The 144,179-nt window shown below is 42.0% G+C and overlaps 4 protein-coding genes and 1 non-coding gene across 10 annotated transcripts; 1 reads left to right on the forward strand and 4 right to left on the reverse strand.

Moving 5' to 3' along the window:
• Positions 1–6,148: 6,148 nt before the first annotated feature.
• zmym2 (zinc finger, MYM-type 2) lies at positions 6,149–42,683 on the reverse strand. Of its 2 annotated transcripts, none has more exons than XM_023981094.2 (23): positions 42,331–42,683; positions 27,060–27,867; positions 26,622–26,910; positions 26,382–26,544; positions 25,838–26,050; positions 25,162–25,318; positions 24,753–24,862; positions 24,410–24,535; positions 24,026–24,176; positions 23,598–23,770; positions 23,261–23,426; positions 23,145–23,179; positions 22,895–23,027; positions 22,655–22,776; positions 21,061–21,211; positions 20,652–20,777; positions 19,951–20,051; positions 17,802–17,952; positions 17,498–17,652; positions 8,781–8,895; positions 8,187–8,432; positions 7,921–8,059; positions 6,149–7,750 (listed from the first exon to the last, which is right to left on the reverse strand). In XM_023981094.2, exons 2-23 carry the CDS (start codon positions 27,847–27,849, stop codon positions 7,543–7,545), a joined length of 4,020 nt encoding a protein of 1,339 aa, XP_023836862.1. In that variant the 5' UTR covers positions 27,850–27,867; positions 42,331–42,683; the 3' UTR covers positions 6,149–7,542. The 2 variants fall into 2 exon arrangements, with proteins under 2 accessions (XP_023836862.1, XP_023836861.1); XM_023981093.2 differs by lacking the exon at positions 42,331–42,683 and adding an exon at positions 41,501–41,607.
• A 100-nt stretch (positions 42,684–42,783) lies between these two features.
• LOC111959526 (M-phase phosphoprotein 8-like) lies at positions 42,784–62,066 on the reverse strand. Of its 2 annotated transcripts, XM_023981141.2 has the most exons (6): positions 62,008–62,066; positions 50,553–52,638; positions 44,997–50,314; positions 44,673–44,813; positions 44,370–44,456; positions 42,784–43,592 (listed from the first exon to the last, which is right to left on the reverse strand). In XM_023981141.2, the coding sequence occupies exons 4-6, from the start codon at positions 44,799–44,801 to the stop codon at positions 43,569–43,571; spliced, it is 240 nt and encodes a 79-aa protein (XP_023836909.1). In that variant the 5' UTR covers positions 44,802–44,813; positions 44,997–50,314; positions 50,553–52,638; positions 62,008–62,066; the 3' UTR covers positions 42,784–43,568. The 2 variants fall into 2 exon arrangements, with proteins under 2 accessions (XP_023836909.1, XP_023836908.1); XM_023981140.2 differs by having other exon boundaries at positions 44,673–50,314.
• trnaa-ugc (transfer RNA alanine (anticodon UGC)) lies at positions 47,967–48,042 on the forward strand. The gene has a single exon. It is a non-coding gene; the product is annotated as a tRNA-Ala (tRNA).
• Positions 62,067–68,174: 6,108 nt separating the features above from the next.
• On the reverse strand, positions 68,175–104,932 carry LOC111959527 (M-phase phosphoprotein 8). 4 transcript variants are annotated; one of them, XR_002876683.2, is made up of 15 exons: positions 104,622–104,932; positions 92,916–93,077; positions 90,993–91,988; positions 90,756–90,843; positions 90,120–90,356; positions 87,720–87,842; positions 85,418–85,506; positions 73,861–74,001; positions 73,637–73,723; positions 73,281–73,435; positions 70,280–70,437; positions 70,036–70,160; positions 69,823–69,906; positions 69,554–69,682; positions 68,175–69,335 (listed from the first exon to the last, which is right to left on the reverse strand). XR_002876683.2 is itself a non-coding variant. In XM_023981143.2 (14 exons), the coding sequence occupies exons 1-14, from the start codon at positions 104,709–104,711 to the stop codon at positions 69,641–69,643; spliced, it is 2,577 nt and encodes an 858-aa protein (XP_023836911.1). In that variant the 5' UTR covers positions 104,712–104,932; the 3' UTR covers positions 68,175–69,640.
• Positions 104,933–139,350: 34,418 nt separating this feature from the next.
• LOC111959758 (acyl-CoA-binding protein) lies at positions 139,351–143,573 on the reverse strand. Its single transcript, XM_023981553.2, has 4 exons — positions 143,381–143,573; positions 140,278–140,395; positions 140,116–140,178; positions 139,351–139,892 (listed from the first exon to the last, which is right to left on the reverse strand). Exons 1-4 carry the CDS (start codon positions 143,387–143,389, stop codon positions 139,819–139,821), a joined length of 264 nt encoding a protein of 87 aa, XP_023837321.1. The 5' UTR covers positions 143,390–143,573; the 3' UTR covers positions 139,351–139,818.
• Positions 143,574–144,179: the final 606 nt, after the last annotated feature.

Below are 144,179 nucleotides of genomic sequence, written 5' to 3' on the forward strand. Positions count from 1 at the left end.
GAGATGGGGAATATTGAGTGCATAGATCAGGGCCGACCAGACAGGCAGAGGGACAGGCAAGCACAGAGGGACAGGAGATATGTGCGGGGTTACAGGGCCCAGTGGCAAGGACTGTTGGTAGATTGCTGGTGTGTTGGCAGGGGGATGCAGTGTGAAGGCTGCTCTGCATAGAGCCAGGCAGGGCCGGATTACCGGATGGGGATGCAGGGCCCCCCTGGAGGTCGGGGGCCCCCCAGATAACAGATGAAAATGTCATAAGCAGCGGCAAAATGTGTAGAATTCCAGGAAATTAGCTTAAAAACTGCAACATTTTCTCTCATCCTCATGGCAAAATGTGAAGAATAGCATGAGATGAGATGTTTTTTGGAGGGGGACCTGGAGGTATTTGCCCCGGGGTCCCAACTGCAGTTGTCCGGCCCTGCAGCCAGGGCCCAGGGCCTAAAACAGACAGCAGTTATTTATAGCCTTTAATCACCTAACAAATTCACACTGGCCCCAGAGTCCAAATACCTCAGTAAGCCAGTCAGTCAGTACACCCGTTGTTTATTTCACTAGTGCCCTGAATGTTTTTATTGGACGTAGTATAGCCTTCATACAGACATCATCTTCTAATACAAGGCCTCAAAATTCAGTGACAGGGGGTGCGTGGGTATGCATGTGTGCATGTGTGAGAATGAGTGATATACAGTGATGTTAATTAAACCTACAGCAAAGACATTGAAACATTTGGAACAGTGTGGCGGCTGTGGCCAAATAGTACATTCCATTTTTGATTGTCAAATCAGCAAGCTAATTGAAATTTGATTAATGAATCGTATCCACATTGAAATAGAGTGAATTGAAAATGGGATTGACCCTAACCCTGGTATTGAGTACTTCATGTCCTGTGATTTTCCTACAGTGTGGCCAAACAGTGCATCCAACAGGGAGCCTGTGTTTTGACTGTCCATGAGAAGGAGGGGCTTGTCATGAGAAAGTGAGGTATGGGCCGCGTTCCCCTGCTCAGACGTTGCATGCATCAACCAATGTTTGCGTGCCACGTCATTGACTGTGACATCGACTGACAGATTGCTATAACATATGATGTGGTTAGTTTATATGTTAAATACTTATCTAGGCATTGTAAGATCTGCCAGGTGTCAGCAATGCCTGGGCAGAGGAACGCGCCCAAAGCTGACAGCACATCCCAGCAACAGGAATGTGGGGACACGGGGTTGAAAAGAGGGAGGCTAGTCTCAACAGAGACACCTATAGGCAAAGACAGGGCCCAGTTTTTCAAAAATGATCTATCTTGATTTTGCATATCGGATAGGATTAAATGCATATAAATATAATGAATAGAACGGACAAATCAGTGACTTGAATGGGGACTTCCGTTCTCTTCATTCGATTTCTATGGATTTAATCCTATCCAATAAGCGAAATCCGAATAGATAACTTTAGAAAAACTCCCTGTTAGAGCGAGAGAGCTGTGTGTGTGTTTGTCAGAGGGTTACACCCACTGCTTCCAGAAGTCCCCCAAATAAAGATAGGTCATCCTAAATGTAACTTAATCCACCCCCAACAACCCTTTGTTGAGAGCCAGCCTTTAATGCCAGCTTCTCAGGGTTACAGGGCTTTGTGATGAAGGTGGACACTGTCCTGTCCATCAAAGATAATGTAGGTATTTGCAGCACCTCTTTGGGCCAATGAGAAGGACAAACTAAACCCTCCATAATTTACACAGGGAGCAAAGAAGGCTGAGAAATCAGCTACTGTCAGATACACCATTATTGAGTATTGACAATGAGAACCAAAAGCTCAACAAGATGTCATGTGTTTAAATTTAATCCTTATCTTTCTCCCTGGGCTTTTAAAAATATTTCTTCACTGGGGTCTGAGCCATGTGTTGGGAGCACAAAACGTTAGAAATGCAGTTGTCATCCATTCCACCCCCCCATGGTCTGGTGCAGGTGTACGCTCTGCACCCCCCTCCCACTCTGTTGTTTTATAATTAAATGGCGACATTAGTTCATATCATGTGATTCGAAAAGGATTCATCACACATTAGAGGCCCTAATCACCACCTATAATCTGCCCCTCGCCTGGGCTGCAGGGTTCACCCACATGACCCTGCTGAGCGCAGCGCTTCCTTTATGCCCCCTGAAAGAGCCGGGGATTGAGCCCAAACAAAAAAAAACAAGAGGTTGAAAAATGTTTTTACACCCGGCCCGCTCTCTCTCAGGTCTGGCTGTGTGCGCACAGGGCCGTTTTAGCTTTAGATCAATGGGACAAGTTATTGGAGTCTGGCCAACTCTAACCGATAGAAAAGAAAAAAGCTGCCTCTTCAAAAAAAGGGGTTGTCATACCTTTGTCATAATGCTCATGATGAAATGGCCTGTTTAAACACCTGAAGTTTATGCTAGACCATTTAAAGGTTAAGATTTCTAGATTTAGCACTGCTAGTGGGGAAGGTTACAGGGGTCTATGTCCTCTGAAATTCTGGTGGGATGGCCATTAAGGCCTTACGTCAGTCACACACACAGGGGAAACACTGCAGCCCCTTTCACACGCCCCTGTCGTGGGGCTCAGCATAGCAGCATTCATGTGGGGAATGATGGATATTATTTTAACATGACCTTGTGCTGTGACTAAGAGTTTAGGCACCACCTGCCCATCTATGCACTGGTCAATGGAGCACGTGCATGCTCATGGCATATAGCGCCCCCTATTGGGAACATATTCAATACCCTTGTTCAGAATGTTTTTCACAATAATATGAATAAACAGGAATATGAATTACATGCCATGGAAAAGAATGGACAATTTTGAGTTCATTCATTTAATTTCAATTCACTTCCTGAGTTGACCCCAATCACTTTACATTTAACAGTGGATGATTATCAGAATGGCACCATCATTATGATATTGTATGGCAAGACATTAACATATGGGCAATTCCACAGTAAGAGTGATGCTGAGACTAAGATTTTTTTCATTACAATGTATGCCAAACAAAAACCAATGACTGCAAATGTAAACAAACCATACAACTCTCTGCACAAGGACTAGGTTTAACAATGTCCATTGACAATTTTACAAAAACATTTACTTGAAGAACAGTGCAAAGTTTGGTAACAAAAAAAGGGTTTGTGCTGTCGGTGCAGTCATTCCATTACCAAACTTTACATCTACACAGTTCAAGTAAATGTGATAATGTAAAAAATTATTTGTGGAAAATGTTAAGTCAACCTTCTGCACAGAGTTGTATGGTTTGTTTAACTTTGCAATCATTGCTTTTTGTTTGGCTTACATTTTAAAGGGAAAGTCTCACTTTCTACTATATCAATTCACTGATAGAAAATAGGAATGGAATGCCAAACTTTCCTTACTAAACTTGATACTATTCACTACTCTCCACTGGGCACACACTGGATAAATCAACAATGTTTCCACATCATTTCAATGACATTACGTTGAGCCAACGTGAAATAGACATTGAATTGACGTCTGTGCCCAGTGGGCTTACATCAGTTCCTGTCATGTGATCCCCCAGCCTCTTTTTCTGGGCGAGTTGTTGACATGCGTCACCCCTTTATGCCCCCTCTGTCTGCCACCTAATAGATAAGGGCCTTCAGTGGGCTGTAACGCAGGAAACAAGTTACCACGACTACATGCGAGGGCCCTAGTGTTACGCCACTGACGGAACCAGTGAGGCCGCACTCACATCGACACATCCTCATCCCGTCAGTCGAGGATGCCTGGTCGTTCTTTAAAAGTAATTTCCTCACCATGCCCCTTTCAAAAAATGTAGAATTAAGAACAGATATAGCCCTTGGTTCACTCCAGACCTGACTGCCCTCGACCAGCACAAAAACATCCTGTGGCGAACTGCAATAGAATCGAATAGTCCCCATGATATGCAACTGTTCAGGGAAGTCAGGAACCAATACACGCAGTCAGTCAGGAAAGCAAAGGCTAGATTTTATAACAGAAATTTGCATCCTCTAGCTCCAAAAAGGTTTGGGACACTAAAGTCCATGGAGAACAAGAGCACCTCCTCCAAGCTGCCCACTGCAGAGGCTAGGTAACACTGTCACCACCGATAAATCCACAATAATCGAGAATTTCAATATGCATCTCTCTACGGCTGGCCATGTTTCCTCCTGGCTACCCCAACCCCGACCAACAGCTCCACACCCCCCGCAGCTACTTGCCCAAGCCTCCCCAGCTTCTCCTTCACCCAAATATAGATAGCAGATGTTCTGAAAGAACTGCAAAATCTGGACCCGTACAAATCAGCTGGGCTAGAAAATCTGGACCCTCTCTTTCTAAAACTTATCTGCCGCCATTGTTGCAACCTCTCTTTTGTATCGTCCGAGATCCCTAAAGATTGGAAAGCCCCCTCTTCAAAGGGGGTGACACTCTAGACCCAAACGGTTATAGACCTATATCCATCCTGCCCTGCCTTTCTAAAGTCTTCAAAAGCCAAGTTAACAAACAGATCACCGACCATTTCAAATCCCACTGTACCTTCTCCGCTGTGCACTCCGGTTTCCGAGCTAGTCACGGGTGCACCTCAGCCACGCTCAAGGTACTAAACGATATCATAACCGCCATCGATAAAAGATTGTACTGTGCAGCAGTCTTCATCGACCTTGCGAAGGTTTTCAACTCTGTCAATCACCGTATTCTTATCGGCAGACTCAACAGCCTTGGTTTCTCAAATGACTGCCTCACCTGGTTCACCAACTACTTCCCAGACAGAGTTCAGTGTGTCAAATCGGAGGGCCTGTTGTCCGGACCTCTGGCAGTCTCTGGGTGTACCACAGGGTTCAATTCTTGGGCCGACTCTTTTCTCTGTATATACCAACGATGTTGCTCTTGCTGCGGGTGATTCCCTGATCCACCTCAACGCAGATGACACCATGCTATATACATCTGGCCCTTCTTTGGACACTGGTAACCCTCCAAACGAGCTTCAATGCCATACAACACTCCTTCCGTGGCCTCAAACTGCTCTTAAATGCTAGTAAAACTAAATGCATGCTCTTCAACCGATCGCTGCCCGCACGACTAGTGCGGACGGTTCTGACTTAGAATATGTGGACAACTACAAATACCTAGGTGTCTGGCTAGACTGTAAACTCTCCTTCCAGACTCATATTAAACATCTCCAATCCAAAATTAAATCTAGAATCGGCTTTCTATTCCGCAACAAAGCCTCTTTCACTCACGCCGCCAAACATACCCTGGTAAAACTGACTATGCTACCGATCCTCGACTTCGGCGATGTCATTTACAAAATAGCCTCCAACACTCTACTCAGCAAATTGGATGCAGTCTATCACAGTGCCATCCATTTTGTCACCAAAGCCCCATATACCACCCACCACTGCGACCTGTATCCTCTAATCGGCTGGCCCTCGCTACATATTTGTCGCCAGACCCACTGGCTCCAGGTCTTCTATAAGTCTTTGCTAGGTAACGCTCTGCCTTATCTCAGCTCACTGGTCACGATACCACCACCTACCTGTAGGACTCGCTCCAGCAGGTATATCTCACTGGTCATCCTCAAAGTCAACACCTCCTTTGGCCACCTTCCTTCCAGTTCTCTGCTGCCAATGACTGGCACAAATTGGAAAAAAAAATCGCTGAAGCTGGAGACTTATAGTTCCCTCACGAACATTAAACATCAGCTATCCGAGCAGCTAACCGATCACTGCAGCTATACATAGCCCATCCAATCTACCTACCTCATCCCCATATTGTTTTAATTTACTTTTCTGCTCTTTTGCACACCAGTATTTCTACTTGCACATCTATCACTCGTGTTAACTTTTCTAAATTGTAATTACTTGCTACTATGGCCTATTTATTGCCTTACCTCATCACGCCATTTGAACACTGTATATAGACTTCCTTATTTTTATATTATGTTATTGACTGTACTCTTGTTTATTCCATGTGTAACTGTTGTTTGTGTCGCACTGCTTCGCTTTATCTTGGCCAGGACGCAGTTGTAAATGAGAACTTGTTCTCAACTGGCCTACCATGTTAAATAAAGGTGAGAAAAAAACAGCACAAATGTGAACACCATCTCCCATAGAGAACTTCAGAACTTTGTACGCCATGTAAGAGAAATGTAAGCAATGTAAGAGGATAAATATTAAGAAATGAAATGATTTATTTTGTCATGTCAGCCCACAAACGGCATCAACCTCTCGTGAAGTTACACACACACACTTTCAGTACACACAGATAGGCACATTCACATTAGGCTTCAGAGCCAGCCGGTCATTCACAGAACCAACCGGGACTCTTTTCCTTTCCTTGACAGGCTCTATCCAAACACCTTTCAGCTTCGAAGCGTGGTCTCCAGACATTACATGGAAGTCAATAGGCAAGGCAGGTGCCATTCAAAGAAAACTAAAACAAACAAAAACCTATTCAGAAGTCAACGTAAAAACGAGGTATTTGCTTGTGTAATTTATTGATAGAAAATAAAAGAAAACAAAAAAAGAAAAAAAAGATAAAGTCAGAGCTTTCTATTGTAACTTGGATGCCTGGAGATGGAGTGAATTTGGGAAACGTAACCAGGCAGGTCTATAATGTGCTAATCCTGAAAGAGATCTGACCACCCTAGTTGCAACAAACAGTTTTAGTTGTTGCTGTTTTAACAGATTATCACTCATTAGCTGGGAGTAATACATCACCCATTATCAAGTGCTACGTTTTCAACTAAATAATAAACATCAAATAGCTTAAATGAGACAACAAAACACAATGGAATTCAAACTGACAAAATAGTATTTCGGCAGGATACCATCGCCTTCATACTTGTACCTGCAACTACTCTGAAGCCCCAGACAGTACCCCTACAGCCCCCCTCAGGACAAAGAGAAGGGAAAGACAGGGACACGGGAGAGCTCCAGGCTGCAGCAGATTTAATTGATCAACTAATTCATGCTCTTAATGGAGAAGAGGAAAATGGCACACGGGGCACAATCGAACACACATCCCATCCCGGCGTAAAAATAACAAACGTACAATAGAAGCAATCAATCAACCGCAATAAATAAATGTCTCATCTTTAAAAGGCTTCTGGGGGTCAAAGCGGGGAACTCGGTTGGCATTTCTTGTGGATGTCTCTGTCTCTTCCCATCTACTACTTTTAACTTTCAGAAATATTTACACAGCATAGCAGCCCAATCTGGGCTTAGTAAGTAATGCTACATCACGTGAACGGAGTTCCCCTATGGAAGGAAGGAAGTGCAACAGTTCTTGGGGAATTGCTTTTCACACGACACACTCCAATATCACCCTAGCTACTCGCAGTCAGAGTCCCCTTCCTTGGCCCTTCAGGGAAACACCGTCCTCCGATCAGCTCTGGGCATGTGTAGTCCCTTCCAACCGGACATCCACTGTATGCTCACAGCTGGCCTGAGATCGGTGTGAAATGGTGGAATTACTAACAGAGAACGCAGCAACCCAGTTGTAATGTTGTTGCGGATGGAACATGGAGCATAAGCGGACTCTTCTCTGTGATGGCGGAAGAGCGGACTAATCTCCGCCTACCTCCTCTTCTTCTTCTAGATGGCGCTCTCTGTAGATGTCTTTTACCAGAAGGAGAGGGGTGAGGATGCTCTCCAGGACACTGCGGTCCAGAGGAGTAGAGGAGTACCACAGCGAGCTGTCACCGTCACTGCTGCTGCCCGATGACTCTGGCTGCATATAGAACACATCCATACGCTGACTCAACGACCCCGGGCTGGAGAGAGGAATGACCACAAATTATAGTTATGTAGCTACATTTGGTCCAATATATTTGTTGTGCAGTGGTCCCTGACAAAATCACTAATAAATGAGTGCAATGTATTAAGGGAAGTTGCAATTAACCACTTGAGGAAGACAAGGTTATAGAAGAGCAGAGTAACTCACCACTTGGAACGGTAGAGTTCGTAGAATCTGCCCTCGTGCTTTTTGACTGGACAGTGTGTGGAGCATCCCGAGCCGTCGTCTGGCTCGTAGGCCGCGTTACTGTCCTCTTTACGTTTCCTCTTCCTGGACCCTGTTGGTACTGCTCACAGAGACAAAAAGAGAATATTAACATGACAGGCAGCCTGGCACAAATAGTAAATGCGGATACAAAGATGGACTTGCCCACAAGAGTGTGTGTGTGTGTGTGTTTTAGTGGTCAGACTCACAGTGGTGGTCCTGTGGGGAGAAGGAGGGGATGCAGATGCAGACAGTGGTTTCCTGTGTGGTTGGGTCTGTGTGGTCGGGGCCATAGACATTTCTGAAGGAAAGGCGCAGGTGCTGCTCCACGGTGCGCAGGCCAAAGTACTTGGTGTTGAGATAGACCAGGGAGCGCAGCAATGCTGCAGGACTCTGCTCCCCCAGCAGCTTACAGCTCCACAGGCACTGCTCCTCCACACGGCCCCACCGAGAGCCTGGGGGCAGACAGACAGACACAGCTGTTAACACAGATCACAATACCTCTGAACTTAACACAAACACAGGTACAAGGTATGAACCCTGCTACAATTGAATGTGGTTTTAAAATGTATCATGTCTAGTGTGCTCATATCATAAATATTGTGCAATCACTGTTTCAGAATGTGAAAAGCAAAAATGTTTCTAATCATTGGACACCGCAGGAAGGTCTTCTATTGAGGAGTTGTAGTTCAAAACATACACTTCCAGGTCTAAACCTATTACCATAATCAGTGTGTGCTGAAGATCATTCAGTTGATAGACAAGTAAATTAAGCCGTGGTAAAGTGTGAGCTATTTGTTTACCATCAGGCATCACGCTGGGCTGCCAGTCTTTGAGGACCTTGTTGAGCTCCTCTCCAAACCGCTCATAGCACAGGTCACTGAACAGGTCATCTTTCCTGCCTTTGGCCTGCAGATGCTACAGACAAACAAGTAATAAGTCACCAGTAGAGAATAACTGGAATAAAGGTAATATCTTGTGGGAATCCAAACCTAGGCCTGGTTATGAGATTGTGAAGAATATAGATGGTGTCCTCATATTTTAAATAGTCAACACCTTGTTTCAGGATGTGAACAGCAAACGTTATAATCATTGGACAATACTTTTTTTTAAATGATGGGAGGGGCAATAGGAGGAAAGATGAAAGGAGAGCGGTGAGAAATAGAGGTCTGTTCCTGCTCCTGAGAGTCCATTTCACAATACCATCTTCTAGGGCTGGATGATATTGACAAAAATTCATATCACAATATTTGACTGTATTTTATGTATTTGAATGATAAAAGTTCTAAATATGCTTTATGAGTAGTTCATGACCCTAAGGTGACAACACATAAATACGTGATAAAAATAAAATAAAATGGCTTTCTCCATTTATACTTACTGTTCAATCCAACAACAAAAAAAACCCAGCACTTTTATAATTTCCACACTGTGCCACGCAGCATGATATGGGCAAAGAATATAGGCCTAGGTGAACAGTTGGAATTAAGGACATTTTATAGTTGGAATATAGTGGGCAGCACCTTGAATACATTGTTTGACATGACAACTGATGGGGTCAAATTGGGGTCATGATAGGGGATGCAACAAATGTTTGAAGTATTATAATAATTTATTATTCTTATGTTGTATTAATAGAAGGGGAGGGGCTATGGGATCCCTCCTCCTCTACATTTATAGGGTACTAGATAACAGATGAACTATATATACACTGCTCAAAAAAATAAAGGGAACACTTAAACAACACAATGTAACTCCAAGTCAATCACACTTCTGTGAAATCAAACTGTCCACTTAGGAAGCAACACTGATTGACAATAAATTTAACATGCTGTTGTGTAAATGGAATAGACAAAAGGTGGAAATTATAGGCAATTAGCAAGACACCCCCAATAAAGGAGTGGTTCTGCAGGTGGTGACCACAGACCACTTCTCAGTTCCTATGCTTCCTGGCTGATGTTTTGGTCACTTTTGAATGCTGGCGGTGCTTTCACTCTAGTGGTAGCATGAGACGGAGTCTACAACCCACACAAGTGGCTCAGGTYGTGCAGCTCATCCAGGATGGCACATCAATGCGAGCTGTGGCAAGAAGGTTTGCTGTGTCTGTCAGCGTAGTGTCCAGAGCATGGAGGCGCTACCAGGAGACAGGCCAGTACATCAGGAGACGTGGAGGAGGCCGTAGGAGGGCAACAACCCAGCATATATATATTCATTCATTGTAAGGTTTTAGAATTGTTCCACAGTCTTTTCTAAGTCTCTGCCTCTTATAATGAAATGGGGTCTGTGAGAAAGCATTTCAAATAAACAAAGAGCCCTGCAAGGGAGTAGAATAGAGGCTAGTCAGACATACCTCTATAAAATCAACTTGGGGGAGTGGACACTTATTGCTGAGGCCTTAGAAAACATTGGAACTATTGTATCTCTTTCAAGTTTGTATAGCTGTGTATGCATGGACTTGGTCTGAGGAGTAGCAGGTAATGACGTATGCAGTGACATCACAGGGGGTTGACTACAAGCATGATAAAAGCAACTTGGACTACTTGTATAATGTGATGTTTGACTTCTGTCTACAGCTGTATTTTGATTAAAATTGTTATGATTTATAAGTGCACATTTTGAGTGTTCCTTATTTGTTAACCTTTCAGTGATACCCATCCCGGATCCGGGATCCTCCTCATCAAAAAAGCTGACTAGCATAGCCTAGCCTAACGGGACAGGGATATCATATAATTTTCATGAAATCACAAGTCCAATACAGCAAATGAAAGATAAACATCTTGTGAATACAGCCAATATTTCCGATTTTTTTAAGTGTTTTACAGCGAAAACACAATATATATTTCTATTAGCTCACTACAGTAGCCAAACACACAACACAATTTACTCCCCGCAAAAATAGCTTGCACAAAACAGAGATAAAATTAATCACTAACCTTGAACAAATTCATCAGATGACAGTCTTATAACATCAGGTTATACAATACACTTATGTTTTGTTCGAAAATGTGCATATTTAGAGCTACAAATCCTGATTATACATTGTGAATACGTAGCATCGATTCACCAGAATCTCCAGAGATATTTTGGACACTCACCTAATCTGACCAAAGAACTCATCATAAACTTTACATAAAAATACTTGTTGTATGGCAAATGAAAGATACACTGGTTCTTAATGCAACCGCCGTGTTAGATTTTTTTAAATAACTTTACCATAACAAACAGCTTGCGTTATTGCGAGACAGCGCTCGCCAAAACGGCAGAGAATAGGAATCAACATTTTCCACAGAAATACGAAATATCATAAATTGTGCTTACTTTTGCTGAGCTTCCATCAGAATCTTGTACAAGGAGTACTTGGTCCAGAATAAATCGTTGTTTGGTTTTAGAATGTCCTTTTCTTCTGTCGAATTCACGCCACAATGCTAGCCAAGCTTGATAACGTTCCCATCTTCTCTCTACGCAAAGAACGGAAAACTCCAAAAGTCCCAATAAACGTTGAATAATTTGATAAAACTCGGTTGAAAAAACATACTTTACGATGTTTTTATCACATGTATCAAATAAAATCATAGCAGGAGATATTCGCCGTGTAAACCGAACGCTTATCAGAAGACAATATCGAGGTGCTTCGCGCGCCTAGGTAGAGAAAGGAAATTCCTGACCTGCCACTCCAAAAGCTCTTGTTCGACCTCAGATCAAGCTAGACACCCCATTCCACCTTCCACTGCCTGTTGACCTCCAGTGGAAGGCGTATGAAGTGCATGTATATCGATAAATATAAGCCAGTTGAATAGGCAGGCCCTGAAACAGAGCCCCATTTTCAGAATTGTCACTTCCTGTCTGGAAGTTTGCTGCCAAATGAGTTCTGTTTTACTCACAGATATAATTCAAACAGTTTTAGAAACTTGAGTGTTTTCTATCCAATAGTAATAATAATATGCATATTGTATGATCTAGAATAGAGTACGAGGCCGTTTAAATTGGGCACGATTTTTTCCAAAGTGAAAATAGCGGCTCCCTATTGACAAGAAGTTTTTTTAAGTAAATAAAACGGAGCACAGAAAAACAGAACCAACACAACGAATGAATAAACCAAGGAGGAATTATTGACTGGGTGGGAACCAAAATGTTGGTCAGTGTTCACAAGTGACCCTAATTAGATGCTACATTACATGTTGTTTTCTTACTTCGGCTGCATTTCAAACTCAAAGCAGACAGCCCTCGGCCCTAAACCTTCAGCACCTTGAATGACATTTTACATCGTCACATCCGAGTGTACCTTCAAAATGTCCTTTGCCCAAGCGACGGAGACTGATGATTGGCGATGCAACGTCCTTGGTGAAAATGTTGAAGTTGAGCTTTAAAAAAAACAACCAACCTAAAGCTATTAATGTACCTAGTAAGCTAACGGATCTAGCTAGCACTCCTGTCAGGCAGCTAGCTACAGTTACCCATAGCTGGCTAGCTAGTATTATAGTTTGGTATTTTATTTCAATACATTTCAGAATTCCAAAAAATATGTTTATGAATCTAGCTATGTTTTATAGGATACTCACTATGAGACTAAGCCAATTTGATACATACATATATTGATTTTTGTGTATGTATATAAATATCAACTCAGCAAAAAAAGAAACGTCCTCATGAGGGAGGATGTTTTCAGCAAACTTATGTGTAAATATTTGTATGAACATACAAATATTAAACTGAGACAAACTGAACAAGTTCCATAGACATGCGACTAACAGAAATGGAATAATGTGTCCCTGAAGAAAGGGGGGGGGGGTCAAAATCAAAAGTCAGTATCTGGTGGCCACCAGCTGCATTAAGAACTGCAGTGCATCTCCTCCTCATGGACTGCACCAGATTTGCCAGTTCTTGCTGTGTGATGTTACTCCCCTCCTCCTTCAAGGCACCTGACAGTTCCCGGACATTTCTGGGGGGAATGGCCCTAGCCCTCACCCTCCGATCCAACAGGTTCCAGACATGCTCAATTGGGATTGAGATCTGGGCTCTTCACTGGCCATGGCAGAACACTGACATTCCTGTCTTGCAGGAAATCACGCACAGAACGAGCAGTATGGCTGGTGGCATTGTCATGCTGGAGGGTCATGTCAGGATGAGCCTGCAGGAAGGGTACCACATGAGGGAGGAGGATGTCTTCCCTGTAACGCACAGCGTTGAGATTGCCTGCAACGACAACAAGCTCAGTCCAATGATGCTGTGTGACACCGCCCCAGACCATGACGGACCCTCCACCTCGATCCCACTCCAGAGTACAGGCCTCTGTGTAACCCTCATTCCTTCGACGATAAACGCGAATGCGACCATCACCCCTGGTGAAACAAAATTGCGACTCGTCAGTGAAGAGCACTTTTTGACAGTCCTGTCTGGTCCAGCGACGGCGGGTTTGTGCCCATAGGCGACATTGTTGCCAGTGATGTCTGGTGAGGACCTACCTTACAACATGCCTACAAGCCCTCAGTCCAGTCACTCTCAGCCTATTGCGGACAGTCTGAGCACTGATGGAGGGATTGTGCGTTCCTGGTGTAACTCGGGCAGTTGTTGTTGCCATCCTGTACATGTCTCCAGGTGTGATGTTTGGATGTACCGATCCTGTGCAGGTGTTACACGTGGTCTGCCACTGCGAGGACGATCAGCTGTCCGTCCGGTCTCCCTGTAGCGCCGTCTTAGGTGTCTCACAGTACGGACATTGCAATTTATTGCCCTGACCACATCTGCAGTACTCATGCCTCCTTGCAGCATGCCTAAGGCACGTTCACACAGATGAGCAGAGACCCTGGGCATCTTTCTTTTCGTGTTTTTCAGAGTCAGTAGAAAGGCCTCTTTAGTGTCCTAAGATTTCATAACTGTGACCTTAATTGCCCACCGTCTAAGCTGTTAATGTCTTAACGACCATTCCACAGGTGCATGGTGATTAATTATGTATTGAACAAGCATGGGAAACAGTGTTTAAACACTTTACAATGAAGATCTGTGAAGTTATTTGGATTTTTACGAATTATCTTTGAAAGACAGGGTCCTGGAAAAAGGGACGTTTCTTTTTTTGCTGAGATAGATACACACACACAGTTGAAGTCGGAAGTTTACATACACCTTAGCCAAATAGATTTAAACTCAGTTTCACAATTCCTGACATTTAATCCTAGTAAAAATTAAATTTCTTAGGTCAATTTGGATCACCACTATTTTAAAAATGTGAAATGCTTTTATTTCTTTCATCACATTCCCAGTGGGTCAGAGGTTTACATACACTCAAATAGTATTTGGTAGCATTGCCTTTAAATTGTTTAACTTGGGTCAAACGTTTCAGGTAGCCTTCCACAAGCTTCCCACAATAAATTGGGTGAATTTTGGCCCATTCCTTCTGACAGAGCTGGTGTAACTGAGTGAGGTATGTACGCCTCCTTGCTCGCACACGCTTTTTCAGTTCTGTCCACAAATCTTCTATGGGATTGAGGTCAGGGCTTTGTGATGGCCACTCCAATATCTTGACTTGGTGGTCCTTAAGCCATTTTGCAACAACTTTGGAAGTATGCTTGGGGTCATTGTCCAGTTGGAAGACCCATTTGCGACCAAGCTTTAACTTCCTGACTAATGTCTTGAGATGTTGCTTCAATATATCCACATCATTTTTCCCCCTCATGATGCCATGTATTTTGTGAAGTGCACCAGTCCCTCCTGCAGCAAAGCACCCCCACAACATGATGCTGCCACCCCCGTGCTTCACGGTTGGGATGGTGTTCTTCGGCTTGCAAGCCTCCCCCCCTTTTCCTCCAAACATAATGATGGCCATTATGGCCAAACAGTTCTATTTTTGTTTCATTAGACCAGAGGATATTTCTCCAAAAGGTACGATCTTTGTCCCCATGTGCAGTTGCAAACCATAGTCTGGCATTTTTATGGCGGTTTTGCAGCAGTGGCTTCTTCCTTGCTGAGCGGTCTTTCAGGTTATGTCAATATAGGACTCGTTTTACTGTGGATATAGATACTTTTGTACCCGTTCAACTCTAGAAGACAGAACATGTCTCCTTCCTGAGCGGTATAACGGCTGCGTGGTCCCATGGTGTTTATACTTGCGTACTATTGTTTGTACAGATGAACATGGTACCTTCAGGCTTTTGGAAATTGCTCCCAAGGATGAACCAGACTTGTTGAGGTCTACAAATCTTTTTCCTGAGGTCTTGGCTGATTTCTTTAGATTTTTCCATTATGTCAAGCAAAGAGGAACAGAGTTTGAAGGTAGTCCTTGAAATACATCCACAGGTACACCTCCAATTGACTCAAATTATGTCAATTAGCCTATCAGAAGCTTCTAAAGGCATGACATCATTTTCAGGAATTTTCCATGATGCTTAAAGGCACAGTCAACACAGTGTATGTAAACTTCTGACCCACTGGAATTGTGGTATAATGAATTATAAGTGAAATAATCTGTCTGTAAACAATTTTTGGAAAAATTACTTGTGTTATGCAAAGTAGATGACCTAACCGACTTGCCAAAACTATAGTTTGTCAACAAGAAATTTGTGGAGTGGTTGAAAATGACTCCACCTAAGGGTATGCAAACAAACTGTATGCATGCAAAAGCAAGCTACTATTTTTCTGAGCGAAAATGCAGCCTTTTTGATTAAATGTGACAGTTTGCGGCCACCAGAGTTTGACATGTGATTACATTTTGCATTGAATTGTTGTGGGTCATCAACCCCGCAAGTGACCGACGTTCAATCTCTCCCTTGAGCTAAATCGAGGGCCAACGTTAGTGAATTGGACCTCCCCTTAAGATGGCAATCAAACTGTATTCTGGTTGAGGGAAAGTGGCTAGCACAAGGGCTGAGGGGGTAAAAATACTGTGTTTGGACTGCAGCCTTCATGTAGCCAGCCAACATCTTCATGCTGCGCCTATTCCTGTCTGAGAAGATACCGTTGCACAAACATGCTCATCCAGGCCTACACCGGCACTGGTACCAGCTCGCTAGCTGCGTTTGCTCTGACTCTTAGTACATTTAGCAAGCTAGCCAGCCAGCTAACTGCCGATTAACATTAGCGGTTAACACATTTGAGTAAATTAAGCAAACGCTCTTATCCAGAGCAACTTACAGTAGTGAGGGCATACATTTTCATACTGGTCGCCCGTGGGAATCGAACCCACAACCCTGGTGTTGCAAGGGTCCTTCTCTACCAACAGCCACACAAATTATTTTAGCAACAACTTGCTAAGAAAAGACAAACTAGCAGATATTTTGTGCATCTTACTGTCTGCAAACTACTAACAGTGTATAGAACGCTTGTGGAAAGCAGCATGTCACCGACATTGTTGCATCCATCTGACCATGCAGAGTGAACGACAAGAAAGTGCTTGTGACTCCGTGGCCGAGCAACTGCTCTCTCCTTGAGTGACGGGGTAGGGCTTGGTGTGGTTAGCGGCATGCAGCAGCAGGAGTGGGAGAGATGACTCACGTAGCAAACAGAGGAAACTATAAACTGACATTATACTGGTAGGAATTGCAAGAGTCGCTGGTTTAATGAAACCAAGATTAAACTTTTTGGTCTGAATGCCAAGCGTCACGTCTGGAAAAAACCTGGCACCATCCCTACGGTGAAGCATGGTGGTGGCAGCATCATGCTATGGGGATGTTTTTCAGCGGCAGGGACAGGGAGACTAGTCAGGATCAAGAGAAAGATGAACAGAGAAAAGTACAGAGAGATCCTTGATGAAAACCTGCCTCAGAGTGCTCAGGACCTCAGACTGGGGCGAAGACCTTCCAACAGGACAACGACCCTAAGTACACAGTCAAGACAACGCAGGAGTGGCTTCGGGACAAGTCTCAATGTCCTTGAGTGGCCCGGCCAGGGCCCGGACCTGGACCTGATCTAACATCCCTGGAGAGACCTGAAAATAGCTGTGCAGCGACGCTCCCCATCTAACCTGACAGAGCTTGAGAGGATCTGTAGAGAAGAATGGGAGAAACTCCCCATATACAGTTGTGGCAAACTTGTAGCGTCATACCCAAGAAGACTTGAGGCTGTAATCGCTGCCAAAGGTTCTTCAACAAAGTACTGAGTAAAGGGTCTGAATACTTATGTAAATGTGATGTTTAAAAAAAAACATTTTATGTTGCAAAAATGTCTAAAAAACTGTTTTTGTTTTGTCATTATGGGGTAGTGTGTGTGTAGAGTGATGAGGGAAAAAAACAATTTAATCCATTTTAGAATAAGTGTGGAATGTGGAAAAAGTCAAGGGGTCTGAATACTTTCCAAATGTGGGCCTGGAGCCATTCTGGTCATTAGCACCTATTCAGCTGATGTTCATAGATCTACATAGTACTGGAACAGCCTTAAGACAGAACCTCCAACATATTGCTTTCACCTATCCATGGCTTGCCAGATCTGTGAACATTGTCTGAATAGGTAGAAGCAAAGGGCTACAAACTGAAAATGGAACCAGGCCACAGAAGTCAAACGAGAAGGGGGAAACTAAACAGAGGTGACTGACCTGCTGGATGCCCAGGCAGAGGTAGAGGACGCTGTCGGGGGCGTAGCACTCCCCGTTGGGCCGCCGTACCTCATAGACAAATCGTGACAGGGCCAGGCTGAGTTCTGATGCTTTCAGAGAGAGCGGGTTACTCTTCGACCAGGCCGGTGGAGGTTCTGAGGACAAAGAATTATAATCTCTTAGCAACTTAATTATATAGCACCTTTCATACAGACAGCCAATGGTTCCAATTGTTGTACGATAATACTTGCTGTGGGCGGAGCTTACTCAGCCTGCTTGAGATAGTCTTTCCCTTTATGGTCACCTGATTGTTCAGCTGAGGACAGCGCCCAACTTTTCCAGGCGTTGATGGCGTAGCGAGATCTCAGAGGTAGCGAGCGCCCCTCCACAGGACCATCTGGTGTAGGGGGAGAGGGGGAGGAAGGTTCTCCCTCCACAGCTCGCCTCTTGTGTCCCTAAAACAAACACACAGCTCCTACGAATGAGACTGGTAATGTCTCGGGTAGAAGCCTTCGTCGTGTGGGAGACCTTACTCTTTTCTTTGTACGAATAATTTTATAAAACATTAGCCCACACACTTTCAATATTTAAATAATTGAATTTTTCTGTTGTGTTAATGATGCCGGATTGTTTTTAGTATATCTTTTTTCAAGATGTTTAGATGTTAAATCCTCATCATGGCTTATTATTTAATGTCCTCATATGAAAAATACCAATCAGTTTCAGGATGTGAACAGCAATAGAGTTCTAATCATCAGACACAATTCTGCTTCCAATTGGAGCTAGTAGCTAGATGAAAGGGGCCAGGGTTAGAGTTGCACGATATACCGGTACCATGGTAATATCACTGTACCAAAACATCATGATACCAACATTTTAATATACAGTAGTACCGTTTCATATGATACTACCACATTATCCAGCCCTACCGATATAAAGAACCCGCTGGCGCCTTTTATAAAATGTTTATAAAGTCAGTTGTTTATAAGTTTAGTACATTTTTATTGCACCGATCCAATAATATCCACTTCACTTTCATTTATTTATTTTTATTTCACCTTTATTTAACTAAGCACATATCAGGTGTGGCAGCTGTAAATCAGCCAACCGTATCCCATACCAGCCCTCACTCACCTGCTTCTCTCCATCCGCTCTTCATAATAAAACATGGGACTTACATAGAGCTTTAAGGACCCAAAGTCGCGTTTACAATTATAGAAACGAAAAAGAAAAAACAAGTCAAAACATGAATAAAGAGAGGGGTGAGCTCAAAGGGAAAGAGTGTGATATCAGTGTATGGGGACGATATGGTTGGAATTTGGATATGAATCTGGTGGGATTCATGCACATCTATTCCACTGTCAGATTAAAAAATATATAATTTAGCAGTGATGGCGAGCGGAAATGGGGATGCAGACCCAGAAGAGTCTTCTGTTGTAGATTTGTACATTGGTTACATTGGAACAGCGCGCAAAGCGAGCAATGTTGATACATTGTATAATTTCATTGCCTGTTGTAGCCAAGAGCACAGACCAGTCAGAGTAGACTTTGCAAGTTCACCGTCATGCATCCTCAGTGTCAGAGGGAAAATGGAGCACCAGAGGTCTAGTCTGTAGCCTAAACAGTTAAATCAATATCATCAGAGATACCTTTTTATTGGAATTTTCAAACATATTATATAATTTCACAAACCATGTCACAGGCCATTTTAAACTAATCCCGGGTCGCTATTTATTGGTTTGATAACAAACAACGTTGTTCAGTCATGTTACCTAGCTAGCTAACAACCTGGTAACTTGACAGTTGGTTTAGGCACATTTGATTGGCACAGGAAGAAAATTTAAAAAAGTCTGCTACTCATGAGATGTGTTTCAAAAGGTTATTTTCAAATAGGCCTTTTCTGGTGCTCCTTAAAATTCTGTTTGGTGCCTAATGTTTTAAAAGTTGGAGCAGTGTGTGTATGTGTGTTTGTGGGAGAGAGCGTGGGGTGTGTGTTTATGAGAATGAGGGAGACAGCGAGAGTGTGTGAGAGAGTGTGTGTGTGTGTCTGTAAACTGAAGATTAAACAAGGTTTCATGCAGTGTTTTCCCCTAACTGACACAATGACATGCAGATCATTAAGTATGTACACTCCTTCCTCCTATCCCTCCAGCCAAATCACAGGTAGGCCTTTGCAAATATGAGCACATCAGCCATTCTATGCAGCATCCCATTATACAGCGAACAGTGTGCAGTTAAACTGAATATGTGTTGTATTGAGTAGAAGTGTGAATTTCAGTTTCAGGTTTTTAGAGAATGTTTAGAAAACAGGAACAAGTGTCTGGGGGATGGTGCGAACAGGATGGTAGGCCACAGATATTTGCCCCACCGTGGTATCGTGATACTTGACCTGGTATATTACTGTTTGTAAAATGTTGGTATCGCGACAACACTAGTCAGGGTGGGTAGTGTACCTGTCTCCTGGCTCTGGGTGCCACTTCCTTCTCCTCAGCCAGGAGAGGGGGCAGGGTGAACCCCATGTCCACATCCAGGTCCTCCAGCACAGGGACAGGGTCTGGGCACCACAGGACAAACAGACACAGGTAAGGGATGAGCCAAGTCAAAGCCCACCAGACTGAGTTGGACAGAGGTAAGCAGAGCTAAAGTGAACCAGGCTGAACTGAGACAAACTGAGCCAGACAGATGGAGGGAGGGATGTGAATGAGTGAATTAGCTACTGGCCCTTAACTGTGGGTGTGAATTAAATCAAACAGCTGTTTTATAACTAGCTTCGCTCTACTGAACACATAGTTCAGTGCTGCTGGTCACTGGCTCAGCTGGCTAGGTTCTTTAAGCTACTATTATAATTATTATTAATTTATTAGCTAGGTCCTTTACTGTTCCTTCTGAATCCACTTCGGATTATAAATAAATAGAAAAATCTTTGTCCAATAGGAGTGACGAGTCAAATGAGCAGGCAGTCCAGAAATATTTATCTGAATTACTGTAATGTTCCATAATATAAAAAACACACACCCATGTGACCTGTGATATTGTGTAACACCTCCCCACTGTACAGAGAGCAGTCAAATAATATCATTTTCCACAATAGAGAAGGACAGCACCAGAAAGTGTCTCAGTGTCAGGGTGGTCAGATGTTGTTCAGTCATCGTACCTTGAGGAAAGTCGTTCTCCAGGTCCAGGTCTGGTTCATACTTCTCATCCTCCCCCTCCGATTCAGAGCTGCTGCTACTGGAGCTGCTGGACTTGGCCTCTCCTCCTCCTCGCTCCCTCTTCACATCTGAAACAGTCATACAACAATCAACCTCACAACTGTGCTTCCCATTCAGGTGGACAAAGATATACACTGGTAGTCATGGATAAAGCTTCATGGCTTGTTTCATGTCCTCATAACAATACACCAATCACAGAGTTTCAGGATGTGAACAGCAATAGAGTCCTAATCATTGGACACACTTCACAGTACTTGAGTAACACTGAGTTTGCACTGTTGGAACATGCAAACTGTGGATGTGGTATCCAGCTTTCTTTCTCTCTGTGTGTGTGTCTCTCTCGCTCTCTACCTGGCTTCTGGTCCTCTGCGATCATCTCAGCCATGGAGAGGAGGTCAGCCTCGTGGGGGTCAGTAGGGACTTTGGCCTTAAGCTCGGTGATGGTCTGGACAATCTGATCTGCACCCTGCATCGTGGTTGGCAGGAATACCGGCACTGGAACCTGGGATACGAGGGACAGGGACAACTGGTTGGTTAGGGACTGTCCATGTGTTAAATACTAGTAAGAGTCGATTGAGAGTCAATATCCGCTCCACCTTATTATTTTCATAACAAGAATGTGATTCATAGTTGTCCTCATATTTACAAAATACCAATCAGTTTCAGAATGTGAACAGCAATAGAGTTCTAATCATCGGACACACCTCTGCTTGTCGCTCCTACCAGGTGGCGTGGCGAGAATCTGTCTCCGCACCACGTGCTCTCACCACTGGTGTCCCCCAGGGCTCTGTTCTAGGCCCTCTCCTATTCTCGCTATACACCAAGTCACTTGGCTCTGTCATATCCTCACATGGCCTCTCCTATCATTGCTATGCAGACGACACACAATTAATCTTCTCCTTTCCCCCCTCTGATAACCAGGTGGCGAATCGCATCTCTGCATGTCTGGCAGACATATCAGTGTGGATGACGGATCACCACCTCAAGCTGAACCTCGGCAAGACGGAGCTGCTCTTCCTCCCGGGGAAGGACTGCCCGTTCCATGATCTCGCCATCACGGTTGACAACTCCATTGTGTCCTCCTCCCAGAGCGCTAAGAACCTTGGCGTGATCCTGGACAACACCCTGTCGTTCTCAACTCACATCAAGGCGGTAACCCATTCCTATAGGTTCATGCTCTACAACATTCGCAGAGTACGACCCTGCCTCACACAGGAAGCGGCCGCAGGTCCTAATCCAGGCACTTGTCATCTCCCGTCTGGATTARTGCAACTCGCTGTTGGCTGGGCTCCCTGCCTGTGCCATTAAACCCCTACAACTCATCCAGAACGCCGCAGCCCGTCTGGTGTTCAACCTTCCCAAGTTCTCTCACGTCACCCCGCTCCTCCGCTCTCTCCACTGGCTTCCAGTTGAAGCTCGCATCCGCTACAAGACCATGGTGCTTGCCTACGGAGCTGTGAGGGGAACGGCACCTCCGTACCTTCAGGCTCTGATCAGGCCCTACACCCAAACAAGGGCACTGCGTTCATCCACCTCTGGCCTGCTCGCCTCCCTACCTCTGAGGAAGTACAGTTCCCGCTCAGCCCAGTCAAAACTGTTCGCTGCTCTGGCACCCCAATGGTGGAACAAACTCCCTCACGACGCCAGGTCAGCGGAGTCAATCACCACCTTCCGGAGACACCTGAAACCCCACCTCTTTAAGGAATACCTAGGATAAAGTAATCCTCCTAACCCCACCCCTCCCCCTTAAAAGAGTTAGATGCACTATTGTAAAGTGGTTGTTCCACTGGATTTCATAAGGTGAATGCACCAATTTGTAAGTCGCTCTGGATAAGAGCGTCTGCTAAATGACTTAAATGTAATGTAAATGTAAATGCTTGAAATTACTGAATGTGCACTTTTGGGACGACTCTATTGGTTCCATGGAGCCCAGGGCGTTTCTTACCGGGACGGGTAGTGTGATGAGCATGGGTGTAATCTGGGCGTAGAGGTTCATGGGGACGGGGATGAACACAGGTACAGGGATGGGAACGGGAATGTACTCCCTCTTCACCCCGTCATCCTCATCTGGAGACAGACACACTGGTCAAAGGTCAAACCAAGGACAATGACACTACTTTGTGGAAGATAATGTGCTGAACAGTTTGAACCACAGCTTCTCAGAGAGTAATATTGAGCTGTGTACCCGTCTGTAGGAGCTTGCTCTGCATGTGTGGTTTGCAGTAGGTGGCCTTGGTCATAGTGAGAGGCTTGCAGAGTACAGCTTTATTCTTCACATCCTTTAGGATCCCTCCACCGGTGTACGGCTGACTCAACATCTAGCAGATAGAAAGGATAAGAGACGATACTTGTTAAAGGAGAATGATATTCTTTACCTTGCGGTCAGCCGTACTGTAACGATTATAGGGTTTTAACATTAAGCGTTTCTTTCTCACCGCAATGTTGGTTGCCTCGGTTTGTATTCCAAATCCTGTCAATAGAAAACAGGGTTCCATAAGTCAACCACAAAGAAGCACTTGTATTAAAAGACTAAATACACACAAATTAATACCAAGTCTGGTGTTCTCTGGGCCCTTCTGCGTTGCCAGATTGGGGTCGTTCTGCTGGCAGTAGAAACGGAGGAGACACTGCTGGTCACAGAAGTGCTTCATCTCTGCTCTCCACTGTACCGACTCAGTCAGGTTCCCCTGCACCTTACAGCAGTCACAACGCACTGCCTGGAGGACATACAGGGAAACGCACACAAAAACACCCTTCATATAAGAGATTGATCAAATCAAAATCACCCTCTGGAGACACAATTTTGAGAATAACATAAAAATAAGTAATCATTGACTAACTCAGGAATAGGATTTTTTAACTAAACTGATTTAGGTAGGTGCTCTGACCTTGTAGTACCACTCATGGAACTTCTTGGCGCAGGTTTCACTGCAGAAGTCCCTGGAAACACCGGCCAGCTGCCTGGTCACTCCTCTCTTACACAGCTGAGTGCAGTAGTTACAGGTGACACACTTCAGACCCAGCCGGTTGGCAAAGTCCTGCTTGAACAGCAGCTTACAACCTGAGGGGAAACAGGGACAACAACTATTAGGTGGTTACATGATGTCAGTGCTCACCTGACAGACAAACTGTGGCTCAACTCATGTTTGGTCTGGGTGAAGTGCCCCATCTAGTGGCAGAACATGGTAAGGCCATGAATAAATATGGGATGAGGACAAGTATTATCCACCCCGAGAGTGTTCAATCAGGGTTCTCTCACAATCAAAACCGACTAGCTAACAAGTACACAGATGAAGGAGTGAGACCCTTGGCGAACCTTCGCTGCAGAAGGGCCTCTTGACTCCAGAGAACTTGACCGTCTCGTGGAGCGTCTTCTCCTCCTGGCAGTACTCGCAGAACGTGACTATGCAGTGCAGCTTCTTGTAGTCCTCACAACATATTTTACTGCAGAACTGGTACACTTTATCCTGGGGGGAATAGATACCGGCAAAATGTTGAATGCTCTTGCATATTTAATATTTTGACCACTTTATTTATCCTGCACACAGAGGGAGAAATGGAGCATGTACACTCAGACTTCCAACAGAAAGGTGTACAATTAACTTTGGTGCTCAATTTTTAGAACAAAAAAAGACTACAACTAAAAACGTAATATAATTGTGTTAAATAAACCAAGTTCATGACCACAAAGTGAATTTACCTCCCACTCCAGGATTTCAGGCTTTAGGCTGAATGCTCCTCGACAGTAATTACATTTGAGCTGGATGTTGTGGTTCGTTGTAGACATGGGAGCCTGTCCATTGGTTACTGTATGAATGGTTGCATTCTGAAGAAAGAGAGAAAAACATTTCATTGAGCTGCAGACAACCAGATAAGGGCCCCAGACAGTCAGGGACTCATATTGTTTCATTGCACTGCACTAGACATGTTCTTTCTAACATGAAACCTAACTATAAGTAGGCTTTTAGAATTCTTATTCAAATCTTTTGCCCTGGTTAAGGTGACATTTACAATAATAAAGACAGAAAGGAGTCCATACGTACCTGGAACTTGGTGACACACATTGAGCTGCAAAAGTTTACGACCTTCCCCTCAGGCAGTGATGCCTGGTACTGAGGTAACGATGTCTTCTTACAGAAGTGACACGTGGGCTCTGAATCAGCAGAAATAAAAACATAGAACACCAATTACCACATAACACCTTTTGTATTGTACTGCACTGGACTCATACACCCATGCATATGTACACAGAGACAAATAAAACAACTAACCACCACATTTAAGCAACCACACCAACAGTTAGTGTAAAGGACATAAGATGTGGGCTCACTGGAGAGTGGCAGTGCTATAATATGTGTGAGACGAGGTTTAATCCAGGAACTGAAATTCAAGTAATGAAGTGATAATTGAGAACAGTGATGCTCTGATGATGAGGGATAGACAAATACTGACGGAGGATAGTGGTAGCGCTGCTGGCGATCTTGGTCTTGTTCATGCAGGCTGTGGAGCAGTATGGTTCCATTGTGCCGCTGGCCCCGATGCAGTGAGTTACTTCACTAGACCGGACCATGGCCCTACAGCCAGTACACATCGTCATCTTAGAGTTGGCCTGGAGGAATAAGGGAACACAAATATTTGTAGCCATAACATCAAATCATGAATAGCACCTAAGGTGGATACTATTGTTAACAATTACCAGCTGATTTGGACCAATAGAAACAAATAGCAAAAATCTACCATCTCCCAGTGTCAGGGAGAGACTGGATGACAGAGCCTGGCTTTTTACCCGCTTGTAGTCCCTGATACAGATCTGAGTGGTTGTTACCCGCTTGTAGTCCCTGATACAGCTCTGAGTGGTTGTTACCCGCTTGTAGTCCCTGATACAGCTCTGAGTGGTTGTTACGCCGCTTGTAGTCCCTGATACAGCTCTCAGTGGTTGTTACCCGCTTGTAGTCCCTGATACAGCTCTGAGTGGTTGTTACCCGCTTGTAGTCCCTGATACAGTTCTGAGTGGTTGTTACCCGCTTGCAGTCCCTGATACATTATGGTTGTTACCTGCTTGTAGTCCCTGATACATTATGGTTGTAACCTGCTTGTAGTCCCTGATACAGTTCTGACTGGTTGTTACCTGCTTGTAGTCACTGATACAGTTTTGGCAGCAGAAGCGTTTCTGCTTGCCATCGATGATGAGGAAGTGGTTGGCAGTGGCGCGGCTGGGCAGGTATTCACCACACTGCTCACAGCAGTTCACAATGAGCCCGTTGGCCATGCGGTAACGGTTGAAACAGGCATCGCTGCAGATCTTATGCGTGACCGTCTTGAAACTCACCTCATGGCGGATCTGTTATGAGGAAAGCCAATAGAAATAATTATTTTGACCACATATTGTTATGAATCAATCATAGTGAATGAATACTCTGGAAGTGGTAAGATCTGTGAGAGATTCTAGCTGGTGTTGTTGGGGTTGTTTATAAATACTCTATTGTGAGATGGGAGCCACGCTTAATTTTGAAGCCAACTGTTTTCCATGCAGTAACCATGGTCACCAGGCTTGGACAGACACAGCGGATGAGAAACTGTGCCGTCGGCAGCAATGTTGGAGGGAGAGTGATTGGAACGCATCTCATATATGCTCAGTCCCTAATCGACCCCTACCCACAGTTGTGACTAACCTCAGTGAGCTTGCTGCAGACAGTGCACTTAGTTTTAAGGGAGGACTTGGGTGTGTTCTGTTTATTCTCGTAGGCGCCCAGACAGCCTGTACTGCAGAACTCCTGGAACGACTCACTGGAGTCCACCTGGGCCACGATAGTGCCCTTCATTGTAGTGATGTCCCTGGAAGACAGGGTAACATTAGAAATAATGTAGCAAATTAGATATAGCGACACAAAAAAACAACACTTCCTTCTTACTTTTTGCACATGGTGCAGCTCTTCTTAGGGGTAGGTTTGTGTGAGAAAGAAGAGAGGCAGGTGGTGGAACAGAAAAGGTGTGTGGACCCTTTCCGCTGGTAAGCCGTCTGGCCTTTCTTCAGAGGCTTCTTACAATTGGCGCAGGTCACCTTGACAGTGCGAGGGGGGTCCTGGGAGCCTGAGGGGGAGGGGCCGGGTGGTTTGGGCAGGGATACGGCTGGTGATGTAGAGTCCACCCCCGTCCGTTTCTGGTTTCGCGGGAACGAGGCCGACTGGGAGATCCACAAATCTGTGGCAGGAAGAAAACAAGAACAAAAACAAACATTAGCACACCTGAAGAAATGACTTAACATGGCTGCAATGTGAAAAGAAGAAAAATAAGCCAGCACAGAATGATTCAGCACATTCGTGTGAAAATCATGAGTGAGTGTTTATTACCAGGCGTCTGGTGGGTCACCGAGTCTCCGTTCTGTACAGGCTGGCTAGTGGTGGAGGTGTTGCTAACCCGGCCAGGGTTGAAGGTGGTCGGGAGCCTGTTGGTGCTGATTGAGCTCTGGGCCTCAGGATTCAGACTGAAGGTGCTGCTGATCTGCAAGCCATTCTCCACCATGCACACCCCGCCCTGCAGTGACGTCACACTGGTGATCACCAGGTTCATGTCCCCTTCCGCCATTGGCTCGGCTGCTGTAGCTGCTGTGGCTACAGAGGGCCCCAGCGTTGTGACACTGGCAATCTTTATCTCAGAATCGGGCTCTGTGCTGCTCAGTATGCCTTCGCTATCTGAAGGGCCTCCGGCTGTGGCTAGTGAGGAAAAGCCTCTGTGCCCGTGATCCTCCTCATCGTCAATGACAATGGGCTCTGTGGGTGCTGCAGAATAGGTAGCGGGTGGACTGGGGATCTTGGCGGGGGCTGTGGCTGTTGTCATGTTTATCATTGCTGTGGTTTCTGTTTCAGAGGGGTGGGGCTCAGTGCAGTCTGTGGGGGTGGAGGCAGCCTGGAAAGAGGTAGTCGCAGAGGGAGACGGGGCCTCTTCCACCAGCACCACATCATCATCGTCATTGTTCTCTATAACCCTGGAGGGTTCCTCTATTGCCTTGGTGACAGGAGCCTGGGTTCTCGTGGGGGGTGTAGTTTGCTCTGAGGGAGTGGTGTCTGTGTCCATGGGTTCCTTATCTGGGGCTGTGCTCTCCTCCTCTACTCGAGGTTTGGCCTCCGATTCCCCATCCATCGTTTAGGCTGCTACCACCTTCACCCAAAAACACAGCACAGATTATTAGGTAAAACTTACCATAAGCATGTTAAGTGCAAAGCATGTCAAGTGCAGGTATCCCAGGTATAGCTGTGTGTATGTGAAGAAATAGGAATACAGCCAACCACTGTCTAAGCTATCAGGTTGATTCCCTAAAGAGTCATTAATGAGTTCAGTTAAATCCCAGTTAGGAGAGTGGTTTCTTTCCAGACATACAAATTCTATGCAGGCCTGTGCACATTTCAAGATCATGTCACCTTGATGTGGCTCCTCAGACTTCTCTGGGAATTGTAAAACATATTTGAAATGTTGTGCATGCCTTGGTGTATTTGTAACGCACCTGTGTGTTCAGGAGACATTGATTGGATTACATGTGAATCTAGTTGCAGGGCTGAATCTGGAGCATAAAAATGCCTGCAATACCACCGACTGTCCAGGGGAGCCACTGTCCTGCAAGAATACTAATCTCTGCATATTTTCTCTCTCTCATCCTGTCCCTCTTTCTAGTCCCACCTACCCCTTTTGGTCTCCCTCCACTCCTTCTGTCCAGGTTCTCCTCTCATTCAAACCTCTACCTTCTCAGACAAACAGCCACACACATCTATCCTCTCAGTTTCAACCATCTGTCTCCTCCCCCTTTGTCCACCTCTACCATCTCTGTTGCCAAGTGATGCAACACCTTGGTTGCCGTAGTGATCAGGAGACTACCATGGGGGTTGGTTGTTCTATGAAGGTAGACATCAGGCTAACATTCAGTACTAGGCAGTAGACACCAAATGGAAGCCAAGATGCAGCACAACCTGGCCACACTCATTCTCCAGTTTGGGTCCATGTTTAATCCAGTCAACTATATCAAAACACGATTGTAGACTACAACGGATTGCAGTTGCCACAGAGACAAACGGTCAATTTTGCAGCCTTTCATGAGCGCGATGGACACCCCCCCAAAGACCACTGTTATGACAACATATATCAAACAACAATATAAATGCAACATGTAAAGTGTTGGTCCCATGTTTCATGAGCTGAAATAAAACTCCAGAAATGTTCCATATAGGGAATCACGATATATAGGTGAACATAACGGAATTGGATGATATTAGCTAAAAATGCCAACATTGGTATCGGCTGATGTCTAGTTTAACGCTGATGTGCAAAACCGATGTCAAAGCTGACGTGCATACCTATATAACATAGGTTCATGACGTAATGACGCCACTTAAAATTGACGAACACGTGCAACACAGCATTCCTAACACAGCCCACAATGTCTGCTGTGTGGATTGAGTAGTCAACAAGTCGAGCAGTCATTTGAAAGAGTAAGAAAATATCAGCGAGACAACTCAAAAAGGTGAAATCCATTAAAGCCAAGATAATGGAATTCATTGCCCTTGACAATCAACCGTTCTGTCGTGGGTGATGTTGGCTTTCGCCGACTGGTCGAGCACCGGTACACACTACCAAGTGCACTATTTTTCAGATGTTGCCCTACCGGAGTTACACAGTAATAGCGTCACTGCTATTAGCTTCACAACATACATACATACCATGGAATGCAGTTTGGTTCTTTGCGTCTCAAAAAGATAGAGTAGCACTGTCAAAGCTGTACAAAAGTCTGCAAACAAGCAAACACCGGCCATGAACGATGTGTTTAGAATACCGCGTTGGTAATAAAGCATAATTTGTTTGACCACAACTTCTGCGGTAGCTAGCTTTAGCTTGGTACCTAGCTAGCACCAATACAATCAGCCTGAAAACAATGGCCAGTAGAAACTGCAGTCATTTTCATTATTCTTATCAATGATTTAGGAATCCTTGTAAGTATTAGCTATGTTGCCACTTCTTGTTCGCCTATTGAAATTGAACTTCAGTTTCGGAAAATAAATAGCTAGCCAGCTACTAAACTCTCTTGCCCAAAGCTAACGTTATAAGCAGCCAGCTAGCTTCATGTGACTAGTGAGGTTCGACCGGACCGGGTTGTGAAGTTAGCCACAATAGGGACTAGGTACAAGTGGAATTTGCAGTTTTCCTTCAAAATGTAAAAAGTATGTAATTGACAGTGATGCAAATGAATACAAATAGAATTATGCCATGCTTTTATTTTGAAGGCTACCCGCAAAGTCCACTATTGTGGCTAGCTTTACAGATGGGCCCAACCACCAATAACCAAATAAGAACTGTCTTATAAATTAGGGTTATTTTAGCTAGCTAACTATATAGCTAGGTGTCATCTAACTATAGCTACTGAAACAGATGTCGTGTTGCTATGTTTTTGGTGAAGAACATTGTTTGCATCCATGAGCTAGCTAGCTTTTTTTTAATGACCAGCACTGTATGTGCGCGAGACAACTTCTCCAGCATCATAGAGCATTCGTATCGATGAATTGTTGTGACATATGAAATATGAGTGATAGTTATTACATATTGATTACACTATGTTAAAATGAATGAACGAGTTAAATTATGTGACGTGCAGTCATATTCAGATCCTGACTAGTCAACAAGCTTATTTGACATGCAAAGACCCAAACGGCGTTCCATAGCAGACGCAAACGGCGTTCCATAGAAATTCAGGTTGAGAATGAAGCGACTGAACAACAAAACAGCGGCGCAAGTAAGTGAAAGAAATAGGTTTTGATGAGGTTTTACTGGTAAATGGGGACATACGTAAATGCCAACAAAATAAAGTTTTGGTCAGTGTGGTGTGTAACCTTTATTTAACTAGGCAAGTCAGTTAAGAACAAATTCTTATTTACAATGACGGCCTACCCTGGGCCAATTGTGCGCCACCCTATGGGACTCCCAATCAAGGCCGGATGTGATACAGCCTGAATTCGAACCAGGGACTGTAGTGACACCTCTTGCACTGAGATTCGGAGCCTTAGACCGCTGCGTCCGTGTGTGTGAACTACTTAACTGTACTAGAATGCTTAAAAGGCCGCTAAAAATAAAAAATTTAAATCTGTATCGTTTTTGCAAGAAAAATATCGGAATCGGCCAAAAACATCACATGACTAGTTCCATATGCACAAATGCTTACCTACATTTTGAACACGAATTGGTTTACCTCCCTGTTGGTGAGCATTTCTCCTTTGCCAAGATAATCCATCCACCTGACAGGTGTGGCATATCAAGAAGCTGATTAAATAGCATGATCATTACACAGGCGCACCTTGTACTGGGAACAATAAATGGTCACAAAAATGTGCAGTTTTGTCACACAACATTACAGATATCCTTCCAACCGGACTCACAACCGCAGACCACTTGTTAATGGCGAAGTATTAGCGAGCGGTTTGCTGATGTCAACATTGTGAACAGAGTGCCCTATGGTAGCTGTGGGGTTATGGTATGGGCCGCCATAAGCAACAGACAAAAACAATTGCATTTCGTCGATGGTAATTTGAATGCACAGAGATACCATGACGAGATCCTAAGGCCCATTGTCCTGCAATTAATCTGCCTCATCACCTCATGTTTTAGCATAATAATGCACAGCGACCATGTCGCAAGGATCTGTACACAATTCCTGGAAGCTGAAAATGTGCCAGTTCTGGCCTGCATACTCAGACATGTCACCCATTGAGCATGTTTGAGATGCTCTTGATTGACATGTACAACAGCGTGTTCCAGTTCTCGCCAATATCCAGCAATTTCGTACAGCCATTGAAGAGGGTTAGGACAACAAATCGACAGGACACAATCAACTTTATGCGAAGGAGATGTGCCGCACTGCCTGAGGCAAAAGGTGTCACACCTAGGGTTGCAAAGGGTCGGAAACTTTCCGGTAAATCTCCCATGGGAAGTTGAGCCTGAGAATTTTGCTTAAATTCATCAAAAAGTTAGCTTATAACAGTGAACCTTTTTTGTGGGATACACAAGGCAATTCTAGGTCTTGTGGCATATTTTGGTTAAACTATCCCCAATTCAATTGCAACCCTCTGCATGCACAGTGCATTCTTCCATCACATGTACAGCTGATTCTCAAGATCTTGCACACAATGAGATGCCATTGAGCCCACACTACTACACTCTGAGCCAAGGACTACATGCTTTTTGGTAAGTTTTGATTACAATACTGGGTGGGGTGAATATATTTTATGACATACATATTTTTTTGTTAACTAGTAGCCTACATCAAAGTGTGTTTAAATCATTTCTAACTTAACAATTTCTGCTAGTTAGTTTTTGCTACCATGTGGGTTTTAGCTTGCTTGAGCCTGCTAACAGTGTTATTTCACCTGTTTCCATACCTGTTTCATTTGAAAACATTTATCTTACAAAAGAGTTGTTTAATTTAACTGCACAAGGATTTGTATTTGTTTTTTACTCATTTTTTCCCTAATCTTTACAGGAAAAGGCCACGGGTACTATCTGATGTGAAGACATTTCACTGCAGCTAATGTAGAAGGAAAAGCTGTGTACATATGCAAATACTGTGCCAAATCATATGTGAAGAATTCAACAAAGGTGCAGAATCATCTGGCCAAGCGCATAAAGTTCCCCCAGCGCTCACAACAAGCAACCTCTGACAAAAGTCCCTCTACTTCTATTTGAGGTGAAAATGAAGAAGAATCGGACACCTCATCGATAGCAACAGCTCATGGTCCTCCTGGGATCAGAAGTTTTATTTTGACTCAATGGAGGAATGTAGTCAGAAATGCTGGTGAATGTCTTGCTCGAGCTGTGTATGCAACTGGTTCACCTCTGATGCTCACAGGCAACATATATTGGAAGAGATTTCTGAATGTTCTTTGCCCAGCATACACCCCTCCAACCAGACATGCTTTATGTACTCATTTGCTGGATGCAGAGTTCAAGTGAAGGTCACGCAAATCATAGAAAAAAGGAGACTGTATTGCAATCATCTCTGATGGGTGGTTGAATGTTTGTGGGCAAGGAATAATTAACTACATCATCTCCACCAGTACTCTACACAGAAACAAGGGACAACAGACACAGGTTTTCACATTGCAGATGAGCTGAAGGCAGTCATCAATGACCTTGGACCACAGAAGGTATTTGCACTGGTGACAGACAATACTGAGAACATGAAGGCTGCTTGGTCTAAAGTGGAGGAGTCCTACCCTCACATCACACCCATTGGCTGTGCTGCTCATGCATTGAATCTGCTCCTCAAGGACATCATGGCACTGAAATTATCCATCGCATCTCCCCAAAAACGTTTTTAACATACATCGGTAAAATGATAACTAAAGCTTTAGTTTCTAGACTATCATTTTACAGCTGTATGTTGATAACGTTTTTGGGGAGATGCGACGGATCATTGGGAGCATTCAATATTCCCTTTCTTTTGTTGTTCAGTGAAATCATCCCATGTGAAAAGTCAACTCATTTAATGAAAGTTAAATTCGTAACAATTGTTTTATTTCTATTGGAAGGATTTAGTAATTGGCAATTACGTTTACTTATGATAAGGTAAAAGGTTTATATTGGTCTCAATATGATACGATAAATATATCCAATGCAAAAAAACATCTACCTATAATCCTACCTCTGAATATCAGCTGTGTTGATTAATCAAATTCGGGGGGGTGGAGCAAACTGTACGTGGGAATTAACGGGAATATATTGGAATTAATATTATTACCATTTAAATGTAGATGTTTTTGCATTGGATACATTTACCATATACGGTGACAGAAAAATAAACCTTTTAACTTATCATAAGTAGACAATTTAACCTTTATTTAACTAGGCAAGTCAGTTAAGATCAAATTCTTATTTACAATGAAAGCCTACCGGGGAACAGTGGATTAGGGTTAACTGCCTTGTTCAGGGGCAGAACTACATATTTTTACCTTGTAAGCCCAGGGATTCAATCTAGCAACCTTTAGTCTACTGGCCCAACGCTCTAACCAATAGGCTACCTGCCGCCCCATAAATGGCAAATGATTAAATCCTTCCAATAGAAAAATAAAATAAAATAATTTAGTTCCAAATGTAACTTTAAGTAAATTAGTTGACTCTTCAAATGGGATGAGTTGACTGAACAACAAAAGGGAATATTGAATGATCCCCAATGATCCATCGCATCTCCCAAAAAACTGTTTCAACATACATCTGCAAAAAAAAAGCAAAGCTGTAGTTTCTAGACTGTCTTCCTCTCAGGCTTCCAGGTCTTCTCCCTGGACCTCCTCAATGTCCACCTCTTGAGCATCAGACTCAACAGCCTGACCCGAACTGCAAGAACTTTTAACCTTTGACCCCAGATGTCATTTATTTGACCACCTCTTTCATATGGGCCCATATGTTTGGTATGGAAAATATCAGGGTCCCCCTCAACGAAGGTTTCGCCAAGTCAAGACTCTGAGGCCTCATCTTCACTGTCACTTTTCAACCTTGAGGATGGCTCGTTGTCAGGCTCAAAAAGCCTCAAACTTTCCCGGATGGCCACCAATTTTTCAACCCTTGTATTGGTCAGCCGGTTGCGTGCTTTGGTGTGTGTTCCCAAACAAGGACCAGTTGCGCTCTGAGGCGGCTGATGTTGGTGGGATTTGGAGGATGATGGAGGCAACAGGGTAAAGAGCCTCAGTCCCTTCCACCAGGTGGCTGATGAGATATTTTGGCACGACTGAAAGCCCTTGCTTGGAAGTGTACTTCACCAGACTGCCAAGAACCTTGCCCTCATCCAGGCCAAGGTGGCGAGACACGGTAGTGATGACACCATAGGCATTGTTGATCTCTGCACCAAACAGGATGCTCTTGCCAGCATACTTGGGGTCCAACACGTACACTGCAGCGTGTATGGGCTTCAGGCAGAACTCTTCATGCATTTCAGAACTGCAGTTTCCTCTGCTTGGAGCAACAGTGAAGTGGGCAGGGCAGTACGGATTTCTTCTCTTACATCTGCAAGCAGAGTCTGAACATCAGACAGGACAGCATTGTCTCCCTCAATCCATGCAATGGCTACTGCTATAGGTTACAGGCTGCCTACCACTCTCTCCCAAAATACATCCTCTAGGAGGATCCTCTTGATGGGGCTGTTCATATCGGCAGACTGATATGGCCATTTCTTGGAGATTCCTTCCCCTCCAGGAGACTGTCAAACATGATGACAACACCATCCCAACGGGTGTTGCTGGGGGGCTTCAATGTGGTGCTCTTATTCTTCTCAGTTTGCTTGGTGAGGTGGATTGCTGCGATAACTTGATGACCCTTCACATACCTAACCCTTCACATACTTAACCATTTCCTTGGCTCTCTTGTAGAGTGTATCCATTGTTTTCAGTGCCATGATGTCCATGAGGAGCAGATTCAATGCATGAGCAGCACAGTCAATGGGTGTGATGTGAGGGTAGGACTCCTCCACTTTAGACCAAGCAACCTTCATGTTCGCAGCATTGTCTGTCATCAGTGCAAATACCTTCTGTGGTCCAAGGTCATCAATGACCGCCTTCAGCTCATCTGCAATGTGGAGACCGGTGTGTCTGTTGTCCCTTGTATCTGTGCCTGTGTAGAATACTGGTTGAGGGGTGGAGATGATGTAGTTAATTATTCCTTGCCCACGAACATTCGACCACCCATCAGAGATGATTGCAATACAGTCTCCTTTTTTCTATGATTTGCGTGACCTTCACTTGAACTCTGCATCCAGCAAATGAGTACATAACACATGTCTGGTTGGAGGGGTGTATGCTGGGCAAAGAACATTCAGAAATCTCTTCCAATATATGTTGCCTGTGAGCAACCAGTTGCATACACAGCTCGAGCAAGACATTCACCAGCATTTCTGACTACATTCCTCCATTGAGTCAAAATAAAACTTCTGATCCCAGGAGGACCATGAGCTGTTGCTATCGATGAGGTGTCCGATTCTTCTTCATTTTCACCTCAAATAGAAGTAGAGGGACTTTTGTCAGAGGTTGCTTGTTGTGAGCGCTGAGGGAACTTTATGCGCTTGGCCAGATGATTCTGCACCTTTGTTGAATTCTTCACATATGATTTGACACTATTTGCAAGTGTACACAGGTTTTCCTTCTACATTAGCTGCAGTGAAATGTCTCCACAGGTCAGATAGTACCCGTGGCCTTTTCCTGTAAAGATTAGGGGGGAAAATGAGTAAAAAACAAAAACAAATCCTTGTGCAGTTAACTTCTTATGGCTGCAGGGGCAGTATTGAGTAGCTTGGATGAAAGGTGCACAGAGGTGCCCAGAGTAAACGGCCTGCTCCTCAGTCATAGTTGCTAATAGAGGCATAGTATTATTAGTATTGGATAGAAAACACTGAAGTTTCTAAAACTGTTTGAAATATGTCTGTGAGTATAACAGAACTCATATGGCAGGTAAAAACCTGAGAAGTTCCACTTCCTGTTTGGATATTTTCTGGGGGTGCCAGATTTAACCAAGCCCTCATTGAAAATACAGAGTTATGGATGGGTTTTCACTTCCTACGACTTCCACTAGATGTCAACAGTCAATAGAACTTTGTCTGATGACTCATGTGAAGGGGGGCCGAAGGAGACAGGAATGAGTAATCACTTCCATGAGGTGCCCACGCATTGAACTGGCGCGTTCACGTGAGAGTGAGCTCCGTTCCATCGGTCAATTGAAGTTGATGTAATTCTCCGGTTGGAACGTTATTCAAGATGTATGTTAACAACATTCTAAAGATTGATTCAGTACATCGTTTGACATGTTTCTACTGACTGTAACGGAACTTTTGGACATTTCGTCACGTTATAGTGGACGCGCTTTGAGACTTTGGTTAGGGCGTTTGGTAAACAATTCGAAAGTAGCTAATTGGACATAAATAACGGACATTATCGAACAAATCAAGCATTTATTGTGGACCTGGGATTTCTAGGACTGCATTCTGATGAAGTTCATCAAAGGAAACATTTATCATGTATTTTCTGGTTTCTGTTGAGTCCAACATGGCAGCTAATTTGGCTATTGTTCTGAGCTCCGTCTCAGATTATTGCATGGTTTATTTTTCCGTAAAGTTTTTTTGAAATCTGACACAGCGGTTGCATTAAGGAGAGGTATATCTATAATTCCATGTGTATAACTTGTATTATCATCTACATTTATGATGAGTATTTCTGTTGAAACGATGTGGCTATGCAAAATCACTTGATGTTTTTGGAACTAGTGAATGTAACGCGCCAATGTAAACTCTGATTTTTTTATATAAATATGAACTTTATCAAACAAAACATGCATGTATTGTGTAACATGAAGTCCTATGAGTGTCTGATGAAGATAATCAAAGGTTAGTGATACATTTTATCTCTATTTCTGCTTTTTGTGAAAGCCATCTTTCGCTGAAAAAATGGCTGTGCTTATTGTGGTTTTGTGGTGACCTAACATAATCGTTTGTAGTGCTTTCGCTGAAAAGCCTATTTGAAATCGGACACTTTGGTGGGATTAACAACAAGATGACCTTTAAAATGGTATAAGATACATGTATGTTTGAGGAATTTTAATTATGAGATTTCTGTTTGAATTTGGCGCCCTGCACTTTCACTGGCTGTTGTCATATCATCCCGTTAACGGGATTGCAGCCATAAGAAGTTAAATTAAACAACTCCTTTGTAAGATAAATGTTTTCAAATGAAACATGTATGGAAACAGGTGAAATAACACTCATTTAGCAGGCTCAAGCAATAACTAGCAAAAATTGTTAACAAGTTAGAAATGATTTAAACACACTTTGATGTAGGCTACTATTTATTAGTTAACAAAGAAAATTATGTCATATATTCACCCCACCCAGTATTGTAATCAAAACTTACCAGAAAGCATGTAGTCCTTGGCTCAGCCAGTGTAGTAGTGTGGGCTCTACAGCATCTCATTAGTGTGCAAGATCTTGAGAATCAGCTGTACATGTGATGGTAGAGTGCACTGCACATGTGATGGAAGAATGCACTGTGCATGCAGAGGGTTGCAATTCCATTGATTTTGGGATAGTTTAACCAAAATATGCCACAAGACCTAGAATTGCCTTATGTGTATCCCTCAAAAAAGGTTCACTGTTATAAGCTAACTTTTTTGATGAATTTAAGCAAAATTCCCAGGCTCAACTTCCCAGGGGAGATTTACCAGAAAGTTTCCGACCCTTTGCAACCCTAGTGAAGCTACTACCCTGTATCCACTCCTCGTTCTATTATATTTTCTAACACATCTTCCCCATCAGGCATCTGATGTAATTAAGCCCATACTAGAGAAATTTGAAGTTTGAAATAAGTTTGCTAATATGGGTGATTGTGAATGGGAAATTGATGGCTAGTCCCATCAAACTAGTAGTACTAGGTTAAAATAAATACATTTAATTGGTGCATATTAATGTTATAAACTTAACGTCCTATTTATCATTATCGTATCCATTCAGGCAATTGATCGATATGGATTCGTCATCCATATCGCCCAGCTCTAGTCTGTAGAATGATTTTGGCCAGAAGCTGATTTACGGTAATAGACCCAACTACTTCAAAGCTGGGTGGTTGGTCATTATAAAACGAGATTCTACCCACTTCCTCATGCTCTGTCGCACACAGATATATAGAGATCACAACGTTGTATCTGTCTCAATGGCGCTGCCCATGCGCTCACTGACGCCATAATGTGACAGATACAACGTTGCTATCTCAATACATCTCTATGTGACAACAAGACAGAGAATGGGGAAGTGGATAGAACCTTGTTTCTTATGATTATCAGTCAAATGTACAAATGCATAAAACATTGATTACGGCACTACCGGTCAAAAGTTTTAGAACACCTACTCATTCAAGGGTTTCTTTATTTGACCATTTTCTACATTGTGTAATATTAGTGAAGACATCAAAACTATGAAATAACACATATGGAATCCTATAGTAATCAAAAAATGTGTTAAATCCAAATATGTTTTATATTTGAGATTATTCAAATAGCCACCCTTTGCCTTGATGACAGCTTTGCATACTCTTGGCAAAATCTGTCGTCAAGCCAAAGTGTGGCTATTTGAAGAATCTAAAATATAATTTGTAAAAATATAAAATAGTAAAAAAAATTTTTTTTTGAATGAGTAGGTGTTATAAAACTTTTGCCCGGTAATGTATGCATGTATAGCTTTGTAAGACTATAAATGACCAACCACCCAGCTTTGGAGTAGTTAAGGTCCAATTCCCTGCTTTTGAGAGGAGCTGGCTACTGTACTGGGGCGGCAGGTAGCTTAGTGGTTAGAGCTGACAAGGTACAAATGTAATTCTGACCCTGAACAAGGCAGTTAACCCACTGTTCCCCGGTAGGCAGCGGTCTGTTCCCAGGCTGTGATCGGGAGTGCCAATAGGGCGGCACACAATTGGCCCAGCGCCGTCCGGGTTAGGGGAGGGTTTGGCCGGGGGGACTTTACTTGGCTCATCGTGCTCTAGCGACTCCTTGCGGCGGGCCAGGCGCCTGCAGGCTGACAGTGAAAGGTGTTTCCTCCGACACATTGGTGCGGCTGGCTTTCGGGTTAAGCGGGCGGGCGTTAAGCGTGGTTTGGCAGGTCATGTTTCGGAGGACGCATGACTCGACCTTCGCCTCCCGAGCCCGTTCGGGAGTTGCAGCGATGAGACAAGATTGAAATTGGGGAGAAAATGGGGGTAAAATACCCCCCAAAATAAAATACATTATAATCTCCAAACCACAAGCACATAAATGGTATCCATGAGTTTGTCTGAAAAACAACCTAAATCTCAATCTCGAGGTATCCCTTCAAATAAAGGTTAAATAAAATAAAAAATGTAAAGTATCAATAAGATTGTTCTGGGTTCTATACATAGAGTAACATTATGCATTATTCATATCAAAATAGTAAAAAATAAAACCGCAAAACGACCTGTGCTAGAACCAAGTCACTGACACAGAAAGGAGAAAATAGACTCCAGACTGCAGTGCAGCACTGTGCGAATGTACTCCACATTCACGTGTCTCCTTCTTGCAAAGGGCTTGGACATGCAACGTTCCACCAACAAGACGTATCAGTTGAATACCCTCATAACAGGTGTGGTTAGAGCGAGACATTCAGGATTTGAACTGAACACTGAAACACTGCACTAGTGTTAAACAGACGGTACAACAGCCACATTCTCATACATCTGCAAACAGGCAACACAGAGTACAGCTAAAACTGCATCATTTCAATTAGATCATGGGGAGTGACTAAGGTATGATGTAATTAAGACAAGCACATGCCCCTTGCTTTCATCATACCCCAGGTGGTCCCTGGTACTCTTCTGCTCTTACAGTCATGACCATTCAGTCATATTATGTAATGCTCAAGCCACTGTTTATGAATGATGCTTGATGCAGAGTGAAGCAGCTACCAAACACCTGAATATGCTCAATTGTAGTCCTATTCCATTCCTGCTGTTAGACTGCTAATGCTTCATATAATTTCTTGCCATCAAGCCCCATGTTTAGGGCTACTAATAGCTGATGATCACAATGTGGCTCAATACATGAAAAATACCACATGTTGTCCAAAGCTCTCCCCATATCAGGCCGTGCCATATCAGGCCGTGCCCGTGACTACACAACCCGGGTAGAACCTCAGTTCAATCGCGAGGACCACAGCTCCTCCACTGTCAAGGCAACCGGATAACAATGTCAACCCGCCCTGCTATCATTTTTATTCAGGAAACTTAGAGCGAATGGTCCAAAACTTTAGGTGGATAATAGACCTATGACAAATATAATTAATGCATACCCGAGAAGACCCACTGACGAACATAGGAGAGGGGTAGATGGGGTCAGTGAGCTAATTTGAGAACCACAGAACGTGGTTCAGTTCCGTTCCCACCTCTGCTTGCCCGGCCTTCCACGAAATGGATTTGCGGCGAACTGGAGGGATGAGAGCCAACGAGACTGCGCCATTCTTATAGAAAAATTATCGTAAATTATTCGAGACTATTAGTGACCCATGTGATGTTTAGTCGCATAACCGACAAAAATCCTAGAGAGCAACGTATTATTCACGTTAATCCGACAATGTGATAGGCTACATAGCTAGAAAAAAAACGTGCTCTCTGAGGCGAATCATTATTCAGTGGATATTATTTGTTTTCACAAAACAGTCTGAAAACCAAAACAAATGTATTGTTTATGTAATACCTGTGTAATGTAAACGTTTAATTGGAAAGTTACCCCAGAGAGATTACCCGGGGCAATCACAGAAAATACACGTTGCCACCCGAAGGGGGGCGCTATACTGTTACATATCTACAAACTACTCTGTGTCAATAAAATAGTTGACAGACCTAAAAACATTTCTTCTCAATGTGTCGTTTTTACAACACTAATCCAAACATGTGGGGGTAACTAAACATTTTCAACAAGGGCTAAAATGCCCCCCCCTCCCCCTTTCCGTCAGCAAGCAGCACTGCCTCACGTCCGCCATTAGAGAGCGAGCGAAACAATATGAAAGAGTGGAGGCAATATAGCTTAGTACCCTTCCACAGCAGAGAGGGGGAGAAAATCTCAGGCGGGGTACAAACTGACTGATAAATCGTCACATATTTACTTTCTAACATAGCAGGAGACTTAAGGGAGCCCGTGGACAGCTGTCTAACACCTCAGCTAGTTGTTGAAACTTTGACTAATTAACCGTAAAATGTCAATAAAACGTCTCGGAAATTCTTACCGGAGTCGAGCTTGAACCGATATAGCGCCACTTTTGTGCCTTGATATAAATCGGGGAACGCACGCATGCGCCCCAACGTAAAGACGTTCTTGTCCGCGCGTGGGAGGATTCTTCCAACGAGATCTGAACGAGATCTTTCTCCTGTTTCATCATCGCGCAGGCGCACAATGTTCAATCAGGAGTGGTGCGGTTGACAATTCAATTGGTCTCGAATACCTGAAACTCATAATAATAGCAGTACTTTACCATGAACAAGCCACATAATGCATTTGGCAATGATTACGCATTTTACTTTGCCATCTGGTGTTTACGGTTAAACCGCAATCGAGGTGGCATTGACCACACTGTAGAGATCCAATCAGCATTCAGTCCTGTCCCGGTTGCGTTCATGTCCAACACACGTCTACCGGTGGTTTCTGCATTACATAATGGCTTTCAATAGAATATTACCATGTGCCAAAATAAATGTTTTAACGGAAAATGTCAAACACCACCCTTGGAATCATGTAGCATGTTATATGAAAAACCTAATGTTGCAAACATCTGGTTCAAATCACCCTTTTAACACTTTGGTCAGTATGTGTTCTGTAGACCAATGTTATCTTAACCATTTCGGAACCGTCTTGCAACGAAACATTGCGGAGTTGAACCATACTCACATGTTGAGAGAGCACGGGGCACTTTTTATACAAAGCACACAGGACTAGAGGGCGTTTAAAAATGGCGGATCAGGTGCGTTTACGTGAGAAAGAGTCAAGCATGGGCTCAAAACAAAACATATAAACCAGGTGCTATGTCCATACTCTGATAGCCTACATCTGCAAACTTACCGAATTAAGAAGACCCAAGGACATTACTTTCATGGTGATGATGCTATAACGGCAATATTTGCTAATGTGCTGAATGATTCAGGATCATTGATCTATAAAAGAACAGGATCCGCTTGCTCTGACCCAGCTCTAAAGGACCATGTACTATGAACTAAAAAAAAACGGTAATGGGTAATGGCTAGAACGGGTCCTGCTTATCTCAAATTAACGTCAGATTTGACTTCGTAGCAGGATAGAACTGAAGCAGCAGGTTAGGAGAATTAGGTTAAATGTTAGGGTTAGCTAAAATGCCACAAAAAAATAAATTTTGGCGTTATTTTGACAACCGTTGGATCCCTTCTAGTCATGACCCTTGTGCTGTGGGGCATTTTATCCGCATCCTTTTATTGGTCTAACCACCGCCTAGCGATGAATTTATGCTATTGCAAGCAGATGATTGTGTGCACTTGACTGTATTAGGCTATACTTTATTGTTGAAGAGTGGAACGTTGATGCTCATAGTGTCTGTGTGTAAATCACATGTGAATGAGCAACCTTACTGATATGATCTGGCATCTTGCGTAACACCCTGCTAACGCCTAGGCTTTTAGCTCAGCAGGCCAACACAACCTTGGGAAACCTGAGTTCGACCGCAGTTGGTCACACAGCTGCATCCTGTCAGTGCTTATTATACAAGTATGAGCCTTTATAGTTAATAGGCCATTAATAAAAATACATTATCAATAGACATTTGATATACAGTACATATTTAAAAAATCTAGATGTACATCTAACCTAATTCCAAACCATTCACAAGCACTTATTCCCATTTTGCGGTCCCATTCTATTGCAACAAATGGGTGACAGACTTGAATTGCTGGTCAAAGTTGTGATGTCATCTGTCTTGTGTCGTTCATCAGCAGGATTTGCATTCTAAGCTACCATGGCTATTACTCTCTCACACAAGAAGAAACAAATGCCCTGTTTCAAAATACTGCATTCCAATTATTTACTCCACAAAGTGTGCATTTGACCACTCCTCCTCATGGATTTAAAATAATTGGATTGGTGTAAGAATAAACCAGAGATTTTCCACCATAATTCATAGACAAGTCCATTTATTTTCAATCGATGAGGGGGAGTTAAAACAAAAGTGCAAAAGGGGGAGAAATTGGACCACAGCCCTATGAGTCTTGCAACCATCACTCAATCCACTCCGGCCATTTTGTTCGTCCTCAAAAGGACTCTACTGATGGCGTTCAGATAAAGGACCGCCCAGGAGCCTGTTCAGGACATTGAAACGGTACAATACGTTCAATACATACACACAGAGAAAAGAACATGATCAAAGTACCGGCTGACACAAGACATAAATAAAACCTCACTGTTTTATTGAACGAGGCAAATATATCACCCTGTTTTACTTCAATACCAGTTTGTACAGCAGTTGACAAAAAAGGGGAAATTATCTCAATGATATGGCTGTTAAGACATATGTAATGCTCACATCAAATGAATTCCCACCTCTTATAAAACAAGGATTACAGTAGATCATCATTGATAACTGCTTATCCAACTATCGTACGTCTACAATGGCATGTTGTTGCCAGGATGTGCTCTGCATTATCGTCATCACAACTACTACTTTAACTACAAGTGATTTGGATGACTATTTTAACCAGGTAGTTATAATCATGCATTCTTGAAAGCTCTTATGTAGTTAAAGTAGTTTAGGATATAGAATCCTGTGTTGCAAAAGTGCCTAAAACAACAACCATCCTTCATACTTATGGCCACCGCACGCACACATGTACAGTGCATTCGGGAAAGTATTAAGAGCCCTGGACTTTATCCACATTTTGCATTTTGTTACGTTACAGCCTTATTCTAAAATGGATTAAATCGTTATTCCCCCCTCAATCTACACAGAATACCCCATAATGACAAAGCAAAAACGTAAAAAAATATATAATAATTATAGAAATGTTTGCGTTCTAATTAAACACAGCATTTATCTTCACCTCCCCCATTTTCCCCTTATTTTTTCTCCTCCCCCGTACCTTCATCAGGGCCGTCTCTCCTCCCAGTGTCTGAGCGTTGACGTAGGACCCTGCTTCCAGGAGGATAGCAACTGTGGTCAGGAAGTTCTGAAATGATAAATGAAAGGATAGAGGGTTAAGCTTTGGCCTTAACTTATATGTACTCATCACCATTATTAGGTGTCGGGGTCCTGTCTACATGCCCTTGTTTATAGTTAAGTTAGTAAGTAAACATAGCAGAACAGACATTTAACATACAAACAAGGGGAATGTATACGTGTGTACTTGTAATAAGGTGGTTTAAACCAGTCTGTCCTGTGTTACCTTCTCTGCAGCGTGCATTAGGGCAGTGGTGCCGTTCCTCTGCCGTCCGTTCCCCTTCACCCCCTTCTTTATCAGCAGCCTCACAATGTCATCCTGTCCCCCTGCTGCTGCCAACATACTCATGGACATACCACTGGTGTCCTGTGGAAGGCAACAGACACACACACACACACACACAGACTCCTTCATTACTGAGGACCACAGCTTTCCAAAGCCACTTGTAGCAAACAAGTTACATATGATATTAAATGGGGAGGGGCTAATTGCTTAAAGAATTAGAGGGGCAGTTCACTTATTTGAAGGTTTAGCTGATTTTATACTTACCTAGGGTGTTGTCTTTTCATCCAAAAAGGTTAAGTTCATAAAAGCATAAAGCAATGGTGATGATAGATTCCTAGCATTACGTCATGAAATCTCAAAGCCGTTTCCTTGAACTGTTATTGGTACAATTCTAAATCCCTGTTGGAACACTAATAGTGGACCTCAAGAAGGCTATATGAATATTCTGAGAACTGGAATAACATTTGAACATTTACATCAAGTAACAATTTATTAACGAAGCAAATATAGTATCTAGAGTACACACAATGAGCACCAGGGGGTAACGAAAGGCAGCTTGATTACAAATACATGTTGGTGAAAAAAAACTACTTAAACATCTTTAGACAGTAAATAGTGGGGTGTGGTTGAAACCCCTGATAATTTTTCTCAGTTAACACCTAACACCGTAGCAGATCTGTTGCAGTTATAACACAAACTGATAAATATAAACAAACAAATGTTTTTACATAATTCCTCCTTGAACCTTAATGCAATTAGAATCAACAAAGATTGACTTGCAATAATAACATTATCTAGGAGGCAAGTGGATTAAATATATAATATTAGTAGTCAAGTGGATTAAATAATATAGAGAAGCAACAGCTATCAAACCCTATACAGGTTAGTCAGCCTAAATTAGTGTTGAAAAACTTAAACTGCTGCTGTGAAATCAATATGGTTGACAGTACTGAATAATAGCAACATTAATAAAACTAGACCTACACTACCATTTATTTTCCATTAAAATAACATCAAATTGATCAGAAATACAGTGTAGACATGGTTAATGTTGTAAATGACTATTGTAGCTGGAAACGGCTGATTTTTTATGGAATATCTACATAGGCCCATTATCAGAAACCAACACTTCTATGTTCCAATGGCACGTTGTGTTAGCTAATCAAAGTGTATCACTTTAAAAGGCTAATTGATCATTAGAAAACCCTTTTGCAATTATGTTAGCACAGGTGAAAATTTGTTCTGATTAAAGCAGCAATAAAACTGGTCTTCTTTAGACTAGTTGAGTATCTGGAGCATCAGCATTTGTGGGTTCGATTACAGGCTCAAAATGTCCAGAAACAAAGGACTTTCTTCTAAAACTCGTCAGTCTATTCTTGTTCTGAGAAATGAAGGCTATTCCATGCAAGAAATTGCCAAGAAACCAAAGAGCTCATACAATGCTGTGTACTACTCCCTTCACAGAACAGCGCAAACTGGCTCTAACAAGAATAGAGTTGGAGGATCCTCTGTACGCCTATGTAGATATTCCATTTAAAGAAAAATCTGCCGTTTCCAGCTACAATAGTCATTTACAACATTAACAATGTCTACACGGTATTTCTGATCAATTTTATGTTATTTTAAATGGACAAAAACATTTGCTTTTCTTTCAAAAACAAAGACATTTCTAAGTGACTCCAAACTTTTGAACGATAGTGTACATGGACAGCTAAAGACCGAAGTACAAGAGGAATAGGCTCTGTGATTCTCTGAAACCAATTACACGAAGGAACTGTTTCCAATTGGCAAAACACATTTCAGTTACTTGCATGTATGTATGTATGTATGTATGTATAATCCATTAAAATAAAACATTTAATGGAGCTGGTCTTTGTGTAGTCATGTGAAGATTCTATATTGAACAAAAATATAAATGCAACATGCAAAAATTTGAATAATTTTACTGAGTTACAATTCATAAGCAAATACATCTATGGATATCACATGACTGGGCAGGGGCACAGCCATGGGTGGGCCTGGGAGGGAATACTTTTTTTCTTTCTCAGAATTAGTTTTTCCCCACAAAAGGGCTTTATTACAGAGAGAAATACTCCTCAGTTTCATGTCTCAGACAATTCCGCAGGTGAAGAAGCTGGATGCGGAGGTCCTGGGCTGGCGTGGTTACACTTGGTCTGCGGTTCTGAGGCCAGTTGGATGTACTGCCAAATTCTCTAAAACAACGTTGGAGGCGGCTTATGGTAGAGAAATTAACATTAAATGCTCTGGTGGACATTCCTGCAGTCAGCATGCCAATTCCACACTCCCTCAAAACATGAGACATCTGTAGCATCGTGTTGTGACAAAACTGCACATTATCGAGTGGCCTTTTAATTTTCCCAGTACAAGGTGCACCTGAGTAATGATCATGCTGTTTAAATTTTAGTAATTTAGCAGACACTCTTATCCAGAATGACATACAGTTAGCCATCATAAGATGAATGCACTAGGTGGGACAACCACATCACAGGCATAGAAAGTGGGGAGGAGACGACCCTGCTGTCCTAGCTTGGGGTGCCAGGACAGAGAAGAACTTGGATTGGGCAGAGCTGGGAGCCCCAAGAGACCTTTTCTTTTTCCGTTATTTTACCAGGTAAGTTGACTGAGAACACGTTCTCATTTACAGCAATGACCTGGGGAATAGTTACAGGGGAGAGGAGGGGGATGAATGAGCCAATTGTAAACTGGGGTGGCACCTAAGGTGGCAGAATGCAGTGCTCGGCTTGGGGTGTAGGGTTTGAGCATAGCCTGAAGGTAGAGAGGGGCAGTTTTTCTTGCTGTTCCGTAGGTAAGCACCATGGTCTTGTAGTGGATGAGAGCTTTGACTGGAAGCCAGCGGAATGTGTGGAGGAGTGGGGTGACATGAGAAAACTTGGGAAGGTTGAAAACCAGACGGGCTGCAGCGTTCTGGATAAGTTGCAGGGGCTTGATGGGTTAAGTGGGGAGCCCAGCCAACAGCGAGTTACAGTTGTCCAGACGGGAGAGTACAAGTGCCTGGATTAGGACCTGCGCCACTTCCTGTGTTAGATAGGGTCGTAATGTACAATGTTGTAGAGCATGAACCTGCAGGAGCGGGTCACTGCTTTGATATTTGCAGACAACGGCAGGGTGTTTGTTGTCCAGGGTCACGCCAAAGTTCTTTGCAGTCTGGGAGAGGCACACCTGTCAAGGTGGATGGGTTATCTTGGTAAAGGAGGTCCTGTGTGGCTCAGTTGGTAGAGCATGGCACTTGCAATGCCAGGGTTGTGGGTTCGATTCCCACTTGGGACCAGTACGAACAAATATTAAAATGTATACACTCCTTACTGTAAGTTGTAATGTAAAGGAGAAATGCTTACTAACAGGGCTGTGAAGTAATTTGTGTCCAACATGAGAGAAATAAGGTTTTTGTGCTTATGGAAAATTTCTGGCATCTTCTATTTGCGCCCTATAATTTTCGTTCAGTATAATTCTAGAACAGAAACATTTTTCTTTACGTAATTGGTGGATTTCAAGCGGCTCAAACATCAAACTATACTCTCTAACCTGGGCGCAAATGTAGTACTTTAACCCATTCACACCGCACTTCTACCAGGAATAGCCTAACCCACTAAATCCTCAGTTTGCTGAACAGTTGTTTTCACTCAAAACCTAACCTACACATATACATTAGCTACACATACAATGGTACAGGCAAAAATACACAAAAGTTCCTTAAAGTATTTTAGAGTACTAATGTTACTGTCCTCACTACAACAACAAAATCCTTGAAACATTTAATTAAAATACTGTAGAATTCCAGTCATTCCTATGGAGGACTACTCCTAGTGGGGAGTGCCAACAAGGCCAACCAGTGTCTTCAAAGCCTCTTAAAGGACAATACATAGCATCAGCAATCCAGGGTTTACATACATCGTTGGTGTAGCTCATGCCAAAGGATTTTGAATTTGGGCGTCAGAACACATCGTGCCAAAATAAATGTTGCAGTTAAAAAGAAGCTGAGAAAATGTACATAAAAGTCAGCTAAACAAGTTTATATGCATACTACGTCACTATGTAGTCTAGTTGCTATGGATACATTTGTAGAATAAAGTACATAGTGATATTATATCCTTAAAATGGTTCTACATTCTTGCTTTATGTTGCAAAGTGAGATCAGAATGAGCAAGGATGTCAGATTAAATCAAAAGCTTTAAGTAATCATAAATACAGATAAACAGGAGGATCTTCTGGAAGTCCCAACAGCGTCCCTGGTTTCTGATGCACCCCTGAATTTTGTTGGACCCCTGGTTTCGGTGTCCTTGGACTTGGTTTTTCATGGTCCATGTTTTGTTTGCCTGAAATATGCCTCCTGCACATTGTCATTAATGTATTACGCACATAGTTTTTTACATCTTTCCATGTCCTGCCTTGTAGAGCTGGTTCAGCTGCAAGACATGCATCACATTCCTTTTTACCTGGAATCTTCATCAGTTTAGTGAAGTCTCCTAGCTGCCGCCTGACCGCAGCCTGAGCCTCATTACTCCATATCTTCTGTTTCCTTGGTGTTGCCACAGGACCTGCCTCAAGTCTGTCCTCTTGACCCTGTGCAGGTACTGTCATTGTTCCACCAACCCATTCTTTAGCACGCTTTGCCTCTTTTTGTTTCCTTGCTGCTCCTTTCTTTGTCTGTTTTGTGGGGTCCAATCTTGTAAGGCCATTCTTCCGTTTTATAGATTTTACTGTGTTGTGCACATAGTTTTTGATGTCCCTCCATGTCCTGTCTCTTAGAGCTGGTTCATTGTGCAGGCAAACTTCACAGTCCCGTTTACCTGGAACCGCCATCATTGAGATAAAGTGTCCCATCTGACGGTTCACCGCAACCTTAGCCGCACCACTCCACGGCCTCTGTTTCCACACTGTGCCCAACTTACCCGTCCCCACAGAACCTGTCCCCAAAAGAACTGCACCCGCAGGCACTGCCCCGACAGGAAGTGTCTGTGTTGGAAGAGTCTGGGCAGGAAGTGTCTGTGTTGGAAGTGTCTGCGCATGAAGTGTTGGTGTAATAACTGTACGTGCTGGAAGTGTCTGCGCAGCATATGTTCCAGCAGGATATGACGTCGAAAGTTGTGTCACCGCAGGATATGTCCTCACAGGATTCGTCCCTGAAGAAAATGATCTAGTAGGAGATGAGAGGTCATAAGGACTTGCAGGACATGCATTTGCAAGTTGTGTTTTTTCAGTACATGACCTTGCATCATGCGTCTCTGCTAGGTATGTCCCTGAAGCATATGAACCTACTCGATAGGTCTCTGCAGGATGTGTCACAGTAGGATATGAACTAGCGGGATTTATCCCGGCAGGATATGCCCTCGCAGAATCTGTCCCCGCAGAATATGACCTCGGAGAATGTGATCCTGAAGGATATGACTTCGAAGGATATGTCCCAGCATGATATGACCTTAAAGGCTGTGACCCTACAGTATATGACTTCGCTGAATATGTCCCTGTAGGATATGATGACCCAGTGGGATATGTGCCAGAAGGATATGTCCTTGCAGAATCTGTCCCTGTTGGATATGTCCCTATGAAATGAATACATACAGAAGAAAAGGATTCATGAATGTGTCATTATCATATATTGTAAAGAGGAACAGAGAAAATACTTTAGGGTAATGAGTTGCAAGCTTCTCAAAAATGTAGCTCGAGTTAACATGTAAATGGCACAACATTTTAATTGGGATTTTTCGACTGAACATTTAACCCCTGAAAAAAAAAAATGAACACGTTGTCCAAATACTCTCCAAAGCAACTGATACTCACCATATGTAGGTGAAACAATCCTTTCCTCAGATGGCCCTGGAATTACCACTGGAACCTGATCCATTGCAAGCAGCAATTTGCTGATTTCTGCTAGATGTCCTGCGTTTTCAGAGAGTCTGTAGTACTCTTTGTGGACCTGGGTGTCATGTCCCAATAACTTTGCCACCTGATCCAATTCACTTTCATTCAAGTTTAGTATTTGGCAATGGATAGCAACCTCTTTCCTCACTGTCGCATGGATCAGACTTTCAGGATTCTTTGCATRACACMCARGWGCAAATTTCCTCAGACAGTCAGACCCTCTGACGTAGCTTGCTGCATCTGGGCTCCGTGCGAAGACATAAGGGTTGTCCTTTGACACACCAACTTTGTCTCTGTTTGCAATTAGGATCTCAAGAGATGAGATCATCCTCGCCGTTAGTAGGACCGGCATTGTTCTACCATTTTTGCCTTCAATTTCCACCCTGGTTAGTTTGTCGTCACCAAGCTCCTGCTCCAGCCTTGAGAGGCTATTGAAAATGTCTGCACTAGCTGGAGATTTCTTTCTGTTTGTATATGTTTCCAACAGCATTTTCGCAACCTCTCCTGTCCTTTTTCTGTTGAAGAGAGCTATTTCGGCAAGAAGAGTTTCATTGAGCTTTTTCCAGACAGCGTTGGTGGGGCTCTCGAGCAATTCTCTCTTTGCTGTGTCCTCTGCAACCTTGAGAAACTTCTGAAGTTTAATCAAATCCTCAGTAAGTGAAGWCACATCAACTTCATCACACTGAGGGACAMCYCTSAGGGACAGACCGGAAAAACAGTTATTCCAATRGTTTTCAAGKAGCTCAATGAACCTTTTGGCTTGWTCCTCTGCCTCACGGTCCTCTGTCATACGACTCTCRCCAAAAGCTATTTCAGTAGCTCTTTTCAAGGAATAGCCAATCTTTAAAGSAAGAGATMGGGTCTTGTACCTGTCYGAGGRAGGYTCAWYACCACTCATTTTCCTGGCAGCATGAACAGCCAATTTGAATTTGGATGGTACACATACTTCATGCAGATATTGGACACCACAATCCATCTCATTTACAGTAAGTACAAATCTAGCCAATTCCCTCATTTTTGATCCAATGTATGTAAACTGTGACTTGGCATGGCCATGCTTTGCAGATAGTGCATTGCCATATTTACATATCAGGGGATCATTTTTGATGTGGCATAAGATGTCATCTTGATTCATATTGTGTATTATTTCTTCACATCCTCCAGTAGAATAGACAGGCAATGGAAGAAGTCGAGAGGACGCAGCCTGGACCCGCACTCTTTTTCCTCCCCTCTTTTCCTCTTGTCCTTTTCTGGCTTTACATGAGCCCTCATGCTTCCATAAATCTATTTTGTTGAAAAAAGCTAAGCAGTGTTGGCAGGGCAGGCAGTCACGCACAGAAACACCATCGTAAGAGGGTCTATCCTTAGTCACAATTTCACCATCTCCACTTTGAAGAACTTGATAGTTGCCTTTGTTACGGAGTTGGTCAAGCAAAAGAGACCTGATTTTGGAGAGTTTGGGGAAGCTCATAGCATGAGCGACAGCTGCTTCTTCTGCGTGCATCCTTTCTAAATGTCTTGAAATTTTGTGGTGTGGTTCATTGCAATACAGGCAGAAGTGCTTTTTGTCCCATTTTCTTTTACCATCATCTGTCATACTACATGTGCTGACTGTCATTTTTGTGCTAGAACGTAAGCTTGACCTTGTACCTTTCCGTGGCGCGAATTTCTTGCGTTGAGGTTTTTTAACTCGGGAGATTTTTTGGGGCAACAGCTCAGATTCATTATTATCGCAGGGGTGTTCTGCATTAGATAGAAGAGGCTCTGAGCCACTTGGGACTTTTGAATCCAGTCTTTGTCCAACCTCATCATCTGAACTGATCTCGTCATTACTTGAACTGCTCTCTTCAGCACTCTTCTTTATGTCACATAAAGCTCTCTCCATGTCACATAAAGTCTTCACCACATCACATGAAGTCTTCTCTTCATTGTGTAGAGCATTTTCTTTCTCATGTGAAGGATTCTCTTCCTGGTGTTCCCCGTCCATCATTTAGGCTGCTACCACCTGCACCCACACAAACACAGCACAGGTTATTAGGATAAACCTACCATAAGCCTATGGGTAAGCATAGTCCATGGTAAACATGTTGAGTGCAAGTATTCCAGGTACAAGCTGTGTATATGTGAAAAAATAAGAATATAGCCAACCACTTTAGGCTCACAGGTGGATTTCTTAAGAATCATTAATGAGCTCTGCTCAGGTAAAGTCCAGTTAACTTCACTAGGGTAGGGGGCAGCATTCGGAATTTTGGATGAAAAGCGTGCCCAAATTAACCTGCCTGCTACTCAGCCATAAAAGCTAGAATATGCATATAATTAGTATATTTTGATAGAAAACACTCAGAAGTTTCTAAAACTGTTTGAATGATGTCTGTGAGTATAACAGAACTCACATGGCAGGCAAAAACCAGAGAAAAAAATCCAACCAGGAAGTGGGAAATCTGAAGTTTGTAGTTTTTCAACTCATTGCCTATCGAATATACAGTGTCTATGGGGTCATATCTTCCACTAGATGTCAAGAGTCTTTAGAACCTTGTTTGAGGCTTCTACTGTGAAGTGGGGGTGAATGAGAGGGGATTGAGTAAGGTCTCTCCCAGAATGCCATGAGCTGACCACGCGCGTTCATGTGAGAGGTAGCTTGCGTTCCATTGCAATCCTAAAGACAAAGGAATTCTCCGGTTGGAACATTATTGAACATGACTGTGGTCAGGGGACAATGACAGGGTTGTATGTGGAGCATAAAAAGCCCTGCAATACCAGACTGTCCAGGGCAGCCACTGTCTTGCAAGAATAATAATCTCTGCATATTTTCTCTCTCATCCTGTCCCTCTTTCTAGTCCCACCTACCCCTTTTGGTCTCCCTCTACACCTTCTGTCCAGGTTCTCCTCTCATTCAAACCTCTACCTCGCCCTACAAACACTGTCACAAATCTATCCTCTGTCTCTCTCCTCCCCCTTTGTCCACTTCTACCATCTCTGTTGCCAAGTGATCCAACACCTTGGTTGCCGTAGTGATCCGGAGACTACCATGGGGGTTGGTTGTTATCTGAAGGTAGACATCAGGCTAACATTCAGTACTAGGCAGTAGGCACCAAACGGGAGCCGAGATGCAGCACTACCTGGCCATGCTCATTCTCCAGTTTGGGTCCATGTATAATCCAGTCCACTATATCAAACACGATTATAGACTGCAAATGATTGTAGTTGCCACAGAGACATAGAACGCCAATGCTGTTGCACAGCCGTTCATGAGTGTGATGGACACCCCCAAAGACCAAAGCTGAACACAACTGAATGGTCATTTTGTTATGACAACATAGTAAACACGGCAACTGTCTCAGCATCATGGGATCCATTTTGTCTCAAACCATGGACAAGAAAGGGTTAATATTCTCCAAGTGCAACGTGAAATATCATACAATTCTGAAGCCTAGGCAAAAATCAAGTAGTTTAATTAATGTGTCAGGCTTACAAAAACCCATGTAATGCGACTCACAGCAATAAAAAAAAGAGCTGTAATACATTTGTTTCCATTCCAAGGTTTGTTTGTTTCTTTGCTTGCTTGATGACATGAGAAAAAAAAAATGGGTGGTGGTCAAGTTCACTAATCAGTTTCTTACAGTTTTGAAACACCGGAATATGCTAAATTACAGAATATTCTATTCAAATAAAATGTTATTTGTCACATACACATGTTTAGCAGATGTTATTGCACGTTCCTGTTGCTAGCCTGCGAATGCAACTCATAATTTCTTGCCATCAAGCCCCATGTTCAGGGATACTAACAGCTGATGATCCTAATGATGTGGCTCAAAACACAAAGAAGACTACCACATTTGTCCCAAAGCGCTCTTTTTCCCCTATGAGGCCATGCCCTTGACTACACAAACTGGGTATAACTTCCATTCCACAATTCCACAGCTTATTATTCGTATTGGATAGAAAACACTCTGAAGTTTCTAAAACTGTTTGAATTATGTCTGTGAGTATAACAGAACTCATATGGCAGGCAAAAACCTGAGAAGTTCCACTTCCTGTTTGAATTGTTTCTGAGGTGGCAGATTTTCAACCAAGCTCTCATTGAAATTACAGCGAGATATTGATGAGTTTTCACTAGATGTCAACAGTCAATAGAACTTTGTCTGATGACTAATGTGAAGGGGGGCCGAAGGAGACAGGAATTAGTCAGGTCTGCCACGAGCGGACCATGCTTTCACATGCGAGTTCACATGAGGAGGACCTCCGTTCCACCGCTCTTCTGAAGTCAATCTAATTCTCCGGTTGGAACGTAATTCAAGATGTATGTTAACTTCTTGAGTATAGGGGGCGACATTTTCGTTTTTGGCTAAAAAACGTACCCATTTGAAACTGCCTATTTCTCAGCCCCCGAAACTAGAATATGCATATAAGTGTCAGATTAGGATAGAAAACACTCTGAAGTTTCCAAAACTGTAAATTTTTTGTCTGTGAGTTAACAGAACTGCTATTGCAGGCTAAAACCTGAGGAAAATCCAACCAGGAAATGGCCCTGTTTTTGAGACCTCTCTGTTCCCATGCATACCTATTGCCCATTGAAAGGGATATCAACCAGACTTCTTTTTCTATGTCTTCCCTAAGGTGTCAACAGCCTTTAGACATAGTTTCTGGCTTTTATTTTGAAGGATGAGCGTGAACGACCACATTGCGTAAGTGGATAGGTGGGGGCTCTCCGAGCGATATTTGCGCAAAAGTGAAAAGGCAGCCATTGTTTCTCTCGGTCCTAGTGAAAAGCCAACTGTCCCGGTTGATATATTATCGAATAGATATTTGCAAAACACCCTGAAGATGGATTATAAACAACGTTTGACATGTTTCTGTGGACATTATGGATATAATTTGGAATTTTTTCCGGCATTGTCGCGAACGCTCTTTCCGGTGGATTCCTGGGCATAACGCAGCAAACAAACGGAGGTATTTGGATATAAAAACTATCTTTATGGAACAAAAGGAACATTTGCTGTCTAACTGGGAGTCTCGTGAGTGAAACCATCCGAAGATCATCAAAGGTAAACGATTAATTTGATTGCTTTTCTGATTTTCGTGACCAAGTTTCGTGACGCTAGGTGTTCTTATTGTTTTGTTGAGCGATCGATAAACTTACAAACGCTTGTATTGCTTGCGCTGTAAAGCATAATTTCAAAATCTGAGACGACAGATGGATTAACAAAAGGCTAAACTGTGTTTTGCAATATTGCACTTGTGATTTCATGAAATTATATTTTATTATATACCGTTCGCACTAGGCTAGGCTAGTCAGCGTTTCTGATGACAATTATCCCGGATCCGGGATGGGTGGTTCAGAAAGGTTAACAACATTCTAAAGATTGATTCAGTACATCGTCTGACATGTTTCTACTGACTGTTACGGAACTTTTGGACATTTCGTCACGTTATAGTGGACGCGCTTTGTGACTTTGGAATTGTTTACCAAACGCGCTAACCAAAGTAGCTAATTGGACATAAATAACGGACATTATGGTCCAACATGGCGGCTAATTTGGCTATTGTTCTGAGCTCTGTCTCAGATTATTGCATGGTTTATTTTTCCGTAAAGTTTTTTTGAAATCTGACACAGCGGTTGCATTAACTTCTTGTGAATAGGGGGGCGCTGTTTTCACTTTGGAAAAAATCTTGCCCAAATTAAACGGCCTCGTACTTTGTTCTAGATCATACAATATGCATATTATTATTACTATTGGATAGAAAACACTCTGAAGTTTCTAAAACTGTTTGAAAATTCTGAAAATGAGGCTCTGTCAGGGCCTGCCTATTCAACTGGCTTTTATTTATGGATCTGTATGCACTTCATACGCCTTCCACTAGATGTCAACAGGCAGTAGAAGGTTGAATGGGGTGTCTAGCTTGATGTGAGGCCGAATAAGAGCTTTTGGAGTGACAGGTCCGCCCTTTTGTCAGTTTTCATCTGCGCGCCGGGGAACCTCACATTGTCTTCTGAAAAGCGTTRGGTATACACTACGAATTGCTCCGGCTCTGATGTTATTGGATWCATATGAGAAGAACATCATAAAGTAGGATTTTCAACCGAGTTTGACCAGTTTATTCTACGTTTATTGGTAATTTTGGAATTTTTCGTTCCAGGCGCCAAGAGTTGATGGGCATGTTCGCGCCACAATGCTAGCCAAAGTTGCTAATTCGACAGAAGAAATGGACATTCTAAAACCAAACAACGATTTATTTTGGAAATAGGACTCCTTTGCACAACATTCTGATGGAAGATCAGCAAAAGTAAGAGAATATTTATGATGTTATTTCGTATTTTTGTGTAATATGTTGGCTCCAACACGGCGGAGAATAGGTGAGCGCTGTCTCACAATAATGCATGCTGTATGTTGTAGTAAAGTTATTTTTTAAAATCTAACACAGCGGTTGCATTAAGAACCAGTGTATCTTTCATTTGCCATACAACAAGTATTTTTATGTAAAGTTTATGATGAGTTCTTTGGTTAGATTAGGTGACTGTCCAAAATATCTCCGGACATTTTGGTGAATTGTTGCTACGTATTCACAATGTATAACCACGATTTGCAGCTCTAAATATGCACATTTTCGAACAAAACATAAATGTATTGTATAACATGATGTTATAAGACTGTCATCTGATGAAGTTGTCCAAAGGTTAGTGATTAATTTTATCTCTATTGCTGGTTTTTGCGAAAGCTATGTTGGCGGTGAATAAATGGCTTTGTGAGTTTGGCTATTGTGGTAAGCTAATATAATTCTATATTGTGTTTTCGCTGTAAAACACTTTAAAAAAATCGGAAATGATGGCTGGATTCACAAGATGTTTATCTTTCATTTGCTGTATTGGACTTGTGATTCCATGAAATTATATTATATCCCTGTCCCGTTAGGCTAGGCTATGCTAGTCAGCTTTTTTGATGAGGATGCTCCCGGATCCGGGATGGGTAGCACTGAAAGGTTAAGGAGAGGTATATCTATAATTCCATGTGTATAACTTGTATTATCATCTACATTTATGATGAGTATTTCTGTTGAAACGATGTGGCTATGCAANTTAAGGAGAGGTATATCTATAATTCCATGTGTATAACTTGTATTATCATCTACATTTATGATGAGTATTTCTGTTGAAACGATGTGGCTATGCAAAATCACTTGATGTTTTTGGAACTAGTGAATGTAACGCGCCAATGTAAACTCTGATTTTTTTATATAAATATGAACTTTATCAAACAAAACATGCATGTATTGTGTAACATGAAGTCCTATGAGTGTCTGATGAAGATAATCAAAGGTTAGTGATACATTTTATCTCTATTTCTGCTTTTTGTGAAAGCCATCTTTCGCTGAAAAAATGGCTGTGCTTATTGTGGTTTTGTGGTGACCTGACAATCGTTTGTAGTGCTTTCGCTGAAAAGCCTATTTGAAATCGGACACTTTGGTGGGATTAACAACAAGATMACCTTTAAAATGATATAAGACACATGAATGTCTGAGGAATTTTAATTATGAGAGTTCTGTTTTTTTAATTTGGCGCCCTGCACTGTCACTGGCTGTTGTCATATCATCCCAGTGACGGGATTGCAGCCATAAGAAATTATTAAGAGAATTAAGAGAAAAGATTACGTCAATAAGAGAGGGAGAGTGTGTTGTAAAGGAAAAATATGAAAGGATGTTAAAATGAGCCTTTTTGTCATCAGAGAAGGGCCCATGATGAAGGCCACAATGGCCAACAGATGAGGGAATTTTGCTGACCAGAGGTGACACCAAGACCCTCGTCACCTCACAGGACAAAATGCTTGACAGGCTAGTCGAGAGTATGACTGACAGGTTCGGGGACACCAGTGTAGGGGTCCTGTGTGCCACCAAGCTGGTCAGCTTCACCAATTGGCCAGAGTCAGGAGACGCAGCAGCAGGTTACTTTATGTTTTGTATTACAGGGCAGTCAGGTTAGGTTCATTATCATATTTTTATAGTTGGAGAATTAAAACGGCATGATGCTTGTTGTATTGTAATGTATACAATTATTCCAGATTTTGGAAACACTGAACTGGAAACCCTGGTGGACCACTTCAAGCCTGTCCTGGAGACCTCTGGCATCCATGTTGAAAGGATCCCTGACCAGTGGACTGTCCTGAAGGTGCTGATGTACCAAGAGCCCCAGTCCCTGCAGAAGATGTCCTGGTTCCATGTCAACAGGAGACATGGTTCAATGTCAACAGGAGACATGGTTCCATGTCAACAGGAGCCATCAGCATTCCTGCCCTGACTTGCTGGCATTGGTTGACCTACTCCTGTCTTTCCCTGCCACCACAGCTGAATGTGAAAGAGGTTTTAATACCATGAAACAGATGAAAACCAATTGGCGGTCCAACCTAAAATCTGATACACTGTCTGATCTCCTTATGGTCCAGCTGTCCTCTCCAGAGATCAGGGAGTATGAGCCAATAAAAGCTGTGGTACCAGGACTCTGTCAGGAGCAGGAGGCCAAACTTCATGGACCTTGCAAAGAGGGTGATTGCAGTAGAGAGTGAGGAGTCTGATGAGGTTTAAGTTGATTCAAATGATTAAGAATCTGATAGGTTTACAAAACCCTCAAATTTACTTTTGTTTGAGCCTTAAATACATTTAATAACAAATACTTCAGTAGAATTTTGAGTTCAAGACTTCTTCAGTTGTATTCAGGATGGGAAATTAAATCTAGCCCCAGCCATAATTAACCAGAATCTGATGAATCTCTATTCTACATTTATTTTATCAGGGTATTTCTACTCAAAGTAAAGGATTTGTAGATCTGCTTCCCCTGTGTATCAGGAGAGCACCAGTTCTATGTACACTGCACTTCTCAATTGTATCTTACCATTGTTTCCCTGTTTTGACTTCTATGTACTCTTATTCATTATATCTGATATGTTTTGTTTAATTCATTGTGTGCCCACTGTTTGGCATTTTTGCAAGCTGTACAGCACTTTTGGTCAACTACAGTTGTTTTTAAAATGTGCTCGACAAATAAACTTGATTTGATTAATCGTTGCTCAATATATTACAATTATTTGATTTCAAATTTTGCTCTAGCCTCTTTAAGTTTGTATTCAACATAATACCTTATTGTCTGAAATGAATGTATGTGTGACACAAAAAGGCAATTTATTATTTTGGCTAGTAAAAAATGCCTGGCTGGTGGATTTTTTCATCTACCAGTCCCCTTGGCAGGTGAGCCAAAAAGGAAATTTCAGACACTGCACACAAGTATGTGGACACCCCTTCAAAAAGAGTGGATTTGGCCATTTCAGCCACACCCGTTGCTGACAGGTATATAAAATCGAGCACACAACCATGCAAACTCCGTCATAGGACGCCACCAGTCAATTGGTCAAATTTCTGCCCTGCTAAAGCTGCCCCGATCAACTGTAAGTGCTGTTTTTGTGAAGTGGAAAAAGCTAGGAGCAACAACAGCTTAGCTGTTGAAGTGGTAGGCCACACAAGCTGAGAACGGGGCCGCCGAGTGCTGAAGCGCGTAAAAATGGTCTGTCCTCAGTTGCAACACTCACTACAGAGATCCAAACGGCCTCTGGAAGCAACGTCAGCACAAGAACTGTTGGTCGGGAGCTTCATGAAATGGGTTTCCATGGCCGAGCAGTCGCACACAAGCTTAAGATCACCATGTGCAATGCCAAGCGTCGGCTGGAGTCATAAAGCTCACCGCCATTGGACTCTGGAGCAGAGGAAAAGCATTCTATGGAGTGATGACGCACGCTTCACCATCTGGCAGTCCTACGGACGAATCTGGGTTTGGCGGATGCCAGGAGAAAGTTACCAGCCCGAATGCATAGTGCCAACTGTCAAGTTTGGTGGAGGAGGAATAATGGTCTGTGGCTGTTTTTCCTGGTTCGGGCTAGGACCCTTAGTTCCAGTGAAGGGAAATCTTAACACCACAGCATACAATGACATTCGAGACCATTCTGTGCTTCCAACTTTGTGGAAACAGTTTGGGGAAGGTCCTTTCCTGTTTCACCATTACAATGACCCCACACACAAAGGGAGGTCCATACAGAAATGGTTGTTGAGATCGGTGTAGAAGAATGTGACTGGCCTGGACATAGCCCTGACCTCAACCCCATCGTATACCTTTGGAATTAATTGGAACGGCGACTGCGAGCCAGGCTTAGTCGCCCAACCTCACCAATGCTCGTGGCTAAATGGAAGAAAGCCCCTGCAGCAATGTTCCAACATCTATAAAGCCTTCCCAGAAGAGCGGAGGCTATCGTAGCAGCAGGGGGAGAGACCAACTACATATTAATGCCCATGATTTTGGAATGAGAAGTTTGACAAGCAGTTGCCCACATAGTTTTGGTCATGTAGTGCATCATACGAAATGTTAACACAAATTAATACCATACATAACATATCATACTAAATGGAGTATCTCAGATTTACGTATAGAATACATTATTTCATTTAAGTAGGCAAGACAGTTAAGAACTAATTCTTATTTACAATGACCGCCTATACCCTGGCAAAACCCAGACGACGCTGGGACAATTGTGCGCCCAATCACGGCTGTCCCAATGACAGCCTACCTCCTTACAAACTGTAGCTATACCCACCCCTGCTGGCAGGAATGGATTAGAGGCGAACTGGAGGGAGGAGAGACAACCAGATGTGCCATTGTTATTACAGAAAAATTATAAATTATTCCGACTATTAGTAACACATGTGATGGTGAGTCATGTAACTGACACAAAACCAAGAGCACTACATAGAAGGAAAAACACTTCAGTGCTCCGAAAACAATACAGTGGACATTGTTTTCACAACAGTCAAAACAAATGTCTTCTATTTGAGATACCTGTGTAACGTCAACGTTTAATTGGAAAGTTACCCCAGAAACTACTCCGTGCAACCAAAGAAAATACGTGACGTAGTCAACTCGCCGAAGGGAGGCGCTATACTGTTACACGTCTAACTGCCCTGTTTGTGTCAAAATACTTGACAGACGTAAAAACAATCATTCTCAGTATGTCGTTTTTACAACACTATTCCAAATATCAGAGGATAATATAACATGTTCAACAACGGCTAAAATGTGCCCTCTTCCGTCAGCAAGCAGGACCGCCTCACGTCCGCCATTAGAGACAGCGCGAAACAATAAGAGAGGGCAGAGGCAAGAGGATGACAAATAAATACAATCTCAGGCGGGTTAAACATTTACTGCTAAGTGGTCGCCTTTTTTACTTTAAAACATATCAGGAGACACGGGAAGCCCGTGGATATCTGTCTTACACCATAGCTAGTTGTTGAAACTTTGACTAATTAACCGTAAAATTGTATAAAAGGTCTTGGAAATTCTTACCTGAGTAGAGGTTGAAACGATATAGCGCCACTTTGTGCCTTGACATACATCGAGGAACGCATGCGCGCCAATGAGCCGTTCTTCTTCGGTGGGATTAATCAACGTTTGGCCTCCAGCGTTAACGGTGCATTACCGCCACCTACTGTGCTGGAAGATGGATCAGCGACAGGGAGGAACTACCAGCCCAATTTTAATATAAACCACATGGAACATTTCATAAATCAGATTTGAAATATAACTAAAACTTCCTAAAGTGCCCAAAAGCTTAATTTTCACATGGCATGTTTTTCTCACTTCTAGGAAGATTTGAACCCAAATCTCCCCACATTTTCACCATCATTGTAAAGTTATTTAGTTGCTTTGACAAAGTTATTTCTGGGCCCAGTTTTTCAAAAGTTATCTGATCGGATTTCAACAATCGGATAGGATTAAATGTTAGAATTGGGTTTTTCAAAACTAAAAAACCCCGGTAGGGTTCAGATTTGGTCATCCAATCTGACATTTAGTCAGGATTAAATGTAGTTTTTGCGTTTTTCAAAAGTGATTAGTATAGTTTTGATGCCTAAAATCAGGATTATCTTGATCCCACTGGAAGGGTGGATTCAGGGTGGACTTAGAAAGGTGAAAGGCATGCAAGAAAGCAATGTAATGTAATTAAGGTGAACAGGTTTAAAAAAGTTCTTACATCTGAAAACCAAAGGTTCATATGTTAAATTGACTGCAGTATAGGTATGTGGTCAGTTGTCATATTTAGATGTGTCAAATAAATGTGTGTACTTACTTATAACATAAGTGATCTTCAGGCTTTATTATTTTTAATATAGGTACCCTTATTAATGTAGTTTATGTATTTATGTACCCATCTCTGTTTCCCTATGACAGTGTAGAAGTAGTACCATAACCTGTCCAGTAGATCGAATGGTATAGACCTATTCAAAGAACTGAAAATCTGGATTCTGTGAACTTGATTTTGTGGTATCTGGATCAGAATGATCCTATGCAAAACTTGCTCAAAAACAGCCACATTTATCTGATTCTGTATTGCAAAAATGAGGATTACAGAATTAAAACACTTGAAAAACTATGCCCTGAAGACTATTATTTATTTAATGTGATTAGTGATTCATTTACATATGTCCCTAATTTTAAGGTAAACCCTGTGAAGTGAACTGAACTCTCTTTTTAATATGGTGAAACTATTCCTTTCTAAATATATTTTCAAAAGAAACATTACACATATAACAGTCAAATCATAGTGTAAAAGCAGGTGAACTCATTTATACTATTTTTTGCTATGTTCTGGTGTTTGTGGTGGAAAACTGAGCTTACAAGAAGAGGAGAGAATTGGACCACAGCCCTCTGAGTTTGGCAACTGTCACTCAATCCACTCCATCCTCATGTCGCGTTCCCCTGCTCAGACGTTGCTTGCATCAACCATCAACCAATGTGCTACGTCATCGACTGTGTCGTCGTGCATCAGATTTCTATAACATATGTGGTTAGCTCATCATAAAATACCTATCCAGGCGTTGTAAGTTCTTTCATTCGTCAGCAACGCCTGGACAGAGGAACGCACCCTCTTTGTTCTTCCTCAAAGGACTCTCCACTGATTAAGTGGAGATAAAGGACCATCCAGAGGCCTGTTCAGGACATTGAAATGGTACAAGACATTCAGATATAAATATATTGTGTAGAACAGTGGTTCCCAAACTTTTTATAGTCCAGAAACATTCAACCTCCAGCTGCGTACCCCCTCTAGCACCAGGGTCAGCGCACTCTCAAATGTTGTTTTTTGCCATCATTGTAAGCCTGCCACACGCACACTATTCGATACATTTATTAAACATAAGAATGAGTGTGAGTTTTTGTCACAATCCGGCTTGTGGGAAGTGACAAAGAGCTCTTATAGGACCAGGGCACAAATAATAATGTAATAATAAACAATAATTTTGCTCTTTATTTAACCATCTTACATATAAAAGCTTATTTGTTGGTTGAAAATTGTGAATAACTCACCACAGGTTAATGAGAAGGGTGTGCTTGAAAGGATGCACATAACTCTGCAATGTTGGGTTGTATTGGAGAGAGTCTCAGTCTTAGATCATTTTCCACACAGTCTGTGCCTGTATTTAGTTTTCATGCTAGTGAGGGCCGAGAATCCACTCTCACATAGGTACGTGGTTGCAAAGGGCATCAGTGTCTTAACAGCGCGATTTGCCAAGGCAGGATACTCTGAGCGCAGCCAAATCCAGAAATCTGTCAGTGGCTTCTGATTAAATACAAATTTTACAGAACCGCTTGTTGAAATTTCGATGAGGATCTCTTGTTCAGATATCGGTAAGTGGACTGGAGGTAGGGCATGAAAGGGATAAGGAATCCAGTTGTTTGTGTCATCCGTTTAGGGAAGGTACCTGCGTAATTGCGCCAACTCACTCAGGTGCTTCGCTATATCACATTTGACATTCATTGTCCGTAAGCTTGAGTTCATTTGCACACAAAAAATCATGCAATGATGGAAAGACCTGTGTGTTGTCCTTGTTAATGCAGATAGAGAAGAGCACCAACTTCTTAATCATAGCCTCAATTTTGTCCTGCACATTGAATATAGTTGCGGAGAGTCCCTGTAATCCTAGATTCAGATCATTCAGGCGAGAAAAAACATCACCCAGATAGGCCAGTCGTGTGAGACACTCGTCATCATGCAATCGGTCAGACAAGTGAAAATTATGGTCAGTAAAGAAAACTTTAAGCTTGTCTCTCAATGTAAAAAAAAAAGTGTAAATACTTTGCCCCTTGATAACAAGCGCACTTCTGTACGTTGTAAAAGCGTTACATGGTCGCTGCCCATATCATTGCATAGTGCAGAAAATACACGAGAGTTCAGGGGCCTTGCTTTAACAAAGTTAACCATTTTTCCAAAACATCTTTCAAGCTGTCAGGCATTCCCTTGGATGCTGCAGTGTACCCAAGTGGCGTCGGGAGCAACTGTTTGCACGCACGTTACCACTCCACTATGTCTCCCTGTCATGGCTTTTGTGCCATCAATACAAATACCAACACATCTTGACCACCAAAGTCCATTTGATGTCACAAAGCTGTCCAGTACTTTAAAAATATCCTCTCTTGTTCTCCTGGTTTCCAGTGGGTTGCAGAAGAGGATGTCTTCCTTAATTGACCCCCCATAAACGTAACGGACATATACCAGGAGCTGTGCTAGGCCCACCATGTCTGTTGACTCATCCAGCTGTAACGCAAATTTATCGTTTTTTTGGCCTTTCCCCCAGCATCGTACCAGCCATATCCGCGGCAGCAGGAATAATTAAATCCTCCACAATAGTATGGGGCTTGCCTGTCCTAGCCACTCGGTAGCTCACCATATAAGACGCTTCTAGCCCCTTCCTATTAATGGTATCTGTTGTTTTTATACTTTTATTTTTTTAACCATTTATCCATTTCAAGCAAACGGAATGAGCAGCAGCTACATTTGGCTACATACGGACCGTTAGTGGAATTCCTGCGAGAGAGTAACGGTTAATGTGATTAGAAGTCAATTGTTTTACTAGGCTACCTATATTTGACATTGTGTTGTTATTTCTCTGAACACTAGATTGTTTAATTGTATTTTTGGCAGTGAAACGAGGCTACTCAGGCAAGAAAAAAACCTCACCCAAATGTATAGCCCCTTTGGAAAATATAAATGGACTGTTTGAAAATGTGAGAAAAAAATTTTTTTAAACGAACAAATAAAACAAATAATAAAAATGTGAATCACATTTATATTTGGTGTACCCCCGACGGCATTGCGCGTTCCCCTGGGGAATACCTGGTGTAGAACATACTATTTTCTGTCCTTGAATCCTGTCAAGTCTATACATTACATTAGAATACCGTGTCAACTCTATACATTACATTTCTACATGTCATCTTACTGAATAGGCCCCACCTTTCCCCCGACCGGGACTCAAACCCGGGTCCAGCGACTGTCAAGCCAACACCTTAACCGTTACGCCAAGTGGTTTGACCCTCTTGATGTACTAGGCTAGGTACAAACGTTTCTTAAAGTGTGCCAGTGTCACCCTTTGGGAGAGCGTGTCCCCACACTTCTCTATATCAAGTCCCTCATGTGTACCAGCCTCTCTGATGCTCTCACGGGTGCCATCCCACTTCTGACACCAATGTAGCGAATTCGAGTGGTAGCTCCTACCGTGCAGGTATAGCCTACATAATGAGATTATTATTGACAAAGATCAAGATTATTTTTATTTGTCAAACATCAGCCAAGCATCGATCATTATGTCACCAGAATAAGACTCTCGATATTTATTGGAAAGGAGCATCAAGCTCATCACCTTGCACTTTAACCACCCTGTAAAGTTCATCATAACTTATTTCATCTGTAACATCATAAACTGCATGCTTTCCTGAGCCGTCAGGGGAGCTTTGTAGCCAAGTGGTTAAGAATAACTGAAAGGGTGCTGGTTTGAACCCCGAGCCGACTAGGTGAACAATTTGGCTGTGCCCTTGAGCAAGACACTTAACCCTTATTTCTCCTGGATAAGAGCGTCTGCTAAATGACGTAAATGTAAACATGTCGTAGGGGGAAGACCACACGTCATCACGTGACCCCAAGTTTACTTCAATATGATGGTTATTATATCAATATTTGCACATTAAAAGCATTACCACTGACATTTCTCACATAATTCATTTTACTGACACAAAAATATCCCACCTCATCTAGCGTATTTTGTTTCCTCACATTTGGGAAGGTTACTGACAAAATTGCTGTTTCCATCAGGCCTGTCCTGACATTTATTATTCGACATGTACTTTACTCACATAAAAATGTTGGATGAAAACCTAGTTAGTGTAAATAGCTCGGTTTGCATCCAACTGGGACAGAATATTTGTATGAAAATCTAAAATCCCCATGAAAACATATGCACATTTTCCCATCAGAGATGTTTCCATCAAATTGACTTGTTGCAGATAAAAGGCTGTACATGATGACCCAGTGCACATAAAAACACATTTTGAAATAATTGCGCATAAAAGCATTTCCACCTACATTTCTTGCATAATTAATTTTACAGACACAAAAAGATCACATATTGTCTAACATATTTAGTTTTGTTAACATTTGTAAAGTTTTAAAAGGTTGGATGGAAACCTGGTTAATTAGACAATATTTGCATGTGCCACACCTTTTAGTCTCATTAAATGCTTTCAATATTTGTACATGTACAATTTATAGTTGGTTTGAAGTTAAGTGATTGAAATTTGGAGCTATTGGAATTTTAACATATTGTCTCATGTACATTATGTAATATACAGACAATCCCTAACTAGCCCCAAAGGGATATTCAAAGTCAACCCAAATTTACCATGGCATTACAACTGGGTCGGGTGCAGCTGCACTCCGAATGGATGATTAATTGTGTGCTGGGAGGATTGAAACAAACCAAACCTTAATTTATGTTGTGCTGCCATTTTGGACGAGACTAACTAAGACCAAAACTATCTTATTTACACTTTGTAGTCAATTTTGACAGTAGAATAAATGTTTAGGACTCATATCGATGCCACATAGGTGGTTTTCTAAATGAAAAGTCATTTTTTATGGTAAGTTGCTCTTTAAGATTCGCAGAGCTATGACTCCACTGCCTCAGGCCATGAACCTTGCTATCCGGGATCCTTTGGACATCCCCACCCCATTGAAGTTTAAATGTAAAATGGGTAGGGGGTAAAGGTTAGGGACGTCCCAACTATTCCCTATAGCACTTACCATCTTAGCCATCCCCCCACCAAACACACAATTCATTTATTGAAGACAGCTTGTGTCAATTAAAGAACATAGGATTTTCTACCTGCAGCAACACTAGTGGATAATGCTAGAAATACTGGTAAAAGCAAAGTGCCTAAAAAGCATGTCCCCTACTAAGGCACTACTCTTTTCTGTTTCCATGTCTACAGTACCATACATTATGGCCTTGAAGATATTTCATAGGTCTGGGTTAAACAGAAACTATTGTTCTCATGTTAGGGACTTTCCATTGGTGACTTGACATTCAGGAAATAAAGAACATTCTTGTTCCGTTTGTCTGACAGCTTGTAGTTGGTAGTTGGCTGACTTCGCAACATCTTCAACAAAATACTTTATATTCCCATTCTGTTTACAGTCATTTATGAATATGAAAACATGTGTACACTTCATTTATCATAGAGACAGACTCGTGGTGTCAGAGATGTCAGCGAAAACATCATGACAGTAGACACCATAGACAGAAATAAAATCTCACAATTTTCTTGAACTAAGCCTAGTCTTCAGCATAATTAAATGTTGGAACCTGTTCCTGATCTACTCACTGCCACTACACCAACTAGCAGATGTGTGTGTTAGCCAGGGTTCTTGGGTACTTGTTACCAGGATGGGTTATAGAGTTCATATGGAGATTCTTGTAAAATGGCAGTGTTTGAAGTAAAACTGAATGTATCAACATTAGACAAACAAAGACAATGTCAGAAAAATATTGACAGACCAGTAATGTAATTAAATTACATAAAGAAAATTGACAAATCTTCAGAAGAAACTACAGACATGTTTATCCTTTTGTGAATTATACCCCATTTTACTTTGTTGCCACAGTTTGCACAGCAGTTGACAAAAAAGGGGAAATTATTTCAATGATGTGGCTATTAAGGCAGAAGGAATCCTCAAATGAATTCCAACATCTTATAAAAACAAGGACGGCAATTCCTATTCATATTACAGTAGATGTTTATCCTATATTTATCATACGTCTACAATGGCATGGCATAGCCAGGATGTGCTCTGCATTATCGTCATTGCAACAACTTCAACTACAAGTGATCGGGATGTCTATTTTGTTCAAGTAGTTAAAATCATGCATTCTAGAAAGCTCTCATGTAGTTCTAGACTAAAGAATTCATCAGAATGTGTTTCCTATAATCCCAGGAAACAGGATTCAACACTTAAGGAGTCATGTTAGACCATTAGTAAATTAACATCTGAAGCGTCTTGCACTGTACATGCTAGAATTTAACCCACTCCAACAGTGGTAAAGGTGCCTAAATCAACAATAATCATTCAAATTTATGACACCCCACACGTGTATGTACAGACCATAAAATATAGACAACTCCAGAAAGGCAAAATTAAAGATTATTAAATTCAAAAATATAAAAAGGTCTAAAATGGTATAATTGAGCAAAGCATTAACTTGGTCCAAAGTATCTTCATTCACTCCTTGCCTGCGATGCCATCAAGAGCGCCCAGGTCCCAAACAAAACATCAGGACATTGTCCCCCTAAACACACACACACACACACTTTTGTTAGACTATTAATTGCACACACATAAATAGACATGATTGAACAGGGTTGAGATGCTGTTCTTGTCCTTTAATCCTATGCCAGAGAGACAGTCTCTCAAACTCTGGGTGGATGCTGAATGTCCAACAACTTTATCTGAAGGTAGCCTGGAGTAGCTCAAACTGTTCTCCATGTTGTGAGATTGCATACATACACACACACAAGATTCATGCGCAATCGTCCATGCTGTGCTTTGGGTCCAGACAGCTTGCGAACTCTGAAACTGGGCAGGTGCTACGTATCACTGTAGCTGAACACGGAATGCACAGATGAGAAGCTTCACCTGGGGAGAGAAAGAGTCCAATCAATCAAATGTAATTGATCAACAACTTGTCAAAGTATTTTACAGTAACTAGGCCTAGAGCCCCTCTCACCATGGCCATAGGTTACTCTGCTGGTGGGTGGGTGGGTGTGTGTGTGTACCTTGGCTGTAGGTGACTCTGCCAGGCGAATGAAGAGTTTGTTGATGCCTGGCACTGGGCTGAATGAGTAGATGAAGTGACTATCCTGTGGGGTGTAATTGAAAGAGGAAAAGATGAGTGACCTGACTCAGTCACCTTCCAGGTAGAACAGAACACCAGCCCTTTACTCCAAATCTCTAGACCTGGAGTATTCCTGATCTAGAGTGACACTCACCAGGAAAATAGGCAGCTGGAACTTGTCGTTGAGTACCACTGCGTGGACGCTGCAGGGCCCACACAGCCTGGCTGTGATCTCACCTAGGAAGTTAGCATGGAAGATGAAGAGCAGGATGCCTGAGCCTGGATGGAGAAAGAGAGGGAGGAGAGACACAGATTTAGTTGGGATGAAATGCTTTCCCTAAACACTACCCAGACAGAGTGTGTGGAGGGGATTTGCACTGTTTGTGCGTGTATCCTACCCTCTCCAGGTGTGTGCGGCGATAGTTTGTAGGCAAACTCCAGGGAGAAGTCTGGTCCCTCACACAGTCTGTGACACGCCAAAGGGAACACTGGCTCCAGCAGGGCCAGCCGAGTCTCAAAGTACGCCCGGATAGTGTCCTCTGCCACATTTGACAACCTGAGTGTGTGTGTGTTTGAGGGAGAGAATGTGTGAGAGAAAGAAAAAAATATTTTTATTTTGTTTGTAACCGGCGTCACTGTGCTGCTAATAGTATGTGAGGATACAGTATAGGATCTTAACTCCGTTACATACAGGTAACTGACAAAATTATAGAAACACTTGAGTAAATGAGGGACACAAAGTATATTGAAAGCAGGTGCTTCCACACACACACCACACACACACACACACACACACACACACACACACACACGGTTCCTGAGTTAATTAAGCAATTAACATCCCATAATGCTTAGGGTCATGTGTAAAAATGCTGTGCAGGTCATTATTTTGGCTACCATGGCGATGCCCCCATAGGATAGCAATGCCTCCATCCACAAGGTTTGAGTGGAAACAATGTAAATGATGTAAACCATATGCCATGGCCATCTCAGTCACCACATCTCAACCCAATTGAACACTTATAGGAGATTCTGGAGCGGCAACTGAGACAGCGTTTTCCACCATTAATGACTAGGATTATGCCTTTAGCTTCTGGACAACGAAAGACAGTTGATATGAAAACCAATAGAACAGGAGGGCGGCAGGTAGCCTAGTGGTTAGAGCGTTGGACTAGTAACCGAAAGTTTGCAAGATCGAATCCCCAAGCCGACAAGGTAAAGAAAAAAAAGAAGTTGTTTCTGCCCCTGAACAAGGCCGCTCCTAGGCCGTCATTGAAAGTAAGAATTTGTTCTTAACCGACTTGCCTAGTTAAATAAAAGGTCAAATAAATAAAAGGAGAGAAATGGCATAGCGGCAGGTCCAATAGGGAAGAAAATGGAAATACATTTGTCAATACAAATCATTGAAAATACTTCACCAGAATGCATGACTTAGCCACAGAACAATGGAGGATCATTAGCTTTGGATTGTTTCAAATCACAAGCTCATAGGGAAGCCCGCAATTTGGGCAGCGTGCGTGGCAATAGGATTAGCTGATTGAGTTTCGGCTGTCATTGAACAAATATGTTTGAAGATAATGCGTCTTGAATATAATTAAACATTTTGAGAGGAAGGGGTGTGTGGTGAAGACATGGGTGAGTCTCTCCAGAATGGCTCAACTGTCTCCTGCCAATTCTTGCGCATTCACTGGTTTAATTTTGTGAATTGTTTGCCCTTTAATTAAAATTTAAAATAAATTCCCCATTACATATGTCACCAGTAGTAAATGTACCGTCATTTGGTTACATTAATTTATCATTCTCATTCTCAGAGTGGAAACGTTGTTTGCAGAGTTCAAAACCTGCTACACTTGTGGGACAAGTTTTGGTTCATTTCATAACCATTATTTACGAGATTTGTTGATGTTTTCATTGTCTTTTGTTTCGAGTACTTCATGTGAGCAATGAGCACTTCATGTGAGCATTGAGCATGTGTCTGGTTGCTCTGTCCTGATAATGTTGAGGGAGCGCGTGCGCCTGAGCACGCTTAGAAGTACTTGGCCTGCTGCGCTGAAATGTAGGAAAGTGTTTAACATCATTGTGAATGACATTTTAAAACTATAGTACCTCACAGCAAGCTACTTGAAAAATCTTTACAACAATCTTCCCCTCGATAATCACTATTCCTCAGTGTGCAAGAGCAATGGAAGTTATAGTCCTACTGCTGCATTTGCCTATAGGCTATGAGTTCCATGCGCTAATTTCTTTAGCCGCCAATGGATCACGGTGTATCAATGTATCCATATGGCAGAGGCTGGTGATCTCACATTATTTTACTTTTAAATTTAAGATTTTTATTATATGAATTCAGATTGTTATGATTAACCATGTGACAATGATTTTGAGAAACAAAAATGTTATTATTGAAATTAAACTGTTTCACGAAAATCACAACTGACACGCAGAACGGTATAAATGGTAGGATAAATTGTAACCTTCCCGAAACTTGAAACTCGCGTGCTGCCTATGAAGTCTTTATAAAAGAATTGCCTCCACATTTCCATGGTCGGATTTTGCCTATAGGCTACTGACTGAAGCAAGGTAAGACATGCCTCATAATATGAAATAAAACATTCAGGTTTCAAACAATGGAAAATGTTTTTCAAAATGCATTCAGCCTCCAGCTCACATGGTAAAGTGGTGGGTGACAAGCCTGTTGCCTGTACTTGAATTGTGAATGGGAAGGACGTGATCAAAAACCAGTTGAGAACTAAAAATAGTAGCTCCTTTTAATCGTGCAACAAAACTGTTTTTAACACGCAATTGCATTTACAATTGTTGCGCTATGAATGGGCCTATAAAAGCACGTTTTACTCCAGCAGCAACCAGCTGAGGAGCTGCAGGAGAAATCCCAGTAAAAAAAAAGGTTCTGTATGCTGTGTGCCTGTGATATTTATTCAATACAACTAAGGTACTTGACGACTAATGAAAATACACAGGCCAATTTAATTCCACTAAATTATGCAAACTAACCTATAGACCAATAAGCATGATGGTTAAATATACTTACATCAACTGGTATTTCTATCAATAAATAAAAAGCATTATTTTGCAATGGGATTTTTTTTCTCACTGTCATTTTGGCCAGCAACAGTTTTATTTATTGGCTTTTCGTTTTTTATTGGGGGGTGGCAAAAGCCATCAATTGCCGGCTAACCCCGTTTTAGACAGTTGTAGAATCTATGCAAAGGTGCATTGAAGCTGTTCTAGCTTGTGGTGGACCAAAGCCCTATTAAGGCACAATGTTGGCCTTTCCTTCATTTTGTCAGTTAGCTGTACATACCTTTACTTATACAAACCAATTCATATATGTTTACAAAGAGCGAGTGAGAGTGTGTGTGACATGGCAGCAACACTCACATGTTGATGTGGTCCTCGATGAGCTCATACACCAGCAGGTTGTTGCTGACCTTGGCGAAGTGCATGGCCGTATTCTTGTGTTTGGACAGGATGTTGCAGTCGGCTCCGTACTCCAGTAGGAGGCGCACCACATCAGCATTACCCCTCTTGCATGCCTACAGAACAAAGGCTACTGGTAATGAACTATAGCAATAAGTCTAACACATACGACTTTAGCAGAGATGAGGCTATTCACAAAAAGGGGTCATTGACAAGGTTCATCTCTGTGCTTTAGGGGTGATGTTGCGTTTTAATTAAAACACAGCATTTATCTTCACCTCCCCCATTTTCCCCTTATTTTTTCTCCTCCCCCGTACCTTCATCAGGGCCGTCTCTCCTCCCAGTGTCTGAGCGTTGACGTAGGACCCTGCCTCCAGGAGGATAGCAACTGTGGTCAGGAAGTTCTGAAATGATAAATGAAAGGATAGAGGGTTAAGTTAGTAAGTAAACATTGCAGAACAGACATTTAACATACAAACAAGGGGAATGTATACATGTGTACTTGTAATAAGGTGGTTTAAACCAGTCTGTCCTGTGTTACCTTCTCTGCAGCGTGCATTAGGGCAGTGGTGCCATTTTTCTGCCGTCCGTTCCCCTTCACCCCCTTCTTTATCAGCAGCCTCAGGATGTCATCATGTCCCCCTGCTGCTGCCAACATACTCAGGGACATACCGCTGGAGTCCTGTGGGAGGCAACAGACACACAAACACACACCGACTCCTTCATTACTGAGGACCAAAGCTTTCCAAAGCCTCTGGTAGCAAATACTATGGGGAGGGGGGCAGCAATCCAAAAGTATCTGTGTAATTGTTTAAAGAATTAAGGGAGTTCACTTTATTGAAAGTTAAAAGAGAATTTAGCTTTTTTTTTTTTTTTTTATACAACCAAATCTCAATCTTTGACGTAAATGGCACGTTATAGAAGGGTCCAGACTTTAAAAGTATTATTTTTTACGAGGATGAGGAAGTGAATTGTTGGTTGGAGTAGGTCTCTCGAAAACAAGTAAAAAATAAATAAAATGAAAAAATTGCAAAAGTGTCAATTTCCATTTAACATCCCATTTACATTAAAAAAACATGAGATTTGGTAATAAAAAAAAGCTAACTTCTACTTTAAGCATATCAACTTACCTAGGGTGTTGTCTTTTCATCCAAAAGGGTTTTAAGTTCATAAAAACATCATCAAATCATAAAGCAGTTTTCCATAATTGTTAATGGTAAAGTTCTAAATCCCTTTTGGAAGACTAATGGACAAGTAGGCTCTACGAATATTCTGAGAACCAAAAGAACATGTCTTGCAGCTTAATAAGTTTACGTCAAGTAACAATTTATTAACCAAGCAAATATAGTATCTAGAGTACACACAATGAGCACCAGGGGGTAACGAAAGGCAGCTTGATAACAAATACATGTTGCTGAAAAAAAACAATTTAAACAGTAAATAGTGGGGTGTGGTTGAAACACCTGATAATTTTTCTCAGTTAACACCTAACAGAGCTGTTACAGTTATAACATGAACTGATAACTAAACTAAGCAATTTATTTACATGATTCTTCCATGAACCTTGGTCCAATTAGAAGTACTTTCAATAGTAATGAAATATAATATTAGTAGTCAAGTGGATTAAATAAGAGAAGCAACAGCTATCAAACCCTATACAACTTAGTCTGTTTAAATTAGTGTTGAGGAACTTATAACTGCTGTGAAATCAATATGGTTAAGACAGTAGTGAGTAATAGCAACATTAATATAAAACGTTGAAAGGTTTATCATTTGACAAGAAGTAATAAAACAAGTAGATGGACAGCTAAAGCCTAATAAACCACATCAAATTTAGTACAAGAGGAATAGGTTGTGTGATTCTCTGAAACAAATTCCACATGCAGAACGAATGAACCGTTTCCAATCCACAAAGTACATTTCAGTTACCTATCAATTGTAACTGAGTGGATTGGAGAACCGAAAACTGCCTCAAATTGGATGAAAAGTCAACTAACTTTAGTGAACATTACAGTAAAGTTACTAGTGACTGTAAACAAGGCTTCGGTTTAGGAACCATGTTAGAGTCTCCACACATAAAGGGATGGCCATTGAAAAGTCTACCCGTCCTTGCCAAACCAATTAGCCATCACTCACGCTGCATCCGGATTCTCCACACTTCTTTCAAAGACTTTATTTGCACACTTCCAGTCACTTTGGGAGAAGGGTGGACAATCTGAATGCAGTCATAACTGGGCCCTTTGCTAGGATCTGTCACTGACCTTGCCTGGTGCACAGATTTTTCCCTTTCAGAACCTTTCAAATGGTCCTCAAGCGCAAACTCTGACCATCTGGCAAGCCTCATCAACAGTGCCCTTTGACCAAAGCAACTTGCCAGGACTGAGATGGCTCACTGGGTCATGCAACTGGGGGAATCTGGCTTAGTAAAGAAAATAAATGACATCTAGATGCAAATATACACAAAAACAAGGTAGATTGTAATTACTGATAAAACTCAAATCGTTGGAAAAAATATAAACTAACAAAAATATAAACATGAAGTTGTTGGTCCCATGTTTCATGAGTTGAAATAAAAGAACCCTGAAATTTTCAATACGCACAAAAAGCTTATTTCTCTCCAATATTGTGCAGAAATGTGTTTAAATCCCTGTTAGTGAGCATTTCTCCTTTGCCAAGATAATCCATGCAGCTGACAGGTGTGGCACATCAAGAATCTGATTAAATAGCATGATCATTACACAGGTGCACCTTGTGCTGGGGACAATAAAAGGCCACTAAAATGTAGAGTTTTGTTTCACAACACAATGTGACAGATTAAGTTGAGGGAGCGTGCAATTGGTATGTTGACTGCAGGAATGTCCACCAGAGGTGTAGACAGATAAAAAAAATATTTCTCTACCATAGGCCAAATCCATTGTCATTTTAGAGAATTTGACAGTACATCAAACCGGCCTCACAACCGCAAACCACGTGTATGGCGTCGTGTGCGAGAGCGTAGGCCGTCATTGTAAATAAGAATTTGTTCTTAACTGACTTTTGCCTAGTTAAATAAAATAGAAAAGCGCAATAACCGATGTTCAGTTTGTGCACCGCTCTGTATCGCAAAGCCATATCAAATCGCTTGTTTGTAAAATAGTTGTTCCAGAGCTCAATACTGAGAAATAAAAATGATACCTACAGACAGGGACTACGGTAGTTGCTTCCAATGCTGTGTTTTTAATCGCAATTGCATTTTGAAATGTTATAAAATGAGAAACAATCTTTTTCTCCCAGAGGAGAGCCGTTTGCTCATCACATCAGCAGTCCCCAGCGAAATAGGCAGAGGGACAGACGTTTACGTTACAGGAATCATGAGGATATTGCTCTTTACGGTTTGACCAAATCATGGTTTTAGCTGCCCCAAAAAATAGGAAGGTTTGAGTGAGGTGACAATATAGAATGTGCAGCTCGCACTGATGCGATTTTTCTTTTTCTTGCACAGCCATGTCAAATGGTTGCAAAATGCGACTAAATGGTCAGTCTGGAGCCATGAAACCCATTCATACCGCACATCTACTAAAAATAACCTGCTAAGTTCCCAGGTATGCTGGTCAGTTGCTTTAACTCAAAACCTAACCTACACATATACATTAGCTACACATACAACGGTACAGGCAAGAATACACAATATTTTATACATCTGGATCCAGATCCATTTGGTGAAAGTAACGGATAACAGTAATGTGATCAAAAAAGTATGGTCATCAGTTTAACTGTCTAGGTTTGCACTACTTTTTCCCTCTATGAAGAAAACAAAACATTCACTGTACTTGGTACATGTTATCTATGCATGTGGAGCATATATTTCAGTCAGTTATCTTGGGTATTTTTATGCAACATGGGTCTTACGGAAACATGGGGTGTGTTTCGAGTCCAAATGTGCGTCCATGAGCCTTGTTGCTGTTGCTGACCCAGAAGATTCAGTTTGACAGGCTTTATATAAAGGACCATTGGAATTGTTAAATAAACTAAAAAGGTATGAGTCCATCTTTACTTGCCTCCTCTCGCCATGGTTGCAAATGTGTGACCTTTACCAAAGGACTTTGAGTTTTGGCGCCACATAATACACTGTGCCAAGGACATTTTACAATTCAAAAGAAGTTCTGAAAATTCCCTTATCGACTAAACAAGTTTTCATGCATAATGTTACTATGTAGTTGCTACAGATACTTCAATGAATAAAGTAGGTAGTGGTATGGTTAAAATTCTACTTAATTCTTGCTTTATGTCATAAAGTGAGATCAGAGTGAGCCAGGATGGTCAGATTAAATCAAAAGCAATCCTTTTCTCCTTTCTCCATCCTTGCTTACCTTGAACCCTGGGGAGGTTCTAGTTCAAGGTAATCACAAGGACAGATAAACAGGAGGCTCTTCTGGAAGTACCAACGGCACCCCTGATTTCTGATGCACCCCTGGATTCTGTTGCACCCCTGGATTCTGAGTATATGGACTTGGTTTTTCATGGTCCATGTTTTGTTTGCCTGAACTATGCCTCCTGCACATAGTCTTTAATGTGTTATGCACATAGTTTTTCACATCTTTCCATGTCCTGCCTTGTAGAGCTGGTTCAGCTGCAATACATGCGTCACATTCCTTTTTACCTGGAATCTTCATCAGTTTAGTGAAGTCTCCTAGCTGCCGCCTGACCGCAGCCTGAGCCTCATTACTCCATATCTTTGGTTTCCTTGGTGTTGCCACAGGACCTGCCTCTAGACCCTCCTCTTGACAGTGTTCAGGTACTGTCATTGTTCCACCAACCCAGTCCTTAGCACTCATAGCCTCTATTGTTTCTTTTTCTTTCTTTGCCAATCCTTTCTTTGTCTGTTTTGTGGGGTCCAATCTTGTAAGGCCATTCTTCCGTTTTATAGATTTTACTGTGTTGTGCACATAGTTTTTGATGTCCCTCCATGTCCTGTCTCTTAGAGCTGGTTCATTGTGCAGGCAAACTTCACAGTCCCGTTTACCTGGAACCTCCATCATTGAGATAAAGTGTCCCATCTGACGGTTCACCGCAACCTTAGCCGCACCACTCCACGGCCTCTGTTTCCACACTGTGCCCAACTTACCCGTCCCCACAGAACCTGTCCCCAAAAGAACTGCACCCGCAGGCACTGCCCCGACAGGAAGTGTCTGTGTTGGAAGAGTCTGGGCAGGAAGTGTCTGTGTTGGAAGTGTCTGCGCATGAAGTGTTGGTGTAATAACTGTACGTGCTGGAAGTGTCTGCGCAGCATATGTTCCAGCAGGATATGACGTCGAAAGTTGTGTCACCGCAGGATATGTCCTCACAGGATTCGTCCCTGAAGAAAATGATCTAGTAGGAGATGAGAGGTCATAAGGACTTGCAGGACATGCATTTGCAAGTTGTGTTTTTTCAGTACATGACCTTGCATCATGCGTCTCTGCTAGGTATGTCCCTGAAGCATATGAACCTACTCGATAGGTCTCTGCAGGATGTGTCACAGTAGGATATGAACTAGCGGGATTTATCCCGGCAGGATATGCCCTCGCAGAATCTGTCCCCGCAGAATATGACCTCGGAGAATGTGATCCTGAAGGATATGACTTCGAAGGATATGTCCCAGCATGATATGACCTTAAAGGCTGTGACCCTACAGTATATGACTTCGCTGAATATGTCCCTGTAGGATATGATGACCCAGTGGGATATGTGCCAGAAGGATATGTCCTTGCAGAATCTGTCCCTGTTGGATATGTCCCTATGAAATGAATACATACAGAAGAAAAGGATTCATGAATGTGCCATTATTATATATTGTTTAGAGGAACAGAGCAAATACTTTAGGGTAATAAGTTGCAAGCTTCTCAAAAATGTAGATCTAGCAAAAATGGAAAATGGCACAAAACAACTTTAATTGGGATTTTTTGACTGAACATTTAACCCTTGAAACAAAATGAACATGTTGTCCAAATACTCTCCAAAGCAACTGATACTCACCATATGTAGGTGAAACAATCCTTTCCTCAGATGGCCCTGGAATTACCACTGGAACCTGATCCATTGCAAGCAGCAATTTGCTGATTTCTGCTAGATGTCCTGCGTTTTCAGAGAGTCTGTAGTACTCTTTGTGGACCTGGGTGTCATGTCCCAATAACTTTGCCACCTGATCCAATTCACTTTCATTCAAGTTTAGTATTTGGCAATGGATAGCAACCTCTTTCCTCACTGTCGCATGGATCAGACTTTCAGGATTCTTTGCATTACACGCACGTGCAAATTTCCTCAGACAGTCAGACCCTCTGACGTAGCTTGCTGCATCTGGGCTCCGTGCGAAGACATAAGGGTTGTCCTTTGACACACCAACTTTGTCTCTGTTTGCAATTAGGATCTCAAGAGATGAGATCATCCTCGCCGTTAGTAGGACCGGCATTGTTCTACCATTTTTGCCTTCAATTTCCACCCTGGTTAGTTTGTCGTCACCAAGCTCCTGCTCCAGCCTTGAGAGGCTATTGAAAATGTCTGCACTAGCTGGAGATTTCTTTCTGTTTGTYTATGTTTCCAACAGCATTTTCGCAACCTCTCCTGTCCTTTTTCTGTTGAAGAGAGCTATTTCGGCAAGAAGAGTTTCATTGAGCTTTTTCCAGACAGCGTTGGTGGGGCTCTCGAGCAATTCTCTCTTTGCTGTGTCCTCTGCAACCTTGAGAAACTTCTGAAGTTTAATCAAATCCTCAGTAAGTGAAGWCACATCAACTTCATCACACTGAGGGACAMCYCTSAGGGACAGACCGGAAAAACAGTTATTCCAATRGTTTTCAAGKAGCTCAATGAACCTTTTGGCTTGWTCCTCTGCCTCACGGTCCTCTGTCATACGACTCTCCCCAAAAGCTATTTCAGTAGCTCTTTTCAAGGAATAGCCAATCTTTAAAGSAAGAGATMGGGTCTTGTACCTGTCYGAGGRAGGYTCAWYACCACTCATTTTCCTGGCAGCATGAACYGCCAATTTGAATTTGGATGGTACACATACTTCATGCAGATATTGGACACCACAYTCCATCTCATTTACAGTAAGTACAAATCTAGCCAATTCCCTCATTTTTGAACTAATGTAAGTAAACTGTGACTTGGCATGGCCATGCTTTGCAGATAGTGCATTGCCATATTTACATATCAGGGGATCATTTTTGATGTGGCATTGAATGTCATCTTGATTCATATTGTGTATTATTTCTTCACATCCTCCAGTAGAATAGACAGGCAATGGAAGAAGTCGAGAGGACGCAGCCTGGACCCGCACTCTTTTTCCTCCCCTCTTTTCCTCTTGTCCTTTTCTGGCTTTACATGAGCCCTCATGCTTCCATAAATCTATTTTGTTGAAAAAAGCTAAGCAGTGTTGGCAGGGCAGGTAGTCACGCACAGAAACACCATTGTAAGAGGGTCTTTTCTTTGTGACAATTTCTCCATCTCCACTTTGAAGAACTTCCAAGTTGTGTAGATAGTTGCCTTTGTTACGGAGTTGGTCAAGCAAGAGAGACCTGATTTTGGAGAGTTTGGGGAAGCTGATAGCATGAGCGACAGCTGCTTCTTCTGCATGCATCCTTTCTAAATGTCTTGCAATTTTGTGGTGTGGTTCATTGCAATACAGGCAGAAGTACTTTTTGTCCCATTTTCTTTTACCGTCATTTGTTGTACTACATGTGCTGACTGTCATTTTTGTGCTAGAACGTAAGTTTGACCGTGTACCTTTCCGTGGCACACATTTTTTGCGGCAAGGTTTTTTAGCTTGTGAGGTTTTTTGAAGGGACTGCTCAGATACATTATTATCGCAGGAGCGTTCTGCTTTAGATGGAAGAGGATCTGACCCACTTGGGACGTTTGAATCCAGTCTTTGTCCTTCTACATCATCACCTGAACTGTTCTCGTTGTCACTTGAACTGATCTCTTCAGCACAATTCTTTATGTCACATAAAGCTCTCTCCATGTCACATAAAGTCTTCACCACATCACATGAAGGATTCTCTTCATTTTCTGAAGGATTCTCTTCATTTTCTGAAGGATTCTCTTGCTTGTGTAAATGATTCCCTTTGTATAGAGTACTCTCACGGTGAGGATTTCCTCTGCGGTGAGGATTATCTGCTGCACATAAAGGCATCTCTTCATTATCACTTAAACTCTTCTTTTCCTCATTTAAATGCTTCTCTTTGCCACTTAAACTCTTCTGTTCAACAGTGCATGCCTGTAAAAGAACAAGTAAACGTAAGATTCATAAGACCTTATGATGCATTTTGTTTAAAATGTATGAAAAGTGGGACGTAAAACTTGGGGGGGAAAAAGCACAAGTAGCTTCAAAGCTGTTGCAAATTAGTATTTAACTTGTGGCAAAGAGAAATTTGGTTAACTATACTATCATACTAGACATCTGGGGTCCTCTGACCCATTTCATACGCAGATAAATCTAAATAGTGAAAACCCCATAGTATTGCTCATTGAAAACACACGTGCGGTACACATTGTGAGTCATTCAAATGATTGCCTAGGAGCACCTCAACAACGCTCTCAAACTTCAATCACAGTCAAGCGAGAATCAATGCAATGGTTACACAGCACCAAACCGTGTAGACTTTGAATTCTTCCATAATAAAAACCACATGTGACTCATTCAAGGAACAGTTCATGGCTTTATTGTATTAAGCAGCGAACTACACCGTTTTCACATTGTAAATATGTCTGACGAGGAATTAATATTGTGATGTTGGATGAGATGCTGCATGGAGACCAGGAAGGCACAGAAAAGAAAAATGCCATGCAACTAGGCCTACATTTGGCCAGTGACTTTGTTTCTAATCCTCCATATATTCTGTATTTTGTTACATGCATGCAAATGGTGGGTGATTTATGTGTGTTTTCACAAATAAGACCGGAATAAGATCCTAAAGCGTTTGGAAGCCTATGAAGATGAAAAACAAACCCAGCTTCAACTTAATTCTGGTACTTGCCCAACAGGTACCAGTTGCAGCAGTAAGTTTGAGAAATATAATTCTTTCCATTCTCTTAAAAGCAGTAGTGTACTACATTTATATGAAAGTGTCCTTAAAAACACTGATTGGACCGTAATAATACTATTGTGTCCTTATAATTGCACATCAAGTAAAGAAGACTATATTTAACAACCCAAACAAAAGCATACTGTAACTGGGCAAGTATTAGTAACCTGTCATTTGTAAATAAATGTTTTGTTAAAATGGTAGATGTTAGTGGTACATTTTAAACGGTAAAGAAAGGCTTTTCCACGGAATACATGCTTATGGCAGTAGTTTGTTAAAATGGTGAAAAGGCTTTGATCTATTAATATTATTTATATTGTACACAAAGACAACGGTATGGCAAAAGCTGAAATGTGTTACCAGTATTATAATGATTGACTCAATGGACCATTTTCCTTTTAGCTTGGGGTTATTCGTTGTTGTCGATAATGATGAGTGAAACGCAGCAGCATTTTTACATGCTCTGCGGTGGTACAAGAATACTTTTCTGAAGGCATTACTGTACCTGAGGCAAAGGTTGTATTTTATAGCTTCTTGTGAACTAACCTTTTGCTCATCATGTCCTTTGTCTGTAAATGAGAAGATCATAACCGCCTTAGATCACTCTAGAAACGCAAAAAACACTCAAAAAACATTCAAATCAATGTAAAGCTCTGATTTATTTATTGCCAGGCATCAAGTTGGAACAACAATTTATGAAGTACGATGGCCTTTCTTTTTTTTACCAACGCAATAAACAATTTAAAACTGCATTTTCCTATTCAAGCTTCAAACAGCTTTACAAAAACATCTGTAGATCCATTAGGCTAAATTAATAACTGAGTAGTTTAAGGGCATAATCTGCTTACCTTTGTTGGCTCACTGGTCCTCAACGGATGCAGTCAGCTGGTATTGCAGTCGGATTCTCTCCTCGCAATCGATGTCCTGGTATTCAACCTCTGCATGCCATTACTGGCTCTCACGTTTTATGCAATGTTTAATTATTAAACTGCATTATAAGTTGATCAGAGTGGATAAGTTGATCAAGTTGTATGTTTGAACCAGACTGGCAAAATGAAACATTTTTCTACACTTATGCACAAATGTAATTAAAAGCAGCAATCTGTAACTTTCATTTCCAGTCATTCCTACGGACCTTCCAATCATTTCTGTAATAAAAGTTACATATTGTGGTTTTAATTGAGAAATGCATTATGGCACTTGGTGCTGATGTACACTACCGGTCAAAAGTTTTAGAACACCTACTCATTCAAGGGTTTTTCTTTATTTAACTATTTTCTACATTATAGAATAATAGCGACGACATCAAAACTATGAAATAACACATATGGAATCATGTAGTAACCAACAAAAAAAAAGTGTTAAACAAATCAAAATATATTTTATATTTGAGATTCTTCAAATAGCCACCCTTTGCCTTAATGACAGCTTTGCACACTCTTGGCACTCTCAACCAGCTTCACCTGGAATGCTTTTCCAACAGTCTTGAAGGAGTTCCCACATATGCTGAGCACTTGTTGGCTGCTTTTCCTTCACCCTGCGGTCCGACTCACCCCCAAACCATCTGAATTGGGTTGAGGTCAGGGGATTGTGGAGGCCAGGTCATCTGATGCAACACTCCATCACTTTCTTTCTTAGTCAAATAGCCCTTACACAGCCTGGAGGTGTATTGGGTCATTGTCCTGTTTAAAAACAAATGATAGTGGGACTAAGGCCAAACCAGATTGGACGGTGTATTACTGCAGAATGCTGGTTAAATGTGCCTTGAATTATAAATAAATCACAGACAGTGTCAACAGCAAAGCACCTCCACACCTCCTCCATGCTTTACGGTGGGAAAAACACATGCTGAGTTTGTCCGTTCACCCACACCACGTCTCACAAAGATGCGGCGGTTGGAACTAAAAAATATCTCCAATTTGTAGTCATCAGACCAAAGGACAGATTTCCACCAGTCTAATGTCCATTTCCCGTGTTTCTTGACCCAAGCAAGTCTCTTCTTATTGGTGTCCTTTAGTAGTGGTTTCTGTGCAGCAATTCAACCATGAAGGCCTGATTCACGCAGTCTCCTCTGAACAGTTGATGTTGAAATGTGTCTGTTACTTGAACTTGAAGCATTTATTTGGGCTGCAATTTCTGAGGCTGGTAACTAATGAACTTATCCTCTGCACCAGAGGTAACTTGGTCTTCCATTCCTGTGGCGGTCCTCATGAGAGCCAGTTTCATCACAGCGCTTGATGGGTTTTGCGACTGCACTTGAAGAAACGTTAAAAGTTCTTGAAATGTTCCGTATTGACTGACCTTCATGTCTTAAAGTAATGAACTGTCATTTATCTTTGCTTATTTGAGCTGTTCTTGCCATAATATGGACTTGGTCTTTTACCAAATAGGGCTATCTTCTGTATACCCCCTTACCTTGTCACAACACAACTGATTGGCTCAAATGCATTAAGAAGGAAAGAAATTCCACAAATTAACTGTTAAGAAGGTACTGGTACTCATGAAGCTGGTTGAGTGTGCAAAGCTGTCATCGAGGCAAAGGGTGACTATTTGAAGAATCTCAAATATAAGATCTATTTTGATTTGTTTAACACTTTTTTGGTTACTACATGATTCCATGTGTTATTTCATAGATTTGATGTCTTAACTATTTTTCTACAATGTAGAAAATAGTAAAAATAAAATAAAAACCCTTGAATGAGTAGGTGTTCTAAAACTTTTGACAGGTAGTGTATATCCAATAGTTAACGTACACTTTAAAAGCGGATCTGTTGTCACCAAAGTTGGTTAATGTATGTATACGTTTGAAAACCCGAGAACCAGGCTAAAGCTTGTGAGAAGAGTGTCCTCATTTGAATGAACTCACAAGTATGACCACACACATAGGCTACTTTAACAAAAGTTAAACATCTTTATTTGACTAGTTGTGAAAAGTTAGTGCTGAATAAATATGTGGAACAGCTGGGGATCCCCAAAGACAGGAGGGAAGCGGGGAGGAGAATGCCGGTGACAGGTACTCTGGGATTGGGCTAAAAATATTATTTAGAACACGGAACGTACCTCCTGGTCTAGATTGTAATCCTCTTTGGAATTGAGTGCAAGTTTCACAGACATGTAATCCCCGCTTTTCACTGCATCCCGCAGCTCACCTGAGGGACACACAGATTCACATCAGTAGTTGTCTACATCTATGTACATAGTGTGTGGAAGCGAGCGGTTCACGTACAGCCGATGTTGAGACATCTGGGAAAACATGAGAGAGAGGGTAGGCAACATATTAAACTATTAAATTACTAGAGGGGTTGTGTCATAAACCCTCAAAGTTCCAGAATGGAGTAAAAATGGCAAATTCAAACCAGTCTAATTGGAATTAATGGCAGTAGAGGCATAATCCAGATTTTACTTATGCAGGAAAATAAAAGAAAGGCATGTGATACAGTGGAAGTCAGAAGTTTACATACACTTAGGTTGGAGTCATTAAAACTCGTTTTTCAACCACTGCACACATTTCTTGTTAACAAACTATAGTTTTGGCAAGTCAGTTAGGACATCTACTTTGTGCATGACAAGTAATTTTTCCAACAATTATTTACAGACAGATTTGTTCACTTATAATTCACTGTATCACAATTCCAGTGGGTCAGAAGTTTACATTCACTAAGTTGACTGTGCCTTTAAACAACTTGGAAAATTCCATAAAGTTATGTCATGGCTTAAGAAGCTTCTGATAGGCTAATTGACATCATTTAAATCAATTGGAGGTGTACCTGTGGATGTATTTCAAGGCCTACCTTCAAACTCAGTGCCTCTTTGCTTGACATCATGGGAAAATCAAAAGAAATCAGCCAAGACCTCAGGAAAAAAGTTGTTGACCTCCACAAGTCTGGTTCATCCTTGGGAGCAATTTCCAAACGGCTGAAGGTACCACGTTCATCTGTACACACAATAGTACGCAAGTATAAACACCATGGGCCCACGCAGCAGTCATACCGCTCAGGAAGGAGACGCGTTCTGTCTCCTAGAGATGAACGTACTTTGGTGCGAAAAGTGCAAATCAATCCCAGAACAACAGCAAAGGACCTTGTGAAGATGCTGGAGGAAACAGGTACAAAAGTATCTATATCCACAGTAAAACGAGTCCTATATCGACATAACCTGAAAGGCCGCTCAGCAAGGAAGAAGTCACTGTTCCAGAATCGCCATAAAACAGCCAGACTACGGTTTGCAACTGCACATGGGGACAAAGATCGTACTTTTTGGAGAAATGTCCTCTGGTCTGATGAAACAAACACAGAACTGTTTGGCTATAATGGCCATCGTTATGCAAGGAGGCCTACAAACCTGACTCAGTTACACCAGCTCTGTCAGGAGGAATGGTCTAAAATTCACCCAACTTATTGTGGGAAGCTTGTGGAAGGCTACCCAAAACGTTTGACCCAAGTTAAACAATTTAAAGACAATGCTACCAAATACTAATTGAGTGCATGTAAACTTCTGACCCACTGGGAATGTGATGAAAGAAATAAAAGCTGAAATAAATCCCTCTCTACTATTATTCTGACATTTCACATTCTTAAAATAAAGTGGTGATCCTAACTGACTTAAGACAGGGAATTTTTACTAGGATTCAATGTCAGGAATTGTGAAAAACTGAATTTAAATGTATTTGGCTAAAGTGTATGTAAACTTCCGACTTCAACTGTATATCAGAAATTGTGTTATAGAATTAGTGTCAACCTAAAATATTGTCATATAATTATAAATAGTTTATATGGGTTTTATACACATTTTCTGTATAAATAGCATCCAAAGTATATGTAAACAGACCATACATTTCTCAGTACTATTATATAACAGGGCTAGAGGCGTCACTAGAGACACCCTGGTTCGAGTCCAGGCTGTATCACAAACAGCCATGATTGGGAGTCCCATAGGGCGGCGCACAATTGGCTCAGCGTCGTCCGGGTTCGGCCGGTGTAGGCCGTCATTGTAAATAAGAATTTGTCCTTAACTGACTTAAATAAAGGTCACAGGTTACATATTTAAATGAAGGTTACATAAAAAAAAATGTAAATACAATAATCAGTACTTTTATAACTTGTCTAAGTCGTATAATCAACTGATTTCAGTCACCGTATGGCTGTGGATTGACTGCATTGTTTGAATGGAATGTTGGCATATTGGCAGTTAATTTGACAAATTAATATAATCGTTCCTCTAAAACTGGTCTGTTAGCTAGCTTTTATCACAGCACTGGCAAACCATGGTTGACCAACTCCCTGACTAAAATGGCTGACCTTTTATACCACCATTTGAATGTTTATGCCCATTCTAGTATTATAATTTTATGGTAGACACTTACTGGGAGATAGCGGTGGAGCAGAGAGAATCTCATCCTCTCCGTTCAAATGTTTCTGAAAGTCCTCCAGTGTCATCCAGTCCAAGTTGAGGTCCATTCCAAGGTTAAGAGAGGCTTGTCCTTTGTCTGTTAGTCACAAACCACATCAGTATTATTTCACATGGCCATTTGGAGGGTCTCTGTCCAGAAACAGCCCCTAACCCTAGATCTGAAAGGATTGGATAGGTGTAGTGCTGTGGCGGTCATGATGATTGTCATGCAAACAACTGCGGGTCTCATTGACTGTTAATTAAAATAAACACGTTTCGCATCTCCTGGTTTCCACGCATAGCCTACAAGCCACTGATGCAGACAGTTGGAACATCTACATTTTAAAAAGTCTAATATAGCCTACACCATCACAACAAATCCATTCTTTCTTTTAGACATGTCTAAAGAAATATATGAAGAAAATGTAGCCTATTTCAGAAGAACAGTATAGCATATTCTGAGTTGTCCTTATGTTAGGTCCTGATCTGGCTATGCCATATGGCTGGGGGCTACACTAGCTCATTTAGCAGACAAGATGTGCTTAGAATTCCGTGGCATTATTTTATACTACAAAGAATACAATTGAACATAGCTAAATAAAATAGGACATTTTCTCCAAACGATTTCAGAGGGGGTGCGCAAAAAAAACGTCATCAGTAGCCTGCACTCGAATAGCGAAAGGAGGTTACGTTTTAATATGCAAGCAAGACAGCGTGTCCATAAGGCTAGGGGAAGCTTTTCCTGAAGTAAATTGCCAAAATGATATAGCCTAATTAGCCTACTCCTGTCTACACAGAAATAAAATAATTGAAAATAGGCTACTAAACCATGATTTGGATCATTAGCTTCTTAAAAAAATAAAAAATAAGTTGTGGATTATTTTAAATAGTATTGCCTTCAGTCGGAAAGAAAGGCAGCGCACAATTTGGGCAGATTAGTTTTGAGTTGTGACTGTCTGAAAAGTAGATGCCAAACCAGACACATCGAAATATTTAAAAATACAATCACAGGAAAACATAGTTTGGAAAGCAAATGGTTATTGCTGTAAAGGTAAGAAAATTAAAATACTAATGTCTTTTAGATATCAAAATCCTCAACTTAATTTAGTGAACAACAGTATATCCTATCTTATTGGCACCAGACACTCCAATGTACTTGTTCTCTTGCTCAATTGTGCACCTGGGCCTCCCACTCCTCTTTCTATTCTGGTTAGAGCCAGTTTGCACTGTTCTGTGAAGGGAGTAGTACACAGCGTTGTACGAGATCTTCAGTGTTTTGGCAATTTCTCGCATGGAATAGCCTTCATTTCTCAGAACAAGAATAGACAGTTTCAGAAGAAAGTTCTTTGTTTCTGGCCATTTTGAGCCTGTAATCTAACCGACAAATGCTTATGCCTCAGATACTCAACTAGTCTAAAGAAGGCCAGTAACATTGCTTCTTTAAATCAGCACAACAGTTTTCAGCTGTTAGCCTTTTAAAATMATAKACTTGGATTAGCTAACACAACGTGCCATTGGAACACAGGAGTTATGTTTGCTGATAATGGTTCTCTGTACGCCTATGTAGATATTCCATTAAAAATCAGCCGTTTCCAGCTACAATAGACATTTACAACATTAGCAATGTCTACACTGTATTTCTGATCAATTCCATGTTATTTTAATGGACAAAATAAAAAGTGCTTTTCTTTCAAAAACAAGGACATTTCTAAGTGACCCCAAACTTTTGAACGGTAGTGTAAACTAATTATTATATGTGTAAAATTATCATGCACCTGTCGGAACATAAATAGCGAATGGAGGAGGCTTTTCCCACGGTTCATTTTCACGCCAGCCAGGTAGGCTATACTCCTGTTGTAAAGCAAAGTAATGTGTTTAATATTAGGAAAGTTGAGAAATAAATATAGTAGGCCTAGCTTAAAGAACGCTGATGGGATCCTCCTCTTTTTAAAAGAGGCTGCCATCAAAATTATGTTTACACAATTGCATAGCCTATAGAAATGTTGCCGCAACATGAGTTCATGGGCTCTCATGAAGTGTTTGATTAGATTTTCAATTACATTGATGTCATAGTGATTAGAGGGACAATAGAGCGTTGAATACCTGGCCATTAGCGACTGGCAGTTAGAAAGCTTGGTGGGCTATTAACGACCATCAGCAGCATCAGAGCAGTTTTGGAGAAGCGTAGTTACTGTGACTAAACAGTCACGTGGAATTTGCCTGCAGTCATGATTCATGACCGCCGGTATGGTGGTAATTCGTAACAGCCCTAGGATAGGTGTAAGCAATATGGTATTTTTGTAATGGATGCATGTCTACACTGAGTGTGTGTATGTGTGTTGACTTTTCCATGTGAGATGGTTCTGTGGCGTACCAGACTTGTCGGCGCTCTCCAAGGCGTCTTGATTGTCGTCGCAGGCTATGAAGAGGCGTGGCTCGCTGTCTTCCCTCCTCCTCCTCCTTCTGTCATCGTCTTGGGTCCTCCTCTCCAATCGTTGAGCCTCCTCCCTCCGTTCCTCTCCGCCAAACTTTGACTTCTGGGCGGGTTCCTCCTCTGCCTCCGCCTTGTCACTAGTCTCCACAGCAGCGGGGCTCTGACTGGGCCGAAATGCTATTAGAGGAGAGGAACAAATAATGTTAAGTTAAGTGAAAATAAACAAATAAAAAGGTGGAATACGCAACAGGCATCATGTCAGTTAAAACGTCTTGGTTGAGTCACTATGTAGTGGCTGCGTCCACTACATTTATCGGTAATTCAATGAAAGCCCAATAGCACGTGTCAAACTCATTCCACGGAGGGCCGAGTCTCTGCGGGTTTTTGCTTCTCCCTTGTACTTGATTGATGAATTAAGGTCACTAATTAGCAAGGAACTCCTTACCTGGTTGTCTAGGTCTTAATTGAAAAAAAAAAAAAACTTAAACCAGCAGACACTAGGCCCTCCATGGAATGCGTTTCACACCCCTGCCTGATAGTGTAAGCTTAACAATGGAACCTTGTAACTCTTCTTACCGTCTTTATGTTTGGTCTTGTCTGGCTCTGGCTTCCGAGCAGGTGACTCCTTTGTCGGCTTGGTCCTTTTCTCAACTTTCCCTATGAGCTGAAATTTTTACAGAAATATATTTAAGATTTTACTTGAGGCAGCTTAAGGTAGGCTTTCAGCACAACAGTGAAGGCCTTGCTGCTGGCTTTACCACCAGCATTGATTTACTAACCTCACTACATGTAGTGCAAAGCTGCTTGGTTTACCTTCGGTGGTTTAGTGTTCTCTGCAGGGGTGGGCTGGTGGACCATCTGTTTGCGGGGAACGCGGTCCTTGGCCTCACAGTTCAGCAGGAACTTCTCAAACAGGTTAGTGGAGGTGGCTGTTTCCTTATCCCCGCCCACTTCCTCTTTAGACTCCTCCTCTCGGGCCTTGCTAGTGCTGGCCCCTGCACCAGAGGAGGATGAGGGGATTTTCAGTGGTGCAGAGGTGGCCTCCTGGCTCTTGCCCTTGGCCTTCTTGTGGACGTGGGCTGGGGTGTCGCTGGAGTCAGAGGTTGGTGTGGGCTCATCCCGGCTCTGGCTCTTGAAGGAGGCGAGGCTCTTGAGTTTTGCAAGGCCGCTTGTGGAGAGCGTGGGCGAAGTAGTTTCCGGCTTCTTGCCTTTCCTGTCCTGAAGGAAGTCCTTGATGCCCTGCAGCTTCAGTTCTGACTTTCCCTTCTTATTCTTGGGCTTGTCATCAGTGCGAGACTTTTCAGTCGGTGTGGTATCATCCGTCTGGGACTCAGATGGCCCCTCGCTAAGCTCCTCTTCCAGGGGGGCGGTGGCCTCATCTTCAGTGGACTCCAGATCACCCCTTTGATCCTTCTTTGTCTTTTTCTTCTTCCCTTCCTCCATGTTATCTTTTTTCCTATGCTTCCCTCCATCCTTGGCCTTGTCCTTCCTGTGCTTCTTGGAGGGCACGGGGGCTTCTTCCTCATCATCAGATTCAACAAATCTCTTCTTGGAGTCGGACATCTTGGTATTGCGGCCCGGGGTCGGGGGAGGGGAAAGCTCCTCTTCATCAGACTCTGGTGCCGGACGAGGCCTGAAGTCCTCATTGCGCTTGTCTTTCTTCTTTTTCCTCTTCTCCTTCGGGGGAAGTGCCTCTTCTTCCTGGGGCTTCTTCTTTTTCTTTTTCTTGACAGGCAGGTCTGTGGGCTTGTCTTTATCACTGTCGCTGTCAGAGTCGGCATCGAACACGTCACTCTTCATGGGCAGCTTCTACAGAGAAGAGGGGACATTCACATCAGCCATAGAAAGTGATATCAGTTAGTCAAATGTATACTGAACAAAAATATAAACGCAACATGCAACAATTTTACTGAGTTACAGCCAATTAAAATACATTCATCAGGCCCTAATATATGGATTTCACATGACTGGGCAGGGGCGTAGCCATGGTTGGGCCTGGGAGGGCATAGGCCCACCCACTGGGGAGCCAGGCCCAGCCAATCAGAATTTGTTTTCCCCACAAAAAAGCTTTATTAGAGACAGAAATACTCCTCAGTTTCATTAACTGTCCGGACAGCTGGTCTCAGACGATCCAACAGGTCCTGGGCTGGCGTGGATACAAGTGGTCTGCGGATGTGAGGCCGGTTGGACGTACTGCCAAATTCTCTAAAACGACATTAGGCGTCTTATGGTAGAGAAATTAACATTAAATTCTCTGGCAACAGCTCTGGTGGACATTCCTACAGTCAGCATGCCAATTGCACGCTCTCTCAAAACTTGAGACATCTGTGGCATTGTGTTGTGTGACAAAACTGCACATTTTAGAGTGGCCTTTTATTGTCCCCAGCACAAGGTCCACCTGTGCAATGAGCATGCTGTTTAATCAGCTTCTTGATATGCCACACCTGTCAGGTGGATGGATTATCTTGGCAAACATGTAAAGTGTTGGTCCCATGTTTCATGAGCTGAAATAAGATCCCAAACATTTTTCAGATGCATTAAAATATTATTTCTCTCCAATTTTGTGCACCAATTTGTTTACATCCCTGTTAGTGAGCATTAACAGGGATGTAAACACATTTTTGTCAGTGTAGTTAGTGTTACAGTCAGTCCGAAAAATCTAAAACATTACATCCCAGGAATTAGACCCACCAAGCCTTTCTTATGGTGGCTATGATCCTCCTGGATAGGACTTACCATGCCCTTCTTAGCATCTTGGTCTTTCTTGACCTTAGCCTCTGCCAGAGCCCTCTTGTAGACCAGCAGCACCTCCCTACAATCCTCCAGGTGGGCCGCAGGCTCCCAGGTGTCATCGTCAGATGAGTAGTTCTTCCAGCGAACGCGGTACAGGACCTCCCCCTAAAGACAAGGAGAAATACATGTGGGTGAGAGCAATACGAGAATGCTCGTTTGGCGATATAGCAAATTCATTTGGATTTATGTATTTGCGTGAAATTGCAAAACGTCTATCGCAAAAAAACACATTTTTTGTGTGAGCATTTACAGTTGAAGTCGGAAGTTTACATACAGCTTAACCAAATACATTTAAACTCCGTTTTTCACAATTCCTGCCATTTAATCCTAGTAATAATTCCCTGTCTTAGGTAAGTTAGGATCACCACCTTATTTTAAGAATGTGAAATGTCAGAATAATAGTAGAGAGAATGATTTATTTCAGCTTTTATTTCTTTCATCACATTCCCAGTGGGTCAGAAGTTTACATGCACTCAATTAGTATTTGGTAGCATTGCCTTTAAATGGTTTAACTTGGGTAAAAATTTAGGGTAGCCTTCCACAAGCTTCCCACAATAAGTTGGGGGAATTTTGGCCCATTCCTCCTTACAGAGCTGGTGTAACTGAGTCAGATTTGTAGGCCTCTTTGCTCGCACACGCTTTTTCAGTTCTGCCCACACATTTTCTATAAGATTGAGGTCAGAGCTTTGTGGTGGCCACTCCAATACCTTGACTTTGTTGTCCTTAAGCCATTTTGCCACAACTTTGGAAGTATGCTTGGGGTCATTGTCCATTTGGAAGACCCATTTGCGACCAAGCTTTAACTTCCTGACTGATGTCTTGAGATGTTGCTTCAATATATCCACATAATTTTCCTTCCTCATGATGCCATCTATTTTGTGAAGTGCACCAGTCCCTCCTGTAGTAAAGCACCCCCACAACATGATGCTGCCACCCCCGTGCTTCACATGGATGTTGTTCTTCGGCTTGCACGCCTCCCCCTTTTTCCTCCAAACATAATGATGGTCATTATGGCCAAACGGTTATATTTTTATTTAATCAGACCAGAGGACATTTCTCCAAAAAGTATGATCTTTGTCCCATGTGCAGTTGCAAACCGTAGTCTGGCTGTTTTATGGCGGTTTTGGAGCAGTGGCTTCTTCCTTGCTGAGCAGCCTTTCAGGTTATGTCAATATAGGACTCGTTTTACTGTGGATATAGATACTTTTGTACCTGTTTCCTACAGCATCTTCACATGGTCCTTTGCTGTTGTTCCAGGATTTGCACTTTTCGCACCAAAGTACGTTCATCTCTAGGAGACAGAACGCGTCTCCTTCCTGAGCGGTATGACGGCTGCGTGGGCCCATGGTGTTTATACTTGCGTACTATTATTTGTACCTTCAGCTGTTTGGAAATTGCTCCCAACGATGAACCAGACTTGTGGAGGTCTACAATTTTTTTCCTGAGGTCTTGGCGGATTTCTTTTGATTTTCCCATGATGTCAAGCAAAGTGTGGCTTCTAAAGCCATGACATAATTTCCTGGAATTTTCCAAGCTGTTTAAAGGCACAGTCAACTCAGTGTATGTAAACTTCTGACCCACTGGAATTGTGATACAGTGAATTATAAGTGAAATAATCTGTTTGTAAACAATTGTTGGGAAAATTACTTGTGTCATGCACAAAGCAGATGTCCTAACCGACTAGTTTGTTAATTAACAAGAAATTTGTGGAGTGGTTGAAAAACGAGTTTTAATGACTCCAACCTAAGTGTATGTAAACTTCCGACTACAACTGTATGTCTGCTTCTTCTCGTGTTGTATTTTTGATCTCTCGTCTCCTTCGCTCCTTCTGTGCTGTGTGCACCTACCATTTACACCAGAGATCTGTATATAATGACAACATGCTCATGTCTCCGCCCTAACAATGGGAGTCATTGTCCCAATGACTTGGGCTTATTTTGGACAGATTTTGGCAGGAATGAAACAGTCATCCTCTCTGTTTGCGCACACATACACACAACAAGCCCTTTACAACAAATATGAGAGCTCACTTCCTCTCTGACAAGCGGTTTGGTCCAACAGAAACAGTCACATGGACACTGAAACAGAGACATTATTTTACTGTAATAGAGAAGTTAACCTTTCTAATGATACCCTTTTTATGTCTCAACTCCTCAAATTGCTCGCAGAGCAGATGTTACTAAAACAGGAGTATCAATGAACATTGATTCAGTTTGTCAGCTTGCAGAATTTTGGCCAAAGACTGTTATACTGGCTGTGTAGTCTGCTTTATAAATGTGCAATAAGCATAAAACAATTATATACAGGCAGTGTCAGAGGAAGGCCTTAAGCATTTTCAAAGACTCCAGCCACCATAGTCTTATCTCTGCTACCACATGGCAATCAGTACCAGAGGACCAAGTCTGGGACCAAAAGGCTCCTGAACAGCTTTTAACCAAGTCAAAAGACTACTGAACAGTTAATCAAATGGCTACCCTGACTATTTGCATTGACCCCCTTTTGATTTGCACTGGTTCTATGCTGGCCTCAACCCACACATATATTGACACCACACCAGGGTTTCCATTAGGAGAATCTGGCACCCGACAGTTGACCTGCAACATTTTAATTTACCGGATATTTGAGAAATTGACCAAACCCATTGGCATTGGATCCGTGAACTGATTAGGGCATCCACCCACGGTGCTCAGAATGATAGAAATCACATTTAGAATATGGTAACTCATATTAACAGAACATGCAAGTCGAGGATGCAACAACGTGTTGTTCTTCTTACCGAATTCTGAAGTGCACTTTGAACATGTTAGAGTAACAGTCCGCATTTACTTTTCCTCAGCCAACAAGACAAGTAATGAACAGCAAAATCACTTGAACATTTCAATCTACTATAGTAGAAAAGTTTAGGCTACGAATTATATTGGTCAGCTTGTCGAAGCCTATTCCTAAACTGACTCTTGGACAGTTGTGGGACAACAGCTCCCAAATTCATACAACCAGTAGGCCTAGATACATAATAAAATGTTAAAAAGCAATGAATCTGATGCAACAGATCAGAACGTTTAGCTTAAAATTGAAAAACTATTATTTCTTCACATTATAAACGTAGCAAGGTGCACAAGGCAGTAGGCTACGAGCGAATATTCATTCCATAATGCAATTAGCGGGAAAACACCGTTGTCAAATAGGCACTGCACATGCAAGCGGTTTCATGTGAGATGAAAATATCCATTAAAAAAAATGAAAAAGAGGAGATCTAATACGCTACTTTGAAGCAAGGTAAGACATGCCTCATAATATGTATTAAGACACTGATGCCCTTTGCAACCACATACCTATGTGAGAGTGGATTCTCGGCCCTCACTAGCATGAAAGAATTCAATAATTTTCCTGTATTTAGTTGAGACTCAAATACAACCCAACATTGCAGAGTTATCCTTTTCAACCACACCCTACTCACCTGTGGTGAGTTATTCACAATTTGATGAACAAATAAGATTTTATATGTAAGATGGTTAAATAAAGAGCAAAATTATTGATTATTATTATTTGTGCCCTGGTCCTATAAGAGCTCTTTGTCACTTCCTATGAGCCGGGTTGTGACAAACTCACTCATTCTTATGTTTAATAAATGTATAGTGTGTGTGGCAGGCTTACAATGATGGCAAAAAACAACATTTGAGAGTGCGCTGACCCTGGTGCTAGAGGGGGTACGCAGCTGGAGGTTGAATGTTTGAAGGGGTACGGGACTGTAAAAAGTTTGGGAACCACCGGAATAGACAATAAACAAAAGGGACATATGCTTTTCGGGCTAGGGGGCAGTATTTTCACGTCCGGATGAAAAGCGTGCCCAAAGTAAACTGCCTGCTACTCAGGCCCAGAAGCTAGGATATGCATATTATTAGTAGATTTGGATAGAAAACACTGATGTTTTCATCAGTTTCTAAAACTGTTTGAATGATGTCTGTGAGTATAACAGAACTTATTTGGCAGGCGAAACCCCGAGGACAAACCATCCAGAAAAAATAAAATTGAGATCACTCTCTTTTCAATGGGTTTTCATTGGGAATCTAGAATTCTAAGGCAGTTGCTTGCAGTTCCTATCGCTTCCACTGGATGTCAACAGTCTTTAGAAATTGTTTGATGTTTTTCCTTTGTGTAATGAAGAAGTAGCCCTGTTCAGAACGAGGGTCGAGTGAAGTGTGCCGTTTGTTAGAGGCGCGTGACCTGAAAAGCACGCTCCACTTTGTTTTCCTCCGGTATTGAACGCAGTTTATCCCGTCTTAAAGTTTATCGATTATTTACATTTAAAAAATACCTAAAGTTGTATTAGGAAAGTTGTTTGAAATGTTTGGACAAAGATTACAGGTAATTTATGAGATATTTTGTAGTCATGTTGCGCGAGTTGGAACCGGTGTTTTTCTGGGTAAAACGCGCCAAATAAATGGATATTTTGGATATATAACGACGGAATTAATCGAACAACATTTATGATGTTTATGGGACATATTGGAGTGCCAACAAAAGAAGATCTTCAAAGGTAAGGCATGAATTATATCGTTATTTCTGAGTTTTGTGTCGCGCCTGGCGGGATGAAATATGATTGTCTGTGTTTGTTAGATGGGGTGCGATACTCAGTTAATAGTATGGTTTGCTTTCGCCGTAAAGCCTTTTTGAAATCTGACACAGCGGCTGGATTAACAAGTAGTTTATCTTTAATCCTATGTATAACACTTGTATCTTTCATCAATGTTTATGATGAGTATTTCTGTAATTTGATTTGGCACTCTGCAATTTCACCGGATGTTATTTGAGACAATGCATTACTGAACATAACGCGCCAATTTAAACTGAGGTTTTTGGAAATAAAGAGGGACTTTATTGAACAAAACGAACATCTATTGTGTAACATGGAGTACTGGGAGTACCACCAGATGAAGATCATCAAAGGTTAGTGATTAATTTAATCGCTATTTCTGACTTTTGTGAGCCCTCTCCTTGGCTGGAAAATGTCTGTATGTTTTTTTGTGGCTAGGCGCTGTCCTAACATAATCGCATGGTGTGCTTTCGCCCTTTTTTAAATCTGACACGGTGGCTAGATTAACAAGAAGTTAAGCTTTAATTTGGTGTATTGCACTTGTGAATGTATGAATGTTAAATAGTTCTAATAATTTATTTTGAATTTTCGCGCTCTGCCATTTCACCGGATGTTGTCGAAACGTTCCGCTAGCGGAACACCTAGCCATAAAAGGTTTTAAAATGTTCAGGTTTCAAACAATTAAGTACTTTTTCAAAATGCATACCACCTCCAGCTCATTGCAAAGTGATGTGTGACGTGCTGATGAAGCCTGTCTTCCGTTGCCATTTGATGCACTGTTCAAAACAACTGAGAACTCGGAAATCTCCGACTTCCGACTTCAGTGTTTTCAAGACAACTAACTGGGAACTGGGGAAAAAACGAGCTCCGAAAATCGTTTTGAACGCTTATCCAACTCGGAATTCCAACTCGGGAACTCTGGACTCTTTCTAAAGCTTCGACTTTCCGAACTGAAGATCACTGACATCATGATTTCACCTCGTATTTTACGAGTTCCCAGGTGTCTTGAAAGCACCACAAGCTCTTGTACCATCTGACAGATTTTCCACTCAAAGGCTGTATGCTGTGCACATGTGATTAATAGGATAATTAACAAATATACTGTACACAAACTGCAATTTAATTCCACTAGATTATGCAAATTAACCTAGACTGATATACATTACCAGTCACACATTTTTACATCGACTGGTATATCCATTAATGAATAGGCTAATTAAGCAATAAGGCACGAGGGAGTGTGGTATATGGCCAATATAAAACAGCTAAGGGCTGTTAATATACAAGACGCAAAGCGGAGTGCCTGGACACAGCCCTTAGCCATGGTATATTGGCCATATACCACTAACCCCCAAAATGCCTTATTGCTATTATAAGCTGGTTACTAACCTAATTAGAGCAGTAAAATAACATGTTTTGTCATATCTGTGGTATACGGTCTGATATACCACGGCTGTCAGCCAATCAGCATTCAGGACTCTAACCAGCCGTGGTATATTGGCCATATACCACACCTTCTCAGGCTTTATTGCTTAAATTCTATCGCAATGGGATTTTTTCTTTTTCTCCCGGACAATTGGCCAGAGACAATTTTATCGGCTTTTCTATTTTAAAAAAGTCGGACAAAAGCCGCCTATTACCGGCTAATGGAAACCTTGCGCCACACACACTTTCACGTATGCTGCTGCTACTACTCTTAATCTATCCTCATTGCTTTTTAAAGTTTTTGGGATATAGTCTAGGCCTACTGGTTGTAAGAATTTGGGATCTATCGTCCCACAACGGTCCCAGAGTCTGTTTGGAATAGGCTATTTCTTTCTCGCACAACGACAAGCTGACCAATAGAATAGGTAAACTTTTCTACTATGGGGGATAGTAGATTGACAGGCTAGTGGTTTTGCTGTTCATTACTCGTCTTATTTAACTAGGCAAGTCAGTTAAGGACAAATTCTTATTTACAATGACTGCCTACTAGAGGTCGACCGATTATGATTTTTCGACGTCGATACCGATTATTGGAGGACCAAAAAAAGCCGATACCGATTAATCAGACGATTTTTTGAAATATATATTTGTAATAATGACAATTACAACAATACTGAATGAACACAATAAAATCAATTTAGTCTCAAATAAATAATAAAACATGTTCATTTTGGTTTAAATAACGCAAAACAAAGTGTTGGAGAAGAAAGTAAAAGTGCATAATTTGCCATGTAAAAAAGCTAACGTTTAAGTTCCTTGCTCAGAACATGAGAACATATGAAAGCTGGTGGTTACTTTTAACATGAGTCTTTAATATTCCCAGGTAAGAAGTTTTAGGTTGTAGTTATAGGAATTATAGGACTATTTCTCTCTATACCATTTGTATTTCATATACCTTTGACTATTGGATGTTCTTATAGGCACTATAGTATTGCCAGCCTAAGGCTTGAAGTCATAAACAGTGCAAAGCTTGAAACACAGCGAAGAGCTGCTGGCAAATGCAGGAAAGTGCCGTTTGAATGAATACTTACGAGCCTGCTGCTGCCTACCACCGCTCAGTCAGACTGTTTTATCAAATTATAGACTTAATTATAATATCACACAGAAATACGAGCCTTAGGTCATTAATATGGTAAAATCCAGAAACTATCATTTCGAAAACAAGACGTTTATTATTTCAGTGAAATACGGAACCGTTCCGTATTTTATCTAACGGATGGCATCCCTAAGTCTAAATATTGCTGTTACATTGCACAACCTTCAATGTTATGTCATAATTCTGTACAATTCTGGCAAATTAATTAGTCTTTGTTAGGGAGAAATGGTCTTCACACAGTTCGCAACGAGCCAGGCGGCCCAAACTGCTGCATATACCCTGACTCTGCTTGCACAGAACGCAAGAGAAGTGAAACAATGTCCCTAGTTAAAAGAAATTCATGTTAGCAGGCAACATTAACTCAATATGCAGTTTTAATCAATATGCAGTTTTAAAAATATATACTTGTGTATTGATTTTAAGAAAGGCATTGATGTTTATGGTTAGGTACACATTGGTGCAACCACAGTGCTTTTTACGCGAATGCGCTTGTTAAATCACCCGTTTGGCAAAGTAGGCTGTGATTCAATGATAAATTAAATTGTCTGATCCACATATTATGCCTACGAAAAGGGGAGACAAATACAATATGACGTCCCTCTAACCTGATGGAGGATATTAATGCCCTCTTTATCATTGGGCACCGACACAATAATCCAGACAATGAATATGCACACTCACCGGGGATATGGCCGATGTTCTCCGCTGGTGCTAATAAAATACAATACTTTTCGCTCAATTAAGTTGATTATTTTGATCATTAAAAGACAGATTGGAGTCTTCATTGTCTTCTCTTTACAGCAATAGCCATTTATTTTCTAAACAGTTTTTCTGAGATTGTATATTTAAATATTGCAATATGCCTGGCTCTCCACTTTTCACTGACAGTCGCAACTCAACAATCATCTATACGGCATTTGCAGCACGCTCTGCCCAAACTGCGGCCCCTTCCGACTGTAGGCAATGCGATTTAAAATAAAGCTAATAATCTTCTGTGGCCAAATCATGCTTTCTGGTGTAGTAGCTCATTTTAAATTATTTTATTTATTTCTGTATAAACAGGAGTAAGCTAATTAGGCTATATAATTTTGGCAATTTAATTAAATGTACTTTAAGGAAAGCTTAGCTTCCCCTAGCCTTATGGAGTCACCACCAATGTCTTCTAACATCTTCAAATTGCTCATTGAAATTCGGTAAGAATGACACACACCGCTGTATCCAAGTTGCATGTTCTGTTACGATGAATTACCATAAACTAAATGTGATTTGTCAGTCTGAGAACAGTGGGTGCACGCCCTAATCAGGTTATGCAACCTATGCATATGTCAGGTAAATTCAAACGCTGACGGTCAAGTGTCCAGCATCACATTTTCCTGCTACATGTACATATTACCTCACCTCGTACCCCTGCACATAGACTCTGTACCGGTACTCCTTGTGTATTAACTCTGCATTGTTGGAAATGGACCCGTGTGTAAGCATTTCACTGTTCGTCTACACCTGTTGTCTACAAAGCAAGTGACAAATACATTTGATTTGACCCATGCCTACTCATAGACCTCTCCGTCTGAGATAAACACACATTCAGTTGAACGGCTGTGTCTAGCACTGTGGCACACAGCCAGTATTTTCAGTCCCCACCCTCCTATCCAGTGAACTGGGACAACAGAGAGCTCCAGTCAGAGCGAATAAGGGACAGGGGCTGCAGAGTTCTCTGACAATTTGACAGACTTTGCTTGTTTGGATCATATGAATAATGTGTTCTGGTTCAAGTGGGGTACAATTGTGACTGTAGCACAGTGCATGGCTGGTTGTGATTATAAATAAAATAAAATAAATGTTAAAGAGTCAGGTTTCTCTCTCCCCACTCCATCTTCCTCAGAGGCTTTGTTTTCCTTTCTCCCTATCTCATGCCTCAGCTCAAAAGCAGTTACATAAGAGGAACTGGCTGTGTGAGTGACACCAGACCTCCCCCTACACACACACAGACCCCTCCTTCTCATCCAATATTGCCCTCCCCTCCGAAACTTTGCCTTTGCTGGGGCTGGGTATTTCACTGAATCGCTATTGAGCAACAATCACAAACACAAGCCTCTCTTTCTCCATTTCACACACACACATGCTTGTTTGCAGAGGAGCCTTCTGGTCCATCTTGTGTGGCAACACAGCAGCTCTCTTCTGTGGTGTAGTGCAGGGTTCCCCAACTGGCCCGCGGATGGTTTTATTTGGCCCCCCAAGTTTTTAGAGAAAATAAATAATGTGTGTGTAATTTTTTGTTGTTGTACATAAGTTCAAGTATTTCCACGCATAATAAGAGAGACACGATGTGCTGGTATACAAATGTAAGAAAGGTAATTAATTATTATGTTTTAGTCAAACATATCTGTTTGGGCTTCTTGTGGTCAATTTGCAGTCTACAAATGATTTGTAATTATGTTCCGGCCCCCTGACCAATAAAAAAACAGCCAGCGGCTGAATCTAGTTGATGATCCCTGGTGTACTGTATGTAGTACAGTTATCTCACCAGACTGAAATGTGTTTCCCCTGAGAATCAGACAGATGGCACTTTACAAACCGTTCTCAGACGAGGGGAAGACAAACCCTAGCCAAACTCCAGTCCTCCCGCCCCCTTTTCGCCAAAGTGTGCACTTGTTCACTCCCCCTGTTGTTCACTCCCACTTGTTCACCCCGTATTGATGCTTTGCCTGTTTGATGGTTAATCGGCGGGCATAGCAAGATTTCTTATAAGCTTCTTGGTTAGAGTCCCGCAGTGGATAGTGCGTGCGGCCCAGTACATCACTGGAGCCAAGCTTCCTGCCATCCAGGACCTCTATACCAGGCTGTGTCAGAGGAAGGCCCTAAAAATTGACTCCAGTCACCCTAGTCATAGACTGATCTCTCTGCTACCACACGGCAAGCAGTACCAGAGCGCCATGTCTAGGTCCAAGAGGCTTATAAACAGCTTCTACCCCAAGCCGTTTTTTTAAATGGTTTTTAAATTTAGAAAGTCAGTTAAGAACAAATTCTTATTTACAATGACGGCCTACCCAGGCCAAAGCTGGGCCAATTGTGCGCCGCCCTACGGGACTCCCAATCACAGCCGGATGTGATGCAGCCTGGATTCAAAGCAGGTACTGCAGTGACACCTCTTGCACTGAGATGCAGTGTCTTAGACCACTGCGCCACTCGGGAGCCCATCAAATGCCTACCCAGACTACTTGCATTGCCCCACCCCCCCCTTTGCACTGCTGCTACTCTCTGTTATTATCTATGCATAAGTCACTTTAATAACTCTACCCACATGTATATATTACCTCAATTACCTCGACTAACCGGTGCCCCACACATTGTACCGGTACCCCCTGTATATAGCCTCGCTATTGTTATTTTACTGCTGCTCTTAATTATTTGTAACTTTATTTCAGAGTTTTTTTGTTGTTGATATTTTTCTCAAAACTGCATTGTTGGTTAAGGGCTTGTAAGTAAGCATTTCACTGTAAGGTCTACATCGGTTATATTCAGCGCAAATGACAAATACAATTTGATAATACATATAAAAGCATTGAATTGGTGTAAATAATATGATAGACACTGTCTCTACACCAATGCATTTGGATCATTGAATGACTGCATACCTCTAAGAAAACATTACAATATTATAGTATTAGGATTACACTGTGTTATTGTGGCTGTCAATCAGGTAAAATAACTGGTCCATGTCAAACTAATATGCAGTTCTGCAACACTGAATAACCAGTGCAACCAGGCAAGAAGAGACCAGTGTAATGTTCAAGAACACCTGGCTGTACCCACAACTCAAAAGAAAGCCGACTCATTATTGTAGAACACCATCACCTGTTCATTATTTTCATAGACGTGAAAAGGAACGGTCTGTACCATTGTATTATGTACCGTGGGAAAAGGAGCGTCATTGCTAATGTATTTAGTTAGCTCGAAGATAGAACACGTCTAGAGACAGTGTCAATATATATGGCCAACATAACAAAAACAAAGTTGACAGCAGAAGAGAGTATTCTGCAGCTGCCTACTACAGACAGTTAGAGCTAGTTACGAGTTGGTTGTACACGCGTTAACACGGAGGGTTTGTTCTATTTGGCAAGTCTCTGCAAGTGGGTCTGGCTGAAGTCCAGAGGATGAAAAAATAACACCAGTCTGTCTGGCCAAGCTTTAATGTTCGTGCAACGAGGGGGGCATCGGATGGTTGGGCAAAGTTGTGCAGCCATTGACATTTCCTTTGCGGTTGGCTAGTTAGCTAACTGTTTATTTTATACATCAGTCAACTGTGCGTGGACATTTGAGCGTTTCTCTGCGTTAGCTAGCCATATAACGTTATTTAGTTCAATACAAAACGGTCCCTAGTGTTTATTGTTGTCATTGTCAAATTGTGTAGACTGCTAGCTAGCAGCAACGTTCAGTTAGCTAAGTTAACAACAAGCTTGCTTTGTTACTGTACCTCCTCCGTTCGCATGTCAATAATCCTCTCCACTTCGTAAACATCTTCAACCTCGTCTTCGCTGTCTCCAGCCTCTGGCTTTTCCGCCATTTTATCGTAACAGGAATAAACAACAATAATTATCTTATTATGCCTTCGCCGGTATTAAAGCCAAGCCCTGAGATAGCTAACTATCTACAGTACACGCTAGCAATTTTTATTAGCTTTGTTAGCCACAACAACTGTATGTTAGGCTAGCTGGTTAACTAACATTAAAGAGCGTGGAGCTGATAGACTAGGCTGAGATACGTCTTCTTCGTGTAGTTGACTTCTCCGATGAGGCAGTTGGCATCCAATACATGTTGTATTACCGCCACCTACTACACTGGAGTATACCTCCTTTTTACTTTGCTTGATTTTTTTTCTTCAATAATAATAAAGAAAAAATTTAAGAAGAAAACAATACCCTACCATCTAACCCTACACTCACAAAAAACCCACCACTCTACTCTATTATTTAAATCTATCTTACCTCAGGCCAACAGCCTGAAAGGACAGTACACCACCAACCAACACAGCCTGTACCTCTTCTGCTGTCAAGTCTCGTACACCCAAATACCTCTCTGCAGCTACCACCACAACCTAAATGTTCTGTAACTTACATTCTATCCCTGCAGTACAGTTGATAACCATTGCTATAAACGCAACAACACATTCACCATGCTGACGCCCCTCAGGGGTGCGTGCTTAGTCCCTTCCCATACTCCCTGTTTGCACATGACTGCGTGGCCGGGCACGACTCAAACACCATCATTTCGTTCTCAGACAAAACAATGGTGGTAGGCGTGATCACCGACAACAATAAGACAGCCTACAGGGAGGAGGTCAGAGACCTGGCAGTGTGGTTCCAGGACAACAACCTTTGCCTCAACGTCAGTAAGACAAAGGAGCTGATTGTGGTCTACAGGAAAAAGAGGGCCGAGCACACCCCCATTCTCATCGATGGGGCTGCAGTGGAGCAGGTTGAGAGCTTCAAGTTCCTTGGTGTCCACATCACCAACCAACTAACATGGTCCAAGCACACCAAGACAGTCGTGAAGAGGGCACAACAAAACCTATTCCCCCTCAGAAGACTGAAAAGATTTGGCATGGGTCCTCAGATCCTAAAAAGGTTCTACAGCTTCACCATCGAGAGCATCCTGACTGGTTGCAACTCGGCCCCCTGTGCAACTGGGTCCTAGACTTCCTGACGGGCTGACCCAAGGTGGTGAAGGTAGGCAACAACACCTCTGTTACCCTGATCCTTAACATGGGGGCCGCACAAAGTTGCGTGCTAAGCCCCCTCCTGTACTCCCTGTTCACCCATGACTGTGTGGCCACTCACGTCTCCAACTCAATCATCAAGTTTACACACGAGTGGTGCCAGGATGAGTGGTGCCAGGAAAATAACCTCTCCTTCAACGTCAACAAAACTAGGGAGCTGATCGTGGACTTCAGGAGACAACAGAGGGGGCTGGAGTGGTCCATCCACACAGTATGTTGAAGAAGGTTCAACCTCCGGAGGCTGAAGAAGTGTGGCTTGGCCCCTAAGACCCTCACAAACTTCTACAGATGAACCATTGAGAGCATCCTGCCGGGCTGTATCACCGCCTGGAAATGCAACTGCACCGTCAGCAACTGCATGGCTCTCCAAAGAGTGGTGCAGTCAGCCCAATGCATCACCGGAGGCACACTACCTGCCCTCCAGGACCTCTACAGCACCCAGTGTCACAGGAAGGCCAAGAAGATCGTCAAGGACCAAGGCCAGTTCCCCCCGCTACCATGTAGAAGGGAGAGACAGTACAGGTGCATCAAAGCTGGTACCGAGAGACTGAAAAACAGCTTCTATCTCCAGGCCATCAGACTGTAAAATAGTCACCACTAACCAGCTTCTGCCTAGTACCATGCCCTGAACTTTAGTCAGTCACCACTACGCCACTGGGTTCCCCGAGTGGCTTAGTGGTATAAGACACTGTATCTCAGTGCAAGACGCATCACTGCAGTACCTGGTTTGAATCCAGGCTGCATCACATCCGGCCTTGATTGGGAGTTCCATAGGGAGGCGCACAATTGGCCCAGAGTTGTCCGGGTTTGGCCTGGGTAGGCCGTCATTGTAAATAAGAATTTGTATTAACTGACTTGCCTAGTTACATTTTAAAAAGTACTAGCCGGCTACCACCCGGTACTCAACCCTGCACCTTAGAGACTGCTGCCCAATGTACATAGTCATTGAACACTGGTCACTTTAATGTTTACATACTGTTTTACCCACTTCAGAAAGTATTCACAGCCCTTGACTTTTTCCACATTTTGTTGTGTTACAGACTGAATTTAAAATGATTAAATTGTGATTTTGTGTCACTGGAATTATGTTTTTCAAAATTAAAATGGAAAGCTGAAATGTCTTGAGTCAATAAGTATTCAACCCCTTTGTTATGACAAGCCTAAATAAGTTCAGGAGTAAAAATGTGCTTAACAAGTCACATAATAAGTTGCATAGACTCACTCTGTATGCAATAATAGTGTTTAATGGGATTTTTTAATGACTACCTCAACTATGTACCCCACAAATACAATTATCTGTAAGGTTCCTCAGTCGAGCAGTGAATTTCAAGCACAGATTCAACCACAAAGATCAGGGAGGTTTTCCAATTCCTCACAAAGAAGCGCGCCTATTGGTCGATGGGTAAAAATATAAAAGCAGACTTTGGATATACCTTGGAGCATGTTGAAGTTATTAATTACGCTGGAAGTTGTATCAATACACCCAGTCACTATAAAGATACAGGCATCCTTCCTAACTCATTTGACAGAAAGGAAGGAAACTGCTCAGAGATTGGTGACTTAAAACAGTTAGAGTTGAATGACTGTGATAGGAGAAAATTGAGGATGGATCAAAAACATTGTAGTTACTCCACAATACTAACCTACATTACAGAGTGAAAAGAAGGAAGCCTGTACAGAATTAAAATATCCTCCACTGGGTCAAATATACACTGGAGTTGCTTCCCAAGAAGACATTGAATATTTCTGAGTGGCCCACTTACAGTTTTGACTTAAATCGGCTTTAAAATCTATGGCAAGAATTGAAAATGGCTGTCTAGCAATGATTAACAAACAACTTGACAGAGCTTGAATAATATTTTTAAGAATAATGTGCAAATATTGTACAATCCAGGTGTGCAAAACTTTTATAGACTTACCCAGAAAGACTCACAGTTGAACTCACTGCCATAGGGGATTCTAACATGTATTGACTCAGGGGTGTGAATACTTATTTCATTTTCAATAAATTAGCAGATTTTTTTGTTTAAATGCACTTCATCATTATGGAGTATTGTGTGTAGATGGGTGAGAAAAAATCAATTTAATCCATTTTGAATTCAGGCTGTAACACAACAAAATGTTGAACAAATCAAGGGGTATGAATACTTTCTGAAGGCACTGTATATACTATATTCTTGTCAAGGCTCATCCTATATAACTACTGCTGTACACACCTTTTCTATTTATATACTGTCGATAATGTCTGTACACACCATCATATACATGTACATTATTTCTATATTTCCTAATTCCTTTCTTTACATTTTTGGGATTTGCGTGTATTGTTTTGTTTTGTTAAGTATTAGAGATAGGAACATAAGCATTTCGCTACACCCGCGAAAACATCTGCAAAATATGTGTACTCGACCAATAAAATTCAATTTGATTTAGATTTTTGATAGTACACACATCTGCTGGAGCCAGACCCTATTGAACCCAACTCTCGCATGGCACTACTTAGTGGGCGCAGACAGTGTGTAGTAGATCGCACATGCCTCACCCCAAATGCCACTGCCCAGTGTGCTGTCCTCAGATAGACCTACTCCAAAAATGGGAAAAGGAACATGGGCTGGGAGACGTGATGATCAGCCGGTCATATCAAAGATGTTCAAGATCCAGAATTTTTTATTCCAAAAGATACTTTTACTTTAGAATACAGCATTCTCATTAAATCAATCGATCATCAATAAACATGAGCATAACCTAGGCCTATAACTGCTGGCAGCTATCACAGTGTTTTAAGACCTAATGTATTCTCATGATCAGATATTATACAGTAATGCTATTCATGATTGAACACACTAGGTGGCATAACCAATATTTTGTTGACATGACATGTACCCTGCACCTGCACCTAATAATAAGCAAGATGTGTGACACAGCCTGGAACTGGTCTTACACTCCTGTTCTTGTGTTTATGTATCCACACTGTCTTCACGGGCCACTAATAATAACACCTGCCTTTTAACTATACTGGCTAACAGACTAGACCTACCAGACTTAGACTTGCCCTTTTCTATTCTTTATCACTCTTCAGTGTGTATGGTACCAATATTCTGTCATACTTAAAAGCCATAGGCCATTTTGATGGAATATTTTATGCCAGTACCAGTGGTACCAGCAATCAGTAGCAGGTTTACACAACTTCCTCAACCTGTATAATTCATCTGACCAGTCAGGCTGGGGCAGGTCACCTGTAAGTCACCCATAACTGGTCTCAGCTGTACTGACATGGCAGGAGCAAAATAACAACCTGTTTAATAAAGTGATTGTGGAAAATCACTCAGGGAATTTGTGACATCTTCTCACAGATTCAACAAAACACCAAGACACTGAACCAACACACAGATCGCAATCAAGTGATATTGTGATTGGATGGCCAGTGGGCTTTGGGCTCGGAGTAGTGTGAATAGCAACAGGTAATCTATCATTTGGTGGACAGAGAGAGTGCAAATGTCTTCTCTTTACACTGACCATTAGGCTTAGACACTTCCTGTGACCCTATATCAGTGTGATTTTGAGCAAACACCAACTCTCAGGCTACACACCACTGGGAGGTGGAGAAGTCAAAGGCAGCCACTTCCTCATACCAGCAGTACTCTCCATCTTTAGATGGATTAGAAAGCTGATCTGCTAATGATCTACATATCGTACAATGGAAAATTATACAATATGGGCAGTGGGTTGGCTGTAAAAGAAAGGGATATGTTTTAAGAAAAGGAGGTCTGTATGCCCATGTTTCTTCTTCTCTAAATCTAAACCACTTAAGGATGCACTCCGGGATCCAACTTTGTAACTTATTGCACAAATTGGATTTGTAACATATCACACAAATTGCAAAATACGTAACATATCACATGAAATGGATGACATAGTACACAATTGGATGACGTAGTAAAATGGGGACCACTTTTGGCTCGTGAGCACCACTTTCAAAACTACTGGCTGAAATTATACAAACGTTCGAGAATGCATTTTTTAGGTTTCAGTATTCTGATCCTCTTTAGATCCAGGGTTCAGCACCCCACACATACCCAACAGCCTCTAAATCAAACCAAAGCCCGTCAGTTCATTGTCTCTAAATAGAACAACCTTGATCCTGTGTTTAAGAGTGGAGACAGACCCAGAAGGGATCTCATTTAAACCACAGCTTTACCAAACACCCTTACCATGTTCCTTCTGTCCACCCCCAGTGCCATATCAGAAAAATTTGATTCGATTTTAATTGTCCCTGTGAGTCTCAATAACACTGACCTACTTGTTTATCTCACAGGCAAGCCTTGTGCTGCTTATCACACCTGTAAAACAGCAAAGTCAGTTTTAAATACTGCAGAGATGTGATACCAAGAAACACTTTTAATACCCCTACACTGCACTGTTGTGTTTTGAAAACATCACCCATGGATGTTTTATGGGTACTATTAAACATGTATGTGTGTTAGTGGACAGGCAGGGAATGTCAACTCAGAGTTCACTTTCAGGATTTATTTGAACTTTTCCATGAGATGAAATTAATATGGTTAAGGTCAGAAATGGTGCTTTATAAATTAAACTGCAGCTCTAGTTTGATAAAACTAATTATCAAATTTAGAAATGCAATTATTTGGAACTAAGCCATTTCCAGGTAAGATAAAACTGCATTCTACAGAAACGGGATGATCCACTTTCCTTTCAATTACAAGTTTACAGTTTTGTAAACTTCAGGACAAGAGACTGCCATCTGATTTCAGGACTTACAGGCATAAGTCTAGCTAGGGTTTGGTCAAATAGTTTTTTATCAATATATTTTTGTCGAGTTACCAGTGCTCACCTGAATTGTCCGTGCTCGCGGATACCGTTTTTTGTGTATGTGCGCGATGAAGACAGAACGCAACTGCTAAAATCAGTTTCCTATTGAACATACTTCTTTCCATATGAAATATTATAGTTTGATTACATTTTAGGGTATCTGAGGAGTCAATAGAAATGTGTTTTGACTTGTTGGAAGAAAGTTTAGGGGTAGATTTTAGGATTCCTATCTCTGCATGTTGAACGAGTGGATTACTCAAATCGATGGCGCGAACTAAACTGACTTTTTGGGATATAAAGAAGGATTTTATCTAACAAAACGACACTACATGTTATAGCTAGAACCCTCTGGATGACAAATCAGAGGAAGATTTTCAAAAATTAAGTGAATATTTAATCACTATTTGTGAATTTATGAAACCTGTGCTGGTGGAAAAATATTTTGATGTGGGGCGCCGTCCTCAAACAATCGCATGGCATGCTTTCGCTGTAATGGCTAATGTAAATCAGACAGTGCAGTTAGATTAACAAGAATTTAAGCTTTCAACCGATATAAGACACTTGTATGTACCTAAATGTTTAACATCTATAATTTTTATGATTATTTATTTGAATTGCACTCCCTCCAGTATCCCCGGAAGTTGTCCCGCTAGCGGGACGCCTATCCCTAAATTATTCATAAGCCTTGTGACCATGATATACACAGTTGAAGTCGGAAGTTTACATACACCTTTGCCAAATACATTTGAACTCAGTTTTTCACAATTCCTGACATTTAATCCGAGTAAAAATGTCCTGTCTTAAGTCATGTTAGGATCACCACTTTATTTTAAGAATGTGAAATGTCAGAATAATAGTAGAGAGAATTATTTATTTCAGCTTTTATTTCTTTCATCACATTCCCAGTGGGTCAGAAAATTACATTCACTCAATTAGTATTTGGTAGCATTGCCTTTAAATTGTTTAACTTGGGTCAAACATTTCGGGTAGCCTTCCACAAGCTTCAGGTTTGTAGGCCTCCTTGCACGCACACACTTTTTCAGTTCTGCCCACACATTTTCTATAGGATTGATTGGCTTTGTGATAGCCAATCCAATACCTTGACTTTGTTGTCCTTAAGCCATTTTGCCACAACTTTAGAAGTATGCTTGGGGTCATTGTCCATTTGGAAGACCCATTTGTGACCAAGCTTTAATTTCCTGACTGATGTCTTGAAATGTTGCTTCAATATATCCACATCATTTTCCTTCCTCATGAAGCCATCTATTTTGTGAAGTGCACCAGTCCCTCCTGCAGCAAAGCACCCCCACAACATGATGCTGCCAATCCAGTGCTTCACGGTTGGGATGGTGTTCTTTGGCTTGCAAGCCTCCCCTTTTTCCTCTAAGCATAACGATGGTCATTATGGCCAAACAGTTCTAATTTTGTGTCATCACACCAGAGGACATTTCTCCAAAAAGTACGATCTTTGTCCCGTGTGCAGTTGCAAACCGTAGTCTGGCTTTTTTATGGCGGTTTTGGAGCAGTGGCTTCTTCCTTGCTGAGCGGCCTTTCAGGTTATTTCGATATAGGACTCGTTTTTACTGTGGATATAGATACTTTTGTGCCTGTTTCCTCCAGCATCTTCACAGGGTCCTTTGCTGTTGTTCTGGGATTGATTTGCACTTTTCGCACCAAAGCACGTTCATCTCTAGGAGACAGAACGCATCTCCTTCCTGAGCGGTATGACGGCTGCGTGGACCCATGGTGTTTATACTTGCGTACTATTGTTTGTACAGATGAACGTGGTACTTTCAGGCGTTTGTAAATTACTCCCAAGGATGAACCAGACTTGTGGAGGTCTACAATTATTTCTTTCTGAGGTCTTGGCTGTTTTCTTTTGATTTTCTCATGATGTCAAGCAAAGAGGCACTGAGTTTGAAGGTAGGCCTTGAACTATATCCACAGGTACACCTCCAATTGACTCAAATTATGTCAATTAGCCTATCAAAAGCTTCTCAAACCATGACATCATTTTCTGGAATTTTCCAAGCTGTTTAACGGCACAGTCAACTTAGTGAATGTACCTGGAATCTGACCCACTGGAATTGTGCTACAGTGAATTAAAAGTGAAATAATATGTCTGTAAACAATTGTTGGAAAAATTACTTGTGTCATGCACAAAGTAGATGTCCTAGCCGACTTGCCAAAACTATAGTTTGTTAACAAGAAATTTGTGGAGTGGTTAAATAACAAGTTTTAATGACTCCAACCTAAGTGTATGTAAACTTCCGACTTCAACTGTAGGTCTAAAGGCTGAGACAATAAGAAGACACAGCGGCAGAATAAATTCAACTGCACCTTTGTTTTATCACAAAATTGGATAGCAACCTCTGTCCAGTGAAGTCAACAAACCATATTGCATGTACAGTAACAGAGAGTTACATGACCTACAGCATGGTCAAGCAAGTTAATGTTTCCGACATTTTCGGAACACTAAACTAACAACTATTGATTTAGAACAACAGAGAGTTACTGCAAGTCACAAAGAAAACAGGAGCTGCCTCCACTATTCCAGCACCATTTCAACTTCAACATCAAATCACCTCTGGATGGATGTCAGAGTATAACGTGATTATGAAATGGAAAATTATAAACTATAATTGGCGTTGTAAATAAATTCCTCTGATATTGCAAAATTATATTTTAAATTATATTTTTAGTGTAGGCCTAGAGAATGACATGTCACATGCAGTACATTTTGATGAAGGCATATACACTACCGTTCAAAAGTTTGGGGTTACTTAGAAATGTCCTTGTTTTATTGCTTCTTTAATTAGCACAGTTCATTTAATTAACAGTTTTCAGCTGTGCTAACATAATTGCAAAAGGGTTTTCTAATGATCAAATAGCCTTTTAAAATGATAAACTTGGATTAGTTAACACAACGTGCTAAAAAAACAAGTTGTGGATTATTTTAAATAGTATTGCCTTCAGTCGGAAAGAAAGGCAGCGCACAATTTGGGCAGATTAGTTTTGAGTTGTGACTGTCTGAAAAGTAGATGCCAAACCAGACACATCGAAATATTTAAAAATACAATCACAGGAAAACATAGTTTGGAAAGCAAATGGTTATTGCTGTAAAGGTAAGAAAATTAAAATACTAATGTCTTTTAGATATCAAAATCCTCAACTTAATTTAGTGAACAACAGTATATCCTATCTTATTGGCACCAGACACTCCAATGTACTTGTTCTCTTGCTCAATTGTGCACCTGGGCCTCCCACTCCTCTTTCTATTCTGGTTAGAGCCAGTTTGCACTGTTCTGTGAAGGGAGTAGTACACAGCGTTGTACGAGATCTTCAGTGTTTTGGCAATTTCTCGCATGGAATAGCCTTCATTTCTCAGAACAAGAATAGACAGTTTCAGAAGAAAGTTCTTTGTTTCTGGCCATTTTGAGCCTGTAATCTAACCGACAAATGCTTATGCCTCAGATACTCAACTAGTCTAAAGAAGGCCAGTAACATTGCTTCTTTAAATCAGCACAACAGTTTTCAGCTGTTAGCCTTTTAAAATGATAAACTTGGATTAGCTAACACAACGTGCCATTGGAACACAGGAGTTATGTTTGCTGATAATGGTTCTCTGTACGCCTATGTAGATATTCCATTAAAAATCAGCCGTTTCCAGCTACAATAGACATTTACAACATTAGCAATGTCTACACTGTATTTCTGATCAATTTCATGTTATTTTAATGGACATTTTTTTAATACTTTTCTTTCAAAAACAAGGACATTTCTAAGTGACCCCAAACTTTTGAACGGTAGTGTATACTAAGTATTACATGTGTGAAATTATCATGCACCTGTCGGAACATAAATAGCGAATGGAGGAGGCTTTTCCCACGGTTCATTTTCAAGCCATCCAAGTAGGCTATACTCCTGTTGTGAAGCAAAGTAAAGTGCTTATTATTAGGGAAGTAGAGAAATAAATATAGTAGGCCTAGCTTAAAGAACGCTGATGGGATCCTCCTCTTTTTAATAGAGGCCGCCAAACTTTTGAACGCTAGTGTATGCTATACCCTTTGTAAATGTAAACAAAAATAATACAGCACAGATTGTAGTCCCATTTAAAATCATGTTTGAAGGCGAGGGCCAGTCCTCCAGAATTCGACCCGGACTACTTCTTACTTCAAGATGAGGAGAGCCACTTCAATCAATCAATCAATCAATCAAATGTATTTATAAAGCCCTTTTTACATCAGCAGATGTCACAAAGTGCTATACAGAAACCCAGCCTAAAATCCCAAACAGCAAGCATTGCAGATGTAGAAGCACGGTGGCTAGGAAAAACTCCCTAGAAAGGCAGGAACTATCACCACCTGATCTGTTTCGCCTATCTTGTGCTTGTCTCCACCCCCCACCAGGTGTCTCCCATTTTCCCCATTATGCCCTGTGTATTTATACCTGCGTTTTCTGTTTGTCTGTTGCCAGTTGATTTTGTATTGTCAGGTCGTCACCAGCGTGATTCCTGTTTTTCCATGCTCTCTAGTTTTTTTGTTGATAGCTTTTCCGGTTCTGACCTTTCTGCCTGCCCTGACCCTGAGCCTGCCATTCTGTACCTGCCTGATTCTGATCTGGTTTATGAACTTCTGTCTGCCCTGACCCTGAGCCTGTCTGCCGTCCAGTACCTATCGGACTCTGATCTGGTTACGAACCTCTGCCTGCCCTTTGCCTGCTCCCCGTGTTATAATAAATTATCTGAGAACTGAACCATCCAGCTCCTGTGTCTGCATCTGGGTCATATCTTGAGTCATTATAGGAACCTAGGAAGAAACCTAGAGAGGAATCAGACTCTGAGGGGTGGCCAGTTGTAACGGCGGTCCTCCTCCTCTTCATCCGAAGAGGAGGAGCAGGGATTGAACCAAGGTGCAGCGCGTTGAAATGACATGATGAATTTTATTAACAAGACAAAACGAACAAACACGAAAACGAACTATACTTGAAAATGATACAAAATAACAAAACGAAAGTAGACAGACCTGAACAACGAACTTACATACAACGTGAAGAACGAAATGAACAGGAACAGACTACATGAAATGAACAAACCGTAAACAGTCCCGTATGGTGCAAACATCGACACAGACACAGGAGACAACCACCCACAAACAAACACTGTGAACAGCCTACCTAAATATGACTCTCAATTAGAGGAACGCCAAACACCTGCCTCCAATTGAGAGCCCTACCAGGCAACCCTAAACCAACATAGAAACAGACAACATAGAATGCCCACCCAAACTCACGTCCTGACCAACTAACACACAAAACTAAACAGAAAACAGGTCAGGAACGTGACACCAGTCCTCTTCTGGCTGTGCCGGGTGGAGATTATAAGAGTACATGGCAATTTAAGGACAGATTGTTCTTCAGGATGTTCAAATGTTCATAGATGACCAGCAGGGTCAAATAATAATCAGTGGTTGTAGAAGGTGCAACAGGTCAGTACCTCAGGAGTAAATGTCAGTTGGCTTTTCATAGCAGAGTATTCAGAGGTCGAGACAGCAGGTGCGGTAGAGAGAGAGAGTGAGTCGAAAACAGCAAGTCCGGGACAAGGTGGCATGTCTGGTGAACAGGTCAGGGTTCCATAGCCGCAGGCAGAACAGTTGAAACTGGAGCAGAAGCATGATCAGGTGGACTGGGGACAGCCAGGAGTCATCAGGCCAGGTAGTCTTGAGGCATGATCCTATCATCTAGGTCCTCCGGCAGGGAGAGAGAGAATTAGAGGGAGCATACATAAATTCACACAGGACACCAGATAAGACAGGATAATTACACCAGATAAAACAGATTGACCCTAGCCCCCCGGCACATACACTATTGCAGCATAGAAACTGGAGACTGATACAGGGGGAGGGGGATCAGAGGACACTGTGGCCCTGTACGACGATGCCCCCTGGAAAGGGCCAACCAGGCAGGATATAACCCACCCACAGGACCTGCTCAAGAGCAACATCAGCCAGGCTGACTCTCAACAACCAGGCAAGTCAGTCATTCTGGGGGCAACATGTTTTGCCATTGTTCTAATCTACACAGAGGATGAGAAGTTCAAAGAAGGGCCAGAAAAACAGCTTAGATAACATCTGTAAACCACCTCCAATAAAGAGGGAACGGTGATGGAGAGTTTTGGAGGCAGCTGTGAGATCACTCTGGCATCAGGATCAGCCAATCGGATCTCTCCTCTGCTATATGTGGAAACTGGTCTTTGAGCCCTGTAAAACACATACAGTGCCTTCAGAAAGTATTCACGCCCCTTGACTTTTTCCAAATGTTGTTGTGTTACAGCCTAAATTGAACATGGATTAAATAGAGATTTTTTTTGTCACTGGCCTACACACAATACCATATAATGTCAAAGTGGAATTATGTTTTTCGAAATGTTTACAAAGAAATTGAAAAATGTAACGCTGAAATGTCTTGAGTCAATAAATATTCAACTCCTTTGTTATGGGAAACCTAAGTAAGTGCAGCCGTAAACATTTGCTTAACAAGTCATATAATAATTTGCATGGACACACTCTGTGAGCAAAAATAGGTTTCAACAAGATTTTTTAATGACTACCTCATATCTGTACCTCACACATACAATTACCTGTAAGGTCCCTTGACCGAGCAGTGAATTTCAAACACAGATTCAACCACAAAGACCAGGGAGGCTTTCGGGTACTGGTACCGAGTCAATGTGCGGGGGTACAGGTTAGTCGAGGTAATTAAGGTAATATGTACATGTAGGTAGGGGTAAAGCGACTATGCATAGATAATAAACAGCGAGTAGCAGCAGTGTAAAAAAAATGCAAATAGGTCAATGTAAATAGTCTGGGTGGCCATTGGATTAACTGTTCAGCAGTTTTATGGCTTGAGGGTAGGAGCTGTTAAGGAGCCTTTTGGACCTAGACTTGAAGCTCTGGTACCGCTTGCCGTGTGGTAGCAGAGAGAACAGTCTATGACTTGGGTGGCTGGAGTCTGACTATTTTTAGGGCCTTCCTCTGACACCGCCTAGTATAGAGGTCCTGGATGGCAGGAAGCTTGGCCCCAGTGATGTACTGGGCCATACGCACTACCCTCTGTAGTGCCTTACGGTCGGATGCTGAGCAGTTGCCATGCCAGGCAGTGATGCAACCAGTCAGGATGCTCTCGATGGTGCAGCTGTATAACTTTTTGAGGATCGGGGAGCCATGCTAAATCTTATAAGTCTCCTGAGGGGGAATAGGTGTTGTCATGCCCTCTTCACGAATGTCTTGGTGTGTTTGGTATGGACACCAAGGAACTTGAAGCTCTCGACCCGCTCCACTACAGCCCCGTCAATGTAAATGCGGGTGTGTTCCACCTTTCTTTTCCTGTGGTCCATGATCAGCTCCTTTGTCTTGTTCACACTGAGGGAGAGGTTGTTGTCCTGGCACCATACTGTCAGGTCTCTGACCTCCTCCCTATAGGCTGTCTCATCGCTGTTGGTGATCAGGCCTACCACCGTTGTGTCGTCAGCAAACTTAATGATGGTGTTGGAGTCGTGCTTGGCCATGCAGTAGTGGGTGAACAGGGAGTACAGAAGGGGACTAAACATGCACCCCTGTTGAGAATCAGCGTGGCAGATCTGTTGTTGCCTACCCTTACTACCTAGGGGTGGCCCATTCTTGGGCACAATGACTATGGTGGTCTGCTTGAAATATGTAGGTATTACAGACCTGGTCAGGGAGAGGTTGAAAATGTAGGTGAAGACACATGCCAGTTGGTCCGTGCACGCTCTGAGTACACGTCCTGGTAATCCGACTGGCCCCACGGCCTTTTCGTCTGAAGATGCTGGTGCTCTCATCCATGCTTCAGTGTTGCTTGCCTCGAAGCGAGCATGCTTCGAGGCAAGCAGGGGGGGGGGGGGGGATATGAAGGAAAAAATATATATACATTTACAAAATAACATGGGTAACTATTTACACACTTTCAATATTTGGAAGACCCTCAGTCCTCTATCAAATCAAATCAATTTATATAGCCCTTCGTACATCAGCTAATATCTCAAAGTGCTGTACAGAAAGAAACCCAGCCTAAAACCCCAAACAGCAAGCAATGCAGGTGTAGAAGCACGGTGGCTAGGAAAAACTCCCTAGAAAGGCCAAAACCTAGGAAGAAACCTAGAGAGGAACCAGGCTATGAGGGGTGGCCAGTCCTCTTCTGGCTGTGCCGGGTGGAGATTATAACAGAACAGATTTTCAAACGTTCATAGATGACCAGCAGGGTCAGACACTAATAATCACAGTGGTTGTAGAGGGTGCAACAGGACAGCACCTCAAGAGTAAATATGAACAGTTTACCTCTAGATGGCCCGGGAGGTGTGGAGCCAGAGACAGCAGGGGTCCAGCTGGATGAACCAGCTTCAGAGGGGGATGGACACGTTGGCACTGGGGGCTCCCATTCGGAGTCAGTGTCACTGTGAAAGAAAATGTTCAGTTAGAATAGTTTCACATATGAGCCCTGTATTAACAGGTATAATAAACAGATATATAGAGTACAGGGAACATAAAGTGCTGTTCCATTTCACTTTGGCCATTGTTGTGGGCCTGCCTCAAATAGGCTATTTCATGTGGGGGTGGGGTGGAGCTTTACACATTTCATTACATTTTTATATATTGCAAATAAAATGTAAAAACAATGACAAATAATATTTTATATTATTAATTTCAAACAACGGCATTAGCATGAGAAGAACTTACCAGTCCAAAACAATGTCCTCTCCATTCCAAAAATATGCTTCCATTTGAGTCATGGTCGCTAACTGAGTCGTCTTCCAAAAGCATATGTTTCACTTTCACGATCAATTTCCTCTATAATTTTGTCTACATTCGTATATCTAGTCTTAGATTTAGCTTTCCCTGACTTATTTGCCATGATGTTCGATATATAAACAGCTGAAGATGCGCGTTACCGAAATAGTGCAGTGCGTAAAAAACTTAGCTCCTTCCAGTATGAATATTCAGTGGCGAAAGACCGTCTTTACGCCAGAGTTTACTACATGGGTTGGTCTTCCAACACAGAACCATTGCATATTGCCGTTTACCTCTGCTCGTTGGCTATCTACCCAGCTAGATTTCAAGACGATCAGTGGTCATTGGGTTAAAATACAGTCAATCAACGAAACAGCGGTCATATAATTGGTGCACAATGAGGTCGTTACTTGTTGTCTTCCAATCGGTTTCTTTGGGTCAATATGTCCCACGAAATGACCCATCAAGTTTGGTTGTGTTACAAACAAACAGTTGATTGCAATGAAACCAAACATGACTGGATAAAGTCAGGTTTAGTCTGTGTATTTACGTCAAATGTTTAGTCGAAAATTGAATGACACGAAATTCAACGAGATAAGCGTTCACAAAATGTTTCGTGTTAGGCTATAAAAATGGATTTAACCGAACAAAAGAATATTCATTGTGTAACAATGAGCCTTGGGATTGCAAACAGAGCAAGATCTTCATAGGTAAACAATTTATTTCATTGCAATCTGTGATTTTGTTACGCCTGTGCTGGTTGAAATAGTATTTTGGTATGGGGCTCTGTGCTCAGATAATCGCATCGTATTCTTTCGCAGTAAATKATTTTTTAAATCTGACAACGCAGTTTGATTAGCAAGATTCTAGGCTTTTGAAGCATGTTAGACACTTGTATTTTCAGGAATGTTTAATATGACTTTATGTGGCGATCACCGTATGTTGTCGAATTTAAACCCGGTACCGGTATCCGTAGCGCAGAGAAGTTTTAAAGAAAAAATCTTTGTCTAGTTTGATGTGAGTAATCGCTGTTCAGATACCCGGAAGCTCTTTTTGGTCATAAAAGACAGTAGCAGAAACATTATGTACAAAATAAGTTACAAACAATGCGAAAAAACACAAAATTTTAGCACAATTGGTTAGGAGCCCATTAAACAGCAGCCGTCCCCTCCAGGTAAAATCATATAGCACACATTACTGAGTACCACTCTCCATATTTTCAAGCATAGTGGTAACTGCATCATGTAATGGGGATGCTTGTAATCGTTAAGGACTGGGGAGTTTTTCAGGATTAAAAAAAACGAGTGGAGCTAAGCACATGTAAAATCCTAGAGGAAAACCTGATTCAGTCTGCATTCCACCAGACATTGGTCGATGAATTCATCTTCAGCAGGACAATAACCAAAAACACAAAACCAAATCTACACTGGAGTTGCTTACCAAGAAGACAGTAAATGTTCCTGTGAGGCAGAGTTACAGTTATGACTTAAATCTACATGAAAATCTTTGGCAAGACCTAAAGATGGCTGTCTAATAATGATCAACAACCAATTTGACAGCGCTTGAAGAATTTTTCAAAGAATAATGGACAAATGTTGCACAATCCGGGTGTGGAAAGCTCTTCGAGACTTACCCTGAAAGACTCACAGCTGTAATCTCTGCCAAAGGTGCTTCCACAAAGAATTGACTCAGGGGAATGAATACTAATGTAAATGAGATATTTCTGTATTACATTTTCACTTTATTATTATGGGGTATTGTGTGTAGATGGGTGAGATATGATGTTTTATTAATTTGGAATTCAGGGTGTAACACAACAAAATGTGGAATAAATCAAGGGGTATGAAGACATTGCTAAAATCAAATCTAATGTTTGTCACGTTCCTGACCTTATTTTCCCTTATTTTGTATGTATTTAGTATGGTCAGGGCGTGAGTTGGGGTGGGTTGTCTATGTGTGTTTTCTATGTTGGGTTTTTTGTGTTCGGCCTGGTATGATTCTCAATCAGAGGCAGCTGTCAATCGTTCTCCCTGATTGAGAATCATACTTAGGCAGCCGGGGTTTCACGTGTGGTTTGTGGGTGTTTGTTCCTTGTTAGTGTTTCGCCACACGGGACTGTCACGGTAGTTTCATTTGTTATTTTGTATCGCATATTGTTTTCGTGTCTATTAAATTACCATGGAAACTAACCACTCTGCATATTGGTCCGATCCTTCTCGCCTCTCCTCGTCCGATGAGGAGGACGATATAGACTATCGTTACAATGTTATTGATCACATACACGTGATTAGCAGATGTTAATGGTGGTGTAGCGCAATGCTTGTGCTTCTAGCTCCAACAATGCAGTAATATCTAACAAGTAATATCTAACAAATTACACAACATATACCCAATACACACAAATCTAAGTAGGCATGAATTAACACTATATACATATGGACGAGTGTCACGATCGTTATAAGGAGTAGACCAAGATGCAGCGTGGTATGTTTCCATCCTTTTATTCGGAAGAAAAACTTAAAGAACAAAACAACAAAACGAACAAACGAAACGTGAAGCTATAATAATGCTCAAAGGCAACTATACATAGACAAGATCCCACAAAGCACAATGGGAAAATGGCTACCTAAATATGATCCCCAATCAGAGACAACGATAAACAGCTGCCTCTGATTGGGAACCATACTAGGCCAACATAGAAATATAATTCACCTAGATGACCCACCCCGACTTAACCAACATAGAGAATAAAAGCTCTCTATGGTCAGGGCGTGACAACGAGCGATGTCAGAGTGGAACGGACTAAGATACAGTAGAATAGTATAGAAAACAGTACATACATATGAGATGAGTAATGCAAGATATATAAACATTAAGTGACTAAGATGCTGTAGAAAAGTATAGAACAGTATATACATATGAGATGAGTAATGCCAGATATGTAAACATTATTAAAGTACTAGTGTTCCAATCCTTAAAGTAGACAGTGATTTCTAGTCTATGCCTATAAGCAGCAGCCTCTAACGTGCTAGTGATGGCTGTTTAACAGTCTGATGGCCTTGAGATAGAAGCTGTTTTTCAGTCTCTCAGTCCCAGCATTGATGCACCTGTACTGACCTCGCCTTTTGGATGATAATGCGGTGAACAGGCCGTGGCTCGGTGGTTGATATCCTTGATGATATGTTTGGCCTTCCTGTGACATTGGGTGCTGTAGGTGTCCTGGAGGGTGGGTATTTTGCCCCCAGTAATGCGTTGGGCAGACTGCACCGCCCGCAACCGCAAGGCTCTCCAGAAGGTGGTGCAGTCTGCCCAACGCAGTTGCAGTTGCCATACCAGTCTGTGATACAGCCCGACAGGATGCTTTCAATTGTGCATCTGTAAAAGTTTGTGAGGGTTTTAGGTGACAAGCCAAATTTCTTTAGCCTCCTGAGGTTGAAGAGGCTCTGTTGCGCCTTCTTCACAACACTGTCTGTTTGGGTGATCCATTTCAGTTTGTCAGTGATGTGTACGCCAAGGAACTTGAAGCTTTCCACCTTCTCCACTGCTGTCCCGTCAATGTAGATAGGGGGGTACACCCTCTGCTGTTTCCTGAAGTCCACGATCATCTCCTTTGTTTTGTTGACGTTGAGTGAGAGGTTGTTTTCCAGGCACCACAATCCAAGAGCCCTCACCTCCTCCCTGTAGGCTGTGTCGTCATCATTGGTAATCAAGCCTATTACTGTTGTGTCATCTGCAAACTTGATGATTGAGTTGGAGGCGGCTTTTTTACTTATTTTGTAAATAATGCACCAAGTCTAGGTCCAAGAGGCTTCTAAAATAGCTTCTACCTCCACTCCACTGATCCTCAACACTGGGGCCCCACAAGGGTGCGTGCTCAGCCCCCTCCTGTACTCCCTGTTCATCCATGACTGCGTGGCCAAGCTCGCCTCCAACTCAATCATCAACATCAGCCATCTTCTCCAGCGCCATGATAGTTGAAAACATTTGGGAAGTAAGCTGGGACAAACTGAGATTGTGACTTCTACAGTGATGTATGCCTATAGGCAATACCATCAGCCTTGGTGAGAGAGTGAATAAGCAGGTAAAACCTGCTATTTTTATTTGGTGTCATTTAGGAACAGATCATTTCCCAGTGTTGTATTACGACTTGGGGCAGGTGGAATATAATAGTAAATCACAGTGTGAAATGTTCTGGTTCTGCTCAGAACTCCTCTTCCCAGTCTGTTCCGAGTATTCTACATGCTGGGAGGACACCAGTGCTTAATTACAGTGATTTAAGAGACAGATAGTAACAACACAGTCCAACCTCTCTTTCTCTCTCTCTCTCTTTCTCTGTCAGATAAGGCCAGGACACACAGTCCACGCTTACACATCTCTCTCGCTACTTCCCTCCCTTTCTCTCGCTCTCTCTTTCAATTGCTCTCTCTCAGACTCCGAGAGTTACAACTCATACAGTGCATTCAGAAAGTATTCAGACCCCTTGACTTTTTCTAAATTTTCTTACGTTACAGCCTTATTCTAAAATGTATGAAATAGTTTCCCCCCCCCTCATCAACCTACACACAATACCCCATAATGACAAGCAAAAATAGTTTTTTACAAGGTTTTTACAAGCTACAAGCTTGGCACACCTGTATTTGGGAAGTTTCTTCCATTCTTCTCTGCAGATCCTCTCAAGCTCTGTCAAGTTGGATGGGGAGTGTCCCTGCACAGCTATTTTCAGGTCTCTCTAGAGATGATCGATTGGGTTCAAGTCCCGGCTCTGGCTGGGCCACTCAAGGACATTTAGAGACTTGTCCCGAAGCCACTCCTGGGTTGGCTTGGCTGTGTGCTTAGGGGTGTTGTCCTGTTGGAAGGTGAAGCCTCGCCACATTCTGAGATTTTAATCACTCTGGAGCAGGTTTTCATCATGAAAAACATGGTGCTAGGTTTCCTCCAGACGTGATGCTTGGCATTCAAGCCAAAGAGTTTAATCTCCGTTTCATCAGACCAGAGAATCTTGTTTCTCATGGTCTGAGAGTCTTTAGTTGCCTTTTGGCAAACTCCAGGCGGGCTGTCATGTGCCTTTTACTGAAGAGTGGCTTCCGTCTGGCCACTCTACCATAAAGCCTGATTGGTGGAGTGCTGCAGAGATGATTGTCCCTCTGGGAGAAGGTTATCCCATCTCCACAGAGGAACTCTGGAGCTCTGTCAGTGTGACCATCAGGTTTATGGTCACCTCCCTGACCAAGGTCCTTCTCCCCCGATTGCTCAGTCTGGCCGGGCGGCCAGCTCTAGGAAGAGTCTTGGTGGTTCCAAACTTCTTCCATTTAAGAATGATGGAGACCACTGTGTTCTTGGGAATTTTCAATGCTGCAGAAATGTTTTGTACCCTTCCCCAGATCTGTGCCTCAACACAATTCTGTCTCGGAGCTCTACAGACAATTCCTTCGACCTCATGGCTTGGTTTTTGCTCTGACATGCACTGTCAACTGTGGGACCTTATATATAGACATGTGTGTGCCTTTTCAAATCATGTCCAATCAATTGAATTGACCACAGGTGGACTCCAATCAAGTTGTAGAAACATCACAAGGATGATCAACGTAAACAAGATGCACCCGAGCTCAATTTCGAGTCTCATAGCAAAGGTTCTGAATACTTATGTAAATAAGGTATTTCTGGTTTTTATTTTTTATAAATATGCAAAACTTTCTAAAAACCTGTTTTCACTTTGACATTATGGGTTATTGTGTATAGACTGATCATTTTAGTTTAAGGCTGTAATGTAACAAAATGTGGAAGAAGTCAAGGGGTCTGAATACTTTCCGAATGCACTGTACATTCAAAAATTCAGAGTTCTCATAATATGCCCTGTAACGATTGTCGTCTGGAGAAGGAGAGGAGGACCAAGGTGCAGCATGGTAAGTGGTCATATTTTTCTATAAAATAAGAAAACACTTGACAAACATAAAAAACGACAAACGAACAGTCCTGAAAGGTGAAACAAAAAACTAAACAGGAAACAACCACCCACAAACAAAAGTGGGAAAACAGATAGACAACGATAGACAGCTGCCTCTGATTGGGAACCACACCAGGCCAAACACACAGAAACAGAAAACCTAGACCTACAACATAGAATACCCAGACATAGAATACCCACCCACATCACACCCTGACCAAACTAAAAATAGAAACATACAAAGCAATCTACGGTCAGGGCGTGACATGCCCTTTTGGATTAGCAGTGTTGTTTTCACTTCCATCTCTCTTTGGCTTGCACTACGTCCTCTTTGCATTTCTCCCACATAAATTAAATGAAATATGGAACTTAATTGAGCTGGCTTTCGACCTCCACCCAGGTACTGTAGTGCCTTTATCCCACCTCTGTGGTTGTACTGTACGTACAGTACATGTCATGTATAAACTTCCAGTGGATCTATTGTTGGGTATACATTGAGTATACATCAACATTTGGCTGTGCTTTGTTCTATTCTAAGGGTTTGTAGTAGCAGTTCTATACTGTTTTCTGAATGAAGAGGTAAGTTGACACCCACACAGTTAATGTTCTAGGTTATAGAGAATAGAGAGAGGGGATTGACTGAACCCGGGTGTTGAACTTTGACACTCTCCCCAGGTTCAGTATGAGGTTCAGAGGAGGTGGAAGCGATGGAGACTGGAGCAGTATATACACTATATATACAAAAGTATGTGGACACCCCTTCAAATTAGTGGATTGAGCTATTTAAACCACACCCGTTGCTGACAGCTGTATAAAATCGAGCACACAGCCCAGCAATCGCCATAGACAAACATTGGCAGTAGAATGGCCTTACTGACGAGCTCAGTAACTTTTAACGTGGCACCATCATAGGATGCCACCTTTCCAACAAGTCAGTTCGTAAAATGTATGCCCTGCTAGAGCTTCACAGGTCAACTGTAAGTGCTGCTATTGTGAAGTGTAAACGTCTAGGAGCAACAACGACTCAGCCGTGAAGTGGTAGGCCACACAAGCTCACAGAACGGGACCGCCGAGTGTAACACTCACTACCGAGTTCCAAACCGTCAGCACAATAACTGTTCGCCTGGAGCTTCATGAAATGGGTTTCCATGAACAAGCAGCCGCACACAAGCCTAAGATCACCATGCGCATTGCCAAGTGTCAGTTGGAGTGATGTAAAGCTCGCCGCCATTGGACTCTGGAAAAGTGGAGACGCGTTCTCTGGAGTGTTGAATCTCGATTCACCATCTGGCAGTCCGACGGAGAAATCTGGGTTTGGCGGATGCCAGGAGAACGCTACCTTCCCGAAATGCATAGTGACAACTGTAAAGTTTGGTGTACTAGGAATAATGGTCTGGGGCTGTTTTTCATGGTTCATGCTAAGCCCCTTAGTTCCAGTGAAGGGAAATCGTAACGCTACAGCATACAATGACATTCTAAACGATTCTGTGCTTTCAACTATGTGGCAACAGTTTGGGGAAGGCCCTTTCCTGTTTCAGCATGACAATGCCCCTGTGCACATACCGAGGTCCATACAGAAAGGCTTTGTTGTGATCAGTGTGGAAGAAAGAGCCCTGACCTCAACCCCATTGAACACCTTTGGGATGAATTGGAATGCCTTCTGCGAACCAGGCCTAATCGCCCAAAATAGGTGCCCGACCTCATTTATGCTCTTGTGGCTGAATAGAAACAAGTGCTCGCAGCAATATTCCAACATCTAGAGCAGTGGCAGATTTAGGCATGGGCAACATTGGCAGCCGCCCAGGGCAGCATCTTGCCGGGGCGGCATGGGGCACCCGCACAAAAAATAAAAAAATATTCCGAATGGTGACATTTGCGCGATCGGTTTTCTATCGCTCATTTGCACGTCACGTCAATGATATCATGTCACCGTGTGGGACTGTGGGTCAATTAATCTTGTCGGAGTGGGCACCCTGGTTCTAGTTTGTGAGCTAGGCAGGCTACTGCCTGGGAAGGTCTCCCACTCAGAAGTACGAGATTGGAAGGGGGCGGGGGTAGGTTGACCTCAGGTCTCCCCACTGGAAGTCCGAGGTAGGGGGTGCGGGGGAATCTATCAAATAGCGCACCTCTAACTTTGTACAGTACTAATGCAATTAGTAATGCAATTAATTGTGCACTTTAGTTTGTGTGTTTCTTGTTTGAAGTGCAATAGTGTAATAATCAGGTTCTCTTCTTTATAAGTGTGTTATCTATTTGTGTATTTGTGTGATATAGAATTTGTGCAATTTAGTTTTATTTGTGTGTTTTTTGTTAGCAATAGGATAATAGTGTAATAATTTGATTCTCTTTTTTATTTGTATTTATATACTACAATTTGTTTCTATTTGTCTTTGTTACTTCTTTTTGATATTTATGACTCTTATTTCTGTATATATATTTATATTTATATAGTTTATATTAATACCCATTATTTGGAATGAGATGTTCGACGAGCAAGTGTCCACATCATTTTGGTCATATAGTGTACCTTGGGAGGCCAGGCGCCAACATGGCTCCATGAGTCAGCATAGGGGCCAATATCCAGGTCTCCTTCCTTTCCCGGGGACCCTCCACACACCATTCTGGTCTGGTGTAACACATCCAGTCACTACTTCATGTATGAGGCTTTGTGTCTATCTGTGACATTCTGACATACCCAATTGACTCTTGAAGGATGAGGCCTCATCCTCACCTGCAGGCATGCATGCATGCACACACACATATGATTATCAGAAATGAAAGAAACGTGTGCCTGTAAAATAGTACATATGACCAGGGATTCTAAAGGACCATTGCACATGCTTAATTTTATTTACTCAATGATGACTTTCTTTCATGTATTTTCCAAGTGTTACAAAAGATATGTTGATGTTTAACCGTGAAAACAAGAGCTGTTGTAAAGTTTAAAGAAATTTGTGTGAATGTGTAATTAGCAGTTCCTAGAATCAATTTAACCATGTTTTATGTTAGTTACACTATTTTTTATTGTAAAGCCCTCCTGCAAAAACAACCGCCGTACCTTGCGTCATTGTTAATTTACAGACGTATGAGATAACAGAACCAGTCTCAGCGATGGCTAAATCTGGCGATCCCTTCGCCACACAGGCCACGTTGCGTGCGCGAACATTGCAAAATACGTTATTCAACAATTTTAACCCACCACTCGTGCGCGTGAACAAGCGTCTGCGTAGCCATGCGCTAAAACATAACTTGGTTCTATTTTACGCTCTACGCGCTAAAAGTCCCCTCCTTATTGGATATCAGGAAGAGACAAACACACGTGGATGCATGAAAGACAAACGAGGAGAGATGAATGAATGATAACTAACTAGGTTTCTCTTCTTATCTGTGGATTAATAGTCGGGCGTGGAGACACAATTTTGTATGACGCCGGGTCACAATTCTACAAAGAACCAGCTAAAAAGAGGACCATATGCATGTAAGGTAAAATATCAACCCAATGTTCACCTCCCAATATAAACTAGCTAGCTAGCGAAATGTCCATGAATGTTTCGACCTCAATTAATATAATTGATTCACAGTTGATTTTGGTATTTTATTAACCTGCATGATCGCGTCAGGTGGCGATAGATTTTACTTCAGAATTTTAAATATTTTTTATGATCGTGTTTTGCATGAATGTATTGATGTGAATATTTGTTTATACTGTATATGTGTATAAAAGAGAGCGTTGGTCTCAGCATGACTCCCTGTCAAAATTATTTTATAAATAAAATAAGTTGTGTGTTGCTTCACACAGGCACAATGATGGTACGACTTGATAGAAATGAGAAAATAAACTCTTAAAAGTTTATAAAACATCTACAGTGGGGCAAAAAAGTATTTAGTCAGCCACCAATTGTGCAAGTTCTCCCACTTAAAAAGATGAGAGAGGCCTGTAATTTGGAAAAGAAGTATTTGGTCACCTACAAACAAGCAAGATTTCTGGCGCTCACAGACCTGTAACTTCTTCTTTAAGAGGCTCCTCTGTCCTCCACTCGTTACCTGTATTAATGGCACCTGTTTGAACTTGTTATCAGTATAAAAGCCCCCTGTCCACAACCTCAAACAGTCACACTCCAAACTCCACTATGGCCAAGACCAAAGAGCTGTCAAAGGACATCAGAAACAAAATTGTAGACCTGCACCAGGCTGGGAAGACTGAATCTGCAATAGGTAAGCAGCTTGGTTTGAAGAAATCAACTGTGGGAGCAATTATTAGGAAATGGAAGACATACAAGACCACTGATAATCTCCCTCGATCTGGGGCTCCACGCAAGAGCTCACCCCGTGGGGTCAAAATGATCACAAGAACGGTGAGCAAAAATCCCAGAACCACACGGGGGGACCTAGTGAATGACCTGCAGAGAGCTGGGACCAAAGTAACAAAGCCTACCATCAGTAACACACTACGCCGCCAGGGACTCAAATCCTGCAGTGCCAGACGTGTCCCCCTGCTTAAGCCAGTACATGTCCAGGCCRGTCTGAAGTTTGCTAGAGAGCATTTGGATGATCCAGAAGAAGATTGGGAGAATGTCATATGGTCAGATGAAACAAATAGAACTTTTTGGTAAAAACTCAACTCGTCGTGTTTGGAGGACAAAGAATGCTGAGTTGCATCCAAAGAACACCATACCTACTGTGAAGCATGGGGGTGGAAACATCATGCTTTGGGGCTGTTTTTCTGCAAAGGGACCAGGACGACTGATCCGTGTAAAGGAAAGAATGAATGGGGCTATGTATTGTGAGATTTTGAGTGAAAACCTCCTTCCATCAGCAAGGGCATTGAAGATGAAARGTGGCTGGGTCTTTCAGCATGACAATGATCCCAAACACACCGCCCYGGCAACGAAGGAGTGGCTTCGTAAGAAGCATTTCAAGGTCCTGGAGTGGCCTAGCCAGTCTCCAGATCTCAACCCCATAGAAAATCTTTGGAGGGAGTTGAAAGTCTGTGTTGCCCAGCAACAGCTCCAAAACATCACTGCTCTAGAGGAGATCTGCATGGAGGAATGGGCCAAAATACCAGCAACAGTGTGTGAAAACCTTGTGGAGACTTACAGAAAACGTTTGACCTCTGTCATTGCCAACAAAGGGTATATAACAAAGTATTGAGAAACTTTTGTTATTGACCAAATATTTATTGTCCACCATAATTTGCAAATAAATTCATTAAAAATCCTACAATATGATTTTCTGGATTTTTTTTTCTCATTTTGTCTGTCATAGTTGAAGTGTGCCTATGATAAATTACAGGCCTCATCTTTTTAAGTGGGAGAACTTGCACAATTGGTGGCTGACTAAATACTTTTTTGCCCCACTGTATCTGTTACTGGGCTGTTCAATCACTGGCAACTAAGAAAAGCTTCTGTTGTAAAAGAGAGATTCTCCACAATCCAGAGTTTTATTTCCACAGAAAAATTATATGACTGCAAATGAACAGGCAGCAGTTAGTGTTTACAGTTCCCAGTATGTGCTATCAACAAGATGCACATGCACAAGGCCTTGAGGAACTGTACATACAGCTGATCCATTCCAAATTACACTGTTACATCTCAGCTACTGTGACAGCAGAGATGTCCTGATGTCGCCTGTGTTCTACAGTCCGTAACCCTGAACCTAATTCCAATAGGAAATCACTGTTCCTGGGATGTCTGCGTGTTTGGAAGATGCCTTCTGCTGTAGTACTGTATCCACTTGTGCTCCTTCACCTGTAGCATTTCCCCGGGCGGCCTCCTGAAGGCATCTGCAGGGCTATGTGATGGCTATGACGCGCCAACTTGCCGTTGAGGAAGAGCAGAAACACTACGGTAAACTGGCACCAGAAGCAGAGGGTGAAGCCCAAGGGAGAGGTGTGCTGCCAGAGCAGAGCCACAAACACCACATCCCCCGCCGACAGCATAGCCGCTACCAGCACCAGAGCCGACCCCAGGCCCCACCACCGTTCCCGAGTCCAGGCCCTCACTCACTTGCGACATTACCAGCAACTCCAGGCCAAAGATGGCTCCCACACTGGCCAGGGAAACCAACACGTGACACAGGCCCACCGCCACCCCCTTAGTCCTGAACCCAGTAACCTTGGTTATGTCGCTCTCCAGCAGAGTTTGAATCAGGTGATTAAGAAGGAGAAACTTGAATACCAGATCCAGCTGTGTAGAATACCTTGGGTGCATTCTTTCATGTGAAATAAGACCGTAGGCATTTGAGGGAACAAATCAAAGACTAATTGGACTAGTGTTACTCGAGAAAAAAAAAAAAAATTACTATTTTAGAAAAAGACCATAACAAAGGTAAACAAGAAAAATGTAATTTCTGAACGTAAGCAGGAATATCATATTTTACTTTTGAACAGAGCCAACAACTACAGGTTAAACTCAAATAAATCATACTATTTAATGGCATACTGGTTAACATCTCGCAGACCTCACGAAACAATAACACGCTAAAATAGTTATAATTTTAAAAGATGGATAATTTTAAAAGATGGATACAAATGCGTTAACTAGAAACAACAACACAATTAATTACCATTTTTAAAAGCTTATGAAAATCTATATAAAACAGAATTAAACAACAGTTGGACGGATCTTAAAACCTCTCTGGGATAGGGTCTAGTTTCCTGAATTTCCACCTGACTGACGTGCCCAAAGTAAACTGCCTGTTACTCAGGCCAGGAAGCCAGGATATGCATATAATTGGTAGCATTGGATAGAAAACACTTGGAAGTTTCTAAAACTGTTAAAATAATGTCTGAGACTATAACTGAATTGATATGGCAGGTGAAAATCTGACCAGAATTGGGGGTTTTTAGCTCCCAGGCTCTTATTATGGAAACCTATTGTTTCTATGTAAATCCATCTCCCAAATTGCAATTCCTATGGCTTCCACTAGATGTCAACAGACTTTATTCAATGTTTCGTGCTTCTTTTTTGAAAAATGAACAAGTATTTGTAGTTATTGTTAGGAGACCACCTGGACAAAATCAGTCTTTCGGCGCGAGAGGGCGCGCGGTTACGAATTTTCCTTTCCTATTGAACATACTACTTTCCGTATGAAATATTATAGTTTATTTACATTTTAGAGTACCTGAAGGTTAAACAGAAACGTTTTTTGACTTGTTTGGACGAAGTTTAGTGGTAGCTTTTTGGACTCCTTTGTCTGTATGTTGAACGAGTGGATTACTGAAATCGATGGCGCCAACTAAAATCCTTCTTTACATCCCAAAAGTCAGTTTACTAACAAAACGACCATTCATGTTGTAGCTGGGACTCTTGGGATTGCAGACAGAGGAAAATCTTCAAAAGTAAGTGATTTATTTAATCGCTATTTGTGATTTTGTGAAGCCTGTGCTGGTTGAAAAATAGGTTGATGTGGGGCGCCGTCCTCTGACAATCGCATGGTACGCTTTCGCCGTAAAGCCTTTTTGAAATCTGACAACACAGTTAGATTAACAAGAAGTTAAGCTTATAAATTATATAAGACACTTGTATGGTCATGAATGTTTAATATTATGATTTCACCGGATGTTGTCGGCTTGTGTCCCGTCTAAGATCTTAGACTTAACAACCCAGAAGCAAATATCAGCAGACAAAAAATAATCACTAAAAACAGAGATCACCCAAAAATAAATATTAGACACTGTTAAAATATTAGTGCGGAGAAAAGCACAATGAATGTGTTGTTTTACAAAAGAGTCCTATTTAACATTCTGGGACAAAGTAGTGCCACTATTTACACAAATGACAACGAGTCATTCAATTCAGTTCTTCCTAGTTCCATCTATCAAACAGTTATCTCAGTTATATTAAAACCAGGAAAATCTGGAGAGTCCCCTGCTGATTACAAACCCATATGTTTAATAAATTGTGAGAATAATAACAAAGCTCATAAACAAACAAATGGAAAAAGTCTTACCAGACTTAATAAAAAATTCTATAGTACTTTTCGTAAGATTCTCAAAGCTCATTAATTATTGATACATATCAATCAATCCAACCACTCAAATTCATAGATGGGGCTATGGTTGCAAGGACTGACCATGCATATCAAGATTATGGTTTTAACCATGTTTTGAGACAATATAGTGTTTTGTTAGTGGAATTAAATAATTCCTCTAATATACTCATTAATTAAATTCAATCTGTCTATTTATAAGAATTTGTAAGATACTTATTAACATAAAATAGACAGGATACAGTCTTATTAAAATTAGATAATAGTGTTTATTCTCGGAGCACGCTGCCATTTGATCATAAACACAGGTTTATATACAAGATATGACGTCATAGGTTACAGAATAAGTCTCATTGTCCTGACGAATAGAAAACAGGTTCAAAAGTTCATTCCAACTTCACAGCACACACTCATGACACACAATATAATCAATTATCCTGAAGGCTCACTATAATTTATTACCACTTTAGCAGACAACTCAAGATAATGGAAGACCTAAAAAGTTACCCACAGCCTTATCTAAACATCTCAGGGCTAAGTTGGGTCAGTTCAACCATAGTTTAATGACCCTTTTTGCTTACTTTATAACCCACAACACAAATCTCTTTTCACCAGGCGTGCAGAGTTCAATTAGTTATAGTTTTATCTAAAGCTAGAATTTGTTTGAACTATTTATTAACAAAATTCCTAACATGTTTACATTTACTTTGTTTACAAACATTAGTAAAACAAGCTTATATTTTGTGTTGTGATGAGGAACGACAGTTGAACAAAGCTCATGAGGCATTTATAAGTTATGTTGTTTTAAGAATATACGTTCTGGGATTCTTCCGAAGGCATTGAGGAGGAGTACACCACATCAGTCACTGGCTTCATCGATAAGTGCATCGATGACTTCATCCCCACAGTGACTATATGTACATACCCCAACTAGAAGCCATGGATTACAGGCAACATTCGCACTGAGCTAAAGGGTAGAGCTGGCACTTTCAAGGAGTGGGACTCTAACCCGGAAGCTTATGAGAAATCACACTATGCCCTCCGACGAACCATCAAAAAGGCAAAGCTTCAATACAGGACTAAGATCGAATCGTACTACACCAGCTCTGACGCTCGTCGGATGTGGTAGGGCTTGCAAACTATTACAGACTACAAAGGGAAGCACAGCCGAGAGCTGCCCAGTGACACAAGCCTACCAGACGAGCTAAATAACTTCTATGCTCGCTTCGAGGCAAGTAACACGGAAACATGCATGAGAGCATCAGCTGTTTGATCACGCTCTCCGCAGCCGATGTAAAACCTTTAAACAGGTCAACATTCACAAGGCCAGACGGATTACCAGGACGTTTACTCCGAGCATGCGCTGACCAACTGGCAAGTGTCTTCACTGACATTTTCAACCTCTCCCTGTCCCGAGTCTGTAATACCAACATGTTTCAAGCAGACCACCATAGTTCCTGTGCCCAAGAACACCAAGGTAACCTGCCTAAATGACTACCAACCCGTAGCACTCACATCTGTGGCCATGAAGTGCTTTGAAAGGCTGGTCATGGCTCACATCAACACCATTATCCCAGAAACCCTAGACCCACTCCAATTTTCATACCGCCCGAACAGATCCACAGATGATGCAATCTCTATTGCACTCCACACTGCCCTTTCACACATGGACAAAAGGAACACCTATGTGAGAATGCTATTCAATGACTAAAGCTCAGCGTTCAACACCATAGTGCCTTCAAAGCTCATCACTAAGCTAAGGACCCTGGGACTAAACAGCTACCTCTGCAACTGGATCCTGGACTTCCTGACGGGCCGCCCCCAGGTGGTAAGGGTAGGTAACAAATCCCCAACGCTGATCCTCAACACAGGGGCCCCTCAGTGGTGCATGCTCAATCCCCTCCTGTACTCCCTGTTCACTCATGACTGCACGGCCAGGCACGACTCCAACACCATCATTAAGTTTGCCGATGACACAACAGTGGTAGGTCTGATCACCGACAACCACGAGACAGCCTATAGGGAGGACCGTGTGGTGCAAGGACAAAAACCTCTCCCTCTAAGTGATCAAGACGAAGGAGATGATTGTGGACTACAGGAAAAGGAGGACAAAGCAAGCCCCCATTTCTCATCGATGGGGCTGTGGTGGAGCAGGTTGAGAGCTTCAAGTTCCTTGGCGTCCACATCACCAACAAACTAACATGGTCCAAGCACACCAAGACAGTCGTGTAGGGCCTCCCGGGTGGCGCAGTGGTCTAGGGCACTGCATCGCAGCGCTAGCTGTGCCACCAGAAACTCTGGGTTCGCGCCCAGGCTCTGTCGCGGCCGGCCGAGACCGGGAGGTCCGTGGTGCGACGCACAATTGGCCTAGCGTCGTCCGGGTTAGGGAGGGTTTGGCCGGTAGGGATATCCTTGTCTCATCGCGCACCAGCGACTCCTGTGGCGGGCCGGGCGCAGTGCGCGCTAACCAAGGTAGCTAGGTGCACGGTGTTTCCTCCGACACATTGGTGCGGCTGGCTTCCGGGTTGGAGGCGCGCTGTGTTAAGAAGCAGTGCGGCTTGGTTGGGTTGTGTTCCGGAGGACGCATGGCTTTCGACCTTCGTCTCTCCCGAGCCCGTACGGGAGTTGTAGCGATGAGACAAGATAGTAATTACTAACAATTGGATACCACGAAATTGGGGAGAAAAGGGGGTTAAAAAATTTATTTAAAAAAGACAGTCGTGTAGAGGGCACAACAAAACCTATTCCCCCTCAGGAGACTGAAAATATTTGGGATGGGTCCTCAGATCCTCAAAAGGTTCTACAGCTGCACCATCGAGAGCATCCTGACAGGTTGCATCACTGCCTGGTATGGCAACTGCTCGTTCTCCGACTGCAAGGGACTACAGAGGGTAGTGCGTACGACCCAGTACATCACCGGGGCCAAGCTTCGTGCCATCCAGGACCTCTATACCAGGCGGTGTCAGAGGAAGTCCCTAAAAATTGTCAGACTCCAGCCACCAGAATACCGCAGTGCCAAGTCTAGATCCAAGAGGCTTTTAAACAGCCTCTACCCCCAAGCCATAAGACTCCTGAACATCTAATCAAATGGCTACCCGGACAATTTGCATTGCCCAAGTATTTAACTTGATCTGAATAGTTGTCATGGTGTTGTATTCCCTGCAACAGCCTCCACTTGACCGAGAGGCAAAAGCGGCGGCGAAACGAGTCTTAGGATATCGAAAGTACAGTGGCAGTTAAGTTTAGCTGTACAGTACCAGTAAACACACCTATTCATTCAAGGGTTTTTATATAGCTTTACTATTTTCTACATTGTGGAATAATAGTGATAACATAGCTATGAAATAACACGTGGAATCATGTATTAAACAAATCAAAATATATTTTAGATTCTTCAAAGTAGACCCCCTTTGCCTTGATGACAGCTTTGAACACTTGGCATTCTGTCAACCAGCTTCACCTGTAATGCTTTTTCAACAGTCTTGAAGGAGTTCCTACATATGCTGAACACTTGTTGGCTGCTTTTCCTTCACTCTGCGGTCCAACTCATCCCAAACCATCTGAATTGGGTGGAGGTCAGGTGATTGTGGAAGCCAGGTCATCTGATGCAGCACTCCATCACTCTCCTTCTTGGTCAAATAGCCCTTAGACAGCCTGGAGGTGTGTTGGGTCATTGTCCTGTTGAAAAACAGATTATAGTGGGACTAAGTGTAAACCAGATGGGATGGCGTATTGCTGCAGAATGCTGTGGTAGCCATGCTGGTTGTGTGCCTTGAATTCTAAATAAATCACAGACGGTGTCACCAGCAAAGCACCCCCACACCATCAGACCTCCTTCTCAAAGCTTCACGGTGGGAACTACACATGCAGAGATCATCCGTTCACCTACTCTGCGTCTCACAAAGACACGGCGGTTTGAGCCAAAAATCTCCCATTTGGACTCATCAGACCAAAGGACAGATTTCCACCGGTCTAATATCCATTGCTTGTGTTTCTTGGCCCAAGCAAGTCTCTTCTTCTTATTGGTGTCCTTTAGTAGTGGTTTCTTTGCAGCAATTCAACCACAAAGGCCTGATTCCCGCAGTCTCCTCTGAACAGTTGATGTTGAGAAGTGTCTGTTACTTGAACTCTGTGAAGCATTTATTTGGGTCGCAATTTCTGAGGCTGGTGATTCTAATGAACTTATCTTCTGCAGCAGAAATAACTCAGGGTCTTCCTGTGGCGGTCTTCATGAGAGCCAGTTTCATCATAGTGCTTGATGGTTTTTGCTACTACTTGAAAAAACTTTCAAAGTCCTTGACATTTTCCAGATTACTTTAAGGTCAGTCAATGATGGACTTCTCTTTGCTTATTTGAGCTGTTCTTGCCATAATATGGACTTGGTCTTTTAACAAATAGGGTTATCTTCTGTATACCACCCCTACCTTGTCACAACACAACTGATTTGCTCAAACGCATTAAGAAGGAAAAACATATAAAAAAACTTTTAGCAAGGCACAACTGTTAATTAAATGCATTCCAGGTGACTACCTCAAAGCTAGTTGAGAGAATACCAAGAGTGTGCAAAGCTGTCATGGCGAAGGGTGGCTACTTTGGAGAAATGTTAATATAAAATATATTTTTTATTTGTTTCAAAACTTTTTTGGGGTTACTACATGATTCCATATGTGTTCATTGTTTGTCTTCACTATTATTCTACAATGTAGAAAATAGTACACATTAAAAAAAAACTTGAATGAGTAGGTGTGTCAACTTTATACTGGTAATGTATGATTAACAAACATTATTCATAAAACAATGTAAGTCTCCTTCTGGAATAAACTCCAGAAGTCCCCTCCCCTAGTTATTCAGCCAGAATTGACTTATTTAGTTTTTTACAGTTATTAGAAGTCCGGTCACGGGATACTCTGCTATCGCCAGGAGGAGACAGGAAGGAAGAATGTTCCTTCCATGAGTGCACAGAGATATTCGTGGCAAGAATATGGCCATTGTAGATTCCCAATCCCACTCCATTTCTACCCAATTATTTTATGAACGCACTCTTCTGAGTGGAAACGTTGTCTCAAACCGTGAGAAAGCAGTGCAAAGTTCAACTTGCCTCCTGTGAACCACTGTTATAGAGCCCCACAGTGGAGGTGTCATAATACCAATAAAACCTAGCGAATTTTAGAAACACTGAAAATAAGGGCTGTGTTTTGTGTAAGCTTACCCTAGCGTGACGTTTTGATAACCGTGTAAATCTCTAGGACAAGGTGACTTATATTTGGCTCTTTTTACTGATTTTGAAAATGCTCATTAGCATTAAAGTAGACATCATGCAAGATTACAAATTCCTGCATGTCATGTCTAGCTGACACCTTAGATAACAGGTATTGTGTCAATTTAAAACATACAAGACATTCAGAATTGTCAATTTTAAAGAAATGTAGACGATTTATTCATTACTACATTTAGCTAACATTAGTTAATCCAGACATTTTTACCTTTGCCTCGATTCGGCAGTTATTTTCGATTGGGCAAAATTTAATGGTGGAAAAACAATTGGAATAATTTTCCTTGTTTGACCACTAGGTTTTATGGGTATTAATGGTACTGTATTGGTTAACTGATAAGAGCTAACCAATCCTACAAGAAGTATAAAGATATTGGGGAGCTGTTGGAAGCATTATTCAAGAAACGAGTGTTTCTCATGACATTTGGCCAAAGGAGATGGTGCAACAAAACAGGGTGGTAAATGGACAATAAAGTATTCTTCTTGATTTTAGTTTTAGATTTACTGAATATACACATTTATTTAAATGTGCGGAGTCAGACAAGTTAGTAAGATCTCATTTCATGAAATAACCAAGCATGACAACAAATGTTAAAACAAATGTAGACTTTATGGAGTTCCTGGGCTGTACAACCAGTTGAGAACATTCACTAGGAAATTGCTGGTGGAGGACGGCTTGACTCGGTCCGTAGCGGCGGCTTGTCAGTCTTGTATTCTCAGCTTGACCATAGGTGGTCCACAATAGGCATTCAGCGTTCACATGCAATACAGTCACAAACATACCTGGGTCCAACACATACGTAAAATACATGCGGTGGGCTTGATTTCTTGTTTTGTACCAGTTGAATAGTCCAAAAAGTGCCAACTAAAATCACCCCGCAAGCTACTCCACTAAACTAAGCACACCTCTAGAATTACAAAGTATTTTACATATGCATTTGCCCCAGATGTTGTAGCAGAGGGCATACTACTGGAATTTAAGGCATCTCACAGGGACGAGGTGTGGGCTGACCACAGAGGTCATGGTTCTACACTGCCAGCGATCGGCCCAGTCAGTTCTTAGACTCCGTACTTCCCTTTAAGCTCCTCTACCAAGGCAATGTACTCCTTCCTGGCATTATCTTGGCTCTTTCCTGTAAGAGGCACAAGGAAGAGAAAAAACACATTCATAAAACATGCTGATAACAGGTTACTGTTCAAAGATTGTCTGGCTCAACCAGTACACTTATGACTGTAAATGCATTGAGCTGAAGGGATCCACAGCTGTCTAAATCCGATTCCCTGTGGAGTACAAATCACTTAAGGTGAACAGTGCCCTCTACAGTTTAAATGTGGGCAGGACTACAGGAAACACACCTTTCTCCTTCTCCCAGGCGTCCCACTTGGCTTTCCCAGTGAAATCAAGCATCCCAGGACGAGCTTCAGAAACAAAGTAAAAAACACAATCAACAGACTATACTCAATACAATGAGTCATCTACACTTGAGGGGTATCACAAAGCACTGGATGCTGGCTTACCGGTGTTGACATCGCCCACTTTGGCCTGTTTGAACAGAGCATAAACCCTGAGCATCTCTGCATCTGCTGGCTTGGCCTTAAGCTGCTTCACCTCCTCTGCAGCCTTATCAAAGTCTGCCTGGGTGGGATAGAAGCAAAATATGTGATTTAAAGTCAGATAAACAGAGAAAGAAAAGCCTACACCTGAAAATGGCTGCTTCCAAGTGAAATCGGAGAGATATGATGGCTTTAGACATGAAAGGTTCCTGTACAATCTCATTACAAAATGCCAGCAACCTTACAGCAAATCTATGTCAGAAAAAGGTTAAGCTAGATAATCACCGGATAGCAATTGAGTTAGCACTGGCGTACATTGAACCTTGATCTCATATAGGTCTATTTGGCTTAGCCTACAGGTATTAAATCTGCATCAGTCATGATGACATTCCATTGTGAGCAACTGGAGACCAGAATGGCAGAACATAGAAACTGGCCTCAACCAGAGCTACTGAGTATGGAAACCAATCATTGTTGCTGAAAAGGAGGTCTATGCTGCCAAGAAAGAAAAAAACAGCCCCCCCAGCAGTACAATGGGTCCTCTGAGTGGGCTGAGCAACACTACAAAATGCCACACTGGATGTGTCACCCTGCCAACTGTGCCAGGGGGGAAGAGAGACAAAACACTGGTTGCTTTTCCTTTTGTATAGCCTAGGAACATAGGCAGTCTGTTGCCTCCACTTATAGTTTGGCCATTATTAGTGTCACTGAAATGTTTGGTGTCAGATGGCCTGGATGTTGATTTTGCAACCCACCCAGAGGAAAGATTGGATTGCAAATCACCCTGGTCAGAGTCCAAGTAGAGGTAATAACCTGGGGGAAGGACCTAACCCTTATCTGTACAGCCTCAAAGGCAGGTTTTAAAAGACAACACATTAAGTGTTTTGGGGTTCCTGAGTGGCGCAGCGGTCTAAGGCACTGCATCTCAGTGCTAGAGGCGTTACTACACACCCTGGTTTGATTCCAGGCTGTATCACAACCGGCCATGATTGGGAAACCCATAGGGCGGCGCTCAATTGGCCCAGTGTCGTCCGGGTTAGGGTTTGGCCGTGGCAGGCCGTCATTGTAAATAAGAATTTGTTCTTAACTAACTTGCCTAGTTAGATAAAGGTTAAATAAAAAAAGTTTCCAAAAAAGTGCGCATCTATTAGCTTTGTGCACCTGCTCACTCAGACATTGTAAATGTTATACCACAAAACAGTTCCAGGGAAAAAGCTTTGCATTGCCCACCATTTACAGTCCTAGTCCTGCCAGATACAAAAGCATTGTGTATCAATGCAAATATAATGCTCATTTGAGTCTAGGTCGATGCAGAGAAGGAAGGAGACAACCCGGCAAGGTGCTTATGTATGAGAATGTAGCAGCTACCTACAAAATAATCTGACCCGAAGGTAATGGCTAAACAAGCACATTATCTGAACTTAAATTAATAAAACAGCCACGGTCTTGAGTTTTAATGTTAAAATATGTGTGAGGCAACACACTAAAAATGTGACACAGCCAAAACCAATGTAATCTAATCTACTCAGCTAAACAGATATCCAATATGCTTTGGCCTCTGCTTCAATAGGAGGACAGAGATCAGGTTGCCAAACTCACTGATTAAAATATTATCCATCTCCCTGGCTACAACTCACCTGTGAACTTTTATAAGGGGTATTCATTACGGAAACATTTACCGTTTTAAGAACCAAACGGAAGCAAGCAGCGTAAAACGAGAGTTTCTATTTGACAAATTCAGTTAGGTCCCGCCCTGTTTCGTTTGCTTCCGTTTTAAGAAATGTTTTGCGACAGAATCGGCGTAATGAATATGCCCCCAGGTGAGTGGCAGAGGGCATAAGCTGAAGGGACAAAGTACAAACCGGTCAAATAAATGTGATCAACTCCAACAGTGCTTTTACCTTCAATTTGATGGAACTGCATACTTTTTTTCAAATCAAATACTTACTTACAAGCCCTTAACCAACAATGCAGTTTTAAGAAAAAATACCTACAAAGAATATAATTAAAGAGCAGCAGTAAAATAACAATAGCAAGGCTATATACAGGGGGTACCGGTACAATGTGCGAGGGCACCGGTTAGTCGAGGTAATATGTACATGTAGGTAAAGTTAAAGTGAGTATGCATAGATAACCAGAGTAACCGGGGGCGCAATGCAAATAGCCTGGGTAGCTATTTGATTAGATGTTCTGCAGTCTTATGGCTTGGGGTAGAAGCTGTTTAGAAGCCTCTTGGACCTATACATATACCTAATTTAGGTATATGTAAACATATAACGTGACTAATATATATATATATTCATTCCTCTAACCAGAAACACAGATGCTTGCCTTTTTTTCTGCAAGTTGTTCAATAATGGGTTTATTAAATGGGAGTTTATGACCCTGCGTTCCGGGCGCGAGCCTTCTTGCCTTCGAGTGACCATGTGATTAAGAGTTGCGCAAAACGGCAACATTTCTTCCTTCATCCTATAAGAACAAGCTAAACTTTAGTCAACGTTAGATATAATTACTTTCACATGCTTCTTCTCACCAGGATATTACGCAAGCAATCATATACAACAGAGGCGCGTGTGAAGTCCACACACAATCAGTGCCTTGGGCTATGTCAAAGCCGCACCACACCCTTCAAGCAGGGTGACAGAAGTGCCAAAGCCAGGCAATCCTCTGGCGCTCTGGTTTGCCAGTGACATTAGCTTGCTAGATATTGAGCTGTCAAACAAATGAAATGGTGGTTTCATCGGGTTGAAGCATGGGCATTGCGCCTTTTTAAAGGCAATAACATTAATCAAGTTCAATTCAAAATTGCCACAAGACCGACGGGGATAACTAGTAACTAAGTTACTATAAGTAGTGGTGTCAAGTGCCAACTCCAGTTTGGCAAAAACGATACGCTCTTTACTTGTGTTCTAGCTAGCAAGCTAACTGACCGTTAGCTGACAAAGCCTAGTCGACATGTTAGTGAAACTGCACTTGGACCAGGAAATCAAAATAATACAACTACCTATGCATGTTATGGCAACTAGCTACAATATAATGTAAAACAAAATACAAATTCGATCCAAACCTCAGACATGATTCAATTCCTTTTGAAGGCCCTTAGTACAGTCACAGAACACTGCTGGCGTCCACAGCCCAGAACTAACGGAAAGGAGAGTAGACCGTTCCTAATGTGTGTGTCGTGAGCAACAGCGTGAGCAACAATAGTGGAATCGGTGGTTCGCCTTTAAAATAAAAGTCACCCATTGAAACATGCAAACGGATAAAGTGCCCAACGTTCTGAAGTCTATACATTCACAGTGCGATTGTGTCAAATTAACTAATTATTGTATTTTTTTGAATATATATATATATATATAACATTCCAACCTTGTTTAGCGTTATCGGTTAGCATCAGTTTCAATTGGGGACTTTTATTTTGAAGGCAAACCGGCGACTATTGTTGCTAATGCTGCTCACGACACAGTGATCTGTTCCTCTAAGCGTTTCGCTACTGTGCAAGGCGATACCGCCCCTCAATTCCATTGGTAGATTTAACTAATGACATTCACGCATCATTTCGGTTAGTTGGGGTAAGTGAAGGTAACCAATCAAATCCCTCAATTCATTGGCACGAGTAGTGGTCCCACTACAGTAGGGCACGGGGTCATGGGAATGTGTGTCTGCAACAATTAAATATGTATCTCTACTAAAGACAACACAGTCTTCTCCAATAGGTCGTTATCATTAAAACGTCACAATTAGGTGAAGAACGTTAGATTTGCCTGCTGGTGGGCAGGGAGAACACCAGCTCCGCTAAAACCACTGACCACTGCCTTCTGTTTTAAGTGATTGTTAAATAAATTAACTTTTTGGTTGTAATATCA

Source organism: Salvelinus sp. IW2-2015, linkage group LG36, assembly GCF_002910315.2.
Source record: "Salvelinus sp. IW2-2015 linkage group LG36, ASM291031v2, whole genome shotgun sequence".
Lineage (NCBI taxonomy): Eukaryota > Metazoa > Chordata > Actinopteri > Salmoniformes > Salmonidae > Salvelinus > Salvelinus sp. IW2-2015.

Bases quoted from the DNA above. Each gene is read 5' to 3' on its own strand.
- LOC111959527 (XM_023981143.2), bottom strand. From the start codon at position 104,711: ATGGCGGAAAAGCCAGAGGCTGGAGACAGCGAAGACGAGGTTGAAGAT. The intron at 73,436-73,636 runs GTACGGGGGAGG...TTTGTTCTGTAG, and splicing joins GAGAGACGGCCCTGATGAAG to GCATGCAAGAGGGGTAATGC. The intron at 69,907-70,035 runs GTGAGTGTCACT...TACACCCCACAG, and splicing joins TCCAGCTGCCTATTTTCCTG to GATAGTCACTTCATCTACTC.
- LOC111959758 (XM_023981553.2), bottom strand. The intron at 140,179-140,277 runs GTAAGCCAGCAT...TTGTTTCTGAAG, and splicing joins AGTGGGCGATGTCAACACCG to CTCGTCCTGGGATGCTTGAT. The intron at 139,893-140,115 runs GTGTGTTTCCTG...TGCCTCTTACAG, and splicing joins CGCCTGGGAGAAGGAGAAAG to GAAAGAGCCAAGATAATGCC.
- LOC111959526 (XM_023981140.2), bottom strand. From the start codon at position 44,861: ATGAAGGAGTCTGTGTGTGTGTGTGTGTGTGTCTGTTGCCTTCCACAG. The intron at 44,457-44,672 runs GTAACACAGGAC...TTATCATTTCAG, and splicing joins TAATGCACGCTGCAGAGAAG to AACTTCCTGACCACAGTTGC. The intron at 43,593-44,369 runs GTACGGGGGAGG...TGTCCTGAACAG, and splicing joins GAGAGACGGCCCTGATGAAG to GCTCCTGGGCGGTCCTTTAT.
- zmym2 (XM_023981094.2), bottom strand. From the start codon at position 27,849: ATGGATGGGGAATCGGAGGCCAAACCTCGAGTAGAGGAGGAGAGCACA. The intron at 26,911-27,059 runs GTAATAAACACT...TTCCTGCCACAG, and splicing joins GGTGACCCACCAGACGCCTG to ATTTGTGGATCTCCCAGTCG. The intron at 22,777-22,894 runs GTACACAGCTCA...GTCTGTCTCCAG, and splicing joins GAGCAAGCTCCTACAGACGG to ATGAGGATGACGGGGTGAAG.